This window comes from Taudactylus pleione, unplaced genomic scaffold, assembly GCF_031769625.1.
Source record: "Taudactylus pleione unplaced genomic scaffold, aTauple2 ptg000066l, whole genome shotgun sequence".
Taxonomy (NCBI): Eukaryota; Metazoa; Chordata; class Amphibia; order Anura; family Myobatrachidae; genus Taudactylus; species Taudactylus pleione.
In genome coordinates, this window is record NW_028284468.1 from 30497203 (window position 1) to 30641381 (window position 144179).

Sequence of the window (144179 nt, forward strand, 5' to 3'; positions counted from 1 at the left end):
GGGCATCGCCGCATCATATGGGGGCACTACGGCAGCCATCCTACTGGGGGCATCATATGGGGGCACTACAGGGGCCTTACTACTGGGGGCACTATTGGGAGCACTACAACTGTGGGCACTTCAAGGGGCATTACTACTGGGGGCACTTAAAAAAGCATTACTACTAGGAACATCATATGGGGGCACTTCAACGGCCTTACTACTGGGGGCATCATATGGGGGCACGAAAGTGGCCTTACTACTGGGGGCATCATATGGGGGCACTACAGTGGCCTTACTACTGGGGGCAATATTGGGAGCACTACAACTTAGGGCACTACAGGAGCCCTTACTACTGGGGGCACTACTACATGGGGCATTACTTTTAGTGACATTATTACCAGGGGGTATTGTTACCAGGGGCATTACTACAGTGGACATTATTACTACAGTGGGCATTGCAGAAGTGGCACCAACACAGTGGGCATTTAGTGTTTTAGGGGAACTACTACTGTGGGCATTGTGTAATACATAAGTTAGGGGGGGCCCTTAAAAATGTTGCTTTGGGTCCAATAAGTTCTAGTTACACCCCTGATACTGTAGGAAAAACCTAATTTTAATTATCACATACAACGAGTCGACGTTTCGGTCCCGCACAGACCTTTGTCAAGACAAACAGACAGCCACAAAGCTACCCACCACAGAAGCCCATAATCCAATAATCCTCCAACCACCTAAATAGCCACTCTAATCAGACAAGCTCCACCCCCAACACAAAACCAGGAAATGGAAGCAATATAACATACATTTCAACTACATTAACGATATTGCTGTTACTCACAGAATAAAGTAAGGTACATGTCCCCCTCATATATGTATCACCAGCGGCTCTCCAGCATGTGGTATCATACAAACCTGTTGCATAAATCCAGAAAAACAGTGCCGCTAACTAGAAGTGCCGTGCGTTTCACCCGCTGGAACGCACCCACAAACGGGAAGTCCAGTTGCTAAGCAGCACTCAATACAATACTTGTGAGACATATCCAACCAATGGGCATAGTGTTATATCATAATAGAACCAACACTAATCGGAGTGCCATATAGTAAATATGGTGACAAAATACTAATACAAGTTCATGTAATAGAGCGCAGCACATAGTGGGAGTAGTATATCTATACGCCATCGGTTACATTCTACTCTTGATTTTGTCATCTATATTTTGATATGTCCGTGCAGCCTCTATTATGTGGGGATGACCACACAACCCTTTAGGGACCTCATGGCTAACCATAGATCGACAATTCGGGCTGCCTTGCAAACAATGAACTCTGATAAGCCTGTGGCTAAACATTTTGTGGCACTTGGACACTCTGCGGCAGCATTAAAATGCATGCCAATTGATCATGTACCGCAGTTAACCAGTGGAGGTGATAGGGAGTTGCTCTTGAAAAAAACTGAGGCCAGATGGATATACAAACTGGACACTGTGGCACCAAGGGGATTGAATGAGTACCAACCCTATAATATCTTTTTGCGGTGAAGTGGTCATATGCATATATATTCACATGTCTGTTGATATTTTTTTGATATGTGGATGACTTTTTAGATCAATTTGCATATACGCTCAACACGCTGACACACATTGTTTATTATTATTTGTGCATAAGCTTTGTTATGTGTATTTTTCATTAATGTCATGTTTTATATGTCTCATATTTTTAATGATAGATTGTATAAGTGGGTGTGTTCATATCCTCCATCACCTATGTGTGGCTGCGCTCTATTACATGAACTTGTATTAGTATTTTGTCACCTTATTTACTATATGGCACTCCGATTAGTGTTGGTTCTATTATGATATAACACTATGCCCGATGGTTGGATATATCTCACAAGACAGTGCGGACAGCCTTTGTATTGAGCGCTGCTTAGCAACTGGACTTGGTTGTATGTGTCACTTCCCGTTTGTGGGTGCGTTCCAGTGGGTGGAACGCACGGCACTTCTGGTTAGCGGCGCTGCTTTTGTTGCTTTATGCAACAGGTTTGTATGATACCACATGCTGGAGAGCCGCTGGTGATACATATATGAGGGGGACATGTACCTTACTTTATTCTGTGAGTAACAGCAACATCGTTAATGTAGTTGAAATGTATGTTATATTGCTTCCATTTCCTGGTTTTGTGTGTGGGGTGGAGCCTGTCTGATTACAGTGGCTATTTAGGTGGTTGGAGGATTATTGGTTTATGGGCTTCTGTGGTGGGTAGCTTTGTGGCAGTCTGTTTGTCTTGACAAAGGTCCGTGCAGGACCGAAACGTCGACTCGTGGTATGTAATCATTAAAGTTGGATTTTTTCTACTATTTGGTGAGTGCCCATTCTATGTCAAACTTACATTTTGGACCTTGTTGTCTCTATTGGAGCACCTGGAAGTATATCACTCTGACATGTGAGTGCAGCGCATTGATCTATAAATATATATATATTTTTTTTTTGTATATGTGTGTGTATATACACATACTTCTGCCTGCACCTCCCTCGTTGTACTCATTTAGTCCCTCAGGCTAAACTGAATTTGCACAAGTGGAGTGGCGGTTAAGTCTTGTGTTTTATATATATATATATATATATATATATATTCATACCCTCCCAGTTTTTGCGGGAGGCTCCCAATTTTTCGGGTAACCCCCTGGAAGGGTAGGCATTTCTCCTGCATTCTTCCCACTTCCTAGTGAAGTGGACAGAATTAGGAGAATTTCCGTAGTGATCGCCTGTGTCAGTGCAGGGAGCGGGGCTTAATGATGCATTTCACGTCATTTGGCTCTGCCAATATTTAAAGTTAAGCCAATTGCAGGCATTTTACCACGAGGGGGAAGGGCTTAATGATGCCATTTGTCAGGCCCCACCCCCATCACCACCCAACTGCCTCTCCTCCCAGGGCTTCTCCGGGAAAGAGACAGCAAAGGTAAGCAACTATGATATATATTTATATATATATATATATATATATATATATAAAAACACAAAACTTATCCGCCACTCCACCTGACCAAAGTAATTTTCACCTGAGGAGCTAAATGAGTACAAGGGGGGTGGTGGAAGTGCATGCAGAAGTTTTGCCTAAGGTGCCTAGAAGTCTAGCACCAGCCCTGTTAATACCCTATTACCATTGGCTCAAACTTGTGTTGTTTACTGTTAGGTTCATGAGTTCTAGCATCACTTTCTTCAATAATCTTTTATTAACAATACATTAATATACATTGTAAGCTTGCGAGCAGGGCCCTCTTACCATTATGTCAGTCTGTTACTACCCAGTTTTGTTCTGTTAATGTTGTTCCAATTGTAAAGTGCAACTGAATATGCTGCACTATATAAGAAACTGTTAATAAATAAAATAAATTGTTTTCCTTCCAGTGCAGGTGACCTATTTCAATTATTAAGAGTAAAAACTGAGCAAAATTAATTATTTAGACTGTGTACAATTTGCTTTGGTTCCCTAAGTATTCTCACGCCTTCTATTTTTAACATTAATATTCTTCTGTCACTGCAAAATAATGTTTTGTTTGGTCTTTTCACAAAACAGTATTACAAAATACAAATACAAAACAGCATTAAAAGTGCAAGCCACAGTGATGAAGTTAGTTACTAGTTTGCCATTATTAATATTAACAAACCATTAACGTGGGCAGTTCCATAAAGCTTTTACTTTAAATTCTCTCCTTTTTATGTCAATGATTCAAAATCTGGAGCAACAGCTGCTTCTGCTTCTAAAGCAGCAAGGGACCTATCTTTGGTTATGACAGGTAACTCTCATATGTCAGAGTCAAAGTCAGCAGGAGGAAAATTAATAGCAGCAGCACTGCAGTTGATGGTTTGAAAAAGCTCAGCATTGGTATGAACAACACAGGAGCTTGTAACATTACTGCTGAGACTTGCTCTCCTACTGATAGCTGATGTTGCAGACTGCTATAATTTTCAACTGTCTGTTGTTTGACCCAGCCATTGATAGCGAGAATTGAATAAATAAAATGTTAAGAAAACTGCAAATTAGTCCATAGAATTTCAAATTATTATTATTATTATTATTATTATTATTATTATTATTATTATTATTATTATTATTTAAGACCAAACAGTTTCAATCATACATCTCTTAAAAAGACTATAAGACTATGCATGTTGTGAAAAGTTTCCGTAAAAGGTATATTTACAGTATATTAAAACTCTCAACATTCACAACATTTTTTTCCCTAAAGGATTCCTTTTTGCTTTGCTAAGAATAGACATGACACAATCTTGTACAATATGACATTTACTAGACCTTATCAGATTCTTAATCTCGGGAGTACATTTACTGTAGCTCAATAGCTCTGGCCTACCTAATGATTCAAGACAATGATGATTCAGTTTCAAATTAGTTCTACTTTTTGACCTTTTCATTTGTGTTTTAGTGGCTGTTAAAATGTATCTATGGTTGACACCGAAGTTTAGAAATTGCTAATTAAAATAATCAGTAAATAACATTGCCTGCTACAATTGATTATATAATCTTTTAGAAATGAAAATGTATATTATAAACTTTGGAAGTTTATGCTTTTATGCACAATATATGGTTTTATGTTGTGGGGCAAAATATTGACCTTTTTTTCAGTTTATACTTAGTTTTGTATGGTATGAGCAGAATTAAAAAAAATTGAATTATACATGACTCTGTCCTATTACATTTACTTTTCTCATTAATCATAATAAAGAAGATGCAAAAAAGGTCAATACAGTTTTTTTTGCCTAGAACTAATATATTGGAAGAAGGACATATTTGGATGTACTGTAGCACAAAACAATATTTGAAAAAAAAACTCCTCCATTGTCTGTCAACAAGATAAACTTTAGTTATTAAAGGTCAGATATTTTTAGTAAAACAAAACAAATCACATTAGGGTAATAGAGTAGGTTATGGAGCATGGCAGGACATTAGCAAAAATGGGATGTGGTCACTATCACAGCGTATGGGATGCCAGTGCTTAGAATACTGGTGCCAGAAAGGTAAGTAGCGGGGTTAGCGTGAGGGTTAGGGGTTAGGGTTAGGCACTAGGGGGAGGGTTAGGGCTAGGCACTAAGGGGGGAGGGGTAGGTTTAGGGTTCGGGGTCATTAGATTTAGGCACTACGGGGGAGGTAAGGTTTAGGCACCAGAAAAGGATGGTTAGGACTAGGGTTAGGATACTGACCAACAGGAGTCTGTATTCTAACCCTGTCGAGATGCCAGCATCGGGATTTTGACTACTGGGATCTTGACAGCCGGCATCCCATACCCAACCCAGCAAAAGTGATTGATAATTAAAAATTAACTGTAATTCCAAGTGTATTGTGTGTCTTCATTCCAGCATACACAGGACTAGCAATCACAGTAAGACATTAAATGTGGCAGTGGGGCCATCCTGCCTGCGCTGAATGTTTTATATAAGATGTGGGCTTCATTCCAAAGCATTTGAGCAAGTCCGGGAGTCTGGGGGAGTAGCAGAAGAATCCAGAACTGCCCTGGACATATATGAACATATTGGTGTCAATATGCATTGGATAGTGTATTATTATATGGTATTAATAAATAGAGATGAGCAAGTCTGGTTCTCCGGAACCGGACCCACTCAAATTTCAGGAATCCAAGGGGAACCGAGACACAGCTCGGATCTCCTTGTCTGCCACAGCTCAGATCTCTAATAGAGGCAAAACCTTGTGATCCCACTGTCGGGTCTTGAGTGTCACAGCTGCTGACACTTGAGACTCCTGGAGGGAGGCAGGCCTATTTAGGCACAATAAACTGGGTGGTCTTAGGAATGACCTTTCCATGAAACTCAGTAGCACAGGATAAAAGTAAAATAGAATTTATTCACATAAGAATTATAAACAGCAAAGTCTCAAATAAAGTCTCAAACAGCACAGAGGTTCACATATGCAATAATATGTATAGGAGCGAATCCCCAAATATATAAACAGTCTTTAGCATATAGGAACTAAAGTGGTAGGGAACCTCGAGTCCAGAATGAGGCTAACACCTCAGGATGACATTAAGGACCTTTGCAAGGGTAGAACCCTGTAGTAATGGAAATCCAGAGCAGAACAGGCCCTGCAGAATAATATAGTTCTGGGACAGGACCAAGCCCTGAGGTGTAGTGAGAGATGAAGCAAACTTGAGCCTTGTGGAGTAGTGAAGTCGGAGCAGGGTTAAGCCCTGTAAAATGATCAGATTCCAGGACAGGGTTGAGCCCCGTGATGCAGAGAGGATTGTAGCAGGGTTGAGCCCTGAGATGCAGAGAAGATTGTAGTGGGGTTGAGCCCCATGATGCGGAGAAGATTATAGCAGGGTTGAGCCCCATGATGCAGAGAAGATTGTAGTGGGGTTGAGCCCCGTGACGCGGAGAAGATTGTAGTGAAGTTGAGTCCCTTGATGCAGAGAAGATTGTGGCGTGGTTGAGCCCTGGGATGCGGAGAAGATTGTGGTGGGGTTGAGCCTCATGATGCGGAGAAAGATTGTAGCGGGGTTGAGCCCCATGATGTGGAGAAGATTGTAGCATGGTTGTGCCCCGTGATGCAGAGAAGATTGTAGCAGGGCTGGGCCCTGTAGTGTGGCTAGGGTTTGGAGTGGGGTTGAGCCCCGTGATGTAGAGATGACACTGTAATAGTGCAGTTGACAACTGTAACAAGGATTAGTTCAATATCCACAGGAACGGAAAGACAACAGGCAAAGTAAATAGTGCAGCAAAATGGTGAAACTGCAGTGGTGGAGCAATCATCAATACTTAGGCAATAGGAATGCTGGGCCCTGTAGTGCAGTGGGTGACTGACATCAGAAGTTCATCTGGTATACAACAAATTCCACAACAATCCACAGGCACAGCAGGGATCTGGCAGGAGTCCAAGAAAAGACCTGAAAGCAACGTTGCACAGACACTGAGACACAGTTAGTAACAGGCTTTATACTAGAGGTCTGTGATCCATAGGAAGTTTCAGAACATGTGACGCAAATGGAATCAGGTTTGAAATAATGGGCAAAATATATATTAATATACACAGTGTATTGCCATTAAAATCAAAGGTATATGTTAAAAATTAAGTATAAAATATTTGGCTTCTGGTATTAAATATTTAAAGACTATGTCTATTAGCATAAATGTGTAAAAGAAAATACACAGGGTATAAGAAATATGATTAAAAAACACATGAATTAAAAAAACAAATGTAGAAAAGTAGATTATTTTAGTGATTTTAACCCCTTTGCCACCAATGGTTTTCTCATCTCTTTGCAGTACCTATTTTTTTTGACTGGTCATAATCCAACATCATTATTTCCCATTTTCGTATGCAGAACCCACACATTTTATATCATTTTTTTGCCAGAAGACTGAATTTTCAAAAATAATGTACCCAAAATGGAGAAAAAAGTAGAAATGTGCGTTTTATGGTTTTGGTTTTGGAAAAACCAACCTCAAAGCTTTTGTTTTTGGCAAAACCAAATGCAAGTGTTTTGGTTATGTGTTTCTTTTGGATTTCTTAAACATTTATAAAAACAGTTAAAAATCATGTAATTTGGGCCAGTTTTTGTTCCTCAAGTAGTACTAAAATCGATAACTTTAATTTCCAGTCATTTACAGTCAATTTTGACCTCCTCACAGCTCACAATATTGTTTTCACCCATATTGGCCAAAGACTGCAGTGAGCTGGCTGGCTAAAGTAAATGACAGAGCATTAGCACAAACACATGGCAGTTTAAAAAAGAATATAGCATATCTATGAAACATAGTGGCACTGCAGTGGCAGACAGGATGTCAGTTTAATATAAACTATACAATACTATAGAATGTTTTAATAAATCAAGACATAGATCAGAGGCCCTCATTCAGAGCCGTACGCTCTGAGCAGAGTGCACGCTCTGAATGAGGGCCGCCCTCCATAAAAATGGAGCGTCCTCCTGGATGCTCGTATAGCTGTGGGTCACCACCCACAGCCTATACGAGTGTGCAGTTTGATGGCCTCGATGGTCGTGACCTTTGCGACCATCGAAACTGCGAGCCGGAGCCTGCGGTTGAGGTTTTCAACCGCAAGGCCCGGAGTGATTTTGGCTCTATTAGAGCCAAAATCACTCCCACTGACATCACTAGTGATGTCAGTGGGCCGGCTTCTGACGGTAGGCGTTCCCTTGGGAACGCCCCTGTCAGGGAGGCACGCCCCCGAAACGCCCACCAAAGGGGGCGTGCTGTCAATCAACATTGACAGCACGCCCCCTTTGATCAGACACAACGAGCGAAGAACTTTCCTTCACTCGTCGCGTCTGGCGCATGCGCACGACGGAGCTCCCTCCGTCATGCGCATGCTCAGTGCAGACCATCGACCCACTTGCGAGCAGACAGCCGCTTGCGAGTGGGTCTGAATCAGGGACAGAGACCCAAGGCCAGCACAGGTAAATGAAGGTAGAGTATTTAATGGAAGCCAGGTAAAGGATTGCTTGCTTGTTTGATTGATTGATTAATTACAGCACTAATATAACTATAAAGAAAAATAAATATTATACTGTACATGGAACAAACTATTAAAAAATAAACATCCAAAATCCCAAATGAGAATTTTAAAGTGCAAACGGAAACCAAATCACAGGCCTCAGGATTCAAGGCAGAGTAATAGCCTAGTTGAAATTGATAATTAACTAATAATTATGATCAAATTATTTCATAGTCCCTGGATTATAAGATTCTAGAAGAATGGTCCTCCTCCCTATTGTTCTCACAGCCCCCTTCTCTAGCACTTCTATGACAGCCTTCATCTTCCCAGCTGTATTGTGTACTGAGAATTTTGGTGGTAATTGTTACTTGTGCTCTGTTTATTTTTCAGACACTGTATTGTAATGTAATTCTCTGTGTACCATGTACTGTCCTACTGCTGCCATATGTACGGCACTGCGGACCACTTGTGGCGCATTGTAAATGAAATGTAATAATAATAATCTGTATTTGTGGAGAGGCTGCAGGAAATGGGACCTATACATCTGGATGATAAGCTAATGATAGATGGCCTTGCAAGATAAAAAGAACATGAATGACCCAGTAAAGTACAGTAATATACACTGCCTGTCAAACACACACAGTCTTGGCAAAGCCCATAAAAATAAGTGGTGCATGATGGAATTATCCTTGGGCCCTCACACCCACACTTATGTTGTATATTAAAAAGGGCATGCACAGTTTAACAAATCCAGCACTTCAGCCTAAGACTGCCACGTCTGAGGCTGAAGTGTTTGGTTTGTTTGGGCTCCTCAAACCAAGCTACCAATCATCATCACAGTTGAAAGATGTAATTATCATTCTCATCCTCCTCACCCTCATCAGTGTTAACATCATCATCACCACATAACGATTATTGCAATATTAGCTCATCCCCACTGGCATCCACTGTTACAGAAGTCTTCGTACTATGTTGTAACTAGCGGCAAAGATATTTCTAATAGAATTTGTACTCCTGGCTGTGCAAAACACTCTTCCGAGTACACAACAGTGTCTCTCTTGGAAAAGTCAGTTTTTCTCCTGGCAGCAGTATTTACAGGTGAAACTCAAGTAGGAGACATCATCATGTGCTACTTGAACTTACAGTTTGCTCACTAAGAGCTCTTTCTATCTCTAATGATCTATGTCAGTTGGAAAGAAAGACAGTAAATATAACTTAAACCTATGATCAAACATGGTTGCCAAAATGTAATGATCCAATTTCAAAATGTTGCAAACACTGAAGTGAATAAAGAACCTGATCTACAAGTCCAACATACTTAGTAGAATAATTTCACTATATCTAATCCTTCATCTTCTCTAACTGCTTTTCCAGTAATTTAATGAAGGGTAAGACCTGACTTAGGCTGGCAGTGTCTAAACTCACTTCATTGATTAAAATTTCAAATGGTTTCAGTAGCTTGCATAAAGCAGAGAGTACTATCCACTGTGCTGGATTTAGGTACACTCCACCCCTGTCCCAGCTCCCATGTTGTGGCTTGTTGTGTATATTTTGATGGCTTGTTGTTATTCCTCCAATCACTAAAGCACTGGAATATCACCTGGTTACTACCTATTGCTTCAGTTGGTGGCATGGGCCACAGTCAGCATGTCCTGCATGCAACTGTAATTTTTTAAGAAAATCTGAACCACCAAAATTGTGTTAGTAAAAATATGCCAAGCATTCAAATTCACCCAGTTGTAATGCTCATACATTGTTAATTGTATTATCAGAAATTAAAAATCCTGATAAGAATCCTAGTGGGTAAGCCATTTTGGTATCAAATTTTTTCAACTGATTGACACCAGCATGCCTCTTAGTGAAGCTGTGATAAAGAGAGTAGCCTGTCTGCGAATGCACTGGCATTGTGTGTTGGATGTTGCTGCTGAAGGTGATACACCCATCCAGTGGATTGTCAATCATGTAATCTTTAGTTTGACCAGTACCACTTGTTCAGATATCTGAATTTAAGTGAATAATTGGTACAATGGTATTTTCTAGGCCAATAATAACCTTTTTAATGTCCCAGTACAGGTGAGGAACTGTTATTCTGGTTAAATTAAATCAAGATGGAATTTGTTAGTGGTGACACATTGGTTGCTATGGGCAACATCTCCACTTCTAAAAACTCTCACTGTGATTTACACTTATCATTACATGCAAACTGTTATATTTCCTTACTGTTTGGTATATCAAAAGCTTATCTACATGTCCAGAATATATATACAAATTTATTTATATAAAAAATATTCCTATATTAAAACAATTCATTCAATTTACAAAAGCCATAATATAAATCATATAATTCATAGGGCTGGAGCTAACATGAATTGTGCTTATTTGGAGAATATCTAGTGTAACCAGTACAAAAATTTTTCAATAGTGCCATATTTTATTCTGAGTGCTTTACTCTTATTTCACTATTTCTCTGCCATATTTTTCCCCAGATTAGCAATTTATACACCATATATTTCTTTTAACAAGCTAGGATTATTATTCCTCATATCAGTACTATGGGCCTGATTTAGAGTTGGGAATAGAGAGAGAGATAGCACTTAACTGTGTACCTGGACAAACCATGTTGCAAATCAAATGGGTGTAAATGCATATTTTTTTTTGCATGTAGGTAAATACTGGCTGTTTTTACATGTAGCCAACAAATACTGCACAGCTTTGTTATTACTCTACAATTTAGATGTCAGTTTGGACACCTCCCTCCCAAATCTAAATCTCTCTGCACATTTTAAATCTTCCCCACCTACAGTGCAACATGGTTTCACCAAGATGATCAGTTGAGAGAGATCTCTCTCTCTATTCCCAACTCTGAATCAGGCCCTATATCCTTAGTTTTTTTGAAATGTGTTGGTTTATGTCTGGCATGTTATTGTTTGTAATACAGACTAATAAAAATTATTTTTTATATACATTTCTGTATATATTGAGTGCACCTCTATAGAGTAATTTGCCCCCTATTGGCCTCTTTTCTGAGCCAGGTCAATTAGTGCCTGAAGAAAAAACAACAACACCTATAGAAATAGAATTCACAAAATCAAGCCATTCACAGTACAGCAACCACCACAATATGACCATAGTCTTATAAAAAACTAACATATACCCCATTTCATGTTCATTATTCCTGATTGTATGAAAATAAAAATGTTATTGTCTCTTAAATAAATTCACTATTGCGCAACTGTGCATAATATAAACTGCCATTGATAAACTTACACACATTGATGTCTATACTACGCAGTCTGTATACTTCATATATTTGGTAGTTTTTATTTTACAAAGTCTGCACACAATTTAGAAAATATGTCCTTGAAATATCACATAGGTATACTTAAGAGGTGACAGTACACTGTTAATTCGTTATGTAAACACCAAAAAAAGGCTAAAATTTTCAAGGACGTTGATGAAATTACTAGAAAAGAAAGACAAAACAACAATTGAGAAAATCAATAAGGAAATAGAGAGCCAAAAAAACACAATGTAAACAAAGGGCAGGGATCACATACAAGATTAATAGATAATACAGACAGATCAATCTGCTAAAAAGCATTCAGTATACCATAAATAGAAAAACTATCAACATTAGGTTACAATTATTACAACAGATACCATACTAAAGAAAAACAAACAAAGAACACACCAATCAATGGAACCAGAAAAAACAGCACTCTGAGAATGATATTCACCCATGGCGGAATACTGTAGGTATTGTCGAAGCCGAATAATTGGCTGAGACAGAATCTGTTTAAAAACCAAGATATGCAAGACGCCATTTTGCGACTGGTTGCAAATTGCCATTTTAAGCTACAACTAAAATAATCCTTACAATAAATATTCAGTGATGACAAGACAGGTTTGGTAGATATGTCTGTAACAAATAATTAAGAATACACAAAGGTATGGTGATCGTTTGCTCTGCACACAGAACAGTATGCCTATGAAAATTGAAGAATACACAAAAACACTGATATACTCAGACAGAGTGAATTTGAAAACAATTGTTAGGCATTTAAGCTATCGTTAGCCATTTTAGGCATGGTATCTGATGGGGTTAAGCTAAATAAACCATTGTATTTAAGTCTGAGGCTTAAACAAATTAGCCTTACCTGTGTGATCTCATCAAGCCTCTTTTTGATCACATGTGTAAACACATTGCCTGTCATTGTTGTAGCCCAGTAATATCAAGACCAAGTAATGCATAGAGAGATGTGTGTATATATATATATATATATATATTATATATATATTAATTCATGATAAATACATGCATGCATATAGACAATCGCATGTGTACTCACAATGCGTGCATATATATATTTCAGATATAAACAGACACACAACACATACTTACATATAATCATAAATATACACACAATTACATTAAAAGGTTCTGCAGTATTGTAGGTTAATATTCAAGGTTTATTCAGTGTTATTAATGTTATGAAATAAATGTTATATGATATCTATGGTTTAGTACATGATAAGCAGACCATGTTTGGCGCCATTCTGATCCGCTGTTTATTTGCCGATATCCAGTTATATTGGCAAGAGAATCGGATCATGCGTTCGGGAGTTATGGACCATAGTGAATTATTGGTTGAAATATAAAACTCTGTATGCTGAGCCTGTGGTTAATTTAAATCAATTAAAGAAAGACAATGCAATCTTGAGAAGATTGGACATACCCCTAGAACTGCCCAATAAGAAGATCACCCATGAGCAAGAACCAATGGAATTATGTTTGTCTATCTACATTGTTGTTATCATGAACTGTAAGGTATATAGCCTTGTCCCGACCCCAGTTAGGAGCCATTCTTCTTCTTGGATGACCGCAGGCTTCTGGATTGATGACTGTAACTGGGACCGGTGCGCTGGTGTATGTAACGACTGTGCCTTGGGTCTGTATGATTTATTTGCGCTAATTGTATTTAGATCACAGCACATAACTATCTGTTTTTATATTTTTGTGCTTTGAAACCACAATCAAAGTCTGAAAGTGTTTATTTCTGTGTGCGACTATTGATAATGCTATTTAGCGTTATCAAGGGTTTAGAGGTTATAGGCAGGATTGCATAGAGGTTTTAATTAGGAACCAATAGTATTTAGAGCTGAGGCCCTCCCAACACATTCACACCATACTCTCCCCCATATCTCCGGTCCTCAGAATTTTTTTAAAATTAGCATATGTAAAACATGTTATATAAATGTATGTATATATAATATGTGTTCCATAGACAAAAACCCTTACGGTTTCACATGTCCCATTAAGGCTTCTTAGACATAAATTGAAATTTCACAAAACCTACTGAATTTGTACCACTCAAACTAAAAAAAACAATGACATTCTGATTATTAATACAGATGCCTTAATGGACGTGTTCCTTGCACAATACAGATATGGTATGCCATCATACTCTGTGGTTGACTGCAGATTCAGAACTCTCACAGAGTGAGATTGCTGTCACTCACAAATTGGTGGAGCTGCCAATTGACAGAATTGTGTGCTCATTGAAATACACACATGCAGTCTATGCAACTGAGGTCGGAGCAGGAGATAGAGCTGCACAAATGGGACAAGAGTGGAGTGGATGGGGAAGAGACATAGTGGGGTTAATGAGGACATACAGGCATGGAGAATGGGGAAATATTAAGCAGCACTGATGGGAAGAAGCCATAGCTCTGCAGATGGGTGGAAAACAGAAGTGCGGATGGGGGGTGGCAAAGTGATGCAGATGGGTGGAAAACAATGGTACAGAAGCATTTGAGAAAGAGTGGCATGGTTTGGGAGAACAGAGCAATGTGGATAGGGTACAGAGTAGCATGGATGTGAAAAGACAGAGGAGCGCAGATAGGTAAAGACAGATTGGTATAGATGAGTGCATACAGACTAGCACAATGAGAAAACGCAACAGTAGAGATTGGGAAAATCAGATTGCCATGGTTGAGGGGTAGAGTCATGCAGATGGAGGAAGAAAGAGTGGCACAGATGAGGGGAAGACAGAGTGGTGTGACTGGGGGTAAGGTGGAGGTACAGATGGAAGGAAACAGAGTGGCACGGATGCAGAAAGACAGGGTGGAGCGGATGGGGAAAGACAGATTCGTGCAGATGAGGGAATAAAGAACTAGCACAGTTAGGACACCACACAGCTGTAGGGATTGGGGAAGATATAATAGCATAAAGGCTAAGATAATGTACATTAATAGACAGAGTATGATAGTTTTAGAAATTAGGGAGCTGAATGTGTATTCTGAATGAGAAGGATGTATGGAGTGAGAGGGATGTTGGAAGTCAGTAAAATTGTTTGTGGTAAATTAATGGGAAGATTGTGGGCACTGAGTGGCAACTGTGTGCCACATAGTTGCTCAGACCTCAGTTGCTTAGACTGCAGGTGTGTATTCAAATGAGCACACAATTCTGTGAATTAGCAGCTCCACCATTTTGTGAGTAACAGCAATCTCACTCTGTGCAAGGAAAATGTCCATTCAGGTGTCAGCCTTAATGATCGGAATTTCATTGCTTTTTTTAATTTGAGTGGCACAAATTCAGTAGGTTTTGTGAAATTTCAGATCATGTCTAAGAAGCCTTAATGGGACATGTGGAACCGTAAGGTTTTTTGTTTATAGAAAATATATATGGCCCATGTTTTTAGTAGGGGTGTGCACCGGCCACTTTTTGTGTTTTGTGTTTTGGTTTTGGATCTGGATATTTCTTCATGTTTTGGATCTGGATTGGTTTTGCCAAAGCCACCCTTCCGTGTTTTGGGTTCTGGGTTTTGTGTTTTGGATCTGTATTTTTTTTTAAAAAAAGCATAAAAACAGATAAAATCACAGAATTTGTGGGTTTTTCTGGTCCTATGCTTTTATTAACCTCAATAACCTTAATTTCCACTAATTTCCAGTCTATTCTGAACACCTCACAATAGTGTTTTTATGTCCAAAAGGTTGCACCGAGGTAGCTGGATGACTATGCTAAGAGATACGAGTGGGCGGCACAAGCACGTGTCCCATCTAGGAGTGACACTGCAGTGGCAGACAGGATGGCAGTTTGAAAAACTAGGCCCCAAACAGTACATAATGCAAAGAAAAAAAAGAGGTGCAAGATGGAATTGTCTTTGGGCTCTCCCACCCACCCACCATTATGTTGTATAAACTGGACATGCACACTTTAGCAAACCTATCATTTCAGCGCCAGGGTCTGCCACATGACTGTTGCTGAAATGATTGGTTCGTTTGGGCCCCCACAAAACAAGCTGGCAATTAATCTGTCCCTGCACAAACTGACTCTACGGAGGCAATCTGTCGTCCTCATCCTCCTCATCCACCGATTCCTCACCCTCTTCAGTGTTGTGTACATCCTCATCCTCACAGAGTATTAACTCGTCCCCGCTGGAATCCACCACCACAGGTCCCTCTGTATGTTCTGGAGGCTGGTCTCCCTGGAAGAGTTGATAATTCATTTTTATGAACATCATCTTCTCCACATTTTGTGGAAGCAACCTCCTACACCTTTCGCTGACAAGGTTCCCAGCTGTACTAAACACTCTTTCGGAGTACACACTGGAGGGGGGGCAACTCAGGTAAAATAGAGCCAGTTTGTACAGGGGCCTCCAAATTGCCTCTTTTTCCTGCCAGTACAGGAACAGACTGTCTGACATGCCTACTTGGATGCTGTCACCGATGTAATCCTCCACCATTCTGTCAATGGTGACAGTATCATTTGCAGTGACAGTAGTCAGAAATTGTTGCCAGGTCCTTCAGTCTGGACCAGATGTCCAAACTTGGTCCTGCCTGCCCTGCATCACCGCCAGCGGGTTGCTTAGGATACCTAAGTTTTATCCTGGCAGCCCCAGTTGCGGGAGAAAATGAAAAAGGAGCTGTTGACATGTCACGTTTCACTTCAGCTGACAGTGTTTTCACCAGCAGGTCTTTGCACCTCTGCAGGCTTGTGTTGGCCAGAAAGAGAGACACCACATAGGCTTTAAACCTAGGATTGAGCACGGTGGCCAAAATGTAGTGGTCTGATTTCAACAGATAGACCACCCTGGAATCCTGGCAAAGCGAATGACGGGCTTCATCTACAAGTCCCTCATCCACAAGTCCCTCATCGCTCTGTCTTAGCTCCTCCTTCACTTTCTCCAGCTGCTTCTGCAAAAGCCTGATGAGGGGAATGACCTGACTCAAGCTGGCAGTGTCTGAACTGACTTCACGTGTGGCAAGATCGAAGGGCTGGAGAACCTTGCACAACACGGAAATCATTCTCCACTGCACTTGAGTCAGGTGCATACACCCTCCTTTGCCTATGTCATAGGTGGATGTATAGGCTTGAATGGCCTTTTGCTGCTCCTCCATCCTCTGAAGCATATAGAGGGTTGAGTTCCACCGCCTCACAACCTCTTGCTTCAGGTGATGGTGGGGCAGGTTTAAGAGTTTTTGCTGACGCTCCAGTCTTCAGCACACAGTCGCTGAATGGCGAAAGTGGCCAGAAATTTTTCGGACCACCCAAAGCGTCTCCTGCATGCCCCTGTCGCTTTTCAGAAAATTCTGCACCACCAAGTTTATTGTGTGAGCAAAACATGGGATGTGCTGGAATTTGCCCAGATGTAATGCCCGAACAATATTGGTGGCGTTGTCAGATATCACAAATCCCCAGGAGAGTCTAAGTGGGGTATGCCACTGGGCGATGATTTCCCTCAGTTTCTCAAAGAGGTTGTCGGTGGTGTGCCTCTTACTGAAACCTGTGATACACAGCGTAGCCTGCCTTGGAATGAGCTGGCATTTCTGAGATGCGGCTACCGGTGACGCTGTTGTTGTTGCTGCGTAAGGTGATACATCTACCCAGTGGGGTGTCACAGTCATATAGTCCTTAGTCTGCCCTGTTCCACTTGTCCACATGTCCATGGTTAAGTGGACATTGGGTACAACCGCATTTTTCAGGACACTGAGGACACTTTTTCTGACGTTTCTGTACAGTCTCGGTATCGCCTGCCTAGTGAAGTGGAATCTAGATGGGATTTGGAACCGGGGACACACTACCTCCATCAATTGTCTAAATCCCACTGCACTAATGGTGGATACCGGACGCACGTCTAACACCAACATAGCAGTCAAGGCCTCAGTTATACGTTTTCCTTCAGGATGACTGCTGTAGTACTTCATCCTCCTCGCTAAGGACTGTTGGAGGGTCAATTGTTTAGTAAAAGTAGTGGTGTTCCTACTTCCTCTCTGGGATGATGAATGACTCCCCACAGCAGCAACAGCAGCAACGGCACCAGTAGGCGTAGCAATGCAGGATCCTCTTGAGGAATCCCGGATAGGAGAGTCAGTCATGCCATTGACATGGCCTGCAGGACTACTTCCGATCCTGACTAAGGAGGATATTGACGAGGAGGGAGTTGATGGTGTGGTTTGCAGGCGCTTGGATACAACAGGACAACGGGATTTAGGTGTCCCTGGACTGCTTACGGTCTTAGCCAAAGTTTCTGAACTTGACAGTAACTTTTTATGAATGCGCTGCAGGTGACGTATAAGGGAGGATGTTCCTAGGTGGTTAACGTCCCTACCCCTACTTATTTCACCTTTACATATGGTACATATGGCAAGAAAGTTGTTGTCCGGATTTGGATAGAAATATTGCCAGACCAAAGAGGTGGAATGTTTGGTCTTCTGCCCATGCATGACCGTGATGGGCTTTTTCATCCCACAGACAACAACTGTCTCCCCCGGAGCCTGATTTAAACAAACCACATCACCATCAGAATCCTCCTCGCCAACTTCGTCCTCAGCGCCAGCTACACCAGTATCCTCATCCTGTTGTACTTCAACAGTGACATCTTCAATTTGCATATCAGCAAGTGGACTGTGGGCACTCCTTTCAGCACTTGCAGGGGGCGTGCAAATGGTGGAAAGAGCCACCTCTTCCCGTCCAGTGCTGGGAAGGTCAGGCATCGCAACCGCCAACACACTTGGACTCTCCTTGGGGATTTGTGATATCTTCTTAGAATGCACAGTTCTTCGCTGTGCTTTTGCCAGCTTAACTCATTTGATTTTTTTAGCGGGAGGAGGGCTTAAATTGTCATGTGAACCACTAGTCATGAACATAGGGAAAGACCTTAGCCGTTCCTTGCCACTCCGTGTCGTAAATGGCATATTGGCAAATTTACGTTTCTCTTCAGATTGTTTAAATGATTTTTTTCAAGGTCATTTTCCTGAACTTTGTTATTTGGGATTGTATGTGCCCTCTACTATGACATTGGGCATCGGCCTTGTCAGACGATGTTGATGGCATGTTATCGTCTATGTCATGACTAGTGGCAGCAGCTTCAGCACTAGGAGGAAGTGGTTCTTGATCTTTCCCTATTTTATTTTTATCGGAGAAAGTTTGGTCCTCCATTTATGTTATATTGATATATACGTGCGGCTAAGGCGCACACAAACACAGAAAATAATTTTTTATTTTTGTTGGAGACTAGTGCACTTTGTGGGTTACACCACCCTTTAAGAAATGAGCCAGCCGGCTCTTTACTTATGGGACACAGGCGCACGCTTGGCGCTGCTCCTTTGTTGATGCACGTGCAGCCACAGCGCACACAATTCACAAACACAGAAAAAATTTTTTTGTTTTGTTTGAAGTGCACTTTGGGGGTTACAGCACCCTTTATTGGTCAAGCCAGCTGGCCCTTTACCTATGACACAGGCACAAGCTTGGCGCTACTTTGTTGATGCACGTGCGGCTACTGCGCACACAATTCACAAACACAAAAAAATTTATATTTTTTGGAGTGCACTTTGGGGGTTACTGCACCCTTTAACGGTCAAGCCAGCCGGCCCTTTACTTATGGGACACAGGCACACGCTTGGAACTGCTCCTTTGTTGATACATGTGCAGCCACAGTGCACACAATTCACAAACTCCAAAAAATATATTTTTTTATTTTTTTTGGAGTGCACTTTGGGGGTTACAGTACCCTTTAATGGTCAAGCCAGCTGGCCTTTTATCTATGGGACACAGGCGCACGCTTGGCGCTGCTCCTTTGTTGATGCACGTGCAGCCACAGTGCACACAATTCACAAACACAGAAAATATTTTTTTATTTTGTTTGGAGTGCACTTTTTGGGTTACAGCACCCTTTAACGGTCAAGCCATTCGGCCCTTTACTAATGACACAGGCGCACACTTGTCATTACTCTGTTGATGCACGTGCGGCTACTGCACACACAATTCACAAACACAAAAAAACATATTTTTTTATTTTTTTTGGAGTGTACTTTGGGGGTTACTGCACCCTTTAATGGTCAAGCCAGCCGGCCCTTTACCTATGGGACACAGGTGCACGCTTGGAGCTGCTCCTTTGTTGATGCACGTGCTGCCACAGTGCACACAATTCACAAACACAGAAAATATTTTTTTATTTTGTTTGGAGTGCCCTTTGGGGGTTACAGCACCCTTTAATGGACAATCCAGCTGGCCCTTTACTTATGGGACACAGGCGCACGCTTGGCGCTGCTCCTTTGTTGATGCACGTGCAGCCACAGTGCACACAATTCACAAACACAGAAAATATTTTTTTACTTTGTTTGGAGTGCCCTTTGGGGGTTACAGCACCCTTTAACAGACAAGCCAGCTGGCCTGGCCCTTTACTTATGACACAGGAGCACGCTTGGCACTACTTTGTTGATGCTCGTTCGTCTACTGCGCACACAATTCACAAACACAAAAAAATATATATATTTTTTGGTTTTTTAGTGCACTTTGGGGGTTACAGCACCCTTTAACGGTCAAGCCAGCCGGCCCTTTACTTATGACACAGGCGCACGCTTGGCGCTGCTCCTTTGTTGATGCACGTGCAGCCACAGTGCACACAATTCACAAACACAGAAAATATTTTTTTATTTTGTTTGGAGTGCCCTTTTGGGGGTTACAGCACCCTTTAACAGACAAGCCTGCCGGTCCTTTACTTATGACACAGGCGCACGCTTGGCACCACTTTGTTGATGCACATGCGGCTACTGCGCACACAATTCACAAACACAGAAAAAATATTTGATGGACAGAGCACCCCCTGGACAACACTACAGCACCCTTTTAGGACTGGGACACTGCACAGGACTTTGGAGTGGACACAGCCCCTATGGACAACTGACTGCACAACACAGTCCAGCCAGCACATATGGACTTTGTAGGAGTGGACACAGCCCCTATGGACAACAGCAGCACAGCACAACACAGCCAGCCCCTATGGACTATGGAGGAGTGGACACAGCCCCTATAGACAATAGCAGCACAGCACAACACAGCCAGCCCCAATGGACTTTGGAGGAGTAGACACAGCCCCTATGCACAACAGCAGCACAGCAAAGGACAGCACAACACTACACTACACAGCCCAGCCAGGCTTAACTCCCACCCTCCCTCTTCACAGTCCACAGCCGAGTGAGAAAGTGGCACCGACGCGGGTACCTTATATAGAATCCAAAACCCGCGAGACCCGGAAGGCGGGATGATGACGTTTTGCCTCGATTTCAGATCCGAGTCAGGCGGGAAAAGTCGAGCCTGACTCGGATCGGCCTCGGATCGGGGGGGCTCGGGGGGGTTTGGATTTCAGAAATCCGAACCCGCTCACCACTAGTTTTTAGCATTCTGTCTTGTAAACAGAGGCCCTGATTCAGAGCCGGACGCTCTGACACAGAGCTCTCTCTGAATCAGGGCCGTCCTTCTTAATTTTTAGAGCGGGACCACCCACAGCTATAGCGAGTGGCCAGGAAGATGGTCACGATGGTCAAGACCTTTGCGACCATCGGGCTTGCGACGAGACCCTTGTGGTAGGGTCTCGTTGCCGCAAGCCCAAGAGTGCTTTCGGCTCTAACAGAGCCAAAAGCACTCCCACTGACGACCCAATCCGGTTCCATCCGGCTCCATCGTGCGACCCAATCCGGGGCCGACCCAATCCGGCTCCATCGTGCGCATGCGCACTGGGCCAACATCGACCCGCTTGCGAGCGCTTAGCACTCGCGAGCGGGTCTGAATCAGGCCCAGAGTTCATTAGAAGCCATGATTGCCAGACCACAAGTTAGAGACTGATAAAAGGTGTCAGTCTCTGTAGTCAGTCTCACACTACCTTGGGAACAAGGCAAAGGCTTGTTGAGAGACTTGGTAATTACTAAATGTAAGTGCTAAAGACTTCTATTTGGAGAGAGGGACGTAAGGTCCTTCCACACTGAGAGAGGGAATCATTTTGTTTATTTTTGTGCTGCTAATTAAACTAGCTGCTTATACTTTTACCAAGGTCCTGGACTGGTGTACTTCTACAAAGCTACTACATGACAAGAGCAACCATTTACACCAGGAAATGGCACAGTTACAGCATCCTGATTTTGCATGTGTGTGTATGTGTTTGTGTGTTTATCGGACATCCCATAAAGTACATAGACTACTATGGTGTAATACACATTCTTTGCATCACATTTAATTAATTAAGTTAAGTTAATTAAGTTAAGGGGTAAATGGAAAACTGTATTTTTAGGTTAAAAATCTGCCTAACTGACTCTTTAGAATTTTTTTTAGTGTAAAGCCTTAAATATAATATGTATTAACATTATTTTAATGAAAGTCCGTAAAATAGAAATGCTGCAAAAATCATTGTAATTATGCAAAACTATTTTTTTACACTTTGCTTTCCGGTCCCTACAGCACATTTGTAGTATACAATTACAGGGCCTGAATAGAGTAAGAAATAATAACTGTGTGCCTGGACAAAGGGATGTAGTCTGGAAGCCGATGGTCTAACTGCTCACTTCCAGCTTCCAGACTCTCTGATCCCGGCTTGGTACTAATGACAGGCATCGAAAACTCGAAGGCATACCAAACAAAGGAAAGCTTGGCGACAGGTGCGGACAGCCACAGGGGTGGAGGGTTAGGTTTAGGGCTCCCTGGGAACTTAGGGTTAGGCACCCCCTTGGGAAGGCTAGGTTTAGGCTAGGGGAAGGGGGGGTTAGGGTTAGGCACCCCCGGGGGGGAGGATAGAGTTAGGCACCACCCCGGGGGACTTAGGTTTAGGCAGCAGGGAAGGGGGGGTTAGGTTAGCTACATAGAGGGAGGATTAGGGTTAGGCACTTGGCGGGTGGTTATGGTTAGGCACCCCTATGGGAGGGTTAGGGGGAACAATTAGGTTAGCTATACTTACCTTGGAGATGATCGGGATCTTCACCCTTGCCAGGCTGCCGCTATCGGGATTTGAACCACCGGCCATGCGGCCAGCAGTTATACCTACTACACCCTGGACAAATCATATTGCAATACAAGGGGTGCAAATACTTACATTCTTTTTCAATGGAGGGTAAATACTGGCTTCCTATAAATGCTGGACTGTATTATGTTTATACTGCAATTTAATTTCAGTTTGGACACACCCAGGGGCAGATTGGGCTGCTGGGAAACCGGGCTGGTTCCTGCTGGACTGGTCCCCATAGTGGCCGGTGGCCACCCAGCACATGCCTCCCCCCACCCCCCGCGGCTGCAATCGGAGCTCAGCTCCAATCAGGCAGCTCTGCAACTTCAGCAGCGCATGCGCAAATGCTGCTGTTGATAAAGAAAAAGGCTCACAGGGGAGCTGCTGCATAGCCACAGTAGCTCCTCCCACAAGCCTTTGTGGAGCCTGTCAGTCATCACTGACCAATCTGCCTCTGTGCAGCCCCTCTGTGGCCCAGCTCCACACCTCCAGGACACAGTGATGTGGTGCCATGCGACCAAGACAAGCAGTGGGTAGAGGAGCTACAACCTGCAAACAAGTAAGTGCCGGAGCTGGTGGCTGCATTGGGGAGGTTTGCAAGTTGGGGCTGGTGGAATGAGGCTGACATGCACACACATTGGGGCTGGGACACATGGGCTGCTGAGACCACAGGGGCTTGGGGGACTGAGGCTGAGACACACTGGGGCTACGGCACACTGGAACTGATACACATACTGGGGCTAGGGCACACTGGGTTTGAGACACACACTGGGTCTGGGGGATTGGGGCTGAGTTACACACTGGGGCTAGGAGGAAAGAGGCCAACACACTGGGGCTGAGACACACACTGGTGCTGGGGGGAATGAGGGTGACACACTGGGGCTTAGACCCACACTGGGGCTGGGGGGAATGAGGCTAACACACTGGGGATGAGTCACACTGGGGCTGAGGAATGGGGTTGAGACACACTGGGGTTGGTGGTAATGAGGCAGTCACATACTGGGGCTGAGACACACACTGGTCTGAGGGAATGGGGTTGAGACATACTGGGGTTGAGGCACAGGCTGGGGGAATGGGGCCGAGAGACAGACACTGGGTCTGGGGGAATGGGTTTGAGAGACACACACTGGATCTGAGGGAATGGGGCTGAGACAAACTGGGTCTGAGGAATGAGGCTGAGACATGCTGGGGGAATTAGGATGAGAGACACACTGGGTCTGAAGTAATGGGTTTGAGAGACACACTGGGTCTGGGGGAATGGGGCTGAGACACACTGGGTCTGAGGAATGAGGCTGAGACATATGAGGCTGAGAGCTACAGGTCAGCCTGGGTATGGAGAGATGCAGGGGGTCCTGGAGAGATACATGGAGGCCTGAAGGTGGAGAGCCAAAGGGAGCCTGGTGAATCACAGGGGGCCTGAGGATAGAGAGACGTAAGGGGGTCTGGAGTAACACAGGGGCCTGGAAAGACACAGAAATTGTTTGATCAGGGAAACTCACATTTTGCCCTGCACAAAAACTTCTGTTACTATACATTATCTTATTATGATGATGACATTGGTTATATTTCTATGTCAACAGGCATCTTCCAGACAGTGTGATCTACATGAATAGTGAATACCGGCTGAAGATGCTGTCCAGTGAGGCTCAAATTCTTCAGAGGTTCCCCAATTGCAGATAAACCACAATATAGGTAAGAAAAAAGACTTCCAAACTGACTGGCCTGTACCTAGTTCAAAGGGATGGGGGGCCCCAAAAAGAGTTTATCATTCACAAGCTTTCTGTTGCCGATCCTGCTCCCCTCAGTGGCTTGCAAAAGCCCCATCAGGCCCTAAGAGGAGGGAGTATCCTGCCCTCCTCAACAGACCCCGCCCCCTCAACAGACCCCACCCCCTCAACAGACCCGCCACCATACGGGCTGCTTCCAGAAATTTCCCGGGCTGGCTTTCCATCCCAATCTGCCCCTGGACACACCCCTCTAAAATCTACATTTCTCTGAACATTTTAAATATTCCCCATGAGCAGTGCAGCATGGTTTTACCAAGATGCACAGCTATACCCTTTTCAGACAGAAAACCAAATTACCAGGTCAAGCATTTCTACCCAGTAATCTGCCGATCAACACAGGTAATTTTTCTGTCTGAAAGGGTCAACTATGATCGAATTCACGGGACTTCGACCCAGGAATTTACCAATGTCAGAGACCAGGGAATTTCGACCCGGGTTGACCCTTTCACACAGAAGAAATACCCATGTTAATCAGCAAATTACCGGGTAGAAATGTTTGACCTGTTAATTTGCTCTTCTGTCTGAATGGGGGTTCAGGCTGGGATCGGCAAAATGCAAATGCCAGGTAAATGCCGGGTTTTCCACATTTTTCTGTCTGAAGTTGCAAAGATGCAAGCAAGCAGATTTGCAATTCCATCCTTGTAAATATGCAAATGTAGCAGGAGGTGTATGACACTCCCTGATGCATTTGTGATCCCAGCACTGCAACTGAGGTTGCAGGCTAGGATAACCATCGCAACCATCGGTCATGATGGTGGACAGCACCAGGCTGCCAGCCAGATGAGTAAACCTAAGCTTGCCCAGGCTGGCTTGCCTTGACACTCCCGGAAAATGGGGCGGACATGTCCCGGTTTCTGTGAATGCCAGCCGCCCCTGCCCCCACACTGCCACTTAAATGCCTCTGCCTTTCAATCAGGCAGAGACATAGAAGGGACTGCGTGCATTCACGCAGGACCCATTCTGCACATTCTCAGAATGGGTCCTGTGCATGCGCAGATTTCTGATAATCGGGAATCTGTGTTCAGCATTGCATTTGCCTGCAATGCTGAATTAGCCCCTTTGAATCAGGCCCAGAGATCACAAAGATCCCATAATCCAAACATAGAGCCTGATTCAGCAATGATCACAATTGCAAAGATGCACGCAGGCAGTTTTGCAATTGCGATCCTTGCAATAATGCAAATGCAGCAGGAGGTTTATGACACGCTCTCCTATATTTGTGATCCCAGCACTGCGAACGAGGTTGCAGGCTGGGATTACCATCACGACCATCGGTGGTCAATGTTGGCAATGGTGGACGAAGCCGGGCTTACTCAGCTTACTCAGGCTGGCCGGCTTGCAAGCCCAGGACATTACATTGATCAACGCAGATCCTGGACTAGCCACTTCCAGCAAATGGGGACCACTGCTGAATCAGGTCTTTAAGATAGCTAAAAAAACCCCCCACAAATTTGTGAGCATTATAAACCTTTAATTTGCTAGAAATCTTACCCTGTGCAATATATTGGAAAACCAAACACTGTTTTCATCCAAATTAAGTATTTGAGAGCTATATGTGAATATGTCATTGCATATCACATACTGTACTGCAGGAATTCCCTAAACAACATAGCAACCGAAACAAATTTTAAATGTAATAAATCACTATGTGCATTGTGTCATTTTATTTTTAAAAAGGTCAATTATTTCTAGACATCTGTAAATAGTATCAGCATGACATAATTTTGGCAAGAACATTGATTGTGTTATTTGTATGCATGTTTACACGCATGACTTTAAAATTGAAACCCACTTTTCATTAACCAATGTGCCATTTTAATCAATATCTTTCAACAGCACATTATAGGGGAATTATAATGTTGTATGATTCCTGACATTTAATTAGAATTAATGCAATTGGCACAATCATGTATAAGAAAGTTAACAAGAGCACCCACTCTTGAAACACATGGGAATATAGTATATGTAACCTTTGTAATTTGTACCCTCTTACTAAACTGTGGTAGAATATTTCCAGCAATGACATACATTGGGATTAGAGGGACCTAATTTGAAACATTTGAAATATACTTGAATGGTTTATAAGACAACAACTCAGGAGAAGGTCTCATGTAGTGTCAGGCACTGGCACTCATCACTGGGAAGCATTATTGAGTGATTGGTACAGTATTTAATCTTTTTACTATTCATTTTAGCTTTTTAAACATTTATGTGCAGGTTCCATTAGCTGCTAGTTGTGTCATGCAGTCTGTTCTTTTTGGTAAAGTGCCTGAAGCTATTCAGTTAGAGAACCATGATTAACCAGTGAGCAGCCCCAATGCAGGCGTTCAATTATTTTTGCTCACACCTCTGGAGGGTGCAAACAGAAATGAGTGTTATCTGCAGCCTGGGTTGATCATGGGTTGATGTCGCATCACCTGTCTGTTCTACTCGAGTAAAATGTTCATGGCTATACAATCAGTGATCACCCCACAATCAACCAGCTTTAATAAGCTTTAATTTAATGCTCATTTCTGCTTGCAGCCTCGCACCCACTTCTGCATTGGGGCTAACCATGGGTTGATCACAATTCTCAAATAAAATAGGTGTATGGGAGAGAAGAGGACTCTTTTTGTGGGGGGACTCTTGATTATATATTAAAATGTAACTTTTTTAAAATGTATTAGTAACTTCAATATACAAAGACACTACAATCATAAAATATGTATTAATTTATGGATAAGTATCCTGTAAATGAATAGATAAATCATGCAAATAAGATCACAGTCTAACTTATTCTTATGTCTCCATCAACTGACAATTATTATAACTCCCTGTTGTCAAGAAGACCTTTCTTCATGTGTGTCAAATTCACTTGCACATCAAACCCATTTTCACATCTGAATATCTAAACATCGCATCTCCTCCTATTATTTAATAAAAAAAAACATTGCAAATATTTTATGCGGACACACCTGTGCACAGAACATCCGCAACAATACTCATATTGATAGCTCAGGACAGTTTACCTTGGAAAAGAGAAAACTCAACACAACCCAGAGCTGAATGTACCTGTCCCTAAATGTTATAAAGCTAAAATTAACAGAAAAAAGTAGCTAACAATCATTTAATAATGATTCCCAGGATAGACATCTTGCTAGACACTGGGTTGATTTTCACTATAAATTAAAGACAATGAGTGTGAGGTCTTCCTGTTATGCTGCTATGTTGAAAAACAGTCCCAGTGCAGATGTGATCAGAGCAGATCTAGGGGTAAATTTACTAAAGTGAGAGTTTTTAGAAGTGGAGATGTTGCCAATAGCAACCAATCAGATTATACCTATTATCTTCTAGAAGGTGCTAGTTAAATGTTAAGTAGAATCTGATTGGTTGCTATGGGCAACATCTCCACTTCTAAAAACTCTAAAAACTCTCACTTTAGTAAATATACCCCCTAGTGTCTCTAAGGGGTAGAGAGGCAACATAAATACCTCCAAAGGTTAATGTCCCATCATGTGGGATGTGGGGGTAGTAATGTGTCATGATACAAAGTGCATTTGAACCCTGCTGTGTAACATCAGAGTGTCCATGCGAGCCGCTGTCCAAAATGAAAAGTGCCTAAAATGAGCATCAGAGTGTTGGAAAACTCTTTTCATTTGTAACCTTAAAGAACTAAGGGCCTGATTCAGACCTGCTCGCAAGCGCTATGCGCAAGCAAGCAGGTCGATGGCTGGCATTGCGCAAGCCCCAGAGCGAGCGAGAAATCACTCGCTCCGGGGCTCGCAGCAAACGGGGCAGCTGTCGATGTTGATCGACAGCTCGCCCCGTTTTGTAGGTGGGGTGGGGGGGTGGCTGGACAAACAGGGCGTTCCTGAAGGAATGCCTGCCATTTGTGGGTGGCCCTACTGACATCACCAGTGCTGGAACTTTACACCTCTATAAAATGGATTTCACGCATTTCATTTTATAATATTACTGATTGCAGAAAGGAGTAAAAATAATTTAGGAAATACGAATGCTACTTCTAAACCTGTGTTCTCTTTCTATTAGTAATGAATTATACTGCCTCTAGTTGTTTTGTTTGGATGTGTTGAAGATAAGTCATATTGTTAATTATACAGTATGAATCCACAAATGTGTCCATTTGTTCTCATTTACAAATATTCTAAAAATACAGATAAGTATTTTAACACTATTATGTGTGGGGTGAACTGAATACAGCCACAAAGGATTCCACTGTAAATCAAGACATTTCTCACAATAAAATCAATTGCCAAAATATTTAGGGATTAGAGAAATTGGGATTCCAATGATCAATTAAGGGATTGTTAGCCTGATTCACAGACATATGTAAATCTGATGTTTACGTGTAATTCCGAAGATTGTATATCTACGCATGCTCAGAAGCCACAATGCACATGTGCAGATTAGGGCCTGCGATGCCGCTCGCAGTGCCCCAAATGCAACAGCGTGCTTGACATCGATGGGGAAGCAACAGGCAGCGTTACAGAAAATGTGGGTGTGTCCACCCTGTTTTTTGGTGGTGCTGAAGCCAGTGGCTGCGTCTTTGGCAGCTTGAATTTACCACCATTCTGAGTAACCTGAGGGTTACTCAGATGACCAATGTCCATGCAGATGATCTGATGCTGCATCCCCGGACACAGCAGCGGATCAGAGAATCCAGCAGTATGTGTCTATTTACACAAGATGCCTCCTGCAACATTAGCTTATTACTGCATAGCCACTGCATACACAGACCCAGCTGCTGTGTGTACTGCATCCATCTGAAACAGGTCCTGTGTGAGCAAAGTACAAACTTTTCCTTTGCATCTAAAATAGAAAGTATGACACCTTGAACTTTAGACAAGTGCTTATATTGTTTTAAGTTCTGACAAAATTGCAGTTCCATAAAAATTAGACTGACTTGAACATCTGTGAAGCCTTCTACGGTGTTGTGTTTTCTATGTAACAAAACTTTCTTGTTTGCATCTTGAATTTTAATAGCCAGAATCAGCAAAAACATTCTTTGAAATGTCTGTTTGGCCTCAGGAAGATAAGTATCTACAGCAATTAAATAAAGTAGAAATATACTATTAGTGCTGCAAACAGCTGTTGTGTAACATAAGTATATCTGTCCAGATGCTTCAGATTTATGTACTGTCTACTTTTTCAATATTTGTAGCAAAATATAATATTTCTAAATTACTTTGTATACTAAAAGTCTACTTGCAAATACTAAATGTAGGAAAGGAAGTAGTTATAAAGTCACTTTTTATAGCTTCATTAACATAAAGCACTATTGTGTTTAAACTTGTGCTGGTAATATATCTGGGAGTATGCCAGAGAGTCCAGTGCCAATATTTGCATTATGTCCAAGGGGGAAAACAGATATGGAAATTTCCACTAGATAGCACTCCTCCAATCATCAGCCAGCTCATTTACATATGCTGTGTTAGATCCTGTCTCCGGAGGGAAGTGATCAATAGTAGTCCTGATTGTAAGTAAGTCCAGGAAAGTATTGCAATGGTAAGGTCTCATGAGAGGCACCTCAGTGTTTTCATAAATATTCTTGAAAAAAACAACAGTTCAAAGAAGATTTCCAAGAACAGAACCTTGGGGAAAACCTGCAGGTAGTGGAAATGTGAGATAGGTGGAAACATGAGAGGAGACAGAGAAAGAACATTCAGAGAGGTAGGAGGACAGCTAGGAGAGGGCTGTATCATGCACACTGATAGAGTGAAGGATTTCCATGAGGAGACGGTGGTCCATGGTGTGAAAAGCCACAGAAAGGTCAAGAAGAATTATCAGAGAGTAGTGTCCCTTGGATTTGGCAGCAAGAAGGTCATTGCTGACTTTAGTGAGGGCAGTTTCTGTGCAGTGGAGAAAACAAAAGCAGACTGAAATGGGTGGGAACAAATGAAGATTGTGGACAATCTGGTCAAGAAGTTTGGGGAGGAGAGGGATTGGGCAGTAGTTAAAGTGTCAGGATTGTGGGTGGGTATTTTAAAAATGGGGAGACAAGAGCATGCTTGAATGCAGGCAGGACGGTGCCTGATGAGAGGGAAATATTGAAGAGATGGGCAAGATGGGAACCGGCAACAGGAGATGGGGAGTGGAGGAAGCAGGGAGGGATAAGATCAGGGGCATCTTTAGAAAGGAGGGGGCACGTGTGCCTTCCCCATCCAGGGCCCCCTCCTCTCTTCCTGGCGGCTGGCAGTCGACTGATGTGGCTGCCCGGCCACCGGAGCATTAGTAGACTCTGGGCACTAGAGTGTGCCTGGAGTCTACTGCGCATGCACAAAACGCTGAAAAAATGGCCGCGGTGGCCATTTTTCCAGCTTTTTGTACAGTGCTGATACCCGGTGCTGGACCTCAGAGAAGTAAGTTTTAAATAATATGGGTGCAGGGTGTACACTGCAGGCCCACCCTGGACCCAGGGGCCTGTGTACACCGCGCACCCTGCACCCATTATAGATATGCTCCTGGATCAGGGGGAAGGTGGCAAAGAATGAATTAGGGATATGACTTAAACTAAAGATACTGGAAAGAAGGAAGTCAGAGTTGGTAAATTGAATGGAGAAAAGGGGACAGGTAACCTGAGAAAGTATTGGATGGGATGATGAGGGACTGGTGGGATGTGATGTCCTGACAGATGGATTCAATTTTAGATGTGAAATGGGTGGTGAAGTCAAGGGCAGAGAGTGAAGATGAGAAGCAAGGAGGGGGACAGAGCAGGAAGTTGAAAGAGGCAGAGACAAAGGGGGTTGGAGGAATGGGATGATATATTGGTTTTGAAGACTGTATAGAGACTGATTTGGCAGCACTTGGTCAAGAGCAAACAATTTAAATGGAGGAAGTCTGCATTGGAGAGTGATATACTCCAGTGTCACTCAGCAGTTCATAAACACTTTTGCAGGTGTCTGGTGTATTTGGAATGTAAAGGTTGAAGTATGGATCTGTGAGGGTCAGTAGTGGTCACTGTAGCATTAGAATCAAGAGCAGAAGTAAGGGAGATATTGTATAGAGAAACAGCTTGGTCAGGGCAGGAGAGAAAGAAAGACAATGGGGGAGAGAAGTGAGTTGATAGCACTGATATTGTCCAGGAACAGGATGGCCCACCTTATAGAAGCACCGCTGGACAGGCTATGAGCAGCTAAGTCCCTGGTTTGTGACACTATGCAAAAATATAATAAGAAGATAAACAATATTAAAATTGTATGAATGTGAGGCAATGGTAAAAAGCAATGGCAATGCAGATGCAAATTACAGTGATATAAATATAAAATGGCACAGAAGTATTATCAACAGAAATGTGTTGAAAGGGTAGAAATAAAATAAGTCCAGCAAGCAAAGTGGAAACTTTTTGGAATGTTCAAGCAGTGAGTTCAGTAAGGAATGTCCAGGATATAGAGAAAGCTGGTGTTTGAGGTGAAGGAAGTCCAAATTCACAGCAGTTTGTTGAAAGTTTTCCCACATTTGCAGACATTTCAGGCTGAATGTTTCCTCCTGTTTATCTCAAGTATAATTCAGAATTATGCTTTAAACTTAGTTAGACAAAAATATTTTCAGTAAAGCACTTCAGATCCACTAGCAGCTTAAAATGTACAGGCAGTATTAGAGCATTTACTTGTGTTACTAGTTGCATATGTCTAGTTACTACTAGCAGTTATGTTTTATTATTATTGGTGGGCATTAGAGCCTCTGATTCAGTAATATTATTCTTGAGCATTATTACTATTACTGTACTTATTATTTGATACCTCTGTTATTGCTGGTGCACACATGCCAGTTAATAACTTTCTGGTGGTTCATATGCCATAGTGCTATACATGTAATGTTTGTTCCTTGACCTGTTTCTTGACTATGAATTTTATGTTTTCTTTGTATCATTTAGTCTAGCTATGTAACGTATGTGTCCTTTTATTAATATGCATTCTGTAAAAAAATGCAGAGAAAATGGCAATTTTCTCCAGATGGCTATTTAAGTTATTCCTCCAATTTATTAAATGGTTTACACTAGACTTAACCTATTTACCAGTGCATGCCAACCTCCCTATAAGCCAATTGATTGGCAAAAAAAACAAAGCTTTTTGCACAATGTAACTCCATCATCATATATTACTTACCTTTAACATACATAGGAGCAAGCGGACAGGCATTGCTGGATCATTTGCCAGGGCATACACCAATATTAGCAATGCATAAGAAAAATTAAAAAGGAAGTAATTCCTGGTAAAAGGAAATAATCATCACAGAGGTGGGAGCTTTTCACCAGGGCTTTCAGAACAGCACCAGAATGGTAAATAGGTACTTCATTATGTAATAACAGACCCTGATTAATTTCATAACTTTCTTTGAAAGTAACCATATGGGTCATGATTGGAAGATTTCTCTATGTACTTCCATTTGTACTATTTACAAGCGGTTACCAACCACAAATCAATATGATCATTTAAGATGAAAATGTTTGCACAGAAATCCACTCATTTGTTCTGTTAGTGTGAGATTACTTGAATTGTACAAATTAAAGGAAAAACCTGAAACCAGAACAGAACAGAATAAACTGTGCTAGAGAACATTATGTTTGTTGTGATGGATGAGAATTTTTGTTTTTAAATACAGTCCATTCAGTTGAGAGCCTTACTCCAGAGATCTTGCAATCCGGTGATGTAAATAGGATACGATTTTTATCTTGAAACTGACAGCTGAAAAAAAAGGCAAGAATTTAATCTTTAAAGGCAATCATCCTTATTCATATTCTAGAGAGCACATTACTGAATAATTGGGGCTAAATTAATTTTAAGTTGCTTTTTTTTATAAATAAATAAGACATCTGTAGAATCAGCACAAAATGTTGTTTTGTTCTTGGTAACATAGTAGGAAAACAAGTTACAAGTTTACAAGACTGGAACTTTCAGTGGGATTAATTAACAAAGAGGAACAAACAAGTCAGCAATAGGGAATATATTTCTCACAAATTATTGCTGCAGGTATAATTGCTATCTGCTAGGCTAGTATCTAAAATATAATGGGGTTTTATCACAGAGTTCAGTAAAGAAAAATAACTGAAGAACGAGAATGCTTTACCACATCATAAATATTCATATATCCATACAGAACTTCCTCTGCAGAAAGAGATGCTGGGCAATATTTGGATAATCCATGGGCCTCACTGGCAGTTTTTCTGGTAGTTTGGTGGTTAATGAGGCCACTCATGTGGGTTTTTAAATCTCTTTTTCTTATATAAATTATTTGCTTTTTAATCTAATATTTTAGAAAGAGCTTTAAAAAACAACTTGTAAACCTCCTGTGTCACTATGCACTTGTTTAAAGTTGTCTATGTAGGTAGCACAACTCTTCAATGTAATTTTCCTTTGCCTGGTCAAGCTTAAAGGTGTTTATGCTAAGAATACATGGAGCCCTGCACATGCATGAATAAAAGCAATGTCATAAGAGATACTGTGTTGATGCAGGTATTTAAAGAATGTAGCACAATAAATTATTGGAATAATTTGGATGCCACATCACAAATTAAATGAATTCTACTGTTATCTTTCTATTAAATACATAGTTAAAGTATTCTACAAAAGGGAATCTGATATAACAACCATTACCTTTTTATACCATTATAAATAAAGAGAATTTGTTAAGACTCAATGTCATAGCAACATACAATACTAAACTCGAGTACATCAGCTTGCTTCCCATTAAGTTGGGGTCATGGTTCCAAGATAGCGTCTCTTTCATTATTCCTTAGTACTACATACTAAGGCATTCTGGAATGTCATATATGTATGAACTTGTCTCATTTAATACCAGGGATGCATTTACTAGGCATTGGCTTTCCCATAATTCATCAGGGCTACCTTTATCTACCGTTAGTACCTAAATAAACATATTGCTTCCATAGTGCTACATTAATAGATATGAATAGTCCTTTTTTAACTCCTTATAGGTGAGTTTCATCATTATAATCATCTAAGCTTTTTCTTCCAAATATGTTACTATATATTCTGTGTAAACACACACTTATGTCAGCATTTTTTGCTCACTACTGTTGTTTCCTTTATTAACTGTTTTAAAGTTTGATTTTCATCAGTACTGAGATAAAAAAAATGTAATAAAATGTCAGTGTGATTACCTCTTGACTCTACTGGATAATATTTAGATGGTAATGAAACTATTGGTTTACATAATCAACAGTCAATAGTCTTATTTTGGCCAGGGGTTTTTGAGAAAATTTATTTGAAGTTGAGATTATGTATAAACTTATTTAAATTAATAAACAAATCAAACTTATTTACATGTTGATAAGGGGTGAAATTTTTCTTTATCTAATGTTTTTGGTTGTGCTTTATAAAGCAGGGAGGAGATTCCTCCTCCAAATCTTCTGTAATGGGAGCTTCTTTTTGGATAAATTTCCTCTAGATTGGGTCTGAACCATTATTTAAACATATTGGTGAATTTGATTTCTAGCATAGGGAAAAAAGATAGATAGTGGTTGCTAAAGAAATGACTTTGTCTAAACAATGACTACTAGTACTGGGCTTTCAAGACCTAGAAGGAGACCTAAAACATTCAAATATATTCCTAGTTTTTGGTATATTCCTATTTGTATCTTGTTTTAAGAAATCAGTTGTATCAAACCTAGATCGCCTAGATGGCTACTCTCATTCTGCATTCTACCAAACCTCACATTTTTGTGTTATGTATTTCTTTCTGGTAAGGTAAAAAGATTAAACCAATATCTCATTTTATAGGATTCTGTTAGAATTCTACCTTGATATAAGTCACTGAATTTCTATGTGTGTGTTTTCAATGACAATGAGCTGCAATGCAGGTGCACTGTCTGCAATTGTGAGAATGTCAGTTTCTGCTATGGTATTGCCATGCATGTGAGAGCTTGCTTTTAAATAAATTAAGCTACTATTCAGGTATGATTACCTGGTAGTTCTGATTGGCTATATCTTGTATTTAAGCTCTTTTCTAACACTCCACCTGCTAGTTATAGTGTTTGCTCCCAGCATAGCATTCTGGTGCTTGTGCTGTATGTTCTTGGCTTTGTTTCCTGATACAGCTACTGCTATTCCAGGTTCAAGTGTTTTAAGATCATGTTTTAAGTTCCTGATACAGTTTCTACTATTCCTAAGTCAGTGCTTGGCTTCAGACTACTACAATTCCTGGTTCTGACACCTAACAGGGCCTAGCCTGGTTTCCAGTCTGGCTCCCAACTAGCTATCCACGTTTCTGCATCCGGTTTGGCTTCTTAGTGGTAAGCATAAATTCTTGACTCAATTGGAGGCATCCAGTATTGCTGTAACTACAGAGTTATTGCCTTTCCTTGTTACTCACTCTATTCTCTGACTTCTGGTGGAATATCCTGCAGTACCCTAATTCGTTATACATCCAAATCCTCATCCACTCCGGCTCCATAATGATCAACATCTGCATGCATCCCATCTCCACACAATCCATATATTGTGGAAGAACTCAATCTAATATTACCTGATGTTAATGTATTTCGATGGTTATTATGCTAAGGAATTCTGGGCCCGTCTCAGTTACTGGTGTATCCTGCACTCTGTTCATGTGTTCAGTGTACATAAACCTCTACCATTTCCACATTTGTCTAATCAGGGGTGTATTTACACTTTGTGTCTTAGGAAATTGCTACATTGCAGGAGGTCCGAGCCCATCTCAGATCTTGGATTATACTGATACCCCTTTCAGACATACAACCCGGGAAATTTCCTGCTCAGACCCGGGAATTTCTCCTGTGCAAATTCCAGGGTATTTGGTCAAGACCCCCCTTTCACACTACAGTGTCTACCCGGGAAATTCCCAGGTAGACCCCTTTCAGAAAAGAGCAGGGTTTTTCTGCTTACCTGCCTCTTATCTGCCATCTGCTCCTCCTAGCCTATCCCCTCTCTGGCTGATGATGATGATGATGATGTCATCATTCAGCAGCCAAAAGACGGCCAATCGTAATGCAGTTTTTTTTTTTACTATTATAATTTTTTTAACATTTATTTTAATTCCCTGGTGGTCCAGCGGGAGTGCGGGCGGCCCACTGTGGCACAGCCGGCCGGAGCTGGGGATGGTGAACAGCAGCGCTGAGTGTCCTGTAGGATGCTGTGCGCTGTCAGCTCAAACACAGCAGCAGTGCTGGGCATCCTAGAGGACGCTCTGCGTTGTCAGCTACATGCAAAAGCTGCTTGGTGCTGCCCGGGAGTAGTAAATTCATGGGTAGCACCATTCAGACAGGAGCATGTTAATTTCCTAGGACTTAGGTCGATTGCAGGGGCGGCTACCCGGGAATGTGTTCCCGGGTAGGTACCTTTCACACAGACATGAGACCTGGGAATTTTGGCCGAGGCAGGCCAAAATCCCGGGAATCTCAGTATGTCTGAATGACTCTGTTCATTGCTGTCATTTATTGTGACTTGTTTAACCACTCTAAATATTGTCATTCCAGATTCAACTGTTTGTGGAATATTTTTATCAATAAATCTTCATTTTTTATGGTAAACACCTGGTAATTTCATCCCCCTAAAAGTTATTTTGTTTGATTAATAACTCTGATGTCTTTATTAAAATCCCTATGTCTTTATTATTATTAATTTAATTAAATTGTGCCAGCACATTTTATTTTGCATTAAAATTGTGAATAAAACCATTTAAAATCAAAACTGGGTAATAACAGACAGACAAAATGGGAAGGGGCCCTTCTCCTAAGCTTACAATCTATAAGGAAATAGGAATTGATACACAAAATAAGTGCTACATATTGCTTATTGGTCCAGGCAGATTCAGGGTTCTTGGTGGGCTGTATGATCTAGTCAAACAGGAATGTTGGCCTAGGGTTAGGAGGATGTGTGAGTGAAGAAATAGAGAATATATAAATTGGTGTGTGGACTGCACAGAGGGGATGTAATTGGGTAGAATAGCTTATGGAGGATATTTGTGTGGTCCTGGAATTTGATAAGCTTCCTTGAAGAGGTGAGTTTTTAGTGGAACACTTAAAGGTTTGTAGACTAGAGATAAGTCTTTATTGTGCAAGGGATGGCAATCCACAGTGTGGGTGCAGCATGACAAAAGTCCTTCAAGTTTGAATAGGAGCAGGTAATGAGTCTGTACAAGTGACAATGATCTTGCACAGAGCAGATGGGTCAAACAGGGAGATATTTTGAAATACAAAAAGAGATTTTTGATAGTGTAGTGTGGTTAATAGCCTTGTGTGCAAATAGAAGTATTTTATATTGAATGCTGTAACATACAGGTAACTCACAGAGTGGAGCAGCAGAAGATGATGAACATTTTCTTAGGGAGATCAGCCTCATAGCTGCATTTAAGATAGATTGTAGAGGTGAAACTCTGCTTCATGGAAGATCAGTAAGGAGACTATTAAAATAATCAATGCAGGAGGTAATGAGTGCATAAATTAGAGTTTTTGTTGAGTCTTGTGTAAGAAATGGGCATATGTGGATATGTGTTTTAGATAAATGTAGCTGGATTCAGAAACAGATTGAATGTGGGGTGCAAAAGACAGTTCAGAATCAAGGATGAGAACTAGACAGTGAGCTTGGGGGTAGGGTTGATTGTTGAGTTACAGTGTCAACAGTTATATAAATAATAGGTTAGTAATTATTGGCTTGTGGAAATAGTATTATTTCTAAGATTAAGTTTGAGGTGGTAAAATGACATTCAGAAAGAAATAGCAGAAAGAGATTCAGTGCCGTGGTCCAACACAGATGTTGACAAATATCGGGAGAATAGGTAGATTTAAGTATCATCTGCATACAGATGATACTGGAATCTGAAATAGCTGATACTGTAAGTTTACCAAGATACATGGTATGCGGTACTCCAACTGATAGATGAAGCAAAGAGAAGGTAGATCCAGAATAACAAACACTGAAAGAGTGTTTTGATAAGTAGGATGAGATCAGAATAAGACTGTGTCCTGCAGACTAAGATATTGTAGTGATTGTATGAGAAGAGAGTTGTCCACCTTGTCAAAAGCAGCAGAGATATCAAGAATAGAAGTGAGTGTTGGCCTTTAGAATTAACAGTGTTCAACTCATTCACTATTGTACTTTAGACAGTGTTGGGAATTAAAGTCTGACTGAAGTGGGTCCAATAAATTGTGCAAATCAAGAAAGTATGTGAGGTAAGTGTAGGCAAATCTTACCAGTAGCTATGAGCAGCATGGGAGCTGAGAGATGAGATTTTAATTTGAGAGAGTTAAGGTCAGAATTCTGTTTTCTCCAGAATAGGAGTAATCACTGCATGCTTGAATAATAAATATGAAGAAACAGAATTTGTAAAACATTTTTTAACTGATTTCCTGTCTATTTACATTATTTTTTCTTTCTGATCTTATTAAATTGATTAGATTAGCTGAATATTCATGCATAATTGAATTACATTCAAGAACTCCTCATTCTGTGCGCTAAACTTTGGGAATTTAAACCAAGAGAAATTGCATGTCAAAAGAGAGTGGAAGCTGGGGCCAAAAGGATCAGTGGAAATTCCAATAAAGGTCTCAAACCACAATGCACCCTTAAAACAGCTATGAAACTGTAGATTGTAAGGGGTATATTTTAAAAAGTGAGAGTTTTTAGAAGTGGAGATGTTGCCCATAGCAACCAATCAGATTCTAGCTAATATCTTCTAGAAGGTAGTAGTTAAATGTTAAGTAGAAACTGATTGGTTGCCATGGGCAACATCTCCACTTCTAAAAACTCTCACTTTAGTAAATATACCCCTATATAAAAGTCAGATGATCTATGAAAATTTCCCAGACTGCAAAAACATTTCAGTGTGAGGTTTTCGTACAGTTGAGACCTCCACCCATTCAACAAGAAACACAAAATAGAAAATAGAAAAGAGGTGTCTGCGCTAGTTCCAATACAAAATAACCCAAGACTGTATAATTATAAAAATGTATTAAACATATATTGGTTAAACATGTATAAGAGAACTGCAGTTCAAACTAAAAATATATACATACATTAAGCATTAATACACAGTATAAATGTGCCTCCAATCAATATGACCTGTTGCAAAAATAACTAATACAATATTGCTATTATTGAACTACACAATGTGTCTATGCGACGCTTCAATAGAAACCAGTGTAAAATTCAATCCCCTCTATATACCTTATATGGAATAGATCACATATACATTAGGAAAAGTGGCTTTAGATGTGAAACGATATATTGATGTAATGTCACATACGAGATTATTTGTGGAATGAGCCACCTGTCCAATGCAAAAGCTCATGCATATATTGTATGACCACAATGCGTTAACTCCATATCATAAGAAAATCAGGAATCAACCTGACTATTGCACAATCCTGCATCACGTTCTGGAACACAGAGCTCCAGCTTATGTGTTAAGTTGCTCACAAAAGATCCACGTTCTGGCGTCTCCTTATGGTGGCACCGCTCCAGCGTCACCCAACCAGGCCAGGGAAATAAAATGTGGCCATGTCCTTGGATTACTATCACTCCAGCAACTCACAGCCAGGTAATAAAGGTGAATATAGCAATGTCCAATCTACCATGTTTAGTGGCTGAAAGCAATATGATTGGTTATAAGTGGAGAAAATGGATACTTGTATGCTGCGACTCCATGTGGTGTGTTGCTTCTCCACTGATATAAAGACGGCTCTGCCCCTGATGGTGATAGGCAGTTCTCCAAATTCTGGGATGCCACTAATAGCCACAGAAGTAATGTCCCGTTATTAGGAGGTATGCAGGTATGCAAAAAGTATGAGAGTGGTCCACTGTAAAGCCTTGTCTAGTTTCTCCCCTCTCTCGGGGGTTTTTCAAAAGGAAATGAATTATATTGCACCATCTTTCCTTTTCTTTTTGAAACACAAAATAGAACTTGCAAAGAAAAAAGCCCACAGTAGGTGGATATTCTTGAATTCAAGACTGTAGAATGCATTTTCAGACCACCATGAGGACTACTAAACGCAAACATTTTCTATCTCTAGAAATAGAGATAGATGGGTCCACTACACTGAGGCTCACCCATTCTGGTGACAGAGGGTTAATGAGTGAAGGCATAAAGCTGTACCCTTCTCCAAAATATATGATGGATGGGCAATCTCACATGCTTTGAATACAGGATGAGTCAAGTTGGCCACACTTTCAACAGGAGTTTGTATCTGCAATGCCAATAAAAAACATACCTCTGTGACAAACAATTGGTAGTATGTATGTTACAGCATACCAGAGCTCAGCCTCCTCTTAGATACAGTGTTGCTCAGTCTCTCCTGGTAACTATGATACTGTGGTGGGTGGGCGCTTGTCTCCTACTACCTGGTATCCATCTCAGTGTTGTTCCCCCTGTTTCCAGTGCTTCCTCTCCAGATGCTGTGGGGCTGTTGGCATGTTTCTCTGCACCCAGCAGCTGTTATGGTGTGGCTGCAGCTTGTAAAGGGACGTGTGCATAGCTCTATTTAGAATTTTAAGTGTCAGGCTTGCCAAACATGATATCATGATTGGCACCAAATTTAAATCTACTCCCCATAAAGAGTGTCTCTGAGCACTGTTCAGGTGCTAGAGTATTAATCTCCATATCTTACACCAGTTTGACTATTCTTCTCATCTCCTCTCCTGGTACCGCACAACTTGTATGTACTGCTCAACAGTCTGTTTGTTCACCTACATATAAAAGCGCTGTTTCCCTACATGCAGTATGAGCTGAGCTGTGAATTAAAGTAGAAAATTCTATATTCTTCTATTGTTTGTACTACTGTACATCTGTGTGCTGTCACCCAGTGTGTTTGTTCGTGTACATAATAGCGATTTGACTGCACCAGTGTGACCTGAGCTGTGAATTAAAAAAAAGTAGAAAAAAAAATGATTCTATTGTTTGTACTACGTCTATGCGGTGTCCTTCAGTGTGTTTGTTTGCATACATATAATAGCACTGTCTCAACACAGTGCGAGCTCAGCAATGAATTTAAAAAAAAAATGTAGAAAAAAAGATTTTCTTTTAATGTTTGTACTACATTGTTGCAATGTCCCCAGTGCATTTTTTTGTTCACATACATATAAGCGCTGTGTCTCCACACAGTGTGAGCTGAGTTATGAATTAAAAAAAGTAGAAAAAAATATTTTCTTCTATTGTTGTACTACGTTGGTTCTCTGTCCATCAGTGCATTTTTTGTTCACAGAGATATAAGCGCTGCTTTTCACCATGCAGTGTGAGTTGAGCAGTGAATTAAAGTAGTAAAAAAATATTTTCTTTTATTGTATGTACTACATCGGTGTGCTATCCCTCAGTGCATGTTTTGTTCATGTAAATATAAGCACTATGTCTTGATGCAGTGTGGCAATCAAAGTGGCTAATTTATGCACGCCCATGCAATGAAGTTCAAACGGACAGGCATGCCTGCATTTCTGCAACCACTCCCATATCACCACCCCCAAACTCACTCACTCTGAAGGACTCCTGTCTGTGTGTGTAATCAGAGTGCGATCGCCGCATATGTGCAGTGCAGTGCATATGCATGCTCAATACGCAACACAGCCTATCTGCGTACATGGTTACAATTGTGATCTGTGCTTACAGGGACAAATACAGATACTCATTTCTCAGGGACTAGCATCTATCTGGGAATATTTGTGATTGTCTGTTTATATAGTTCCATATTCTCCATTATTTTACAAGCTTATGGGAAAGTGTGATATCCATTCACTATACAGTATGATGCATATTTGTACAAAGAACAGACATAAATGATACTAACAATGTAATGATTTTAAAAACATTATAGAGGCTGTCAATTAGGAGGTATGCCCACCAAACATTGAAGATTTTGATCTATATACATTTGTAATATTTATCTAAATATGTTGGCTCACTAGCTGACCCATATCAACCTTATCTAACCAGATAGAAATATAATCTAGATAATTTATGAATTCTGGGCAGTTGTTTTGTCTTGCATGTTATGTGGACTCAGTCTTACAAATATGGTATTATGAACCTGAACTAACAGAGGTTCTGGATGTGGAATGACACCATGAACTCATATATCTAGCCCATGTTGGCACTTTGATTAAACACAGGTCAATACACTGCTATATGAGGCATTATTTTTTAAAATAGTTTTTATTCAATCACATACAAGTATTTAGAGTCAAGTGAGGGCATTACACACAGTATATTTTGTTGATTCACTTCTTCCTTTAACTTTCTAATTTTACCCTTTACTTTTGCTTTTTAATGTACATGTTGATGTTAAAATGTCTTCAATAAAAGATATATTTTAAAGTTAGTGCATCACAAATGATACTTCTGATTTTTTTCTCTCCTTCTCTCTTGTTTATGTTCATATGTGTTAGTGGTAGCACTCCCGCCACACACACTAACTTGATTCTACATTATGAATTAGGAGGCCTAAGCTAATATTAATACTCATTAAGTAATCCTGTGTGACTGAATTCTATACATTTTTGTCTATCAATATGTGGGTGAGACTTTTCACCCCTTTTTGTTTTCCAGTCTGCACATAAAATTAATCTCATTGAATAATGACTTTAACTTGAATAGACTATTTACTGTACCATACAAATAACTATCCAAGCTGAATATCCTCTTGTAACCAATCTAATACCCTTTCAAAATGTCAACCTCAAATTCATCTGAAAATAACATAACTAATTAGTTTGAACCGTGATCTTAGTGATAGACAGCCAAATTAAAAAACAGCCTAGATATGTTAATGAATCATGAAGGATCTGACTCAGATGTTTTGTCAGGAGATTGGAGCAATGACTTATACCAATTTAAACAATTCTTAACCAAGCAAACCAAGACATTCTGGAATAAAACCACATTTGAGAACTACGTTAAATTATCTATCACACTGAGGTGCCTAAGGCCTCATGTATTCCTGTCTTTTGAACTAGCCACAGAAACTCTTAAGTCAAAATGGGAAAAACTCTTACAAATTGCTCACTGAGCTTAAGGAACATCTGAATCAAACATGATGAGATTCTAATAAACAACTACTCGCACAAAATCTCCCCTTTGGGAAATAAACTTAAGAACTTTGAGGGTTTAGAAAAATTCTGGTAGACCTATGAAAAATATAAACAAGAAGTAGAAGTGATCGAAAAGGAGGTTATTAACAGAAAAAGAGGGAAACTACAAAGAGACAAAAATTATTTTTATCTAACACTGTATACAAATGGACTAACAATAGAAAGAGAACCTTCAACTTTTGTCTAAACTATACTACATCTGATATAGACTAATCCAAGAATGAATCTGTACAAGAACAAACCCCCTTCCATAAGCTTCAGAGAAATTTTTTAGGGGCAGTCACCAAAGAATTGAGAGACCTTATAGGACAAATTTTAAGAAAACAAGAAGGGCAAAGAATAGAAAAGAGATAATTCAGAGAATGGAGAGAGGAACTCATGAATTTCTGTCGAAACAGGAGATGAATACAACTGATGCCATTAGAGTTATCAATTTGACAGACAAGATACTCACCCCACCTCAAATTGAAGTCCTGATAAAGGGACTGCCCTTCTCAGCCAAACAATTTATGGATAGGTTTGAACTCGAAATAGATACCAACCTTTTTGGTAGGAAGCTTATTTAAAAAAAAATTGCTGCAAAAACAGAACTCACTTAAAAACTTATATCCCTTGATGATTTCACCGAGTAGGATTATAGAGCTATATCGACATAGAAGAACTATGCAACACACCTTTGGAATTATATACTGAATCCCCCCAGATGCCCACCTATGATACCACACAGGAACCATTGAAGAAAAAATCTACCTTTTCACCTGACTTCTCAAATTGACCTCAAGTTAAAGTGTTCTTACATTTAGTTAGTAAAGATCTTGACATGCTGAATAGAAGAAAATATGAAGACAATATAAATAGAGAGGAAAGGAAGGCACTCACAGAAATAAAACAATGGAATGATACCATAATAAAGCCCTTTGATAAAGGAGGCAATGTCATTTTGTGGGCCAAGATAAATACATAGAAAACTCAATAAACAGCTAAATGATAAATCATGTTATAAAAGATTATATTTCAACCCAACTAAAGACTTCTTGAAACACTATAAAAACATAATTTAGAGAGCCAAAGAACATGGTATCATTACCAAAAAGCATTTTGATTTCCTTAAAGTAGATCATCGAAGAATGCTGACCCTACACCTATTACCTAAAATTCACAAAAATGAGGACAACCCTCCTGGGAGACCGATTGTCCCCGGGATGGGGAGTCTTATGGAAATTGCTAACAAATTTCTGGATTACATGTGATGTAGAGAGCTGGTACACAAGCATCCATTATGAATATGGCATCAATGCAACACAATACTTCTTAAATATGAATTTGAATGATGACTACAATGAGTTCTTAGTCACACTGCTAAAATTTGTACTAACAAAAAAATACTTTACATGAACAACGAGATATGGTGATGGGGACCACCTTTGCCACCACTTACGCCAAACTCTACTTGGTGTGGTGGGAGACGGAGTGGGTATTCAATGAGGAGTACGACCACTATACCAACCATGTTATTTTGTGGCAAAGATACACTGACAACCTTCTAATCTTCTGGGAAGGGGCAATTCATCTTTTTAAAGAATCATTGGACAAATTGATTTATAACAACTTTAATTTGAAACTAACATATGAAGCTAGCAAAACTAGGATTAACTTCCAAGATATATTCCTGACCACAGAGGAGGATCGACCAATTTCATCTAACTTATTTCGTAAAAAAAATCTACAAATAGTATCTTGCATTGTGGGAGCTTGCACTGCCCACCTATTTTAAAGGGTCTACCAAAGGGTGAATTCCTTTGCCTAAAACAAAACTGTTAAGAGGAACAGACCTTTCAAACAAGGGCAATTGAACTCAGTAAAAAATCGAGATCCCAGGAATACAGTCATAGAACTATAAAATTGGCATACAGAGAAACCAAGACTTACACTAGAGACCAATTACTAACTCCTAAAATAAAAATTTAGAACAAAGAATAGCAGAGCATTAGGTTTGTAGGTACTTTTTGCAACGAGTGGAGAAATATTCAAGATATACTCAATAGACACCTCAATATATTACACACTGACCCTGATTTGGCCAGAATCCTGGGAAATAGAAATCAAATAGGTTGGAGGAGTTCCAAAAACCTACAAGATGTCCTGGTCCAGAGCCACCTCAGTGATGCTAGAAGACATTTTCCTCTCCGAAAAGGTTCTATGAAATGTGGTACATGCAAGGCCTGTTCCACAATGTAGACTACCTATTCATATTGTGACAAATGTAACAAAACATGGACAATCAATGAACATATTGACTGTAATACACCAGCTGTCATTTACAATTTACAATGCCCATGCCACAAGAACTATATTGGAATGACGATCAGACCCCTTAAGAAAAGGATCTTGGAGCATTTAGGAAGTATATAAAATGCCAAGAGGAACTAACAAATGTTCAAACCATTAACCCCTATAGCTTGACATTTCTTAAAATACCACCAAAATAACCCCAAAAATCTAACAGCTTTTGGAATGAAAAATATAAATTTTAATATAAGAGGAGGAGATGTAGACTATGAACTTCTAAAACAAGAAACTAGATTAAGTTTTCTCATGGACAAGCTCATACCTAAGGGACTTAATGAGGAGAATCACTGTACTGCATTCCTCAATAAACTGATCATACCCTAGGATCATACGCATATACTGTAACTTCAGCTACCTTTCATAATTACTTAGCCTTGAACTATATATTTTTCTTTATTAATAACCAATATTATAATAACATTAGTTTTATTTGACACGATTATGCACACATATTTTAATGTCTCCCATTTCTCAAGTCACTGCTTTTCTCACTGTGTGTTTTAATTTGCTGTTTATCAATTTTTACACTTTTCTACATTTTCTCACACTTACCTTACACTACTTATTTTAGTCACTTCACCAGTAGTATTCTCTACTAATTTGATGAGTTTTTTTGTGCAATATTTATATACCTTCCCAGTATAATATTTTATTACAATTTTTTTATATCACTTGAGCTGTTACTCTATAAATATGTTTTTTTATACTCATGTTACCATGTCACTTAAATTATCAGGTCTGCCTCATGACATCAACAATCACTATTTATTTTGACTCACTATTCAATCCTTCTGGGCATGCAATATGAACTATATTTGAATTATGAACATCTAGTTTAATAATTTTTACCTTCATTATAACATCTTGATTTATTGCATGCCCACATCATTTTGATTACATATTAATTATGTATATCACAATTGTATTATAAGAATTCATTTTCACTCTATATCATATAATTATTGAAGATATACTCTTTAGATTCAAAAGTAATCCATCTGCTGTTTAATTCTCTTAAGATATTTTACTGATTATGTTAAAACATCTTCTTGAATATATTTTTACTGACAATATTCACAATATAATGTAATCTTGCAACTAATCTGGTCTCTTTGGTGTGTGATTGGATTAATACATCCATTTTTGATTGTTCATGCCTTGCAGGTTTTGTATAACTTGCATTGTAGCCCTGGTCATGTGATCGGGTAGTTTATATATTTACATATGGTTTTGTATGGTGTGAAGTACTCTCCTTCTTTGCCCCTTTCACATTTGACTTGTTTTTACTTTCTGACCTCAATTTTGATTTGTATGAACTTCCTTTTTGATCAAATATATTGTAATTTAAATTAGGGAATCAGCACTCTATTAGTTCGGGCTGTATATAATCAACATAATAAGCGATCGATTATTCACTTGAAACTGATCATGAGAATAAGCAAACCCACATGTGATTGAGGTGGAGATATACTAAATAGCTGCTTCTGATAGGCTGTCCATCACTGTCAAACCTCCTGATTGGCTAAGTGCATCATATCAGAGGTATATAGGATGGCTCTGGTGGACAATTTGGCTTACCTTGACAAACTTGATAAGCCATTGGTGGTCTTGCTGTATGTATCATTTGCTCTGTATCATTAATGAATATTTGTTATATAATAAATATGAACCAGTGAACTGCCTGAACCAGCAAAAAGATGACTATACCATATATTTCAGAGGAGTGAGCTTACTCCTAATGACAGCCCTTTTCTGTTCTCTAGTGCACATTATGTTTTGTGATCATATGCTGCAGTTCCTTCTTCCATTCAGCAAAGGACACATACTGTCATTTGCATATTCCATTTGCCCAGTAGTCCAACTGAGAAATTCCACCATGAATAAATATTTGGTTTTGGATTAAAACAATGTGGTTGGTTTGCAGGGAGAATACATATACTAATTTCTCGGGGACTAGCGTCTATCTGGGAATATTTGTGATTGTTTATATATTTCCATATTCTCCATTATTTTACAAGTTAATTGGAAAATGTGATAACCGTTCACTATACAGTATGATGCATGGTTATACAAAGAACAGACATAAATGATACTAACAATGTAATGATATTAAAAACTTTATAGAGGCAGTCAATTAGGAGGTACGCCCATTAAGCTTTGAAGATTTTGATCTGTATATGTTTTGTAATATTTATCTAAATGTGTTGGTCCACTAGCTAACCCATATGAACCTGATCTAACCAGATAGAAATATTATCTAGATAATTTATGAATTCTGGGCAGTTGTTTTGTCTTACATGTTATGTGGACTCAGTCTTACAATTATGGTATTATGAACCTGAACTAACAGAGGTTCTGGATGTGGAATGCCACCATGAACTCATATATGTAGCCCATGTTGGCACTTTGAATAAACACAGGTCAATATACTGCCGAGGCATTATTTTAGAAAATATTATTATTCAGTCACATATTTAGATGTCGAGTGAGGGCATTACACACAGCATATTTTATTTATTCACTTCTTCCTTTCACTTTCTAATTTTACCCTTTACTTTCACTTTTTAATGTACACGCTGATATTAAAATGTCTTCAATAAAACTTATATTTTAAAGTTAGTGCATCACAAATGACACTTCTAATTTTTTTCTCTCCTGTATTTTTCATGTTCATATGTGTTAGTGGTAGCACCCCCCCCCCCCCCTCACACACTAACTTGATTCGACATTATGAATTAGGGGGCCTAAACTAGTATTAATACTCACTACGTAATCCTCTGTGACTGAACTCTATATATTTATTCCTGCTTTTCCGCAACCACTCCCCCCATCACCCCCCCCCCAACTCACTCACTCTGAAGGACTCCTGTCTGTGTGTGTAATCACAGTGCTGTTGCCGCACATGTGCAGTGCAGTGCATACACAAGCGCAGTACGCAACAATCTGCGTACGTGATTGCAATTGTGATCTGTGCTGCATCAGGACAGCTTCATTTTAGCCATGCAAAAGCAGACTTTTCAGGCTTTATCGTGAATCTGTTTCATTCCACTCCCTTCATAAGGACTTTATGTTTCTGCTTACTCAGAGACTAATGCAATGCCATATTTTTTAAAAGAAAACATTGTATTGAGATATTTCAAAAAGATACAGAACCATCACAATAAAATATGTGAAACAGGGAAAAGAAAAAAGTTACATACATTTTCCGATTAAAGAAAGAGATAACAATATTAAAGACAAGGCAATATAATGCATATTATCATACATCTATACAGTTTCATTTTTAAATTTAAGTAATTGTGAATGATCAGAAAGTGAAGAAAAAAAATGGGGGGATTAATCATGCCGGAAATAAATTTAAAGAAAAAGCAAAACATTGAATAGTGTCAGACACTATTGCAAAATCTTCTCATTATTATGTTATGATATTTGTCAATGGTGACACATTTCTTTAAAGAAATTTGTCAAGGATGTACAGTAGGGAAATCTCATTTAAACAAGAAAAAATCAGAAGTGAAATTGATGAAAATTAAAAGACTGAAATCCACAAATTAGTAAATTTTGCACAACAAATACCATTTGGTCAATTGAAAGGTTTTTAAAGATTTGAAATTGAGGAGATGAGAAGGGAGTGTACTAATATATAGTTCGAATTTCTTGTAGAAATGTTGGATACCTCACTCTGTATCTGAATAAGTGTCTCTGTGATCTAAATTAATAAGATCTAAAAGAGCAGATTGTAATTAACTAATTAATGGTATGGTTTTCTTTATCCATTTACGGAGATTTTTTTTCGTCACCTTACCAATGATTGTAAAAATGGGGATGAGATGATATATAGTAATATCAAACTCTATTTTCCATATATCAAAATTATCAAACAGTAGCGGTATGGGATGGAAGGATAGGTGAAAATGGAACAAATGGTTAATAAAATTAAGAATATTTTTCCAGTAACGTCAGACCTTTGAATACAACTACATGCTATGGATGTTATCTGCATTTAAGACATTACACTTTGGCAATGTCCAAATTATTCAGGGATCATGTATTAGCATTGGAATGGTAAGACATAGTATCTATGTATGTATTTTAAATGGGTTTCTTGAAGTGCAGAGGAACCTAACATTTTCAATGTTTTGTCTGCGGGATAGATAATAACTGGAAAGTCTGCTACTTCAGGCAGATCTTTAGAGCATGCTGAAGGAAGAGAGTTCCAGAGACAGATAGCATCTTTTGTTATCAAATCGGGGTAGAGGTTCCTAAAACAAAAAAAGGTAAAGAAATGTAATTGTCAATGAAGTGTTTCAGGGTGAGGGGGGCTCTGAACATTGAGTTGAGGGGATATACTGGATATAGAGTTTCATTTTTGGAGATACATGAAGAAATAAGAGTTGGGGATATGAAATTTGTTAAGCAGTTGCTGAAATTAAAACATATGGCCTTAATTCCTTTACATATCTATTGTAAAAACCAGCCATTGTGTAGCGATGGAAAGAAATCAGGATAAACCCAAATGGGAATATATCTGGAGCTAGTATGGTCTCTGCCAAAATTCTTATTGACCACCATGCAAGCAGAGTAAGTGTCTTTGAAAAATAGGTGGTTTTGGATATGAGGGTGGATGGATACCCTGCAGAGATTAACTAATGCTGATGGGGCAAATGGGGCAAAAAGGGCCTCATCTATCAAGAAAATAGTAAAGTGTTCACAAGATAATAGCCAATCAGCCACATAGCGGGGAAAAAAGCCACCTATGAAAAGGCAAAGATGTCAGGGAGACCCAAGCCACCTTTTTTGCTTGTATTAAATGAAGCCAGGAAATCTCTGTTTTTGTAATTTCACAGAAAAATTTAGCGAAGGCTTTAAAACATACTGTAATGTCTACCTTAGGTACTGTATAGCTAGTGGCAGCATTTGAATGCAATAAGAAAGTTTGGGAAATATTACACTCTTAATTAGTGCAGTTCTCCCAAGCAATGAAAAAGGCAGATGTAACCAGTTATCCAATAGGCTTAGTATCTTCCTGACAACAAGTGAGAAGTTTAGGTTGCAAAAACTGTGTAGAGTGGCCGGGATATGAATACTTAGGTATTTGATGGATTGATGGGCAATGAAATTGTGATAAAACATATAGCGACAAGAATGGTTGACAAGAGGGAGATAGTGAAGGGATCTCAGTTTTTTGTATGTTAATGTGATATCCAGTAAAAGAGCTAAATATAGCAATGGAATACATTATAGCAGGGATATCCATAGCTGGGTTGGATGCAAATAAAATCTTATAATCAGCAAATAGCTAGACTATTAGCTCCAATTGCCTGATTCATATCACTGACTGTAAAGGAAGGTCGAGTAAGGTAACTGCAAGGGGTTCCAGCACCAAAGCAAAAAATAAAGAAGAGAGGGGATGTCCTTGCCTTGTCCCCCTCTATATAAGGAAAGGGGAAGATAAGGATCAATTAGCCAAGAAATAAGAAGAGAGAATGTATATAAGGTCTGTATTAAGTGAATAAACTAGGAAGGAAAGCCAAATCTTCAGAGAGTCTCATAGAGGTGATTCCAGGTCACCAGGTCAAATGTTTCTATCTGTATCAAGTGATAAAAGGACCTGGTATCACCTCTATGTGACATTTCTGCAGAACTTTGTGAATGAGTGCCTTCACCATATAAACCTGGTTTGATTACTGTGTACAATACTAGGGAGGAGGTGCTTTAATTGCTTAGCTAGGATATTTGTAAATAATTTTTAATCCGTGTTAAGCAAGGCTATCGGTCTGTATGAGGAAGGCAGCAGAGGGTCACAACCTGGCTTATAAAGAATTTTTATAGTACCCATATTAAAGTGTAGGGGGAAAGAATTAGTGCCAGTGAAAGATTTAAAAAATTATGTGAGGGGAGGTGAAGATTTGGGCAGTAATATTTTATAGGGGTAGGGTATGAAATACCGGCAGTCGCGATGCCTGCTGTCAAAATGCTGACAGCAGCATCCCAGTGCTCAGTATCCTGACAGGGGTTGGGTAAGTATACTAAGCCTCCCCCTTCTCCCCCTAACTCTAACCATGCCCACCCCACATCCTAACCCTAACCCTCCTTGTTAGTGCCTAAACCTAACCCTCCCTCCTTGGTGCCTTACCCTAACCCTCCCCCAGTGGTGCCTAACTTTAACCTCCCCAAAAGCCTATCCCTAACCCCTCATTGTGCCTAAACCTAACCCTCCCCCCATGGCTAACAGCTAAGATGCCCCAGTGTACCTTCAAACGTGATGGCAGCTGTTGAGATTCCGGTGTTGGGATCTTGACTAGCATTGGGATTTTGACACCTATCTTTAGTCCCGGGCCTGGCTCCCGATGCCGGCATTTCAATAGCCGGCATCCTGTCCACTGATATACTAACTACATCCCAATTTATAGAACTTATTAGTAAATCCAACCTTTTTAGTAGTCATAGGAGCAAGCAAGGAAGTGATCTGTTAAGGCATTATTTGAGGTAGAAAGAGGTTTTCCCAAAGTGTTGTCATGTTGGCTATATTGATAGTGACCTGTGAGTATATGGCCGCTAAGAAACAATTTTAAAATGTCATAAATATCCTCACCCATTGAATTATTTAGACATGTATCATTGCTAGGTGGTCTGGAACCATGGCTTAGGTTACAGAGTAAATGGCCTGACTTGTTGCCATATTTAGGGAACATATATCAGCCATGGTTTACACCTTGATCACTTATTTTAGGATGTACAGTAACCTAAACAGATTTTGCGGATTTATAGGCTTGAACATTACAGGGGGGATGGACAAGTCTTCATAGTCTTTGTGGGCCAATATATATTATTATTATTATTATTATTATTATCATTATTATTATTATTATTATTATTATTATTATTAAGAGTTTCTTATATAGTGAAGCAAATTCCATTGCACTTTACAATTTGAATCAACATTAACATTATACTGGGTTGTAAAAGACATACATACATAAAATACATACATAAGGATAAGAGGGCCCTGCTCACAAGCTTACAATCTATAGGGAAACAGGTGCTGATACACAAGGATAGGTGCTACATATTGCAAATTGGTCCAGCCCGATTGCAGATGTTCTTGGTGGGCTATATAATCCAATTACACTGGAAAGTTGGCCTAGGGTTAGGAGGATGTTAAATTGAAGAAATAGAAGACGTGATAGAGGTTCACTATAAGAAGATAGATAGGGAGCTATAAAAGGTTAGGTGGGTGGTTCTGGAATCTGATAAGCTTATCTGAAGAGGTGAGTTTTCAGAGAACGCTTGAATGTTTGGAAACTAGTGGAAAGTCTTATTGTGTGTGGGAGAGCATTCCACAGGGTGGGTGTAGTCCGAAAAAAGTCCTGTAACCGTACATGGGAACAAGTAATGAGCGGGGATGAGAGACCCAAATCTTGTGCAGAGCGGAGATGTCGGGTTGGAAGATATTTTGAGATAAGTGAAGAGATGTATGTTGGTGTGGTTTGGTTAATAACTTTATGTGTGAGTGTTGGTATTTTAAATTGAATACGGTAGAAGACTTGCAGCCAATGGAGGGACTAACAGAGTGGATCAGCAGACAATGAACATTTGGTGAGAAAGATCAACCTCACAGCTGCATTCAAAATGGATTGTAATGGGGAGAGCCTGTTTTTGGGAAGACCAATAAGGAGACTATTGCAATAGTCAATGCAGGAAATTATGAGTGTGTGTATTAGAGTTTTTGCAGTGTCTTGCGTAAGATATGGTCAAATTTTGGCTATGTTTTTTAGACGTATGTAACAGGATTTAGAGACAGATTGAATGTGGGGAACAAAGGACAGTTCAGAGTCAAGGATTACACCTAGGCAGCGAGCTTGTGGGGTGGGGTTGATTGTTGAGTTGTCAACAGTAATAGAGATATCAGGTTGGTGACTACTATTGGCTGGTGGAAATATAATTAATTCTGTTTTGGATATGTTAAGTTTGAGGTGGTGAGATGACATCCAAGATGAAATGGCAGAGAGACATTCAGTGACACGGATCAGCACAGGTGGTGACAAATCTGGGGAGGATAGGTACATTTGAGTATCGTCCATATACAGATGATACTGAAAACCAAAATAGCTGATTAGTTTGCCAAGAGATGTGGTATATATTGAGAAAAGCAGAGGACCTAATACTGAACCTTGTGGTACTCCAACTGATAGAGATAGCGAAGTGGAGGTAGAATCAGAAATGTGAACAGTGAAAGAGCGATTAGATAGGTAGGATGAGAACAAAGAAAGGGCTGTGCCTTAAAGACCTAGGGATTGTAGTATTTGTATGAGAAGAGAGTTGTCAACAGTGTGAAAGGCAGCAGAGAGATCTAGAAGAATTAGAAGTGAATACTGGCCTTTAGCCTTGGCAGTGAACAGATCATTTACTACCTTAGTCAGTGCTGTCTCAGTGGAGTGTTGGGAACTAAATCCTGACTGAAGTGGATCCAATAAGTTGTGGGTGTTAAGAAAGTGTGTGAGGTGAGTGTAGGCAAGTTTCTCCAGTAGCTTGGAGGGGCAAGGTAGCTGGGAGATAGCACAGTAATTTGAGAGAGTGTTAGGGTCAGAATTTTGTTTTTTTTCACAATGGGAGTGAACAGTGATGGAAAGATACCAGTAGAGAAAGAGAGATTACAGATTTCAGTTAAATGTGGAATGAGCACAGGAGACAGAGCTTTACTGATTGTTAGGGTATATGCTCAAGAGGAGGTAGTAAAGTAGGAGGATGAGAAGAGTATAGCTACTTCATCTTCATTAGTGGGGTCAAATGATGAGAATGTGCCACTGGGTTCAGGTAGGGAATTGAGCAAGACCCTGCCTGAGGAAGTGCATACCATTTCATTTCGGATATTATCAATCTTGTTCTTGTAATAGGAAGCAAGACCTTGTGCACTGATAGTAGCAGGTGGGTTGGGTGACGGAGGGGTAAGAAGTGATTTAAATGTATTAAAAAGTCGCTTGGGGTTAGAGGCTTGGGCTGAGATAACAGATTGGAAATATGTCTGTTTGGCATTATCCAGTGCATTACGATAAGAGTGGTAGATCGTCTTATATGTGAGGAAGTCACTTGGAGTTTGAGACTATAGTCCTCGATTCAGATAAATATGACTCTGGTGCTAAAACTTTGTGCCTAAGCATCCTGAGTTTGGCATGTTCAGCTTTGTTAAGGTGGGACTCTTGCAGGAGACAGACATCAGTATGAGCCTTGTTAAGAAATTATAATTTGCATCTCATCCTTATGGGAGAATATAAACTTTTGATGTTTCAAGAATCTGCCTTTAGGATTGTTATAAGGCTATAGGATAAAAAGGAACGGCAGTGAGATCCATATAATGGGAATAGATTGGGGTAGCATGTTGAGAGTTAACATCAGCGACAAAGTAAAGAAAATTAAATGTAAACATTTCAAAGCAGCAAACTTCATTGGTGATCCCTTAGACTTCTGGAAGATAATTTCGCAAGGTGAGCAGAGCTGGCCCTTTAAAGGATTCTGGGAGGTCAATCAGGAAAAGATTATTTAGACGCAAACTATTTTCCAGATCATGCATTTTATTTCTCATTTGGTGATTGGACTTCTGCAGTTGGGAGACATGATATTTGAACACCCAAAATATTCAGCAAATTTTTCCTAATGCAATCTTCATTGACCGTCACCTGTTTAGCAATATGATGTAATTGGACCTTAGGATCCTACATAGATGTTGTGAATTTATCCGCCTTGGCTTGCATAAAGGGTTCCATAGTTTTCCAGATGGCCTGCACAAAATCAAAGAAAGTAATCAGTGGTGGTGAAGGGTCCATTGCCCATTGTCATAAGATGGGCAGGTGCAACAGGCGATGGTCTGATTGTTTGACAGAGGGGGAGGTATACACTGGAGTATTGGTTGCAGGAGAAGGAGACAAATCTTACATTTGTTTGTGTGGTGGCACTAAGACTTCGCTCTAGATAAGGAATTAGAATGGATAGATTTGCGCATCACAAAGTGTGTTTGAGATAAACCAGGCAGTATGGATAAAAAGTCACCAACTTCAGGAAAATATACAGTGAATAGAAATTTTCATGGAGTGGTATCATATGTAGGAATGACCACTAGGTGGGGTCTATAACAGCAAAAGTCACATAATGAGGATTAGAACTGTTGGTTGCAGAATAGGTAATATCGATGAGAGGCTATTCCAAGATTGCATCTGCAGCATGTGTGCAGAGGATCCAGGTGTTCTACTGAGAATCAAGCAGGGGTGATTGGGTGCAGGGCAAAGTGTTTGGCAGGCAGAGTTGAATGCTGCTGCCAGCCAAAGATTCCAGTGACTGCAACTTCCCAGTCCAAGAACCCAGTGACTGAGACTGGTGACTGCCTCTTCCCAGTTCAAGAATACAGTAACAGCCACTGCCCAGCTCAGGAGTCCAGTGACTGGTGTTGCCCTTCACAAGAGTTAAGTGACAGCTGCTGCTGAGCCCTCTAGTCCAGTGACTGTTGTTGCCCAGTAGTTCAATAACTGACACTGGCCAGCTCAGGAGTCCAGTGACTGCTGCTACCCAGCCCAAGAGCCCAGTGACAGCTTCTGCCAAGCCCAGTGTCCAGTGACTGCCACTACCCATTCCAAGAGCCCAGTGACTGCCCAGTTCAGGTGCCCAGTGACTGCGGATGCCAGGCACAAGACACCATTGTCTTCCACTGCCTAGTCCAAGAGTCTAGTGACTGCCTCTGACCATCCCAAGAGTCCAGTGAATTCCATTGCCCAGCTCAAGGGTCCAGTGACTGTTAATACCCAGATCAAGAGTCCAGTGACTGTCCCTGCCCATCCCAAGAGTTCAGTGACTGCTGCTGCTGAGCCCAGAAGTCCACTGACATCTGCTGTTCAGCCCAAGAGTCCAGTGACTGCTGCTCATCATCAAAGTTCATAGTCCAGCAACTGCTGCCCACCTTCAAAGTCCAGCCACTTTCACCTTGCCAGAGGTCAGAGAGGTGCCCACCACTTTGCCAGAGAGCCAAGATTTGCCTGTCACCTCACAAGAGTCTTGGAGGGGATAGTCTCCTGTTCTAAGGTTCTGTCTGCCCATGCCTCTGATCTGAGTGCTTTCATGCTAAACTATGATCCTGAAGCTGAATTTGTGGATGACACAAGATATTATCTAGATGTTCCTATATTGCCTACACATGCATTTTTGTGACTGTTAGGCAATATAGGGAGCATTTTAGTGACCATCATATAATGCAAAGAATGTCACAGTGACCTCCACATAATGCAGAGAGCATCGTAGCGTCCATCATATAATACAGAAACCATGAGTGCCCACCATACAATGCAGAGAGCATTGCAGTACCCACCATATAATGTAGAAAGCATTGTCGTGCCAGCCATATCATGCAGTGTCACAGTGCCCATCATATAGTGCAGAGTTTTGCAGTGCCCGCAAATAATTGCAGAGTCACAGTGCCTACTGTGTAATGCAGAGAGTGTTGCAATGTCACCATATAATGTATAGTGTCGTAGTGTCCATCATATAATGCATGGTGTTGCAGTGCCCACCATAGTGCTGTGTTGCAGTGCCCACCATGTAATGCAGAGAGAGTCGCAGTGCCCACCATATAATGCAGTGTACCAGTGCATGCCATATAATGCAGAGTGTCGCAGTGTCTGTAATGTTATGCAGAACTAATATGAAAAAATATAGGTGTCCAAGCGCAAATCCTATGTGTGAAAATAACGTAATAGTTATATGTTTAAAATAATTTTATTCTGTAGTCAATAAAATGTGAATCAAGGATAAAAACAATATAACACTTAAATATGTTTAAAAACTTTGCATAAAACAGTTCATAGAACTCCAAAGTGGCACATATTCTTTGTATCACATACTGTATGTTGCAGTAGTTATATAAAATTAGGTTGATACAATAAAAGAGAAAAAACACAAAAGTTCAATGGATCTTCATATGGATGGGCTGTAGTTTAACAGCCAGAGTTCTCTTTAGAAAATCACAGTCTTACGGTGCTTACACACGGTACAATATCTATGAGTGATATGAACAATAACAATATTTCTCAAAGATAAATCATTCATATCATTAATTTTTTTGCAGCGAATGACCAACGAACGACAAACGATGCACGTTCCTGCATGGACGATTCTGATATCTATGGTCGTCTGTATATGCAGGCCAACTTGGATGATATCATCACGATTTGCATGTTAAGAGATATGGCAGGATGACTTCACTGAAAAAAATCTGTTATATATATATATCTTTCAGTTTGTATACCCAATATCATTTGTCCTGCACTATAGAAAAGTTCAAGGGAAATCATTCAGCAATATCATTGGTTGTTCAGATCGTACCATGTGTATGCAGCTTTAGGTAACTTGTAAAAGAAATCCTGCATTACTGTAGTCAGAATAGCATTACTATTACTTAGTTGTAAGTCACTGGTAGACGTGTGCTGAGGAAAGTCCTGGTGCGTGCACCTCATACCTATTAAGATGTTGTTGCTTGTGACTTTTTCTCCTTTTGTAATGGCTGCAATGCTTTTCAGTGTGCTGAGTCCCGTGCTTCAGTTCCTCTTGTTCCCAGGGCCAGTGCTTTTTTCTTAAGCCTGCTATGTCCCTCTCGCCATCAGTAGAGCTCTTGCTGTAGTGGCGGGGGCGACAGCAGCTGTCCGCTGTCTTTCAGGGCTCAGGAATATAAGCAGCTGTTTCTGGATCTGGGAGGTGGAGGGGACATGGCCTACGTGTTTTGCCCAGCAAATAGCACTGGGCTTTGTCAGGGTTGTGGGAGTTCTGCTGATGGCAAGAGGGGGATAGCAGACTGAAGGAACAAGCATCAGCCCTGGGAACAAGAGGAATCTTAGTGTGGTACTCAGCACACTGACAAGCATTGCAGCCATTACAGAAGGAGAAAAAGTCACCAGCAACAACATCTTAACAGGTATGAGGTGCACGCACCAGGACTTTTTTCACAGCACACATCTACCAATGACTTACATCTAAGTAATAGTAATGCTTTTCTAACCACAGTAACGCAAGATTTCCTAACACTGTGTTTTTCTAAAGAGAACTCTGGCTGTCAGACCACAGTCCATCCATAGGAAGATCCATTGAACTCTTGTGTATTTTCTCTTTTAACATATGTGATACAAATAATAAGTGCCACTGTGGAGTTCTAAAGTATGAATTGTTTTATGCAACGTTTTTAAACTTATCTAAACATATAACTATTTAATTATCTACACACTTAAGCCACATAGTATTTGCACTTGGACACTGTCATAAGTGGACCGGTGGCAATGAAGGAGCCATACAAGTCCAGAGCAGCACTCCACCCACATTTAGCTAAGAAACACACCAGATAACAAGAAAAGAACTCCAGAGGAGTGCAAATAACCATAATAAATTACCAACCACAATGTTATGTAGAATGTTGCAGTGCTCACAATATATTGTAGAGAGTATTGCAGGGCCCGACACATAATGCAGTGTCACAGTGCCCACCATGCAATGCAGAGAGTGTCACAATGCTCACAATATAATGCAGAGAGTGTCACAGTGTGTGTCATATAATGCAGAGTGTTGCAGTGCCTGCCATGTAATGAAGAGAGCATCGCTGTGACCACCAAATAATACAGACCATCAGCAGTGACCCACATTTAACACAAATAATATGAATACACCCCTCTCACACAAACTATTAATACACCATCCACATGACAGACAGTATTAAAACACACCACCCTCCAGCAAAAAATACACACCCCACTGCATAAATATACCGCACTATATGATTATTATATAGAGGAAATAAGTAGCACCAATATATGAATGTTCTTTCCACACACTATAAAATAAGTTCTCAATGCTTGTTGACACTCCCTTCAAAAGCAATGGGCATTCGCATATCCCTAAGTAAGATGATGGTGAAAATAGCTTTGTTAATAATTGGTAAGAATAAATGGTGGGGTAAAGTGACCTATGGTGTCCCCGTAGTGGAATATATAACTAATTAAAGTATTCAAAATTAATAAGCATCTATTTATTACTTTAAAAAAAAAAACTCATAAAATAAGCAATAAAATGACAGGCACTTTAAAATGGATTAATATGTCCAATAAAACAGCTTGCTACCAAGCCAGCATTAAAATGGCATGTGATAAATAATACTAGTAAAAATCACATAAGGATAAAACAAAGGTAAGAGATAAGTTCTTTAAGGAGAGTCACTCACAGGGAGGGCCCAATGCATTTCATCCAGTTGACTTCATCAAGGAGGTATCAGCAGAGTCGGACTGGGGCATCAAGAGCCCACAGGGGTGTCACAGTTCATTGGACAATGGCATGCACTTACCAGGTCTAGTGGCATTGGTCAGTGGAAAGGCAGTGGGTGGGATGTCCCCAGCACCTGTTGCTGTGTGATCCTCCTACCCCCGGCAGCATGGTGCAAGCAGCCGCAGCTCCCCTGCAGGCATGTGCGCTGACCTAAAATAGATTTAAAGGGCCAGACACGTTTCATCGTGACATCACAGAAGGTGCCTATAATCAAGCCCTACCTATATAATGAAGTCCCTGGTAGCTCTCCTGTAGTAGAGTATAGGTTCTCAAACCTTACTCCCACATTCCTTTTTGAGACTTACTGCTCATTCCAGATCTTGGCTTTTTTCATGACCTGACTTTGTCTGCTCCCTTGTACTGCACTTGGTATTCTGGTTTGATCCATGGATATCCTCCATGACCTGCATATGTCTGCTCCCTGGTACCATCTTGTTTGTTTACTTTTGATCTGGCTTGTCACATCTTTATTGTACTTCACTCCATCAAGAGCACACCAGCACCTCTATTAGGGAACCTACTCTGAGGGCTATGAACTGCATGTCAGATGCAGCTAAGTCCATAAAGAGCTGAATAGGTGTAACCAGAAACCAGTCACCTCATCTGAGTGACTCTTCTTTCCTTCTGGCACAGTAAAAGTGGCCTGGTTATAATTTTTATCAGTATGATGCTGCTCTCTGCATGCACTGGTTGGTGGTAACTATTAAAGAGAGAGATGTGGATGAGAGAGAGAGATGGGGAAGACAGAGAGAAAGAGATGGGGAAGATGGGGAAGTGAGAAAAAGATAGAGAAATGAGAAAGAGAGTGAAAGATATGGGGAAGAGAGCAAAAGAGAGATGGGGAAGAAAGAGAAGTACATCCGGAGTGATAGACATATGTTACAGAGACAAATAGAGAGAGGTGTATGGAGAGGAAGTGTGAGAGAGAGGTGTACAGGGAGGGAGAAAGAGATATGGGAGAGAGAGATAGGGAAGAGAGAAATAAATAGATGGGAAAGAGATAGAGATGTTTAGGATATGTATATGGGGATAGAGATAGAGAAATTTGTAGAAGAAAGAGATGTATTTGGGAGGGGAGAGTGGAAAATGAGGGACGGATAAAGAGAGATGTAGAAGAGAGATAAATACATGGGGAAGAGAGAGAGAGAGAGAGATGGGAAAGTAAGAGAGAAATTGGGAAGATAGAAAGAAAGATAGATAGGGGAATAGAGAGATATAGATAGAGAGAAGGGGAAGAAAGAGGTATATAGGGAGAGAAAGATATATGGAAGAGAGAGATAAGTTTATGGGGAGAAAGAGAGAAAGTGATAGGGAAGATAAAAAATAGACAAGAAACAGAGAGAGAGATAAAGAAGAGAGAAAGAAAGAGATGCAGAAGAAATAGAGAGGGATGAGAGAGAAGTATATAAAGAGGGATTAAGAGAGAGATATGGGAGAGACAGAGGCATATAGGGAGGGAGTGAGAGAAAGATAAATGGGAGAGAGAGATGGGGAATATGAAGATAAAAATAGATTGAGAAGAGACATAGAGATGGGGAAGAGAAGTTTATGTGGGAGAGAGATAGAGATAGGTAAAAAAAAGAGTAGTATATGGGGAAAGAGAGATATGGGAGAGTGAGAGAGGTTTATATGCAGAGAGAGAGAGAAAAAGAGATGGAGGAGAGAGAAAAAAAATTATATGGAGAATAGAAACAGATGGATGGGAAAAAGAAAGGGATGGGAAGAGAGGAAAGTCTATAAGGAGAGAGAAAAAGTGAAAGGGAAGATAAAGAAATAGATGGGGACGAGAGAGAGATGAGAAGAAAGAGTAAGAAAGTTTCAGAAGAGAGTGAGAACGAAATAGAGAGGGAAGAGAGAGACAGAAATGGGAAAGAGAGAGGTATATATAGGTAGGGAGTAAGAGACAGATATGGGAGAAACAGAGGTATGTAGGAAGGGAGAGAGATATAGGAGAGAGATGGGGAAGATAAAGAGAAAAATAGATGGGGAAGAGATAGAGAGAAGGGGAAGAAATGATTATGGGGGAGAGAGAGATAGAGATAGATGGGGAAGAAAGATGTATATGAGGAAATATATATTGGAGGGAGAGAGGTATATATGCAAAGAGAGGGAGAGAGAAAGATATTGGGAGAGAGGGAAAAAAATATATAGATGAGTAAGAGAGAGAGATAGGGGGGTGATGTATATGGGTGATAGCGACTTAGAGAAGAGCTAGATGGTGAAGAAAGAGAGGTACATGGGGAGAGAGAGAATGAGATGGAAAGAGAAATAAATAAATAGATGTGTAAGAGAAAGAGAGACAGAGAGATTGGGAATAGATGTATGCAGGGATGACAGAGAAATATATATAGAGAGAGAAGGGGAAGAAAGAGAGGTATATAGGAAGATAAATATATGGGAGAGAGCAGTATATACATATATATAGATAGAGATAAAGTGACAGGGAAGATAAAGAAATAGATAGAGAAAAGAGAGAGATAGAGAGATAAAGAAGAGAGAGAGAAAGATGGGGAAGAAGTTTTAAAGATAGAGATATGGGAGTGAGAGAGTTAAATGGGGATGGGGAGGGAGAGAGAGAGAGAATGAGAGACAGAGAGATGGGGCAGAGAGATAATGGTGAGGAAGAAAGAGAGGGATGGGGAAGAGAGAGCACAAGAAAAAACAGCCAACAAACCCAGAGAGCCAGCAAATATTACTAGAAGAGAATAATGTCAATAATAAAGTTTACCCCCACTATGAAGGGGTGCAGCTCTGGTTGTCCAATCCTAGCTCTGATGCAAGCAGAAACTGGGTTCAACTTCAACTAATCTCCTGCGCTGACTTCATTCACCCAACTTCCCTGTGACATCATGTCTGGACAGCCAACTGGAACAGTCACAGAGGAAAGCAGTTCACATTGGTCCATTCCTGTGACACACAATGCTTTGCCTGCCTCTTTTCTGAGGATCTGACCCCCCTCCTGAGGCCCCACCCCCTCCATCTGAGTGCTGAGATTAGATTAATTGATACTCCCAGTGGTTAGAAAGAAAATAAAAACATGTTTCCCGCTGAGGTGGCCACAAACAGTGCTTGCTTATGCTAAAGACTCCCCCTGTGGATAGCAGCAGCATCATAGGCTCCACCCCCAAACAGCAGTGGGAGGGGCAAAGAGTCAGTGGGGCCAAATGTGGAATCTGCCACTGGGTATCAATGCATGTGAGACCAGGCTCATATTTTTTCCCAGTTCAATTAAGGTAGTGATGATGACATCACTTCCTGTTTGAGGGCTATCAAGAGAGTTGACAATAATAAAGTTTACCCCCACTATGAAGGGGTGCAGCTCTGGTTGTCCAATCCTAGCTCTGATGCAAGCAGAAACTGGGTTCAACTTCAACTAATCTCCTGCGCTGACTTCATTCACCCAACTTCCCTGTGACATCATGTCTGGACAGCCAACTGGAACAGTCACAGAGGAAAGCAGTTCACATTGGTCCATTCCTGTGACACACAATGCTTTGCCTGCCTTTTTTCTGTGGATCTGACCCCTCTCCTGAGGCCCCACCCCCTCCATCTGAGTGCTGAGATTAGATTAATTGATACTCCCAGTGGTTAGAAAGAAAATAAAAACATGTTTCCCGCTGAGGTGGCCACAAACAGTGCTTGCTTATGCTAAAGACTCCCCCTGTGGATAGCAGCAGCATCATAGGCTCCACCCCCAAACAGCAGTGGGAGGGGCAAAGAGTCAGTGGGGCCAAATGTGGAATCTGCCACTGGGTATCAATGCATGTGAGACCAGGCTCATATTTTTTCCCAGTTCAATTAAGGTAGTGATGATGACATCACTTCCTGTTTGAGGGCTATCAAGAGAGTTTAATTAGTAAACAGTGAGAGAAGCCAGAAAAACTCTATAATTAGTTATAATGTGATTAAAACATTCTAGTCAAGTAAGTATTAATACAGAAATAGAGGACTTCCTCTTTGCAGGAAATCCCGCATCTGCCCCATTTCTGGTGTACACGATGTGTTACAGTGCATATGCCAGCTTGTTCTGATGTTTCCTGGTTCCAGTGTCATCTGGAACACATGTGACATGTATCTAGTACTTCCTGTAGTTTCTGGTATGGAAGTGTGGTTGCAGGAGCGGTGGCCATCTTTATGGAGCCCAGAGCAGAGGACATGATTTCTTTAAGAACTTTAGGGAACCAGCAGCCATTTTCCATTATGGGGGTGAATCTCATTCCCATTTTTATATATATATATATATATATATATATATATATATATATATATATATATAAAATAGTGAAAGAAAACAAGTATTAGAATATGCAATATACAACCAATGGTGCAATATATCATATATTGAGGGAATCAGGGGTATAGTTAAGTAATAAAAGGAAGGGGACTTTATCATAAATTCAAGAACAATATGGTGATCATATATAGAAAATTATCACACATTTAAGAGAAAAATAGTACTGTTGAACATATATATATATATTGACTATGTGTAAGCCTACACAAGTGCATAGTGTTCATATAAAATATATACCCACAGCACTTAAAATTCTTATGTGGTCTCCCATCCCAGTACTAACCAAGTCCAGCACTGCTTAGCTTCCAAAATCAGAGGAGATTGGGCATAATCAGTGTGGTGTGGCTTTAGTATGTGGAATAGTGATAAAATAGAGTCAATTGAGTCAATGTGTACAGTACCTCAAAGTTATAGAAAATTAGCTATTTCATAGCTTTCATTAAATCCATTGAGGTGCAAGGTCTTTAGTTCAAAAATGCAGTACATCTCTCTCCTGGAAATTATATTAGAAAGGTCGCCCCCTTGTTCACCAAGAGATACAAGTTCAATAGCCTTAAATGATTGTTTCCCCCAGGTCCAACTTATGGCATATCGTAAAATGTTTAGATGCTGCATGAGTCTGTACTTTGTTCATAATATTTCTGATATGTTCTTGGATTCTCAGTTTAAGTGGTCTCTTCGTCTTTCCTATATATTTAAATTTACATGGGCATTCCAGTAAGTAGATCACCAAAGATGTATTACTATTCATAAAGTGTTTAATTTTGTACTCCTTTGTTGAGTCTGTGCTGTGGAACTATTTTCTGTCGGTGTGCAGATATTTACATATATTGCATTGTCTGCATTTGTAATAGCCTGTACATTTAGGTAGAAGGGACATTTGTTCCTGAATTGGTCTGATCATGCTTGGTCTTTCAGGTTATTGGATTTCGTGAATAAGAGTTGTGGTTGGAAGTACATCTTTTAGGATGGGGTCCATGGTTAGAATATCACAATGATCTTTAAGGGATTTCCTTATAATATGTTCAATTAACACACTCTCCCTTCTCCTTTGTCCTGTAGTTAAGCAATTTAGTTCTATCAAGTCTCTTGGTTTTGTCTAAAGCTTAATTTTATATATCGGGGTAGAGTAACCCTTTTCTGTCCATATATACTGTACCTTTTATTGCTGTTTGCAGTCATCAGGTTTCTTACAGTTCCTTTTTATCTGGTGAAACTGTGAGTATGGGAAATATTTTTTTAATTTCTTAAGCTGGTTTCTTTTATAGTGTAGCTGTTCACATCCACTTTATTGATACAATTCTTTGTAACCTTCTCTTCCCCATAATTCAGAAGTACCAGATCCAAAAATTCTATGTATTCCGAGATTATGTTTGAAGCAAACATTAGATTCATATTGTTATTTGCTATGTATTTTAAAAACTGATTAAAAACATCAGGAGTGCCTTCCTAAATGGTTAAAATATCACCAATGTAACATTTGCAAAGGATTATATTTTCTTTAAAAGAATGGTTGTTTTAAAAAAACAGCAGCCCATAAATAAGTTTGCGAAACTTGGTACAAAAATTGTCCCCATTGCTGTCCTGCATTTTTGCTGATAAAATTCCAAGAACTTAAAACAGTTATGTTTAAGAATAAAAGTCATAAGATCACATATACAGTTGTTATGGGTACCTGATAGGGACAAATCTTTTTCTAAATACTCCTTACAAGCTTCTAACTCTTCAGAGTGTTCTATACATTTGTATGGATTTTCTTGCTGATTAATAATTAAACCATTATGATAGCCCTCAAAAGAAGGTGATGCCAATTGAACTGGTATACATATGAGCCTGGTCCCACATGCACTGATACCCCCTTGATGAAGTCAACAGGATGAAACACATTGGGCTCTCCCTGAATGTGCCTCTCCTGAAAGTTAAAAACTTATCTCTTACCTTTGTTTTATCCTTATCTGTTACTTTTACTAGCATATTTTTTCACATGCCATTTAATGCTGACTTGCTACCAAGCTGTTTTAGTGTACATATTGTTCCATGTTAAAGTGACAGTTTTTTTGTAATTTTATTACTTATTTGATGATTGTTGTTTTAAAAGGTAATAAATGGATGCTTATTAAATTTTTTATACTTTTCTTAGTCAAATATACCAATACTGGGACACTGTAGGTAGCTTTACCCCACCATATATATATATATATATATATATATATACACACAATTATTATTAGTATCCTTTATTTATATGGTGCCACAATGTTTCCACGGCACTTCACAAAGTACATAAACAAATGAGCAAACAAGAAAACAGCAACTTACAGTACAAAACAATGCATGACAAAGGCATAGTATATAAAACATTGCTGCAATAGCGATTACAACACTCCAAAAAAAAGCAGGGTGTCAGCAACCAAGTTTTAGGTGCCCTCATGGGGAGCTTGGAGTAGACAATCATATGAGTGAAGGAAATAGAAGCACATGAGGAAAGAAGGTCCTTCTCATAAAAGCTTACATTCTAAAGGGAATATATACATATATATATATATATATATATTCACAATGCAAGTGAGCAGCACTCCCTTCAAAAGATGTAAATAGCTGGTGCCCTCCTAGGTAACCACAGCAAGGATCCAACATGTAGAAAAGGGTCAGCACTCAGGAACAATAAATGCCAGTAAACAGCTGGTTTACAAAATGTCAACATTTCAAGACTTTAATGGTCTCGTCATCACCTGATGACGAGACCATTAAAGTCTTGAAACATTGACATTTTGTAAACCAGCTGTGTACTGGCATTTATTGTTCCTGAGTGCCGCCTATGACCCTTCTCTCTCTCTCTCTCTCTCTCTCTGTACATATATATATATATATATATATATATATATGCACACATGAACTGCACTTAGGTGCACTAATATTCATCTGTAGGGTGAATCTCCACTAAAGGGGAGTTTTTATAACAAGTTTTTAAATTGTCAGCTGATAACTAACTCACACACCCTTTTTTGTGTTGAAAACATCACCCACAAGTAAAAGACTTATGGTAACAAGGAATCTTATACCTGAATATTTTATTCTTGGTACAATATATCAACAGAAGTAAAATTGTTTACTTGAAATACAATATAGATAAATACATGAGTAGCATAAAAGGACTTTATAACCTGCCCCAATACTGAAGAGATGGTGAAATTCACCACCTGCACCCTTATGGGTGTGAGCTCTTATGTTGACCTCTCATATGATGGGTGCGGGCTATCAAATTGATGACCCTATGCATTTTGCCTGCTTAAGGGACTTCTTCAGGGGCACAAAACTTCAAATATAATTGGTCTGAATACACACTCAGTGATGTGGGCTTATTTTCCATCCATTAATCTGATGGGATTCTTAGATCAACTATTAAAGTCCAGGCAACTCTTTCAACCCTTCACCATGTGACAGTATATCAAATATTCCCAACCAGTTGGTTAGACTGGGTTCTTTTCATACTAATTTTAAGTACAAGGATGTCTCCTATATTCCCATCTGGTAGAAGAAACAGGTGAAGCTTAATCCAGTCTAAAACTATGTATGTCTCCCTCTGTTAGCAATAACCAGTAGAAACAAATGAAGCACATGAGAGAAGTTGGCCCTGCTCATTAAATGAAAGCTTACATTCTAAAGGGGAATATTATGTATTATAAAGGCACAGTCATGCCATTATATTAAGGCTGAATTGAAAAAAACAGAAATATCCATAGAGAGTTCCAGAGGGGGGGGGGGGCATGGTTTTTAAGGGGCTACACCTCAAAAGCTATATCAGGTACCCAGCTAAAATTTGGTATGGTCTGGTAGAACTGTGACTTGGTGCTGCATAACTCAGGGTACGGGGCAAATTAAGACTTGGGGTTTGTTTTATTAGCTAGCTATTGTTCGAGGGTAGGGCCTTTTGGGGTTCAGGTAATTGTGAAAGTTACAATGTTTAAACTTTTGCCTCACAATTGTGCTATTATATATAGAGAGGAAGATTTAATTACTTGCGCAGCCTCAGTAGGAGCATCCAGCAGGTGTACTCACTGTGGCTTCACTTGGGTGCACCAAGATGGCTGTCCTCTGTGGTGGTAGCAGGAGCCAGGACTGGGGGGAAGGGAACTGGTGTTTGCTGTGGCCAGGACCTGGGGGATCTAGTGTGCATTAGCAGTGGCTGAGAGCAGGGGGAGAAAGCAGGTGGCAGTGTGGCCATTAGCAGCCTAGGTAGGGTGAACCATGGGCAGTAAGACCTGGGGAAGTAGCTGGCATCACCAGCAGATTAAAGGCTCGTGAAGCCTCTATCTGTGTGTAAAATAATTTTTACATGTGTAAAAAAACCCGGCGTTCCTCTCCCCCAAAAGTGCAACCAGAACAGGGATTTTAGTGACCAAGTGCTGATTGTGCAAAATACAGAGGACAAATGACATAGGGGTCCCCCATAATAAGCATAACCAGCACCAGGGTAATCACAAAAAGTCCTGCATGCCAAAATATGTGGGACAAATGATGTAGGGGTCCACAATATTAAGTGCAATCAGCACTGGGCTCTGAGCTGGTTCATGCTCTGGAAATACAGGGGAAAAAATGTGTAGGATTCCCCTGTATTTTCCAGAACCAGCACTGGACTGTTTCTAGTGGGGGTCATGCCACAGCCAGGGGACATTATCACCCGGCCCCCCAGCCAAAGCATCAATCCTGACAGCAAGTTAGCAAAGGTCGGGGATCCCTGGGGAGCTGGGGACCCCCCATTAAAGGGGTCCCCCTCTCCAGGGCACCCCAGGCCTAGGCTGATATCCCTGGCACCCCTGTGGAGATGGGTGCCGGGTTGATAGTGTAATGTGGTGTAAAAAAAATAAGTTAAATATTGTCTTTTGCTGTGGATCTACAGTTCCCAGCAAGCCTCCCCTGCCATGCATGCTGGTACTTGTAGAACCACAAGTACCAACTTGTTGGGCATTATGGGCACGCTTCTATCTATAGTTCTACATCAAACAAAATATTAAAATAAACACAGGACACATATCACCGTACAAAGTAAAAGTTTATTAAATATATATGCACACACACATGTACACACAGATGCACACATACTCGCCTATGTATCCCAGAAGCCGATTGGTCCCCTTCTCAAGTACAATCCATAGGGTAACTGAAAAGAAAAACATACTCACCTTCTCCTATGCATGGATCGGTCCTCTTCAGTCCAAAGCAAGCAATTCCCAGGCTAGGCAAAACAAAAAAATTAAAGATGCAACCCACGGACATTAGTACTGTCCTACAAGGACAGTACAACCTGAATGAGAGCTTAGCAGTAGGATTTCACTATGGAAACCCCACCGCTGAGCGCTCATTGGTCTCAGAGAGGTGAGCCTTTCACCTCTCAGCCAATGAGTGGTTCTCACCCTTGACTTCAACGGTGAGAACCATGATGCCCATTTAAACAATGTTGCCTCAGCGCCATTTTTGAAATTTAAAGATGGCTGCCACAAACAGATCACTGCGGCTGGCTTATATAAGCCAGTGCAAGGACACAGCAATGCAGTCCATTGGCCGGTGGAAACAGAGAAGACCTGCCGAAAACAGAAGCTGCCGGGGAAGTCCTGGATGAGTGGCGGCCATGCAAAAGTGCTTAAAGTCCACAGCACTCCAGGTGAAGATGCCTTGGAAGTCCTGGGGGAAGAGGCAGCTATGAAAAAGAGCTTAAAAGCTGCCATCCCCAAGGTGAAGGTGCATAAAAACAAAAAAAATGTAACAAATGGTGTCTTTGTTTTATTTTAATATTACTTTTACAGGGGTACTATAGGTACCAGTGGGACCCTAATCACCCACTTGCTGGTACTTGTAGTTCTCTTAGTACCAGTATGCAGAGATGGCCTGCTTGTACCTGTAGTCCTACTGCAAAAGACAATATTTATACTTCCATATGCATCACACTACACTATCAACCCGGCACCCACTGGCCTGGGGTGCTGGATATAGTCCAGGGCTATCAATCTGGGCCTAGGTTGCCCTGGATAGGGAATATCCTTTAATAGGGGGATCCACAGCTCCTCAAGGATCCCCATCCTGTGCTGACTAGCAGCCAGGGTTGATGCTTTGGCCGGGGGCCCAGTGATAGGGCTCCCCTGGCTGTGGCATTAGCCCATTGCTAGAAAAAGTCTGGTGCTGGTTCCGGCAAATACAGGAGAACCGTAAGCATTTTTCCCCTGTATATCCAGAACCAGAACCAGCTCAGAGCCCAGTGCTGGTTGCACTGAATACAGGGGGACCTCTTCATCGTTTGACCCCTATATTTTGGCAACCAGGACTGGTTGTAAATAGCCTGGTGCTGTTTATGCTTTATAGGGGGACCCCTTTGTTGTACCCCTTTGTATTTACCCCTTTGTATTTAGCACAACCAGTACTGGGTCTCCAAAGCCCGGTGCTGGTTGTTGTTTTTTTGGGAGAGGGCCAAACCATTTGTTTTACACAGGTTTTCATTTTTTTACAAAACAGAACTACAGATGGGTCTCACTGATCCCATCCCTGCTTCTGTGTTTGTTTATTTATACATAGATGGAGGCATCAAGGATATTTCAGATCCAAGCCTGCATCTGTCTGCTGCTACCTCCCCTGGGCCCTGCAGCCCAGTCAACCACTGCCCACACTGCTACCCACACCACCACTTCAAATGCCTGCTACCATCCTTGGGTCCCAGCCACAGCTAATGCCTGCTACCCCCCCAGTCAGTTTTGTGCACCCAGTGAAGCCACAGTGAGTTAACCTGCTGGAGGCTCCTACTGAGGCTGCGCAACAAGTTGAAACCCCAAAAGCACCTACCCTGGAACAATATCTACCTAATAAAACAAAGCCCCAAGTCTAAATTTGCCCCCTAACCTAAGTTATGCCTTCCCAAAAGTCCCCCATAAGGAAAAACAGAAAAGTGGTACTAAATGAGAGTGTCAGAAAAAACTGACAGTTGGAAATTTAGATTACTCCCAAATACAATTTTTTTATGTTTTTGCCCTGAAATTTGGCAGGGAGCACCAAGTGACAGTTCTACTAGTCCATGCCAAATTTCAGCCAGGTATCTCTAATAGCTTTTGGGGTGTAGCCCATTAAACACCATGCCCCCTCAGGAGTTCTCTATGGGAGAATTCAATTTTATTCGAGGGTACCCCTACATCATTTGTACCCTGTATTTAGGCAACTGGGACTGGCTCTGATTAGCCTGGTGCTGGTTGTACTCAATACAGGGACCCCTATGTAATTTGTCCCCTGTATTTAGCACAACGAGTACTGGGTCTACTGGTTGTTGTTGGTTTTTTAGGGGGGCACGCCATTTTTTTATGTAGGTGTTTTTTTTTTTTTAAACACAGAAGCACATATGGGTCTTACTGATCCCGTTTCTACTTCTGTGTTTGTTTATTTATACACAGATGCAGGTATCACAGATCTTTTTAGATTTGATCCTGCATCTGTATGATGCTACTTCCCCAGGGCCCTTAAGTCCACACAACCACTGCCCACACTGCCGCCCACACCACTGCCGCTGCTAACACCCGCTACCGTCCCCGTGTCCTAGTCGCAGCTAACACCGGCTAACCCGTCTCCCCCGGGTCCTGGCCACAGCTAACTGCTTCCTTCCTTCAAGCCCGCCACCACTTTTGCTCACACTGGCCAGCCATCTTTGTATACCCAAGTGAAGCCACAGTGAGTAAACCTGCTGGTGTATTTGTGAGGTAATAGTTTAAAAATTATAACTTTCTCAATTACCTAAACCCAAAAAGCACCTAGCCTGTTCACAATAACTACCTAATAAAACAAACCCAAAGTCTAAATTCACCCCTATCCTTTGTTATGCCTTCCCAAATGTCCCCCACATGAAACAACAGAAAAGTGGTCATAATTAAGAGTGTCAGAAAAAACTGACAGTTGGAACTTTAGATTTCTCCCAAATCATAATTTTTTATGTTTTTGTGGTGAAGCCCCTTAAACACCATGTCCCCTCAAGATTTCTTTTTGGGAGAATTCTGTTTTTTTCCAAGGGGACCCCTTTGTCGTTTGTCCCCTGTATTTAGCAACCAGGACTGGCTCTTATTAGCATGGTGCTGGTTGTGCTTAATACAGGGGACACCTACATCATTTGTCTCATGTATTTAGTACAACCAGTACTGGAGCTGCAAAGCCCGATGCTGGTTGTGCTGTGGAGGCACATCATGTGTTTTTTATATTACACATTTTTTAACAGATACATGGATGGATCTCACTGATACGTCCATGCATCTGTGTCTTATTGATTTGATTTTCTCAGGTGCATGCACAGCACCAGTGAGTCCCTCTGTTGCCTGCTGATGCTTCTGTGCATGGCTCTGTTGCTGCAACTGCTCCTCATCCTCGCTGCTGCCACTGCCCCACACACCTGAAGCATTCCCCTGCAGCCGTCTTTCCCTCTGCACCCCCAAAACACCTCCTGTGTGCTGTCCGCTCATCCACCCATGCTAGTGTACCTATTTGTTGTCCTTCTGCCCTGAAGGTGGCCCTGTTTGCTCGTCAAAACCCTGATGGTTAATAAATTATAAAAAAGCAATGAATATCCATAGACCAAAAACCTTTCTGTGAATTAGCTATGATAGAGGGGATAAAGTTAAGGTATGTACATGTGTTTATTAGTTATTGTGTTAGGTGCAGCAGCTTGAAGGCGGTGTCCAGAGCGATCCTAAAACATTGCATGTACAGCTGTGCATAAACAGAAAGTACTAAATTTGTTTAGAATACAACCTTTAAAACATTAGTGCCATGCATGGACTTGATTTCTTCATGACCATTTGGACATTTTTGTAATCTAGCATAGGCACACAAAGTTATGTGTTTTAAAAAGGAGTGCCGGATTATAGAGTGACTTTAGATAGATGGATAGATAGATAGATAGATAGATAGATAGATAGATAATGAAATGTCCAGACTCACTGACTTATCAACATCCAGCCCAAGCACCAGGACCTAGAAACATGAAAGTCAGGGAGTATATTCCTTCCATTATGTATGTACCCAATAAGCAGGGATTTTTCTTAATTTGACTCCAAAGGGGTTGAAAAGGACTAAAATGTTTCCTCATCCTATGCAATGTCCTGACTGACTGTCTCATTGTGGCTGCAGCATAGTTCAATATTCAAACACCAACTGTCACACCAAGTGCTGCCAAACATCACTGGCAGTTGGTGTAGTTCACCTATTTGAATAGTGAGGGAAGAGAGGGGGTCATTCAGACCCACTCGCGAGCGCAGGATGCTCACAAGTGGGTTGATGGTGCCCTACTGTGCATGCACACAGCGGAGGGAGCTCCGTTGTGCACAGGCGCGAGACCCAGCTAGCGAAGGGATAGCCATCGCTCTGGGTCTTGCACCAAAGGGGGCGTGCAGTCGATTGACAGCACGCCCCCTTTGGTGGGCGTGCCTGCCAGAAGGAGGCGTTCCCATGGGAACGCCTACTGTCTGAAGCCTGCCCCACAGACATCAGTAGTGATGTCAGTGGGAGTGATTTTGGCTCTGATAGAGCCAAAATCACTCCAGGGCTTGCGGCAGCGAGACCCTACCGCAGGGTCTCTGTCGCAAGCCCAATGGTTGCGATGGTCTTGACCATCCCAACCATCATCATGGACGCTCGCTATAGCTGTGGGTGGTCACCCACAGCTATGCGAGCGTCCAAGAGGCCGCTCCATATTCATGTAGGAGGGCCCTGATTCAGAGCGAGCGCTCTGGTCAGAGCGTCCGGCTCTGAATCAGGCCCAGAATGTATTACTACAGATGTATGGGAGGGAAATGTGTTACTACACAGGAGAGAGAGGGGAATGTTAAATGTGTTAATACAGGGTGAGGGAAGGGAATGTGTTACAAAATGGGTGAGGGAGTGAAATGTGTTACTTCAGAGGTGAGGGAAGGAAATAAGTTACTACAGGTGTGAGTGAGGGTAATATGTTACTATGTTACTAGGGAATGTTGAATGTGTTACAACATAGGTGAGGGAGGGAAATGTGTTACTACATAGGTGAGTGAGGATAATGTCTTACTACAGAGGTGAGGGATTGGAATGTTTTTGTACACAGATGAGGGAAGGTAATATCTTACTTTAACAGTGATGCATTACTATAGAGGTGAAGAATTAATGTATTTCTGGAGTGGTGAGATAGAAATGGAAACCGTAAATATTGTTTAACTGGGTGAAACTAGGCTACATAAGCTAGTGTATAAAAAAAGACCTTACTCACTGACTCACTGGCTTATCAATGCCCAGCCAAACCCCTGGACCTAAAAACATGTAATTCAGGGAGTATATGCCTTCCATGATGTAGGCACCCACTAAGCAGGGATTTTTCAAAATTTAAACAACAAGACTCAAAAAAGACTGGGTGCTGATCAATGAATCAAATGCTGTAAGAAATAGCAGCAAATTCACCAAATGGGCTTGTGTCTGCCCACTACTAATATAGAAATACCACAACAAAACAGTGGTGATGTGCTAATAAACAGATAAATATTATACTATGTAATTCCCAAAACGGCATTAAGAAATCTCAAGACACCACCTATGTAATATTAATAATATTTACAGAAATAGAATATATCAGTACATATATTCACAGTTACACGTATAAAAAATCACATTCTCCATTATAAAAAACTCAAGTGCACTCCTAAAATTTGAAATATATAAAAAATGTACTACCGCTAATGAAAGTTAATCACTGGATCTTTGGTGCCTGGAGCAATCACTTGTCAAATTAATGAATATGTGAAGCTCTTTCTGTCTATGCGCACACTGTTACACCAGTCTCTCTCCACATCAATACCTAGTTGCAGAGTCCCATGAGCAATCTGCTGCGTTTGGAAGGACACACCTCCTATGAAGCATGCACACGGTGGGCTCTCCTGGTAAGTAGTGGGGATCCGGACGGTGTTTCATGTGAGCAGCTAATAGCCAAGGGAGTTTCCATTGCGCGAACCCAAACAAAGTGAGCCGTTTTGAGTCACAGTCACTTATAATTGTGCTGATAGAGCTTCCACCTCCCGACTTGAGACTCGGTCTATTAGGCTTCCCCACCACCAGATACCGGTTTCAGTAGTGTGGCAGCAAAGCTACTGTGGTATACAGTCACTGGCAGGTAAATCTCTGACTGGTTTTGCTCCAATATGGGGCATTATCAAAGAGGAATCATATGCAGGTCAAGACGGCCTTATATACCAGCTTCTTCATTCAATTTTTTAACTTAAAAATATGGGTATATGAGCGCTGGTATGGATTAGAATTGGTGGACCGTACAAATAAAAATATATGAATGTAATGAATAATCAGTAATCAATAATAAAACAAAACAAACAAACAAAAAAACAAAACAAAACAAAACATTTTTTTTTTAAATAAATAAATAAAAAATAATAATTAATAAAAAAACAAAGATGAAAATAGAAAGAAAAAACAGCAAAGGAGAGAAAAGGCATAAACAGTATTATGGAATTAATGTTTATAGTCTTTGTAGACTAGTTGGGGGTGTGCCAGTTCTGCTTGTACCCCACGAGGGGTCCGCTGTGCTGTTGCCACCTAACTCACCCTAACTAGCTCGGCGTTGACTGCTGACTTCAGCTGCAGATTCCCATCTGAGCCGCGATCACATGTCCCGCCGGGCTGGCGCCGCTTGATGACAGAGGGCGTCGGGGGATGTTCAGTGGGCTTGTAGCGGCAGCGGCAGTTGTTCTTTTCCTGGGCACTCCTTCCAATCACCAACACGTTTCGGACCTTCCACGGGTCCTTTGTCAAGGATGAAGGGGGTGGGCCTTAGTATGGCTTTATTTATAGTGTGACAAATTAGTAAAAAGAGTTAAAACCCGGATATCCGGTCCTGGAATTTGCAGGAGGGTTGGAGGCAAGCACATGTTCTTTTTTCTGTGCCTGACTCCATTTTGGTTTATGCCAGAATGGTGTAGATTGAGAAAAGTTAAAGAAAGATAAGCAATGATATGAAACTAACAAAATAAGAATAAATATAGATAAATAAAGATAATAACATTTAAAATAATAAATAATAAATAAAAATAAAATTAAAATAAAGTGAAATAAAATTAAAAATAATAATAATAATTGCTAGTGAATAATGAATCTAAAAATTATTATTTTGATTTTAAAATACTTATAAAAATGCTTTTAATTCTATATCAATGTTCAGTCCATACGGTTCCAATGTGTGGAGGTTATAGATCCATTCTGTTTCTTTTTTCTTTAATGTTTTGATCAGATCCTCACCTCGCCAGTTTTGTGTTACTCTTTCGATACCCATAAACTTCAATCCTCTTGGGTCCTTATTGTGGTTATTTAAAAAATGGGCTGATACACTGTGAGTAGTGAGGCCTTTCTTGATGTTGTATATATGTTCTGATATTCGTACTTTTATTTTTATTTTTGTTTGGCCGATATATTGAATGCCACATGGGCACTCTAATAGGTATATCGCTCCTTCGGTCTCACATGAGATGGAATCCTTAACTGGATACTTTCGTCCTGTTTGGTTTGAATTGAATTCTGTTTTCTTGTTGGTGTCCTTAATCTGGTTCTTACAGCCAGTGCAACTTTTGCAAAAATGGAAGCCCTTTGAAGCTTTATTTATTTTCTCTTTGTTGTTCTGGGTCTCGTAGAAGCTTTTCATTAGTTGTTGTTTGAGGTTTGACGCCTTCCTGCATATAATATGTGGTTGTGCTGGCAGTATCTTCTTCACTTCCTCATCTAGCCTCAATATATTCCAGTGTTTCATAAGGATGTTTTCGATCTGTTTGTAATTGCTTTTGAACTGTGTAATGAATGAGACTGGTCTTTCTTCTTCTTGTTTTGTGTTCTTGTATTGAATGAGTGTGCCTCTGTCTAATTTGCCAATTTTTTCAATTTCTTCTGATAGTCTTTTTTCTTTATAACCCTTCTTGATGAAATTTGACTTCATTTCTGTTGCCTGTACCCTAAAGGTGTCATCTTTGGTACAGTTCCTTCTTTGGCAGCGAAATTGGCCCCCTGGTATGTTGTTTTTCCATTTTGAATGATGGTTACTTTGAATAGGCAGAATGCTATTGCCACTGACATCTTTAACATGATTTCTGGTCATTATTCCACCGTCTTCTATAAATATTTCCAAATCCAGAAAAATAATCATTTGTTTGCTATAATTAGATGAGAATTCTAAATTTAGGTTGTTCTGATTCAGAGAAATAAGAAATTGCTTCAGGTCATCTTCTGTTCCATCCCAGATAAATAGCAAATCGTCAATATACCTGCCCCACAATTTGATGTTTCCAATATACGGGTTATTCTGCCAGATATGAGTATCCTCCCACCTTGCTACAAACAAGTTTGCGTAGCAAGGGGCAAAGGATGTGCCCATTGCAGTTCCTCTTGTTTGTAGAAAAAAGTCGCCATTGTGCCAAAAATAATTTTTCCTAAGGATGAAATCTATTGAATCCATTATGAAGTTTATCTGTTCATTTGGAATTGTTGATTGAGATGATAGGTAATGTCTAGTTGCGTCACATCCTTTTTCGTGATTGATGACTGTATATAATGACTTTATATCACTTGAACATAAGAGGTAAGTCTCTTTCCAGACAAAGGTATCTAAAATTTGTAATACCTGCATCGTGTCTTTAAGGTAACTTTGTTGTTTAGATACAAGGGGTTGTAAGAAGAAGTCTACATATTTGGAGAGGTTTGCTGTGAGGGAACCAATCCCCGAGACTATCGGTCTTCCAGGTGGATTGGCCAATCGTTTATGTATTTTGGGGAGGTGGTAAAATGTGGGAATGCGTGGATGTTCTCTATGAATAATTCATATTCTTTTTTAGAAATTATACCCTGTTCTATTCCTTCATTTAGTTGTTCTTGCAAAATCTTTTTAAAATCTTGTGTAGGATCTTTATTCAATTTTTGATAAGTAGTGGCGTCGGAAAGGAGATTTTCTGCTTCCATACTGTATTCCTCTACATCCATTATTACAACTCCTCCCCCTTTATCCGCCGGTTTTATTATGATGGTTTTTTCTTCTCTTAGTTCTTTTATACTTGCTTTTTCTTCTCTTGTGAAGTTATATAAATTATTCTTTTTTTGGGGGAGTTGTCTGATTTCTTCTTCTATTAGTCGTTGAAATGTTGTGATATGTGGTCCTTTGACATGTGTTGGGTAAAAAGTTGATGCCGCTCTAAAGTTGGTGTGTATATATTCTTTAGATGGTGGCATGCATACTCTTGTTACTGGATCTTTTGCAAAATATTTCTTCAAGCATACCTTTCTAATGAATTTTAGTGTGTCTATGTATAAGTTTAATTTGTTGACACCTGAATGGGGGGCAAATTTTAGTCCTTTCTTTAGGAGGTTTCTTTGAGCTGTTGTCAGTTCTTACTGAGATTGAAAATAAGTCCTTTATCTTCTTCCTCATCTGTAGTTGGTATTACCCTCACAGCAAACCTCTCCAAATATGTAGACTTCTTCTTACAACCCCTTGTATCTAAACAACAAAGTTGCCTTAAAGACACAATGCAGGTATTACAAATTTTAGATACCTTTGTCTGGACAGAGACTTACCTCTTATGATCAAGTGATATAAAGTCATTATATACAGTCATCAATCACGAAAAAGGATGTGACGCAACTAGACATTACCTATCATCTCAATCAGCAATTCCAAATGAACAGATAAACTTCATAATGGATTCAATAGATTCCATCCTTAGGAAAAATTATTTTTGGCACAATGGCGACTTTTTTCTACAAACAAGAGGAACTGCAATGGGCACATCCTTTGCCCCTTGCTACGCAAACTTGTTTGTAGCATGGTGGGAGGATACTCATATCTGGCAGAATAACCCGTATATTGGAAACATCAAATTGTGGCGCAGGTATATTGACGATTTGCTATTTATCTGGGATGGAACAGAAGATGACCTGAAGCAATTTCTTATTTCTCTGAATCAGAACAACCTAAATTTAGAATTCTCATCTAATTATAGCAAACAAATGATTATTTTTCTGGATTTTCAAATATTTATAGAAGACGGTGGAATAATGACCAGAAATCATGTTAAAAATGTCAGTGGCAATAGCATTCTGCCTATTCAAAGTAACCATCATTCAAAATGGAAAAACAACATACCAGGGGGCCAATTTCGCCACCTAAGAAGGAACTGTACCAAAGATGACACCTTTAGGGTACAGGCAACAGAAATGAAGTCAAATTTCATCAAGAAGGGTTATAAAGAAAAAAGACTATCAGAAGAAATTGAAAAAATTGGCAAATTAGACAGAGGCACACTCATTCAATACAAGAACACAAAACAAGAAGAAGAAAGACCAGTCTCATTCATTACACAGTTCAATAGCAATTACAAACAGATCGAAAACATCCTTATGAAACACTGGAATATATTGAGGCTAGATGAGGAAGTGAAGAAGATACTGCCAGCACAACCACGTATTATATACAGGAAGGCGTCAAACCTCAAACAACAACTAATGAAAAGCTTCTACGAGACCCAGAACAACAAAGAGAAAATAAATAAAGCTTCAAAGGGCTTCCATTTTTGCAAAAGTTGCACTGGCTGTAAGAACCAGATTAAGGACACCAACAAGAAAACAGAATTCAATTCAAACCAAACAGGACGAAAGTATCCAGTTAAGGATTCCATCTCATGTGAGACTGAAGGAGCGATATACCTATTAGAGTGCCCATGTGGCATTCAATATATCGGCCAAACAAAAATAAAAATAAAAGTACGAATATCAGAACATATATACAACATCAAGAAAGGCCTCACTACTCACAGTGTATCAGCCCATTTTTTAAATAACCACAATAAGGACCCAAGAGGATTGAAGTTTATGGGTATCGAAAGAGTAACACAAAACTGGCGAGGTGAGGATCTGATCAAAACATTAAAGAAAAAAGAAACAGAATGGATCTATAACCTCCACACATTGGAAACATATGGACTGAACATTGATATAGAATTAAAAGCATTTTTATAAGTATTTTAAAATCAAAATAATAATTTTTAGATTCATTATTCACTAGCAATTATTATTATTATTTTTAAATTTATTTCACTTTATTTTAATTTTATTTTTATTTATTATTTATTATTTTAAATGTTATTATCTTTATTTATCTATATTTATTCTTATTTTGTTAGTTTCATATCATTGCTTATCTTTCTTTAACTTTTCTCAATCTACACCATTCTGGCATAAACCAAAATGGAGTCAGGCACAGAAAAAAGAACATGTGCTTGCCTCCAACCCTCCTGCAAATTCCGGGACCGGATATCCGGGTTTTAACTCTTTTTACTAATTAGTCACACTATAAATAAAGCCATACTAAGGCCCACCCCCTTCATCCTTGACAAAGGACCCGTGGAAGGTCCGAAACGCGTTGGAGATTGGAAGGAGTGCCCAGAAAAAGAACAACTGCTGCTGCCGCTACAAGCCCACTGAACATCCCCCGATGCCCTCTGTCATCAAGCGGCGCCAGCCCGGCGGGACATGTGATCGCGGCTCAGATGGGAATCTGCAGCTGAAGTCAGCAGTCAACGCCGAGCTAGTTAGGGTGAGTTAGGTGGCAATAGCACAGCAGACCCCTCGTGGGGTACATGCAGAACTGGCACACCCCCAACTAGTCTACAAAGACTATAAACATTAATTCCATAATACTGTTTATGCCTTTTCTGTCCTTTGCTGTTTTTTCTTTCTATTTTCATCTTTGTTTTTTTATTAATTATTATTTTTTATTTATTTATTTAAAAAAAAAAAAAAAAATTTTGTTTTGTTTTGTTTTGTTTTTTTGTTTGTATTGTTTTATTATTGATTACTGATTATTCATTACATTCATATATTTTTATTTGTGCGGTCCACCAATTCTAATCCATACCAGCGCTCATATACCCATATTTTTAATCTGACCACTATTTATTGAGCTGCGGAAATACAAGCGCAACACACCATTTTTATTTTTTACTTCTAACTACTATAACCTAAGTGGAGTTTGCTGCTATGCCTTATATAACACGACACAATCATAGAAGAGATAACATTGCAGAAATCTTCTCAACCACCAGAGCACCTGTAGAACCAACCAATAAAGAGGAAGGTTTTTGTAACCAATTCCTTAGACTGGAAAAATATTATGTACAAGAAATAAGACAATGGTGGGAAATTACAACATTATCCAAATATTTGGAACAAGGGCTTATTCCAAAAGGCCTAAGAATGCAGAAAAATCCAACATTCGTACCCATCACAATAGACTTTTTCAAAAAATGGAACAATATATTGGATACATGTTCCAGGGAATTGATCAAAGTAATCATTAAGGATAGAGAAAGCTCAATGAAAAATATAAATGAGAATTTTGAACAAATTGAGAAGAAATTTGAGCCATTACAGACAATGCAAGATTATCAGAACTTGATGGACCTAGCAAAGAGCAAAATGGAGAAACTAGAGGACGATATTATTTCACAAAAGAAAAAGAAATTAATAAGAGATTATGAAGAGAAAGATTTGTATTCAAAAACTACCAATGAATAAAGGAACCACACATCAAATATAGAAACCATAAAACAAAGACAGGGATACCAGCAATATAGGAAAATTCAAAATCTAACTAGAGAGAAAAAACCTCTCCTGCAAGGATACCCACAGACAACTAGACAAAGAGAGTACAAACCCTATGATCAAAGAAACTTTTCATATCAGACGCAACAACCATGTCAACAACATAATCCATACAAATTGATCTGACAATCATACCAACAAGGAAAAGATTCAGCCAATGAATTAGAGCAAAAAAGTTTCAGAACACTCCTTGAAGATATTGAAGAGCAACAAAATGTGCCTAAAAAGAAGTTGCAGAAGAGAAATTATGAAGAAGAATCAGACAGTGACGACAACTTAGGAGACGATTTTTTAGAGAACCTTTGAGGACCAGGGAGACCCCCAGATCCAATACGGTCAATGAACAAAAAAAGAAAGAACAGTCCATCATCAGGAAAAGGGGAACGAGAGGAGGAAAAAGAAAGAAGAAACAGGTAATACCAACTACAGATGAGGAAGAAGATAAAGGACTTATTTTCAATCTCAGTAAGAAAGAACTGACAACAGCTCAAAGAAACCTCCTAAAGAAAGGACTAAAATTTGCCCCCCATTCAGGTGTCAACAAATTAAACTTATACATAGACACACTAAAATTCATTAGAAAGGTATGCTTGAAGAAATATTTTGCAAAAGATCCAGTAACAAGAGTATGCATGCCACCATCGAAAGAATTTATACACACCAACTTTAGAGCGGCATCAACTTTTTACCCAACACATGTCAAAGGACCACATATCACAACATTTCAACGACTAATAGAAGAAGAAATCAGACAACTCCCCGAAAAAAAGAATAATTTATATAACTTCACAAGAGAAGAAAAAGCAAGTATAAAAGAACTAAGAGAAGATAAAACCATCATAATAAAACCGGCGGATAAAGGGGGAGGAGTTGTAATAATGGATGTAGAGGAATACAGTAAGGAAGCAGAAAATCTCCTTTCCGACGCCACTACTTATCAAAAAATGAATAAAGATCCTACACAAGATTTTAAAAAGATTTTGCAAGAACAACTAAATGAAGGAATAGAACTGGGTATAATTTCTAAAAAAAGAATATGAATTTATTCATAGAGAACATCCACGCATTCCCACATTTTACCACCTCCCCAAAATACATAAACGATTGACCAATCCACCTGGAAGACCGATAGTCTCGGGGATTGGTTCCCTCACAGCAAACCTCTCCAAATATGTAGACTTCTTCTTACAACCCCTTGTATCTAAACAACAAAGTTACCTTAAAGACACGATGCAGGTATTACAAATTTTAGATACCTTTGTCTGGAAAGAGACTTACCTCTTATGTTCAAGTGATATAAAGTCATTATATACAGTCATCAATCACGAAAAAGGATGTGACGCAACTAGACATTACCTATCATCTCAATCAACAATTCCAAATGAACAGATAAACTTCATAATGGATTCAATAGATTTCATCCTTAGGAAAAATTATTTTTGGCACAATGGCGACTTTTTTCTACAAACAAGAGGAACTGCAATGGGCACATCCTTTGCCCCTTGCTACGCAAACTTGTTTGTAGCATGGTGGGAGGATACTCATATCTGGCAGAATAACCCGTATATTGGAAACATCAAATTGTGGCGCAGGTATATTGACGATTTGCTATTTATCTGGGATGGAACAGAAGATGACCTGAAGCAATTTCTTATTTCTCTGAATCAGAACAACCTAAATTTAGAATTCTCATCTAATTATAGCAAACAAATGATTATTTTTCTGGATTTGGAAATATTTATAGAAGACGGTGGAATAATGACCAGAAATCATGTTAAAGATGTCAGTGGCAATAGCATTCTGCCTATTCAAAGTAACCATCATTCAAAATGGAAAAACAACATACCAGGGGGCCAATTTCGCTGCCAAAGAAGGAACTGTACCAAAGATGACACCTTTAGGGTACAGGCAACAGAAATGAAGTCAAATTTCATCAAGAAGGGTTATAAAGAAAAAAGACTATCAGAAGAAATTGAAAAAATTGGCAAATTAGACAGAGGCACACTCATTCAATACAAGAACACAAAACAAGAAGAAGAAAGACCAGTCTCATTCATTACACAGTTCAATAGCAATTACAAACAGATCGAAAACATCCTTATGAAACACTGGAATATATTGAGGCTAGATGAGGAAGTGAAGAAGATACTGCCAGCACAACCACGTATTATATACAGGAAGGCGTCAAACCTCAAACAACAACTAATGAAAAGCTTCTACGAGACCCAGAACAACAAAGAGAAAATAAATAAAGCTTCAAAGGGCTTCCATTTTTGCAAAAGTTGCACTGGCTGTAAGAACCAGATTAAGGACACCAACAAGAAAACAGAATTCAATTCAAACCAAACAGGACGAAAGTATCCAGTTAAGGATTCCATCTCATGTGAGACTGAAGGAGCGATATACCTATTAGAGTGCCCATGTGGCATTCAATATATCGGCCAAACAAAAATAAAAATAAAAGTACGAATATCAGAACATATATACAACATCAAGAAAGGCCTCACTACTCACAGTGTATCAGCCCATTTTTTAAATAACCACAATAAGGACCCAAGAGGATTGAAGTTTATGGGTATCGAAAGAGTAACACAAAACTGGCGAGGTGAGGATCTGATCAAAACATTAAAGAAAAAAGAAACAGAATGGATCTATAACCTCCACACATTGGAACCATATGGACTGAACATTGATATAGAATTAAAAGCATTTTTATAAGTATTTTAAAATCAAAATAATAATTTTTAGATTCATTATTCACTAGCAATTATTATTATTATTTTTAATTTTATTTCACTTTATTTTAATTTTATTTTTATTTATTATTTATTATTTTAAATGTTATTATCTTTATTTATCTATATTTATTCTTATTTTGTTAGTTTCATATCATTGCTTATCTTTCTTTAACTTTTCTCAATCTACACCATTCTGGCATAAACCAAAATGGAGTCAGGCACAGAAAAAAGAACATGTGCTTGCCTCCAACCCTCCTGCAAATTCCGGGACCGGATATCCGGGTTTTAACTATTTTTACTAATTAGTCACACTATAAATAAAGCCATACTAAGGCCCACCCCCTTCATCCTTGACAAAGGACCCGTGGAAGGTCCGAAACGCATTGGTGATTGGAAGGAGTGCCCAGGAAAAGAACAACTGCCGCTGCCGCTACAAGCCCACTGAACATCCCCCGACGCCCTCTGTCATCAAGCGGCGCCAGCCCGGCAGGACATGTGATCGCGGCTCAGATGGGAATCTGCAGCTGAAGTCAGCAGTCAACGCCGAGCTAGTTAGGGTGAGTTAGGTGGCAATAGCACAGCGGACCCCTCGTGGGGTACATGCAGAACTGGCACACCCCCAACTAGTCTACAAAGACTATAAACATTAATTCCATAATACTGTTTATGCCTTTTCTGTCCTTTGCTGTTTTTTCTTTCTCTTTTCATCTTTGTTTTTCTATTAATTATTATTTTTTATTTATTTTATTTTATTTAAAAAAAAAAAAAAAATTTTTGTTTTGTTTTGTTTTGTTTTTTTGTTTGTTTTGTTTTATTATTGATTACTGATTATTCATTACATTCATATATTTTTATTTGTGCGGTCCACCAATTCTAATCCATACCAGCGCTCATATACCCATATTTTTAATCTGACCACTATTTATTGAGCTGCGGAAATACAAGCGCAACACACCATTTTTATTTTTTACTTCCAATTTTTTAACTTGCCAATCAACATATCATCCACACCTGTTGACCTAGTTCTTCTTATATCAGCATTTCTCTTAATTGAGTCTTTTTGTGTCTAAATACTACAGACTAAAAACTCATAAGGTTATAAATATAAACATGCACAATTTGTATCCATAATACATATACTATTCAACAAAATATCATTTTAAGCTTATTTTTTTTACCTAAAAATGATGGTGTCTTGATTTAACATATTCAAACAATTGAATATTTAAACATTCTAATAATACCTAATTAAATTAAAACCCCAGTCTCTCAATATATAAGGCCATGTATTTACCACTGCACCACCAGGGTATAAGAACATGAGACATAGTTTTCCCTATACTCTATTACTTTCAGAGTGACTCAAAATAGATGTACATTTCCTTGATATTGTATTACATCTTACTTTTACTGAGAACAATATTATAAAAATATATATATATATATATATATATCTATATAGAGCATAGAGAAAGGTTCAATAAATACTTGAAAGATATACATATTTGTCTGCATTCCTATATATTAATGTGAGTCAAGCTTCCACTATAGAATGGAAATAATCAGGTGAAACTCATTGCTCATTTGTACTATCAATAGAATTGATAGTACACGATAAATAATAAAAACAATACCCCAATACCATGTGAGTTGGATAAACCCCTCAACTACATAAATGTTTGTTATTCCAACCTGCATCCTTAGACCACTCGGACCACTTGACTGCTAAAGCATCCAGATATATTGTATAATAACTAGAAAGCATATCAAATCCTGACAAAAAGATCCTCACCACTACAATCCCGGATAGAACTCCTAACTTAGACTCACTGGATTTACAGTATATGTTATAAAAATGACTCAAAATCTATATTGTCACTAAGACCAGTGGGAAATAATGTATGTAATCTGAAAATCCAATAGGCTTGCTTGGCACATATGGTCCTTTAGTGATAACCTCCCCTTTTTTGGTTACCCCAACATGTTTGACTCCTATGATTTTTAAACATGATGCGTTATCCTCATGGCACTTTGCAAAATGTTGGGACACACTGTGAAGCTGATATTTCTTAAGTATATTGAGCCGATGTTCCTTCATTCTCATTTTAAGCTTGTGAGTGGTTCTGCCTACGTACTGGAGGCCACATGGGCACTCCAGTACATAGATACAATATGTAGTGCTGCAATTAATGAATTCCTGAATGGGAAATGATTCCTTGCTTACACTTGACATAACTGACTGAGCCTTGTTTATAATAAAGCTACATGTGATGCATCTGGTACTTCCGCACCTATAGAAGCCCTTAGGAAAAGATGGAAGCCAATTGTCTCTGCTGGATTTAGCAGAAAACACCGTTTTAATATTGCTGGGAGCTAACATGCTCTTGAGATTTCTGTTTTACTTGAAAAGTACTTTAAGTTCCAGTTCCACTGCAGCATTAAGAATGGGATTATTTTGTAATATGCTAAAATTTTTAATTAGTGTCTTTAATTGCATTAGATTTGTTGTTAAATTTAGAGATATAAAACATTTGCATCTCTGATTTAAACAAATTCTAATCTTTGTTATCAACAGAAGGCTTGGCTTTTTTAGGAATTAAGACTGTCCCTTTCTAGATTTAAAGATCTATCATAGGCTGATTCCAGAAGATGCCTAGGGTATCCCCTATCCAAAAAATCTCTAAGAATTTGAATTGCCTGAACCCGAAGATTCCACATTAGAATAATTGTGCCAAAGATGATAAAATTGACTTTGGGGTAAATTCCAGAGCTAAGGAGAAAGTTATTTGTGTCAACTTTTTTTTTAATTCACTGTAAATAAAGAGGAGCCCTCCAAGGAGATGGTCAAATCCAAAAAATTAACTGTGGAGTGATCAAAACAATACATGTATTTAAGATTAAATTAATTATCATTTAAATATGTGACAAAACTACAAGTTAAGTGTTCATCCCCAACCCAAATAATAAGTAAATCATCTATATAATAGTCATAGTACACTATGTGCGCAGCAAATGCCCCCCCAAATGTATATCAGTTCAAATACTCCCATATATAAATTTGTAAAACTGGGTCGAACCTTGTGCCCATGGCCATTTCCACCACCTCTAAAAAGTACTGACCCTCAAAAGTGAAATGATGGTGTTTTACGAAAAATGTGATGGAATCCAGCATGACATTCCTTAACTCAAAGGAGATGTCTGTATAAATTTCTAGAAAACTAGTGACAGCTTTAACTCCTTGGTCATGTGGTATACTGTATGTGTGTATAATGCTTGCACATCTAATGAAAAAAAAGCATACCCATATATCCATACTATATAATTGATTGTGTTAAGAAGGTGCATGGTGTCCCTTAAATGTGATTTCAAATTAACCATAAATTTCTGGTGCAGTTAGTGACTTGTGAAGTTTAGGGCTGTGATAAATATACAGTATACATGGCAATCCTGCACTCAATTGCATACTAAATGGTATTTGGGAACTGCTTTGATATTAGAGATGTCCTTTCTCTTAAAGTCATAAAGTTGCAGTTATATTTGTTTTATCAGAGCGCTACACCTCTGATGGTATGTATCATATAGTATTATTGATAAGTATAATATGGGCTTTTGGATAACCACCACTATGTTTGCTCAATTTGTATATGTGTTTATAATGCAATGCTTAGTATATGCAGGTGTATAGATGAAAATAATTATAAGCTGTTAATAGCATTAATCCTTTACTTGAAATTATAGAGCAAAAATCCCATGTACAATTGGAACACAGAAAAATGTGATCCCAAAACATAAAATATATTCACAAATTATAATGGATGGTGTTCCCACACTGTGGGTATATTATACTGACCACAGCGGGCCACTCATATAAACTGAATCAATTGAGGTGATCAAAAAGAATGAATTTACATACAAGAGACGCAATTAAAACAAAGCCAAGAATGTAAATAGTCAGTGTGAGGTTCTGGTTTTGTTGTTGGGCCCGGGGTGGTGATAGGAGCAGATACTGAAGCAGGTTTAAATGAAAAGGTGAAAATTTTAATAAGTGGTTTGATAGACATGAATATGACAAAAACTAAAGTCCAGATAATGACAAAAACTAAAGTCCAGATATAGCACTAAGTGCACTTGGGAGCTGTGGAGAAGTAATGGGAAAAAGTCCAGTTAGTGACAGGCAATGAACAGTATCCAGGAAGTGATTGGTTAATAGGGAAATGTCCAGTTGATAACAGGCTGGAGAAATCAGGTGTAGTGGCTGAAATGAAGAATGCAGGCTGAGGAAGGATTATCCAGCAGAATGTCAGTGGAGGCAAGGTGCAGGGTGAACAGCAGACTCAAGTACTCAGGCAAGGGGAAGGTAATGGAGGATGCAGGGTAGTCCAGCGGTGTTGGAACAGACAAGCAGGCAGGTAGCGTATCACAGGAAACAGGTGGTGAGCACAGGGAACTCTCTCTCAGCTCTGCTGATAAACATGTTGCACTGGCAATGAAGTGAGGCTCTGAACGTCCCTAAATACCAAGTGCTGTGCCATGACTGGCCAGAGAGAGCATGTGACAAACCAGGATTGGACGATTAGGTCACGTGACCAGAGGCAAGATGGCAGCACCCATGCCAGAGCGGAACGGAAGCACCACCAGGCCTCACCAGCCCAAAGTGACAACATGCCTCACAGACCCATGTACAGCCAACGCCCCTCGCCAAACACCAGCACCACTGCCAGATGCTCCCCGCCATAGTGACCTCACAGGTACTACCCGTCAACCACATCTAATATAGTCTGGATGTGGAATAAGAATAAAAGAGAGTGGATTTTTATATGTATTGGTTTAATGGTATAAAAATTAGTGCATTTTAATAAGTACACAATGTTAAAAATAAAAATGTGACAGATAATGCCCAAGCCTGAGGTGGGCTTGCATATAAGAAGTCATATTGTTTCACCTATTTATATGTTTATACACATCACTTAACCATCTCTCCTATCATCAGATAACAGGTGGGGACATTTGGATATTATGTGTTTGTAAAATAATTCATAGCATCACATATAGACAATTGTATATGTCTCAAACTCTACATTATTTCCCTTGTGCTACAATTGCACTTGGTCGGTGTGTCTTTCTTATTATGAATGACACTATCCATAAGCCATTACTTCTTCCCTCATGAGAGGAAGTGTACATATAGTGTACAAAATGCAAATATACATATGGGTTCTATAATCTATCAAATCCCATATTGCAGTAGACAGTTGATATAATCACACTCTATTCTGCAGAATGGTCACATTATTAAACCTCATATGAGTTATATTTCTCATGAAGATATAATGTGAGCATGAAGAGCACAGATAAATGTTAACCGATTGTCATATAATGGAGTTTAGTGTGTCTATAAGTCTGTACAGGACTATGTATATTGTGCATGGCTACAAATGTCACATATTTAACTAATGATCCACCTGTGTGTCCTAATTTCCTAATGTAGCCTAATTACACCATATGGTTGATGGCAAGCTACTGTTGTCAATGGATTAATAATTTCTAGCTCATTGGCATTTGTGTTTCATTTTTTTAGCAGGTTGGCAATATTGAAGTCAATATTTAGGCCTACTGGTTCCAAAGTCTGTATGGTGTGTTTCCATTTGGCTTCTTTCTTGTTCAATATGTGTAAAAAATCACCTCCTCTCCAATTCTGCATAGGTTTCTCTATCGCTATGAAATCAAAACCTGATGTGCTGGAGTGGTGGTGTTCTTTAAAATGTCTGGAGACACTGTGATTGTCATACCCTATCTTGATATTCTGCACGTGTTCGTAGATCCTCTGTCTAAATGATCTGGTAATTCTGCCTATGTATTCCAGGCTGCAAGGACACCTGAGTAGATAAACTACCCTTTTGGAGTCACAGGTCATGTGTTCTCTAATGGCATGGGTCTTCCCTATGGTTGATGATGTAAAGGAATAGATGGCTTTTGTGCTACATTTTACATGCCTGGCATCTTCCACAGTAGTGAAATCCTATTGTTCTGTTGTTAGATAATGTGGTTTGTGTGGTCATCTTGGGGGGTATATGGTTTCTGACGAGTCTCTGTTTGATCTCAGGAGCTTTGGTATAAACAATGTCAGGATATTCTTTTAGGACAGTCCTGAGGTCATTATCCTGCAGGAGGATATTCCAATGGCATTTGAGATTTTTCCCAATCTCAATGGCTGATTCATTATACTGTGTTATGAAATATATGGAGTCTTGTTTCTCCACTGTGGATGACTCTGGGTTGTAGCAATGTGTCTCTGTTTATTGTCTTGACTTCCTTATATGCTCCCTGTATTAGGTATTTATCATACTGTTTTTCTAGAAACAGTTCAGTGAGTTCTGTACCTTGGGATTCATAATCCGCTATTCTACTACAATTCCTCCTTATTCTCCTGTATTGTCCTTTAGGTGTATTTGCCAGCCAGTTGATGTGGTATCCACTGGTGGCTAAAATATAGCGGTAGCTGATAACATCCACTTGTTATTTTAATTTCTTGTGTGTATTTGCCAGTCCTCAATAAATATCTCCTGATTTACAAATTCCACTCTAGTTTGACTTGAACTAATTGTAAAGGTTAGATTATTGTGATTATTGCCCATGTGTTCAATAAATTCTTGGATGCTATTTTGGGTGCCTTTCCAAATGAAGATATCATCATCAATGTACCTCCACCAGAGAATGAGGTGCACTCTAAAGCTATGCCCCTGCCATACTTGATCCTCCTCCCACTTTCTCCTGAACAGGTTGGCATAGCTCAGAGCAAACCTCATTCTCATGGTGGTCCCTGTAGTCTGCAGGTAAAAGGTATCATTGAACCAGGTGTAATTGTGGATCAAAATAAATTCTATTGTCTGGATGATGAATTCAATTTGTTGTGTAGTTAAACTGTTGTATTTTTCCAAAATGTTTTGGCACTTGCTCATCCCTAATGGTGGTTCATTATAGTGTAGAGTGATGTGACATCACTAGTGATGAGCCAAAAATCATCTTCCCATGTGATCTTAGTCAGCGTACGTAGTATGTCTGTGGTGTCTTTAATATATGAGGGTTGTAATTTCACTATCTCCTGCAGGAATGATTCTATATATTGAGAAAGATTGGATTTGAGTGAGTTTATACCAGAAATGATCAGGTGTCCGGGTGGGTGTTCACAGTTTTTTGCACCTTCAGGAGATGGTAGAATACAGTGTTAACAGAATGTGGCGTGTTAAGATAGCAATACTCTTGTCTGGTTAATATCCCTTTCTCAATCCCTATCTTCAGTAATATGCCTAATTCTTTTTGAAATTATATTGTTGGGTCCGTCTTCAGAGTCCTATATGTGTTGGAATCGCTTAGAATTCTGAGTGATTCGTCTACTGTATGTACTGTAATTCTTCTTATCCAGAATCATGATTCTACCCCCCTTGGCTGCTGGTTTTACCACTCTTTTAGTGTTTTTCTCTAACTGCTTCAATGCTGTTCTTTCTTTGTTCGTGATGTTGTTATTTCCATATCTTTTCTAGTTATTGTTGAGTTTGTCTTTATCTTGTTGTACTAGTTTCTCAAAGGTAGTGATGAAATTACCCTTTATGTGGGTTGGGATGAATTGAGATGGGGGTCTGAATTTGGTATGTTGGTAAGTAGATTCTTCTCTTATTCCTTTGTATGCTTTACTATTCTGTATAAATTACTTCTTTAGGGTAAATTTCCTAGTAAATACTTTGACATCTAAATATGTCTCAAATTTATTATGTTTATTACTGGCTGCAAATTTCAGCCCTAATTATAATACTGATATTTGTGCTTTCTATAGGGGTATAGAACTCAAGTTGCACATTCCTATTTTGGTTGCTGTGTCATCATTGTTTCTAGTATCTCCCTTGTCACCTCTTCCTATATCAGAATTATGTTGCTTCATTGTCTCATTTGTTCTATTGTCTGGACACTTTATTGCTACATTAGTTTTGTGTTTTGTTTTTTGTTCATGTTTGGTCCTACCTAATCTGCATCCATGTCTTCTTCTATAGTTTTTCTCTTTTGGCACTGTGTGTTGTTTTGGGTTGGAGTGCAGGCTCTCATGCCTGTCACCAGGTCTAAAAAATCTTGTTTCCATGTTGTATCTTGTTCTTGATTGGTAGTTTTGCCTATATCTATGTTATCTGTTATGTCAATATTATTAGTCCTGTCATGTTCTTCCTTATTTTGATTGTCAATGCCTGGTAATTGACCCCTAGTTGTGTTGATCCAACCTTCATCAAATGAGAGTCTAGTTAGCTGTTTGTATTCTAGACCATCCTCCCAATCGTACACTGAGAAGTAAGTGTCATTGTTGGTATATGATGAGAAGGTGGTATCACAGTCTATATTTCTGTTGTCGATATTGATAAGTGATGAAGTTTTGGATGTCTCATTTCAGACCTTCTTTGTCATGTATCTCTTGTCCTTATGATGTATTTTCGTCATAAACTGTTGATATGTGAGGCCTACTCTCTTATACAAAGGTGTTCTTTGTGTGTTTCTGTTATTATCTCTGTTCCTTTGTTTTGATTTTTTGTTACAGTCAGTATTATTATGAGCTCTAGTAAGTTTCCTCCCTGATTTTCATGTTGTTTAAATTTTTGTATATCTCTTTTTAATTCCGTTCTGCTGGTCTCGTTTAATTTTATTTATCTTTGATTTGATAATTTTTTGATCTTTATTGTAGATCCTGAGGAAGGTTATCGGTTCTATATCTTTGAAACCTTCCTCCTTATTGTGGGGTTCAAGTGTAGTATATAAATTGTTAATTTGTACTTCTAAAGTTTTGAGTTTCTCTTCATGTTTCTCTATGATAAATTGAATTAAAACTTTTGAGCAATTGTGTAGGATATCATGCCAATTCTTCATGAAGACATTATAGTTCTGATTGTGTGGAAGTATATTCTTTTAGCATAACCCCTTTGGGACAATATCATGCTGTAAATACCACTGTAATGTGTACTTGTCCCACCATGGTTTTGTTTCTTTGTTAATTGTTTTCTCAGGTTTTAGTAGTGTGTCACAAAAAGCTTCTGTAGATGGTATGGCTATTTCTGTTCTATATTAGTGAATGCTTTATTGACCCTATCTAGTCTAGTTGATCTGAAAGAGTGTGTTGTCAAATGTGTGTGTGAACTCGCACTGCATGCTGCAGGGTCTATTGAACAGAAGTAATATTTATACAGTATACATGGTGATCCTGCGCTCAATTGAGTACTAAATGTGCTTTGGGAGCTGCTTCAATATTAGAGATGTCCTTTCTCTTAAAGTCATAAAGTAGTGGTTATTTTTGTTTTATCGGAGTGCTACACCTCTGATGGTATGAATCATATAGTATGATGGATAAGTCTAATATAGGCTTTTGGACAACCACCACTATGTTTCCTCAATTGTTATGTGTGTATAATGCAATGCCTAGTATATGCAGACATATAAATGAAAATAATTATAAGCTGTGATCAAATAGCATTAATCTTTTACTTGAAATTATAGAGCAAAAAGCCCATGTACAAGTATAACACAGAAAAATGTGATACCAAAACATAAAAAATATTCACAAATTATAATGGGTGGTGTTCCCACACTGCGGGTATATTACACTGATCACAGCGGGCTACTCATATAAACTGGATTAAGTGAGGTGATCAAAAAGAATGAATTTACATACAAGAAACACAATTAAAACAAAGCCAAGAATGTAAATAGTCAGTCTCTTATAGCCATAAAGCAGTTTAACTCACACTTGCACTTAACCCCTATGGAGATACTTAGTGCAAAACTGAGACCCGTTTTATAATAATAATAATAATAATAATAATAATAATACTTCATTGTCATTAACAGCACGAATGATGTCCACTAAAAACCAAACAGCACTATACCACATAATAAAACAGGCAGCAATTACACTATTATTTAAAAAAAAAAAAAAAGCATCATAAAAGCATTAATCGATCAAAAATTAAATCAAGCATTCAATATACGCACTGCACTTTGAGCTGGTGGTGTGTACCTTCAGTGCTGTATTGGAGATGCAGATCCTTATGTGGGTAATTGTTTTAAGGTCACAGGAGGGTGAGGATTATTATCTTCAAAAACATAATTTTTGATCACCTCAATTGATTCAGTTTATACACACATATACAATTTGAGGAAACATAGTCGTGGTTATCCAAAAGCCCATATTAGACTTATCGATCATACTAGGGATGTGATAAAACAAAGATGAGATAGGAAATTAAATATTAAAATTACATCTCCTTGAAGAGCCCCATTTAATAGTTGAAGATAATCCTCCTCAAATTTGTTAGTCGGATCACCAGAGATCCTCTGGTAGAAGAAAACATCATTGAGTTGCTGAACAGCCTCTTTCAAATAATATTCTCTGTATAGTACCCCCCCCCCTTATTGGCGCTCCTAATGACAATAAAAATATAATTTTCAAGTTCTCTAAGGGCTTTCTGTCCTTGTTTATTTAGATTAAACCAATTAGATTTACTGGAACAGATTTTAAGAAAATTATCAACAGTTTATTTTCTAAAAATACAATATACAGTAGAGTTAGATTTATGTCCAACAGGATAAAAGGATGACATGTTTTGGAATTTATTTTTCACATTCAGGGTACCTGAAGTTTCTATGTCAAAAATATTCTCTGTCATTGCCCCTTCACTAGTATTATTTTCCACCCACAGACATTGTAACATGGACATGGTATCAGCATCTGACTGATCTAATAATATAGGGGAGCATTCACCCTCGTTAGGTTTTTTTGATGCAAAATATCTCTTTCTGCATAGATTACATACGAACTGATTATGTTTGACAAAAAGGTCAAACATATTTGGGTCCTGAATGGGAGAAAAGTTCAATCCTTTTTTCAAAAGTTTTATTTGGGGTTCAGTGAATACTTTATCCATTAAATTAAAAATACCTTTTGCATTTATTGGAGTCTAGGCCCTCTAGCGTACCCTTCTGCCCCCTCTAGTTTTTCTGAATTGCTGTGTCTTTTTGTGGTACCTATAGACAGTAGAGCAAATGGGTTGGTGTATACAAATTTCCCCTTCAGTTGATTGTCTAAAAAAACCTTATCAGATTCAAAAGTCTATCTTCTATTGGCAGTTAATGGTCCCACAACAGAATGTCTGTTGTAATTATCATACTGTCTGTCCTTCAAATGTGAATGTATTCCTCTGGAGAGTTATTTTATCTTTTCCTTCCCTGATTAACAGTACTCTGGGAGCCATTTCTCCCATAAGGTCTATTGGGTTTGTATTCATTTCTCAAATGACCACCTGATGTGTTAGAAATGTGTTCTACATTGTTATACTATATGCTGAGCCGTAACTAGACTTTTTGGTGCCCTGTGCCAGAAAAAGCATTGGTGCCCCCCTCATTTTTCAAAGGGACATAATGCACCCAAAAAAGGGTCATGGCTTCATGGGGAAGGGCCAGGGAAGAGATAGGAGAGGCCAGGAGATGCTGGAGATGAAATAAGAGGAAGCTACAATCAAGAATGACAATAAACAGAAATTTCACAGGCCCAAACAGTGCCCCTTGACCTGTGGTGCCCTGTGCGGTGGCACCGGCCGCACTACCCTAGCTACGGCCCTGACTATATGCATTGTTTTGCAGATATTTGTTCTTTCTATATGTTCTAACCTGGTTATCCTTATAGTCCTGGTTATCATGGGATATTTTTTTTATTTTTGGAATCCATCAATTCCTTTTCAAATTACTCTACTTTTTTATTTGTAGCCTGAACCCTCTCTGCAAAGGCCAGAAGATCTTTGTATTTAACCACGGTAGTCTTAACCTCCTCTATTTTTTCCAATGTATCTTTCACTTTATTTTCTCTATATTTAATTAGTAATTCAATTAATTGAAACGAACAGTTATCGAAGACATCATTCCAACAAGCTGTTAAATTGGGATCATCCCGGCTGGATAAAGATTTGACCATCCTCAACCCTCTAGGTATTTGCCTATTAGTAAGATAATTCTTGAGAGAGACACTGTCCCACCAGTGTCTCATCTAATCTTTAAGAAGTTGTTCTAATTTAAAAAATCCCTTAATTAAATCAGAGTTGTGCTTTTCAATAGTGCTCTAAAATTTTAAAGCATCCATAGATTGCATATAATCTTCTTTCCTAGCAACTCTTTTGTTAAAACACAAACATTCTGCGATGTGGGGACTCAGTGAATTGAAATAAAGCCAAATGGCCCAATAATCTAATCTACAGCTGCCCCGTCAGACCACACAATTACTGTATATAGCATAAACAAAAAGACACAAAAAAGATTGGGCGCCAATCAATGGATCATATGTTGTAAGAAATAGCAGAAAATTCCCCCAATGGGCTTGTGTCTGCCCCAGTGCCAGATAAAGGTCAATGTGGGCCTGGAGCTGAAGTTTATAAAGGGCCTATTGTGAGCCACTGCAGGGGGGTTTGATTAGCGCCATAGGGATGTGAGTAGTGATGTTGGAAGTGTGACCAGTGTTGTGGGGGTGTGGTCTGCACAGGGGATATATTATTAATATTGTAATGTGATAGTCTATGAACAAAAGGAAACACTCCTTATTAACATGACCATAATCTGACAAAAAAATTGGCACTTAGTGATGATATATTTGTGAAACCCTATTACTAAAGAGCATAGGGGTCACTTTGTGATGTTATGAATGTGATATACAGTATGTCTATATAAAACAAGAGACCTTACCCTATTAATAGCTATACTGAGAAAAAATTAGATCTAGATATCATAATGAGAACTAAATAAAAATAGTAAGTGCCACAAATAATATTTAAATATCTATCTATATTCCAGGCCACCCAGGACACTTTCCTAAGGGGTCTCCCAGAGATGCCTGCAGTTTCCCACTCCCCAGACTGATTCTGGTGATGGCCGGCAGAAGGATGTGTGCTGTGGAAGACACAATTGTTAATAGTAGAATTTACAGAAGCAAATGAGATGGATAAAAACAAATTGGATATTATTCAAGAATTAATTTAAATACAGCTTGGTAGTTGCAGGAATATTATACTATAGTAAGCATGACTGGGGTGTAAATATTATTCTCAGCTGATTCCTCAATAATTGTGTTTAATAGTCCTGATATTCAGTATGTCAGTGGGATGCTGGCCAGGGTTTAAAACAATTTGTGAATACAATGAATAGGAAGCAGTAACATAGGTTGGGGTGAGGGAAAGTGAGCAGACATGAACTGGTAAATGTGTGGAATGGGAGGGGGGGTGGAAGAGGGATGCTGGCAGTAGTGGAAGATCAGGGTTTGATGCTGTGGAGATGAGGGTCGAAGGGGTTGTTGGTAAGAGTCACTGCTGTCAGGGTGCTGTGTGTGGGCTGGTGTCGGCATTGCTGTCTCAATAGCTTTATTAAAGCTTTGACTCAGTCATTGTGAGGTAGTACCTTAAAGTCCTTTAAGTCCACCTCTGGCTGCAGCGTGATCATATGCTTCTCCCCTTATCATGTAGTAACTGTGGCGTGTACCAGATGGGTATGTGCATCTTTTACAGCAGGGATGATGTGGGTCCTACCACTTCTGCATGTTTGGAACGATTGGAGGAGGCACCGGCACATGACACTAGGCAGAACAGAGAGCGCTGGTGAAGCCTTCCAGTTACACTACATGACACTATGCCCAGTGATTCAACTGTTGATGGTCTGGAGGGGGAATGGGGTGGGCCTAAGGCGTATGGCAGCTGGCAGACTGTAACATCTTACTTTTACTGAGAACAATAATATAAAAATACATATTTATAGAGCATAGAGAAAGGTTCAATAAATACTTGAAAGACATACATTTTTGTCTGCATTCATATATTTTAATGCGAGTCATGCTTACACTATAAAATGGATAGAATCAGGTGAAACTCATTGCCCATTTGTACTATCAATAGAACTAATAGTACACAATAAACAATATTAATAAAATCCCAATTTGACCTTGTGAGTTGGATAAACCCCTCAACTAGGTATTGATGGTAAGCCTCTGAAACTACAGTAGGTATTGATGTGGTGAGAGACTGGTGTAACAGTGTGCGCATATATATCATACAGAAAGAGCTTCACATATTCATTATTGGATTTTCCATATGTCATTAATTTGACAAGTGATTGCTCCAGGCACCAAAGATCCAGTGATTTACTTTCATTAGAGAGAAAAAGTAGTCTAATTGCACACTGGACTTTAATGTAGATGGGCGGGGTTGGCTGCACTTAACTAGAAGGGTGTCTGGCCTTCTATAAGTAACCAAAGATTTAAATGAACACTTAAGTGCGCTCTTAACCCTTTACTCTTCATGCGGATTGGTGGTATGTAGAATATTGATTATAATAGTGGTAATATGTGGTCGCTAATAAAAAGTGGCACATGAGTTGCATATAGAACAATACAGGTGCAGTGATTTTGCACAATATTGATAACTGGAAGAGGGTGCAACGATGGTTCAGTAAACCTGTATGAATCTATATAATATTAATGACAATGTACAGGATATAAGCCAGACATGTGTTATAGCCAGGGGCTGGCTGACAACTTTAAGCCTGGGGGGCAAATACTAGCATGTGGCCCTCAATATTCTACCAAATAACTGCGACGGAAAAAATTGCATAATAAGCTTCTCGTCAGATTGGTGTATCAAATGTGGGTGTGGTTTAAATAACCATAGAAATTTCTTGTTATGCCAAAGGGCTATAAACAAGCACATAACCTACCAGCCATATCTAACAAAGCAGAAACTATACTAGTGTCCTCTGTTCAATACAGTGACCTCTATAGAATAATTAGACTTAAAATCAGATCCACAATATGACTGCCTCTCCTTGATCATTAAAAATCGAATGCCATATCTGTCCCCCTTTTTTAAATTAGACCCCAGATTTTACCGACTCCCACCTATACTTAAAAATCGTATTCATTACACTCACACCTAATGCATTTAAAATAATACCCCAGATCTGAAGCACTCTCATTAAATAAAACAGACCCAAATTCTGTCTCTTCTTTCACATTAAAAATCGTACTCCAACATTGACACCCCCCTTTTTATTAAAGATGATACCCCAAATCTGTATTTCCTCCCTTCCTCATAGCACATAATGCTGATATAGGCAGGAACACAAAGAGGAGAATGATATAGAAAAAGGGACAGATAGAGTCCTTGGACATCACAGGCTGGTGGAAGAGTAGATGATAAGAGATCAGGGGCAGGCAGTAAACTATGAGTTACTAACTGAATCCTTCCCCTTCTCCAGACTACGCCATAATTATGGTGAGGTACTTGAGCGGATTATTGCAAAATCACTCCAGTGCCTAATGCCTATATATTTGCTGCCCCTGATTACAGGCCAGCCCCGAGCAATCATCTGATGGAAGATTTTTCCCGCTGGAGAGTTATTTTAGCAGTGCCCACATAGGACACTGGGAGCAGCTGCTGCATGTGAGTGACATGCACCATGCTGAGCAGTGAGAAGGTGGTTCCACATGTTTGGGAAAGGATTGGAGATGTACATGCAGGAAGTGTGCAGCGCTTCTGCCAGTAGTTGAAAAAAAAGTCCAAAAACAACGTGCCTCAGTCACCACCCCATCCCCACCAACCTTGCAACTGTGACCGACAGCCAGGAAATTCAGACACTATGCACGCAGACAAAGACTCTGCCCAGCCACTTACTGTTCTAGTCCTCCTGCAGCCATCTGAATTCTGATTGGTGGATGACTGGAGCTATCCACCAATCAGTGTGGGAAGGCATCCCACCACTGTGATTGGTGGATGGGACTAGAGCCATCCACCAATCAGCATTCTGCCACATACAGCCAGACGCAGTGTGGCTGCATCAATAGGTATGTGACAGGCGACCGGAGACAGAGAGAAGATGCTCCGCTCTGACTGTATGAATAACTGAAATAGAGTGGTCGGGGAGCATATTCTCTCTCCCGGCAGCCCCTTAACTTTAAAATTGTAGCGGCCCGGGGGGCAAATGTCACCCCCCCAGCCCGCCCCTGGTTATAGCCTAAAGCTGGTTATGCCTGGTAGTGGTTAGTATCTTTGGAACATGGATACCAAAGTGTATTAAAAATTAAACCCTGGTTGTATGTTGGGAGAATCAGTAAAAGGACAATGTTTAAAAGTATGTAAACAGTCTTTACTTATCAAAATACATGGAAAATAAAACATACCCAACAATGATAGGCAATATTAATATACTGCAGGGTGAACAATCAAGGTATTAATCATAATAGTATCAAAGGTTAATATAGAGAAATAACTGCAATGTGTTAAGTCTTGTTGAAAATACTTTTGAATTAGTTCCATTAGGTTAGGTCTGGAGACCACAGCAGCAAGTGTCCAAAGTAGATTGTTTGTAAGTGATGGTGCGGCGTCCCGCACTTGCTGGTTAACAGTGTTGCACAGTGTGTTTTTATATTATTAAATGTTTATATGTGATTTTCCAAAATTTGACTCCTAATGGAGTGCAAAGGGCTAAAATGTTTCTCCCCCCTCTGCAATGTCCTGACTAACTGACTCATCAATGCCCTGCCCAAACCTGTTGACCTAGAAACATGAAATTTGCTGACTATATTCTTCCCATGATGAAAGCATCCACTAAGAAGGGATATTTTGAAATTCAAAACCAAAAGGGTGAAAAGGGCTAAAGTGTTTCCTCCCCATGTGCAATGTTCTAACTGATATATATCATATACCACACACACACATATATACTGTATATATATATATATATATGTGTGTATATATATATATATATATATATATTTACAGTATTATGCATACTGTAACACGTACATGATACATACTACATGATACATACAAGTACTTCTTTCTGATGCAGCTCATCAGCAGCTGCAGGTTGCTGAAAGGGGTGGGCACCTTGCATTCTTAGGCACTGACCATTGGGGAATAATCCCATGATTTGCAGGTAAACAGGAAAGGGGATGAAGCAAGACACATTTGCTTTGCCCTGTCACATTCAGGCTATGTTGACCCTCTGCCGAGCTATTGGAAGATGTGGACCCAGGTTGGGTAAGGAACAGGAGGTGAGGTGTCTGGATAAATGACTTCCTCATCCACTAGTACTGGATTTTGGCTAGGCCTGACCAAAGGTGCAGAATCTAACTTACTGGGAGGTGTTCACCAGTGACCACTTCAAGCAGGATTTGGGCTTAAACTGCACCCAGTGAGCCGGTTATGGCCCTTTGGTCAGATATCTGGCACAAGTGGGAAATGGAAGAACACTTATAACAGGGAAAGCAAAGGAAACAGATACTGGAAGTTTGTACTATGGTAATGTAATGAGTACACACTATGTTGATCCAGATGCAACATTGACACAGGATAATGACACTAGGAGATTGTACTTGGATAATGTATTAAGTACATACTCTGTTGCTCCAGATGCAGAACAGACATAGGAAAATGATATTATTAGATGGTACTTGGATGATGTACTAAGTACACACCCTGTAACTTCAGATGCAGAACTGGCACAGGAGAATGGTATGATGAGATGGTACTTGGATAACATAAGTACACGCACTGTGGCTTCAGATGCAGAACTGGCACAGGAGATGACTCTAGGATATTGTACTCAGTAGACATACTGAGTAAACACAACATGGATAAACACTAGTAAAAAGTCTCTAGAAGCAACAGAGCTTGGTACCTGGAATGCTGCAAGAGCAAGTCTCCACTGGAAATAATGATGTTCAGGCAACTTCTTGTTGTCCAGAGCTCGGTTAAATAACCTAAGGTAGTAGTCCATTGGAGGATAGTGTCAGCTGACAGCAACCAATGCTTCCTTTGGGAAAAGGGCTAATCAGAATATAGACTTCTTTGCTGCATCCAAGACGGTAACCACAGAAACCATATCATGGAGCGAGCACATGGATTTCATAGCAGATCCCAGGTATAATTCTCATTGTGTCAAATGCCACCGTACCTGGCATCTGACCATAAGGGAGGTCAGGGGAAGCTGGCACTGAGTTGGGTAACGGCCGACCCTAGGCCGCATCCTGACATTACCCCCTATTCAGGGTGAACATCAGATACCCAGAAGGCTTCTCAGGAAACTTCTTATGAAAATCTCAACAAGATGCAGAGCATGGACATAAGACACCTTGATTCATGCTCGTTCTTCAGGTCCGTACCCCTTCCTGTCAATGAAATACTGAAGATGATTTAATCAGTGTCGAGAGTCAAGGATCTTCTCAATTTCAAATTTGACTCCCAACTGAGTCTGAACTTGAGGCGTCTTGGGTAGAGAAATTTTCATGCTTGGAACCTTCAGTCAAATGTTCTTAGTTGAGAGCCACACCCTATCTAGAATCATCAGAAGAGGAACGGCAAGACATTTTCAATCCGCAAATTTTTTGTAATTACTAGAAGCCTTTTTCAAGGAGGAGTGAATATTTTTCCATGTATCAGACAAAAGATTCCACAAAATTAGTGACAGTGGGTACTTCCATGGGAGGTAAATGTTGTAAATCTGGAACATGCGGATGTATTCCATATACTGCAAAAAAATGTAATAGAATTCAAAGAAGAGTGGCACCTTAAATTGTGGGCAAACTCTGGCCATGGTAATAAATCCACCCAGTCATATAGAGAATAAGAAACAAAAAGTCTAAGAAATGTTTCCAATTCATGATTCACTCTCTCTGTTTGGCCATTTTTCTGTGGGTGATAGGCAGAGAAAAACTTCAGTTTGATTCCACAAAATCCACATAAAGCCCTCCAGAATTTGGTCACATATTGCACACCTCATTCCGACACTATCTCCTTGGGTAGTCCATGAAGATGGAAGATGTCATGAATAAACATTTTGGCCAATTGTAGAGCAGAAAAAGTCCCACCAAGGGGATAGTATTATGTCCCTTAGAGGGTGGTAATTCAGAGATAAAATCTATTGACAGATGAGTACAAGGAACATCAGGAATAGGCAAAGGATGCAAAGGGCAAATAACTTTGTTGCATGTGGATTTATACTGAGAACACTTGGCACAGGAAACAATACAATTCTGAACATCTTCCTTCATAGTGGGCCATCAGTAGGAGCACTGTAAAGACAAATGTTTTGAGGATGCCCGAATGACCAGCAAACAAGGAGGCATGAGCCCCAGTTAATAAGTTCTTATGCAACTGAGGTGCTACAAAGATCTTGCCAGGAGGAAGAGGAGGTGGAGGAGAAGGAAGCAACTGGGTGTGAGCAAAGACAAGAGGATCCAGAACAGGACAAACTTGAGGTTGTTCTTCTTCCTGTGGAGGCAGAAAGGCTCGGAAGAGTGCACCAGAATTTTTATTTTGTATGCCAGAACTAAATTGGACTTTAAAATCAAATTTGGAAAAAATAAAGAGACCAGCAAGCTTGTCTGACATTGACACGATGAGCTGTCTTGAGATAAAGAAGATTCTAATGATCATTGACAATAGTAATAGGAAATTTAGCACCTTCCAAATGGTGTATCCATTCCTCTAGTGCCAATCTTATAGCCAATAATTCTTGATCCACTACGGCATAATTCTTCTCAGCTAGGGAAAATTTATGAGAAAATAAACCACAAGGATGATTCTTTCCATCTTCAGCCACTTCAGACAGAACAGCTCCCACTCCTACTGAAGAGGTATCGACTTCTAATGTGAAGGGTTTTTCAAGTTGTGGTTGACAAAGAATTGGAGCTGTGGAAAAAGCTTGGAAAGCAGCCACCGCTGCCAATGAGATGGGTTAGCACCCTTCTTAGTGAGAGCCGTGATGGGGGCAACAATCATAGAAAAGTTTGCAATGAATCTTCTATAATAATTTAAGAAGCCAAGAAACTGTTGGATGGCTTTCAAGGAGTGTGGTTGGGGCTAGTCTTGCATGGCTCTTAGCTTGTCAGAATCCATTTGAAGGGAATTTCTCGATATGATGTGCCCAAAAAATTGGAACTGTTCAAACAGAAATTTAGAAATGTTCCCATATAGATGATGACTTCAAAGATGGGAAGAAAACCTCTCTGACATGAAGGTGATGGGATTGCATGTTCTCTGAAAAATGTAAATGTCATCCAGATAGACTACAACAAATTAGTAAAGGACATCTCAGAAGATTTCATTGATGTAACTCTGAAAAACAGCTGGCGCATTACACAAGCCAAAAGGCACCAAGTATTCATATTGGCCGTCTCGCATAATAAAAGCAGTTTTCCACTTGTCCCATTTTGATATGGATTAAATTGTAAGCTCCATGGAGATCAAGTTTAGTGAAAATGGATGCTCCACGAACCTTGTCAAAAAGCTCTGAGATGAGTGGCAAAGGATATCTATTTTTCACAGTGATTTGATTCAGCCAATGATAGTCTATGCAGGGTCGTGGACTTCTGTCTTTCTTCTCAACAAAGAAGAATTCGGCTCCAGCAGGAGAAGAAGATGGCGTTATAAAACCCTTGGCTAGGTTTTCTTTTATGTAATCAGGCATAGCAGCTGTTTCCGGAACCAAAAGAGGATAGATACGGCTATGAGGAGACATCTTCCCTGCGATAAGATTGATGCCACAGTCCCAAGGGTGATGGGGAGGCAAATTGTCCGCAGCTCATTCACAAGAAACGCCAGCAAAATCTTGATAAGGTTTTGGCAAACCGGAATCTAGTTTAGAAATTAATTGATCAGACATAGGAAGCCTCGAGGAAGAGTCAGTAGAGACTTGTTGGGTTCGTACTGGAAAAACACAAGGAAGGCACTGGTGAAAACAATTGGGTCCCCAAGCCTGGACATGCATTGTGGTGGACCAGTTTCAGCCAAGGCAGACCTAAAACTAGAGCATGGAGATTTTTAGGTAGAACCAGGAATTCTAACTCCTCATGAAGTAGGCATCCTATCCGAAGTGAAACAGATAGAATAACTGAAGATATAATTTCTCCAAGGAGGATATTGCCATCTACCACAGAAAGAGCCAACTTGCTAGGAGGAGGGAGAACTGTAATTTTTAGTTAATAGACACCGGTAGAAGGCTATCCAACAAATGGAAAGGCTTAGTTAATACCCCTAACCAGACACTCCCAGAGCCAGTTAGTGTCTCTCATTTCTCGAGAGGAGAGGACAAACTTTAAGTTTATGATCAGAGGCCGCACAGTAGAGGCAAAGTTTGTTCTGGAATCGGCGGGTCCGCTCAGCCGGAGTCAAACTAGACCTGTTGATCTGCATAGGTTCCTCTTTAGTTGGTGCAAGAGAGGAAGAACATGCAGCTGGCATCTGTCAATCCTTGAAATGATCTTCACACCCTTTACTAACCATGACATTCTCTGTGGCGCAAGTCTATCTAAATACATAATGATTTTACTCCAGATAGGGACTTAGGAACTTATCAAAAGGCTAATTCATCCTTCATTTTCTCTGAAAAACCATGAAGAAATGCTGCCCTATGCATCTCATCCTTCCACTTTAACTCGTAAGTGATCGTCTAGAATTGAACCACCTACTGGCCCATTGTATGTATCCCTTGTCAAACTCAAAGGAGATCAGAGGTGGCCGAGGCAGTCCGGCCTGGCTCATCGAAAAGTCTCATGAATGAACAAGTAAAACTTTCAGAATTAAAGATGAGAGGATCAGCTCGCTCCCATAATGGGGAAACCCAGTACAAGGCAGTCCGAGATAGTTTGGAGATGATGTACAGTATGCCACCTTTGACCTTGGAGTGTGAGAATTCTGGGGTAGGCACTCAAACTGTATCTCACACTGGTGATTTAAGATGTAAAGCTAGTAAACTAGCAAAAGCAGAAATGAGTTCTATTTATAAATATAAAACCCTTGCCCCTCACAGTTTAAATGGGGACTTTGAACTCAAATGGTTCTTATAGACAGTAGTCTGTGTATGTACATATATTACCATATTCCATGTGTATCCATTCCTTATGTAAATGATATTGTTTAGTTATAATTATTTGTTTACTAATCACTGTTTTGTATCTGTATGTTTATTTATTAGTGCCACTTTGGATCTGTATATGGTTGCTATAGCAATGCTATGGGAGTGTACGTTTAAACAATAGAAGCTTTGCATCACATTGACTTCATATCCCAGCAATCCATGTTCTTCCACTTCCAGTTTTGGGGCACCGCTGTTTCACTTCCGGTTCAGACAAAGAATGCAGACAAAAGGAGGAATCCATCAAATATTTGCGCATTAATGTTTGGCTGCAATAAAGGTACCCCAAACACTTGGATTCCCCGATGTCGCAACCTTCAATCCCAGCATACTGATGTAGTTAAACTCCATGTATAGCTATGGACTACATTTCCCATGATGCATGTACCGGAAGTTCCACTTTCTTAAAAAGCGAGAATTTTATATTTGTTTTTAAGATTGTATTCTATGCTCTAAAAACTGCTGTACTGTTCGATCTAACAGATCTGTAATGATATCAAGGCAAAGGCACTTTTATAACATGTTATGTTTACCATGAGAGAAGCACTGTTTTAGACTAAATTGTCTATATACATAAAATTTGTTGCAATGACAATTTCCTGTGATGAGCTGATAGGTTCACTCCCCCTTAAATACTAAGCTCCAGCAGTATGTCTTGAAAAAGGTCCTGGAGACCGAACTGCTTTGACTCTGACTCAGGGTGTGAGTAGCTCAATAATTGATCTTTTTTTATCTACTTTTACTGCATGTTTTTTATCTGGTTTCCCTCATATTATTTAGTTTTTTTTACAATAAAATATTTTTTATTCTATGTTTTGAACCTCTTACCATTCATATATATTTGCTTTTATTATTTTTTTTATATTTTACCGAGTTGGCGGTAATATCATGTTATGGAAGTGACACTATCTCATGTGTTTTAAATAATGTCATTTTAAATAGTGTCAAATATTTTTTTGGGGATTGAAACATGTGGGTTTGTCCATCAAACTGGAGCAACACTAATGGGGACTAACAAAATAAACATATTACTGTCAACGTAAACATACCTTTATGAGAGCAACATCATCCCATTTCGTGTGAGTTGGGGTATTCACCCACATTTACCGCATAAAAACATTTTTATGTGAATATTTGTTCATATTGAATTGTGAGATTTAGAGTGAGAAAGAAAGAAATCTTTATGAGAGGAACATTGTCCCATTCTTTGTAAGTTTGGGTTTGCACCCATATTTACTGCATAAAAACATATTTATGTGAATATTTGTCCATTTTGAAGTGTGATATTTAGAGTAAGAATGAAAGAAACCTTTATATATCTTTATATACATCTTGAGATGTGAGTTGGGTATGCATATTTGCTCAAACAACATTCCCGTATATATATTTTATTGGAACACAAAGATACCTTTTACTGCATCCATCCCTGATTATTTACTGTATGTAAGCAGGGTATGCTACATTCTGCAAGATTAACCATCTGTGTTACCTGTTATAAAACAAACTGTTATAAACAAACTGAAGAGTATACAGTACATAAATTACTACACATTGGTCCTTTTATTCCTTTTTTGATATTATATATGATTGAGTGGGTACTTTGATTGTGGATCTTATCCAGAAGGGGATTTACTTCTGACTCCACTTGAACACAGGATGACACTCTTACTCATTCAAATATAAATGGGATGTATTATTATCATTATTACTGATATATGTAATTTTATAAGCGCCACAGGTTTTGTCTTCTTTCCTATCCTTTCTCTGATATCTTGTATCTCATACTGATTGATGAAGCCCCGGCATGGTCTGGGTTCCATCAAAACGCTCAGGAGAGGCCAACTGCAAACGAGATCTTTGAGTTAATGCTACTGGAGGATTTACAGGAGGAGATCCAGAAGGAGTAGGAAGTATAGTGGCCATAGTTGACTGAATGGAGAGTAATTGATTAGAGAGTTCCTGGAGATATTAAGCCACCTGCTGTTGTGCTGCCTCCTGTCTCTCAAGCTATGCTGACCCTCTGCCAAGGTATGGAAGATGTGAACCCAGTTTGGGGAAGGAACAGGAGGTGAGGTGCCTGTATAAATGACTTCCTCATCCACTAGTGCCGGATGTTGGCTAGACCTAACCAAAGATGCAGAGTCTAACTTATGGTGCATACACACGGTCCAACTTTGTAGGATGATATGAACAATAATTATATTGTTTATCGTTATATCATTCATAATGTTGACTTTTTTAAAGTTAATGACCGATGATGCACATAGCCACATGTACGATAACGATATTTGAGGTAGACCGTATGTGCAGGCCAACTTGCTCGAAATCGATGCCCAAATAATTCACATAGTTCATATCGTTCATATTGAACCATATGAACGATCAATGATCATTGATATCGACTAAGTTAGCCACTCCCTGGACACTCCCCGGGCTCTATTTTTAGCAGCACACACAGCTGGAAGAAGCAAGCAGCACAGCTTGGAATCTGTTTCCATGCAAAAAAAGGTAAGTAATTTTTTTTCATTACAGCCACTGCTGGCCACCATTGACTTCCACCCAATGGGGAGCAATGCATAGGTCTCTGCATAATGGGGCACAGCATATTGGGGGCTCTTCATAACGGGTCACAGCACGGGGGGCACAGCAAATTGGGGGTTCTTCATAATGTGGCACAGCAGGGTGGCACAGCTGAAGGGGGCACAGCAGGGGAACACATCATAAGGGGACTCTGCATAAGGGGGCACAGCATAAGGGGGCACTGCAGGTGGCCTCTGCATAAAAGGGGACTCTGCATAAGGGGGGACAGCACAAGGGGGCACAGCAGAGGCACCCAGCTTAAGGGGGTTCTTCATAATGGGGCACAGCATAAGGGGGCACTGCAGGTGGTCTCTGCATGTAAGGGGACTCTGCATAAGCGGCACAGCATAAGTGGGCTCTGTATAAAGGGGCACTGCATAAGTTAGCACTGCAGGTGGGCTCTGTATATACAGTAAGGTGACTCTGCATAAGGGGGCACAGAAGGGGCCAGCATAAAGGAGATCTTCATAATGGGGCACAGCATAAAGGGGCTCTTCATAATGGGGCACAGCATAAGGCGGCTCTTCATAATGGGGCACAGCATAAGGGGGCTCTTCATAATGGGGCACAGCATAAGTGGATACTGCAGGTGGGATCTGCATATATATATGGACTCTGCAAAAGGGGGCACAGCATAAGTGGGCACTGCAAGTGGGCTCTGCTTATAAGGGGACTCTGCATAAGGGGGCACAGCATAAGGGGGCTCTGCATAAGGGAACACTGCAGGTGGGCTCTGTATGTAAGGGGGCTCCGCCGGCCACGGTACCGGCCCGTCCGCACTAGTTAGCCAGTGTAGCGCCGACCGCAGTGAGTGCGGTCAGCACTACACATTTACACAGGACCGGCACTAGGCTTCCAGTGCCGGTCCTGTGCTGCACGCCTGAGCCCGTTCCCTCCCCCAGGAGGTGGGCTCAGGCTGTGCATAACACACGCATCGCCGCCAGCGCTGGCGGTGATGCGTGTGTTAAACAGCAGCCAATGAGAGTCTGATAGACTCTCATTGACTGCTGCAGCACCCACTGCAAGAGCCGGACTTCCATCCGGCTCCTGCAGTGGGTAATGGGACTGACGTCATGACGTCATGACGTCAGTCCCATAATGCTGAGCGCGCCCACCCGGGTGGAGCAGCGTCGCGATCATGACCAGGAGCAGGAGCAGAAGCAGAGATTCAGGTAAGTATATTTTTATAGATATATATATATATATATTTTTGTAACCTATCTGCACAACAGGGGAGGGGGGTGGCTACTACCGGGGGGACCTCTACTGGGGGAGGGGTGACTACTACTGGGGGGACCTCTACTGGGGGAGGGGTGGCTACTACTGGGGGGACCTCTACTGGGGGAGGGGTGGCTACTACTGGGGGGACCTCTACTGGGGAAGGGGTGGCTACTACTGGGGGCACCATTGGGAGCACCTACTCTACTGGGGACTACTACTTGGGGGGGAACTACCACTGGGGGCATTATGAAAGGGGCCTACTAGAGGCACTGCACTCGGGGGACCACTACTGGGGGCAATAATAGGAAGGGCCACTACAGGGGGCACTGGATAGGGGGGATCACTACAGGGTGCCTGCATAAGGGGACCACTACTGGGAAAACTGCATGGGGGGGACTACTGCTGGGGGCACTATATAAAGGGCACTGCATAGGGGGGGGACTACTACTGGGGGCACCATATAAAGGGCACTGCATAAGGGGATACTGCTACTGGGCGCACTGCATTGTGGGGACTGCTACTGGGGGCACTGCATAAGCGGAACACTATGTGGGGCACTGCATTTTGGGGGCCACTACTGGGGGTACTGTATAAGGGGCACTACTATGGCCTGCATAAGAGGGACCACAACTGCATACTGGGGTTACTGTATAAGGGGTACTACTGGGGTTAAGATGCATATGGATAGGAATGTTCAGCGTGAAAATAAAGGGGCGTGTCATGTTGACACGCCCCATTTTTAAGTGACCACACCCATTTTTTGCCACGCGCGCGCCGAAGGCACGCGCACATATCGCTGTGTTAGGGGGTGGCTCCGTTTTCAAATTTGCCCTGGGCTCCAAATACCCTAGTTACGCCACTGTGCCCGTGTCATTTACTGCCCATACCCCCATTAATACATGGGGGAGAAGCAATATCAGCACACATAATGTGCACTGATACTGCTTCGGTGGTTCATACATCTACTCCAAGGTTACATACAGTGACTCCTTCCATATATTATAGTGCAGAATGTGCAAAAGTATCTTACCTTTAAATACTCAGACTTGAGGGCCTTGTATATAGCCTTACATGTCTCTGGGATGATGATGCCCAAAGCCTGTGGTAAAATCAATGTCCCAAATTTTAGATCAGCAAAGGATCTTCTGGTAGCTAAAAAGCACAGGGTAGCCACCAGCCTCTCCTCAGCCGATATTGCTCTCCTCATGTTTGTATCCTGTTTCTGGTTGAAAGGGGTCACAAGAAATTCCGGTAGTTGTCCGGATTATTCTCGCAAATCTCTATCAACAGAGACATGTGATACATGGTATCCCTCTGCAGCAGCCACTCCTTTGTCCAAAAGGAACGAGACCTTCTCCTTTTCTTGGCCCTCTCCCTCTCAGACAAGATCATGACTCCTGCGTACGCCACCATTATTAGCTGACGAATGGGATCCATGACACAATAGCACAATAGATGCACTTTGCTGAAGGCAACTCAAAAACAAAGCTGAGCAAATTAGCAATGCAACAACATTCAGCAGGTATGAACTAAACCAAACTAGTCACAGAGCAAGGAATGCAGAGTTATAAAATGTCCCCAACCTTTTTATTCCCTCATGGTAGCCCATCCCAACATTCTTTAAACATTTGGCCAGTATACACCCCTCAAGAACACTTGGACCAATCATTGGCATTTGAATTCATAATTGAAATACTGTTAGATATCATTCATCATTCATGAAATCGTTCATGATCGTTGATGAAATATTTAACCTCGTTCAACGATATTGTTCATTTTTAAAATAGAAGAAATCATTCAACGATATGGATGATCGATTAAGTTGGACCACATGTTCACATCATTGCTGGTAGGTGTTCACCAGTGACCCCTCCAAGCAGGATTTGGGCTTAAACTGCACCCAACAAGCAGGTCACAGCCCTTAGGTCAGGTATCCAGCATAAGTGGGAAATGGGAGAACACTTATCACAGGGAAAGCAAAGGATACAGATACTGGAAGTTTATACTGTGGTAATGTAATTAGTACACACTCTGTTGATCCAGATGCAAAGCCAACACAGGAGAATGGCACTAGGAGATTGTACTTGGATGATGTACTAAGTACATACGCTGTGGCTTTAGACACAGAACTGACACAGGAGAATGATATTATGAGATGGTATTTGCATGGTGTACTAAGTACACACACTGTGACTTCAGATGCAAAACTGGTACACGAGAATAGTAAAATTTGATCGTACTTGGATAACGTACTAAGGACCTCATTCAGACTCGCTCGCTAGATGCATTCGCTTGCACCATGCGTATGCAAATCCAGTGCATGCCCAGCGAGGCAGGTGATTGCACAGCAAGGCATTATCACACCCACTATGTCTTGGCATGCGATCACTATGTGTATGCAGACACCCACCAGCCATTCATAAGATGCCCACTTGCGCACGTCGTCCCCTGGAAGTGCATGAAACCATTGGTACAACGAGCACCATCGGATGCGATTGCAGCGCTTGAGGTTGACTATACCCTGTCGCAAGCACTGCGATCACTTTGGTGTGAAATAAAACCAGTTCTCTTATGCTGCCTCTTAATTATGCATGCCTCTGAAACAGTGTTGAGACACTCAGGCATGCCTGCATTTGCACCTACGCTCCCCTGTTTCTAGTGCCTGCCCCGTTACCACCCAAAAACAGCCTCTCCTGTCACTCATTCAGCTGGGCTGTCTATGCCGGACGAGTGAACGCTTCCCGATCTTTTGCTATGGTTCTTGAACGCGCATTGTGATGCATACGCATGTGCAGATTGCAAATATCGGCCAGCTATGAGTGTTTGTATCCTAGCGAGCCATTATGAGATGGTACTTGGATGGTGTACTAAGTACACACACTGTGGTTTCAGATGCAGAATTGGCACAGGATAATTGGTATGAGATGGTACTTGGATAATGTACTAAGGAGCTCATTCAGAACGAAAGAAAATATGCAAATGATGTGATCGCACACTAAGGTATGAACTGAAGACGCCTCCTATGTCTTAACGTGCGATCGCCGGGTGAAGTTAGATGCCCAGCAGCCTGGAGTAAAGATGTCCACTTTCAGACGTCATCTCCAGGAAGTATATGAAAACATTGGCACCACCGGGCAACATCGAACCACCACACAGTGCTTAAAGTAGACTCTAGGCTACTGCAAGCACTGCGATCACCGCAGCCTTTATTACTCTCGTATGATGCGTTAGCTGATGCTACGTCTTAATTATTCACACCCTTAAGTTGGTGTAAAAACGCCCAGCCACGTCTGTGCTAGTGCAAGCACATCCCGTTTACACAGACCTACCACAGTCACCACCCACAAATGCTCCATTCTGTCACTCAAACTAGTGGCAATATGCATTGAGCGTTTGTCTCCCAATCGCAGTGACTGGTTCGAGCATGCACGCTGTGGCTTATACGCATGCACAGTTTTCAACAATCGTCTGGCTGCAAGCGAACCAAATCGAGCCCTAAGTACATGCACTGTGGCTTCAGACACAGAACTGGCACAGAAGATGGCCCAAAGAGATTGTACTGAGTAGACACACAGTGCATAATCACTAGGAACAAGTCACTAGAAGCAACGAAGCTTGGGACCTGGAACGCTGCAACAGCAATTCTTCACTGGAAGTAACAACGTTGTACAGGCAACTTCCTTTTGTCCAGAGCCCAGTTAAATACTCTAAGGTAGTAGTCCATTGGAAGATAGTGTCAGCTGACAGCAACCAATGCTACCACTGGGTAAAGGGCTAATCAGGATATAGACTATCATGGCTGCATCCATGATGGTAACTGCAGAAAACATATAATTGAGTGAGCACATGGATGTCCTGACAGACCCCAGGTATAATCCTCAGTGCGTCACCCACTGTCGTGCCTGGCATTTGACTTTAGGGAGGTCAGGGGAAGCCAGCGCTGAGGTGAGTAACGGCCGATCCTAGGCCGCAACCTGACATGCTCCCCACATGTGGGTATTGTAGAGGGGGGACCATTTATCAGGAGGGTTTCTGGGAACTCACAAATCCCACCCTGCATGCACCAGTAGGCTTCTCTGTGCCTTTGTTAGCTTGGCTTCTTTCCCCATGATGTCACAGCTGATTCTGGAAAATGGAATCATTGATGCTTCTGATGCACACACACAGATGGAGCCCTCTGTCTGCAGTTGCTACCACTGGACCAGTCAATAGTTGACTACCTGGCAACAAGCTGCACTGTGCCCAGTCCGACCCTTTCTACAGGGGCAAAATGCAGGGGTAGCGGAAGCTGCAGGCACTGAATGTTAGGGAATGGAGAAAGTTGGCTGGGACAATGGAAGAGAGGTGCCCCCTTCAGAGCTAGCACCTCCATTGTCTGCCACATGTCTGCTCATGAGGTAGACTAAAGGAATGAGCATGCAACTACAGTTTAATGCCAAAAAATGCAAAATGATGCACTTGCGACTCAAAAACCCAAAAGCTAAATATAGTTTTAACGGCACTATAATGGAAACTACTGAGGAGGGAAGGGATCTAGGAGTCACTATTTCAGATTCTTGGTTGCATAAGGAGAGGAATCAGCAGCAGAAAGTAAGAAGCAATAATGCCACTTTATACTGTAGGTCATGGGTACAGCCTCATCTAGAATACTGTGTTTAGTTCTGAAGGCCATATCTCCAGAAGGATATAAATACATTAGAGACTGTATAAAGAATAGCAACTACAGTAATATGATGCATGGTCTACATCACAGTTTGGAAAGATGAAAAATAAGATCTTAATATGTATAGTTTGGAGCAGAGAAGGGAAATGAGGGCATGATAGAAACTTTCAAATATATAAAAAGTTTTAACAAGGTATAGGAGGGAATAATTTTTCAGAAGAAGAGAAGTATTAGAACATGAGGACATGCACTGAAACTGAGGTACAGAGGAAATTTTAGGAAAATGACTTCACAGAAATGGTAGTGGATAAGTGGGATAGCCTCCCATCAGATATGGTGGAGGCTAATACAGTAAAGCAATTTAAACATGATTAGGATAGACATAAGGATATCCTTACAAAGAACTAAGGATCAAATAGGATTTTAGGTTAAGGCTAAAAAAGGGGCAAACTAGATGGGCCAAATGTTTTTTATATGCCATCAAATTCTATGTTTCCATTTATATAGGAGAAAAGAAGAATGGCGGTCTCCATGGGTCATATTTTAGTAAAAACAAGGGTGACTAATTAGGTGGATTCCTACCAGAAGTTAGGTAAAAAATATTTATCTGTGCGAATGTAATGTTAGTCAGCTTTTCATGTACATCCAGTGGCTTTCTCAGTATGACAAGTCATAGAAAAGGGATCATTAGTAGTAAAATATGGACAACCAATTTATTTCAAACCAGAAATAAATATGCATAATTAGAATTAAATTAAAACATCTTATCTGGTTAAAAATCCCAGTACAGAGACAACCAGATTTTAAGAAGGTGTCCAATACTGTAACATGCTTTGTCCTGTCAAGTCTTAATAAATATATAGTTTGAGTAAAGATTTCTCTACATATAGAAACACATATAGAACCCCCATACCTGTTTTATTTTGCCATAAATAAAGCAGTGAAGCTGAACAATATTATTGTTTTATTAGAAATAACAACATTTTTATTAAGGATGAGGTGTGATAAATTAAAAAAAACATTGTTGCAGAAGACAATTTCCAGAAGTAAATTGTAGGTTAAAGATATTAAAGATATTAAAGTTGAGTTTTTTTCAAATAGTATGTAAATTCGTTTTTTTTTACCAATGTTGCTGAATCTCAAAGTCAGAGCCATAACAGGGCTTAAATGTACCCTATGCCGGCGTTCCCCATTAGTGGCTGACATCATGACATCATTACGTTATGCAGTGGGGTAGGCCGGTAGCATTGGTAAGTGCAGTGCTAACTTGGAGTGTCCTCCTCCGAACAGGTGCACAGACTGAAGGGTGCCTATCTGGAGTGTCTAAAGATGCTCCAGCAAATTCACAGCAGTAATCCTTGCTGCAGAGTGCCGTTCCAGACACCCCGCTATGGTGCCACCCACAGAGCCCTGTGCTCTGTGCTTTAGCGGACCGCAACACTTTCAAACCCCTAATTATGGTTCTGCTCAAGGTTATAGTTCGTAATTTAAATGTAAATAGTGTAGATTTGCACTAGAATAGAATGTCTGCAGACATAACTCAGCTTGCCGTACACTAGACCGACTTTCATCTAACTAACCAAATGTCTAACTTGTTTGTCCAACCAAAATAGTGCTCCATACACCTATCCAACATTTTCATCAGAGCAGCCAACCGGCCAACATCTTAGCTGACCTGCCAACTTCTCTACAATTTCTGATAATACAGAAGTATGCAGAGACTGTCTGTCTATTTCTGTATGCATGAAACATAATTAATTTTAAATACATTTGAATGTGTATTTATTTATTTAAAAAAAAATTAGATGGCTGGTATGAATAATAATCATTTAGTGTATGGCCATCTTAAGCATAATACAGTTGTGGTTGTAGATATTCTAACCGTCACTTTATCAAAACCAACCATTATCGGTTTTAACTGATGAAATAAAAATTGCAGCAGGACTTAAAGCTAAACAAACCTCGTTTAGCATTAGTTCTTATTGCTGATGATTGGTGGCTTTGAACAACTGTGGTTTTAGTATATCTATCCCATAGAGCAGTGGTTCCCAAATTCAGTCCTCAAGGCACCCTAACAGTTTATGTGTTAAGGATATCCATGCTTAAGCACAGGTTACTACCTAAGCCAGTTCGATAAAACCATCATAGATATCCTTAAACACTGCACTGTTAGTGTATCTTGAGGACTGAGGAGCTCATTCAGTCCCGCACGCTAAGATACATACTATCACTGCTGCCGATGGTATACAGTGTGTATGCATTGAGCGCATGCATATGCATCGCAGTACGCATGCGCATACCTTAGCAAAAGTTCACAATGCACTCTCTCGCTGTGCATAGACAGCCCAGCAGAGTGAGTGACAGGGGAAGCCGTTTGTAGATGGTAACAGGGGCTGGACATTAAAAACGGGGGAGTGGAGGTGCAAATGTGGCATGCCTGCGCATCTCAATGGCATTTTAGAGGTGTGCTTAATTAAAAGTCAGCATCATAGTACATGTCACCTGCTTGTTTTTACACTGAAGTGCTCGCAGTGCTTGCGGCAGGGTATGGTCAACATCAAGCGCTGCAATAGCATCCAATGTTGCCCGATGGTTGCATACACTTCCTGGACATGACGTGCACAAGTGGGCATCTTAAAACAGGCTGGTGGGTGTCTGCATACACTATGTGTTTGCTCTCTAAGAAATACTGGGTGTGCTAATGCATTGCTGTTTGACAGCATTGCCTACGCAATTTGCATTAACATTGTGCATGCGATCGCATCTAGCGAGCGGCTCTGAATCAGGCCCTGAGTTTGGGAAGCCGTGCCTTTGAGTTATAGTCAGCATTAGGTATTTTAAAAGCATAACTCAGGAATTAAAGAATACTGTTGCATTGCAATGGCATGAACAGAGGCGTCACTAGGGTTGGTGTCACCCGGTGCTGTAATGCATGGTGACACCCCTCCTCTCCACCGAAAAAATTAAAAAATCAGGACAAAGGTGCGCAGCTCCGTGAACTCTTCCCCCTTACCATTCCAGCGGTCACACTGTGCTCCTACCAGAATGCCAGGCTCACCTAGCGGGTGTGATGATGCCATGCCCGATATTCTGGGTAGCAGTGCTTAAAGTGGTCCTAGAGACATGGGGGAACAACCCCCACCTCCCCCGGGGATTTATCAATAAAAGCATGAGCCTAAGGCGTGTGGCTCAAAAAAGGGGCATAATCTTGAAAGAAAGGGGCATGGTCATACAATACTATCCCCAATTCAAATTGCGCCACACAGTAGCACAATCTTATCCACATTAAACTGCACATAGGGCCTGATTCCGAGGCGCTAGCAAAAAGCAAGCGCTCGCTCTGAATCAGGGCAGGCACTGTTTTTTTTAGTTGCTGCCTCTTGGCCGCTTGCATAGCTGTGGGTTACCACACACAGCTATTGCGAGCGGCCAGGATGATGGTCGCGATGGTCAAGACCATCGCGACCATCGAGCTTGCAACAAGACCCTTGTGGTAGGGTCTCATAGCCGCAAGCATCAGAGAGCTTCTGGCTCTAATAGAGCCGGAAGCTCTCCCACTGATATCACTGGTAATGTCAGTGGGGCCGTCCACAAATGGCAGGCGTTCGCATGGGAATGCCTCCGATTGTGAAGCAACCCCCCCACCACGCCTACAAAACAGGGTAAGCTATCGATCAACATTGACAGCCGCCCCTTTTGTAGTGAGCCACAGAGCGAGTGCTTTTTGCGCTCGATCCAGGGCTCACGCACGTCGCGCGTGCACACTGGGCCACCATCGACCCACTTGCGAGCACTATGCGCTTGCGAGTGGGTCTGAATCAGGCCCCTGATTCACATTACACCATAAAGTAGTGTCCCTTATTTATGTTCTCACACAGTAGTGCCCATTTTACACAATGACCACATGATTGACCCTTATACTCAATGCCCACAGTAGTAGTGGCCCTTATTTAATGCCCCCAGTAGTTGTGCCCATTATGCAGTTCCCCCATTAGTAGTACCCCTTTATGCAATTCCCCCTGTAGTTGTGTCCAATATGCAATGCCTCCTGTATTAGAGCCCATTTTGCAATGCCCCCTGTATTATAGCCAGGGCTGGATTAAGGCCCACATGGGCCTGGAGCTGAAAATGTTCAAGGGCCTATACTGAGAACGGGAAGAGCTGTGATCAGTGCTATGTGGGTGCAGTCAGTCACCTTGGTGTATACACCCCCTAAACTATAACCACAATGTCTCCCTTAACTTCATAGAAATGGAAAGATTGCAAAATGTTGTTTGTTTGTTTTTTTTGGGGGGGGACTAGAAAAACTATTTAAATACTTAAAATTTATGGCCAGTTAGCAGCTGGTAATCATTCTGTCATGTTGATGGGCCTATTTTTATGTGGAGGCCTGGAGCTGTAGCTCCATCCGCTCCATTGTTAATCTGGCCCTGATTATAGCCCTTTATGCTGTTCCCCCAGTAATACCCCCAGGAGCTCCTCTTATGTAGTGCCCCCAGGAGTGCCTCCAGACAGTAGTGCCCTTATACAGTTCCCCCAGTAGTGCTCTTATGCAGTGCCCCTTATACAGTACGCCCAGTAGCACCCCTTATGCAGTGCCCCCTATAGTGCCCTTATACAGTACCCCAGTAATGCCCCTTATACAGTACCCCCAGTACTGCCCCTTATGCAGTGCCCCCTCTCCTGTGGAGTCAGTCAGTACTTACCTCTCCTCACGGCCTGCTGGCCTGCACTGGGTCTGTCCAGGTGGGGTGCGCACTTGACTTGAGACATCCCTCTTGCACTGATGTCATCGCGGCTGGCTTCCAGAACCACACACAGATGCAGAGATTATCTGTGCCTGTGTGTGCTCTGGACGCCGGGCACGGTGAGACTGAGAATGTGCAGCACTGCAACAGCAGCTAATACTTGGCGGCGGCGGGCAGAGCAGAGGACGGACCAATGGTAGGACGGACCAGCGGGAATCGAGAATAGGACAGTCTCTGGCTCCAGCAGCTCATGGTCGGTGTCGGTGGTGGTTCAGTGGGTGTGCGGCCCGCGGGTGTGATGTGCTGCTCTTCTTGGTGTCACCCCCTTGAAGGGTGACACCCAGTGTGAGCCACACCCCACGCACCCCCCTAGTGACGCCACTGGGCATGAATGATGTCAAACCAATTAATAACAAGAATTTTGTTAAAAACAGTAATTTTGTGGTGGGCTTCAAATTACCGAATGTAAGAGACTAAAGTGCTGAAAAATCAGCACAATAATGATGTTATGAAACACAAATCATAGCAAGTTGCTATCCCAATTTTTTAGTATCTTGAATACAAATCACAGATTTAATGAGTGCTGAGTTCACAAGTGCCTCTTGGCAAACTTGAGCAAGGTTGAAAATAGTAAATATCTCTCTAGTACAGTGGTTCTCAAACTTGGTCCTCAGGACTCCACACAGGCCACGTTTTCCAGGTCACCCAGCAGGTGCACAGGTGTATTCATTACTCACTGACACATTTTAAAAGATCCACAGCTGGAGCTCATTATCTCACTTGTGATTCTGTGACCAGACCTGGAAAACATGCACTGTGTGGGGTCCTGAAGACCGAGTTTGAGAACCTGTGCTCTAGTACAGTGTTGGCTAACCTTGACACTCCAGCTGTTGTGGAACTATACATCCCAGCATGCCCTGCCACAGTTTTAGCATGCCCTAATAGCAAAACTGTAGCAGTGCATGCTGGGTTATGTAGTTCCATAACAGCTGGAGTGTCAAGGTTAGCCAACACTGCTCTAGTATATACTTTAGTATTATCAGGCATGGACTCAAAGTGCTTTACAGTTTAGAAGCTACTGTGTAAAATATTAATGATATGTTATAAAACAATATAAAACAATAATAAAAATCTGCAAAATTAAAGTGCTACAACTTTATTTTGTACATCTCTCAAGTTAATAACACATAAACAAAATCTATTTTCTGTCATAGAGATAGATGAATGAAGGACTTAATTTTGACATAACATCAGGTCATCTTAAACACACCCGTTCCGCAGCACATATCCTAAACCACTGCTCCATGCTCCTTCTTCACTATCTACCCCATCTGTGTCGACCCTGTCTGTCTGCCCCTCCCCTTTAGAATGTTAGCTCTCACAAGCAGAGCCCTCGTCCCTCACGTGCTTCTCCTATCCCTACTTAGAGTATCATTTACTCCGGTTGCTGAGGCCCTGCTGCTTGTGTTATGCAGCTAAGCTATGTAAAAACCTATATATAAACCTTGTCCTTGTCCTGCATTGTTTTGTATTACTATTAACTGTTTTTCTTGAGTGCACATTTATGTACTGTGTAAGGCACTGTGGAACCTTTGTGGCACCATATAAATAAATAATAATAATAATAATAATAATAATAATAATAATAATAATAATAAATAAATGCCCTAACAGTTGAAGACTCATCATGACCCATTTCTATTAAACCTTATTTTAAAAAAATTTCAAGATTCTGAAAACATTAATATAGACAAACAATGGGAAGTCTGACTTACAGTAAATCAGTTTTTAAAACCCCACCCCTCTAAAATCACCAATAGTAATCATTGGCTCTACAACCACTGCCACTCACCAAACCCCTAATTAAGCCTTAACCTTACAGCAACATAACACTGATACAAAATGGGCACCATTCACTACAACCCCAAGGTTTAATCACATCAGGCTTAAATACTGCGATCTGCAGTCCAGAAATGTGCTTTTGAGTCTACTTTAGAATAAGTTAGGAAAAATCTAGTGTGTAGATTACCAATAAACTACATTATCACAGTATAGGATTCAATAATCATTGGATTAAGATATTACAGGTTTAATTTTCACAAGTTAGGGCCATATAAAATTACAAGCGAAAAGCCGAGATCCGCAAAAAGTATCGCCGATTGTCGACTTTTTGCCAGACGAAGACTTATCTCTGTATTCAATTCCTTCTGCTTTTCGTGTACGTGGAAAGTCAATGCAATGTAATAAATGTAATGTCAAAAAACCTAAACAATTAAGGAACACCCCAAAAAAGTTCTTTGAATTTGCAGATAAAAAAGCACAAAGTGGGGGGACAAGTTCGCAAACTAGTGAAATAAGGGTCAATTGTTTTGGGATTGCAGGTGCATATATGAGGGAGGAATTTTACTTTTTTTAAACTTCACTTTAGAGACATTAAAAGATGCTTGCACCCATTTTTCAGGTACCCCAATTTTGAAAGGACTACTTATTTTCTCCTAAAAATACTGCTTTATGCTAGTCTTCACCACTTGTGCAAAGACGCTAATTAGAGGCAAATGTGCAAACCCCAGAGTTTTAATAGTGCTAATCAGGCACAATTATATTGATCCCCATTGTTTCTGCATCTTTTTGGGGGGTCAGGCTGATTTCCCTGATTCTTGCAATACTTTTCGCCTGTTCTGACTTTGCGTGTCTCTGTTTTTGTGTCTTTGGAATTGAATAGGGTGAATTGTGGGTACACGCACGATAAGTTTCGGCGGCTAAAATACATGATGTAGGTGAAAAGTCTGACAGGCGAAACTTTATTGCTTATGCTAAGCTAATTGAATACGGCCCTTAGATGGAATAGTGTGGGATACTCACTTAACAAAGGCTCTGCATCATTATATCTACACACTACCTTGGAGATGAAAGATAAAATACAGTTTCTCAATTACAATAAATGTAAAAAAAATATGCATCTCTGCCATTGCGTGTATTTGTGATGTAAGTGGCAGGTCCTCTTAAAAATGCAACATTGCATACCATAAATTGTCAACTGCTGCAAAAGTTGTCACTGTTAATATTCAACTCATTGATCTTCAAATAATATGAAAACACTGAAGCACCTATCAAAGGAGTATCAAATTGTATCAAAGGAGTTCTGTGCAGTTAAAATTACATAGCACCTGGAGTTTTACAAACACACAGGATGCCTCAACTGAAAATATAATTCTAGCTTAATAGAATTTGACAGTTGTATTCCAGCTATATTAAAGGTTTTTGCACTGTTAAATTTATGTATCTCAGAGCTTTATAGCTTTATAGATCCATATAAATTAACTGAACATTTCATGACTGTTTAAATTCTTTATTAAATTGACTCTAAAATATGTATTTGTCACATAAGGAGAATTCAGAAAATTATGATTACTGAAAGTACTGTATAAATGTACTTTAGTTAGAGCTCTAGTTAGAACCATAAAGTTGCACTGTAGCTATAAAACTAATTGTTGCATTTTGTACAAACCTGAATTGGGACAGTTCTTTTGTATGATATATAAACCAATATTTAGTATTCATCTGGAAAATAATGCAATTCATGATTGATGGAAACATGTAATACATATATTTTAGGAATGTAAATCATAGGGATTACACTCTTCAGAAACGAATACAAGATACAGTGTGATACTATATTAGAGACTCAGATTGCAAATATTTACAATAATAATCTATTTGACATAAAAAAGATGTTAAATAGCCCAATCTTTAATTGGGATTAAGTACTGTATTTTGTGATAGAAGAGTGTGTTTTTAAAATACAGTATGGAAAGGTGTTAGTTGTTGTCGTGATAAAAGTGTATTTGGTTTGTACTAAGGGCCTGATTCAGAGCCGCTCGTTAGCGGCAGTATGCTCGTTCCCCGAACGAGCGAGAAAATGTTAATTCCTGTGCTCGCTCGAAAGTTCGCTCGTATCTATTCTTCCTCCCCAAAGTCTCCCAACCCCTCCTCTAGCTAACGAGCGAGCAAAATTGCGACCGGCCATCTCCCAATTTGGTTGCAGGGAACGCTCGCACAAGTACAAACCGGAAGTGGGCCTGTCAGATTTCGATTACCTGCTCATTCATTGTGCATACATACTTTAATCATATCATGCCAATCAATATATTAATTAGCTTAATTGCTCTTCACATGTTTGCAATCCGTTTTTTTTTTTCATTTTTCAATAAACTTTATTCTTGTCCGTGTGTGGCATTTTACCCGCAAAATACGTACGGTTTCCCCAATGGTTTACTTTTTCATAAAAACATGTTGTAACCAATTATCCTTTTGTTTTCGTGTGTTTAGGATATTCCTATTTTCAGATATAAATTTATTTAAATTAGCTTACGCATGTCACTGCATGAAGCCTATCATAATTCACATTAGATTTTGGAGCCTGAAGGACACATGACTCATACAAGAACCAATACAATGGTTCCTGTTAATTTCCAAAGTACATTAGCCAATCAAAAGTTTTCTCTGCCCTTTATTAAAACTGTTTGTTGTACAAAAAATCATTGCCATCATGAGAGCCTCCGCATTTACAAGACGGGAGCTGTTGGTCCTCACAGAGGTCATGGACCGGAGGATCACCAGCCAGCCTCCCCCCATCACCAACCAGGCCAAGCGATCGGCCTATGCGGAGGTTCGCCACCACCTGCGCTCCTTCGGCTCACACCGTAATATAGGCCAATTAGAGCACAGGTGGTCTGATCTGTGGTGCCGCACCCCCCGTTTGCTGGCATGTTTTTGGCAGCGGATCGCTGCAAATAAGTTTTCTTTTTGGTTTGGTGGATTTGTTTTATGCCCTATCTGCGAGTGCTTGTTTACAGTATAGCCCTGTTTGTTTGTTGCGGCCCTATCTGCGTGTGCATGTTTGTTTTCAGTATAGCCCTGTTTTTTGTTTTTTGACATGTCTGTGTGTGCATGTTTGTTTTCAGTATAGCCCTGTTTTTGGTTTTTTGACATGTCTGTGTGTGCATGTTTTCCTGTTTTAGAATGTTTGTTATTTTTGGGGTGTTGGAAACTTGGCTTCCACACCCCCCCTTCCCTAACAAAAAATAAAAAATTTTCATTAATCATTTAGGGGCTGAACGCAGAATCCTGGCTCGCCGCAGAGTTTGGCGACGGGTTCGGCCCCTGCCACCGACGACCAGCCCGAGCACATCTCCCCAACCTTCCACCAATTCCCCCTCCACCCCTGCCCGGCCAATAGGTGAGGCCCCTCCCTCTCCAAATTTGCCCCACCCCCAAAATTCACCCTCCCCTCCAACCCCCCCTCTCTTTTCATGACCCTCCCCTCCACCACCCCTCGATTTTCCAGACCTTCCACAATTTCAGCCCTATCCCCTTCCTCAACCCACCAGCACTGGCCCACCTCCGAGGAGGAGGAGGATGGAGTTCAACACAGACCATCCAGCCCAATGACCGGTATGTTTACCTTTTTTTTGTTGTAATAAATCATTTTGAATTGGATATACAATGTCTGGGATCTTTTACACTGATACATCTCACACATGTGAAAACACTCATTCTTTGTGTTTTGTGCTTTACCCTAACAAGACTACTGTGTACTTTTTGGTTCGCCTTTTTGTGTGTTCATTTCTAATTTATTATTGATACCATCTTAGCATTTGCCTGGATTTTTTTTTATTTCACCAAACTGGATCTTGTTTGCAACTAGATTTATTTGTTTATTTTGTTTTTTACACTTATAATGTAAGGTGGCATTGCATTAAGGATCCCTTTTTTTATACCAACAGCGGACCAGAGGTGGATGCATGCTATGCAGGAGGGCTTGGCCGCCTAATGAGGCCACGTTATTTCGATGCTCGTGGTCCTCGACCACATGTCGGCGCTCCTTCGGAGCTGATTTTTTATTTTTTTATTTTTGGATTGTGTTTGTTTCTCAAAATAAAATAGCGTTGGATGTTAATGAGTCTCATTTCTTGTCTGAAAATATTTAATTGTTTAACCTTCCATAAGTCCACTATTTGGTCATGTTCTTTAAAGTAAGGTAAATTAGATTGTAGAAAGCGCTAGAAAGTATGTAAGCTGCCACATTAAACACCTCACCATACCAATAGGTTTGTGGCTAAACCAACAGTTTGTGGTTTTTCGTGTGGTGGGTAATGTAAATAGAAACTGAAACCTGCTTAGGCCTCTTTTTTATCAAACTACTGATTCACCCTAAGACCTTTGTTGTTTTTTCTAAGCCACAAAGCATGTTCAAAGACTTTACAATTTCACACATTACAGGATTCATTATTCTGAAAGGTGTCATTTTGGGAGACAGGTTACACATGCTTGTAATGTGTAAATCAACAGTCTTTTGAACGGCAAACAAAACTTTAATACACAGCAAACACAAACAGAAAGTGAATTGTGACAAGCAATTCACACAGTGAAAACACACTACAAAAATCAACCTACACCAAACTCAAAAAAAACAAACAACACTCAAGAACTGTTGAAATAAGTAGCAGGCCAACATGAATCCACAAATGAGTCGATGAAAATTTTTTGCAACAAGTTAGTTCCAATGTGGCCACATGTAGGCAATTTAGTGGATCAGGTAGTAGACATTGTTTTTACATGGTTTGAAAAGGAAGACAAGAACAAAAAATGAAAACCAAGATTAAAAAGGCACATTACAATCATACATGTAGACATTGGGACAATTAAGTAAAGGTTTGACAATAATTACCTGAAAAAGTGGGCCACCACATCATAGCGTATGGCCCCCCCACGTACTGACCTCCGACCAACCTCAGGGGGGCCATCCTCAGGTAAGGCATCCTCTGGCTGCATTGGGACACCACTCCTTATGGCGATGTTGTGAAAGATCCCACACAGGACCACAATTTTCCAAACCATAGCCGGCAAATACATGAGTTCGCCACCAGAGCGGTGGAGGCATCTGAATCAGCCTTTTAAAAGGCCGATACAGTGCTCCACCACCTGCCTGGTGGCTGTAAGTGTGGAATTATACTCACTTTGTGGCCCTGGTGTGGGAGCCAAATAAGGAGTGAGCAGCCAGGGCGTGCAAGGGAAGCCACTGTCTCCTGTGAAAAAACAAAACAAACAGTCAGGATCACTGTGTATCAAGCTTGGCAATGGTTACTAATAAAGGTCTCCACTTACCCAGAAGCCACGCATCACCAGCTTGTAGGTTGTTTAATTTATGCCGAATCCCTGATTGCCGGATGACGAATGAGTCATGTGCACTCCCGGGTAATTTTGCATTCAGGGACAGGATCTGGAGGGAGGCATCACATACCACCATTACATTAAGGGAGTGATAGTGCTTTCTGTTCTGAAAAATGGCCTCCAGCCGTGCTGGAGGCTGCAGTGGTATGTGAGTACCATCCACAACCCCTATGATGTGTGGGAAGTCAGCTATTTGGTAAAAATTGGCCTTCGCCACACTAAGGGAACCCATATCCAATGGCATGTTAATAAAATGATGGAGGTGCTTGAAAAGGGCCTCCATCACTGCCCTCAGGATCCTTGAAAATGAGGATTGCGAGATTCCAGCCACTATTCCCACCATGGTTTGAAAGGATCCTGAGGCACAGAAATGTAACACCGCCATTAATTGTGTAAGTGATGGTATTGCTGTAGGACTGTCAATTTGACACTCAAGATCACTCTCTATTAATGAAAGAGTGTCTATGATGATTTTTGGAGGAAGACGGTATCATCGTAAAACCTCATCATTGGGCATTCCAAAAAGGGTGACACGTGTTCTAAATATCTTGGGCATTGCACGCCTACGATGCCTACGCCTGGGACGAGATTGAGGTTGGTCGGGTTCTGGAAGCATGGCCAAAACAATACGACCAACATCAACCTGAAATGGGAAGCCAGGTAGTTATTTTTAGATAAAAAGGTAAAAACAAAAATATACTTATCTTAGGTTAAAAATCCAAAGATGCTTACATGCCGGGGTATGGTCATGAGTGCAACAACCTACATTTCCAAATTTGAAATTCCGGTTAGTATTTTTGGTGGACATATTTGATTATTTAGCCAAAAACAAAATGCGTTAAAAGATAGGGGGGAGAACACATTATTTTGAACATCAAACCTACATTGAGAGGCCAAAAAAGAATGTGCAAATTTCTACCCAATAAAACATTAGTACGCCAAAAAGTTCGCATTTGGCGAAGGAGAATAAGGAAACATTAGTGCGCTAAATAGTTCGCATTTGGCAAAGGAGAATAAGGAAACATTAGTGCGCTAAATAGTTCGCATTTGGTGAAGGAGAATAAGGAAACATTAGTGCGCTAAATAGTTCGCATTTGGCGAAGGAGAATAAGGAAACATTAGTGCGCTAAATAGTTTGCATTTGGCGAAGGAGAATAAGGAAACATTAGTGAGCTAAATAGTTCACATATGTCCCTTGAAAAATCACGAAAAAAAATTAGCAAATAAGTCACGCTATATTTAGTGTTAATACATGATAGGAAAAAAAAACAGAAGACATGAATGTTCCAAATATATGCGAAGACCCACACATCAAATTTGTCAAATAATGATAAAAACAAACTTACCAAAAGTAGAACAATAAGTCACAGTCCAAAAACTTCTCTGGGGCCAAGCCAAAATAACTGGCAAAAAAAAAAAAAAATATTAAAATGAAGAAATTCGGATTGTAGAAACCTTATTTTTTAAAGGACATGAAAAAAATACTTACTCACAAAAAAACCAACAAAGAAAATATCCGCACTAAAAAAAAAGAACGCAAAATATCCAAAAAAAATAAAGCACCAACTACACCTCCAAAAAAATGCCTCACAACCACTAATCCCGCCAACAATCCACGACTACACCCGATACCTCCAACAATCAACACCCGCCACCTCGACTCAAGTCGCCCATATCCATAAATAGTTTTTTTTTTCCCACTCAAATTAAGGACGGATCATAGGAGCGCACAATCAATAATGCGAACCAAAAATAAGGATGCATGTATAAATACATCACGGAAAAGCCAAAACGGTCTGGTGTAGTTCAAGTGGTTTTGATCAAAATGTCTACAGACCAGCAAAACGATTGCCAAGAGGTGCCCGGTAAGTTCTTCTCTCTTTCTGTTTAAAGGATTTAGACCCCAAATTTATAGACAGTTGGACATGTAAATGATTTTTTTTTTTTAATTGAAAGGTGTGGAGGATGCCATGGAAGAGGTTGCTGGGCCGAGTATGCCAACCAAAGAAAGCAAAAAAAAAAGGCAACCACAATTCACAAGAAAGGAGATGGAGGTTTTGGTTCAAATGTGTGTTGACACCCTGCCCCAGGCAGATCGGAATATGGGTTCAAGCCAGAAGTGGAAAATGTGGGAGGAGATAGCCAGTGCTGTCAATAGGGTTGGTGAGTTTGAACGTCTAGCCCTGGATGTCAAACGCCGGTACGTAAAAACTACATTTTTCATATGAGTGGTTACAGGGCCAAATACTGCAGGAATAATGCTTTTGTTTTGTCCCACAGATGGACCGATTACAAATATCATCTAAAACAAAAACTGTCAGAGAGGGCTAGGCATGCAAGGGGGACAGGTGGGGGTCCCACCCCTGTGTCATTGGAGCTGAATGACTTGGAAGAGCTGGCACAGGGGTGTGTGCAGTATGAGGAGGTGTTTGGCGTGTCCAACATGGATACGGACATGCCAGACTTTGCAGCTCCACATGTTGTCCCAGGTAAATGTTGTTATGTTACCAAGTCAAAAATGTGTTTGTGACAATATGTAGATTGTAATGTTCCTCTTTTCTCATTTTTCTCACAGAGACACAGGCGGATGAGTCTGCTCCAGAGGGGAGCCTTGGCCGCAGAATTTCTGCTGGCTCTGCAGGGGAGGAAGCAGTAGATCCGGCTGGGGACTCTGCAGAAGCCAGTCCAGGGCAATCCCCCTCGCAGGCAGTGGCCCTCCTCACGGATCTCAATTTTAAATCAGATCACCACACTCATTCTGCTGAGGATGGTGCCAGTCTGCTACGGGTGGCGGAGGCCATGGAGCAAAATGCTGCGGCCAACGTGACCATTGGTTAGGCCCTGGCGGAAAATACCAGGGCCAACATCCGAATTGCCAATACCCTGGAGCAGCTCATTCGCCAGCACATGGTGGAGCCGGCCTCCCTTCCTGCCGGAACATCAGGATCCTCCACCTCTGGCACAACAACAGCCATCCCTCCAAATGTGCCTAGCCCTCTGCCTAGTCCAGAGGTAACAACATCTGCCTCTGGAGAGTCCAGCCAAAGGACATCCCGGACCCGGTCAGGCTACCACTCTACCCAAGCCAAACGGGACAAAAAGCGATGACAGCACTGGCTAATTTTCCCACAATCCTTCTGTGCTTGACCCATATTCCTTAAGGGCCAAAACTTCCCTCTCCTTTCTTGTGAATTGTTTTTAATGTGTGTTCTTTTATTTTGGCCAAATGCCATTCTTGTTTTTTATTTCATTATGTCATTTTTTGTGACGTTATCCAGACCTGCAAAGTGGCCAATGGGCTGGAAAAACAAAAAATGTGTTTTTCAAAAATAAAACAATCAAATTCATCACCATTGTATTGTGACATTATTCCAAAAATGTATTTTAGGTAAGCACGGCACCCAAAAATGTAAGTTTAAAAAAAAAAAAGGGTTAAAAACCATTTGGGAGTTTAAAGACACACTTTTCCATTTAAAAATGTTGGTGAAATTTCCGTAAACATTAAAAATGTAGCAAAAACACAAACATGATGACAATATTGTTGCAATAACAGAAACCCCAAAACAAAACTAATGAAAAATTTTTTACACCAAAAATGGTACGCTAATTGATTGTCTAATCCTGAAATTAGCAGCTGAGTATTTCACCTGCGTACGGTTTTGGGCTTCCGCCTAAAAAATAGTTGCTAAACACATTACAAGCAAGTTTTGTAATCAAAGTTGATTGCTTGTCTGTTTAAATTAAAAACATCGATAAAACATCGAGGAGGCTCGGGGAGGGGAATGAGACCATCGCCATTGTGGTAGAGTATACCAGACCCCTAGCTGTGCGAGCAGTTTGACTGGAAATAGGATCAGACAATGACGTATGACTCGTTCCGATCACATTTGACGTTCGCATGAGATAATTGAAGGAAGCCCACAAAATGCCTCGACACGCCTGCGTTTTCCCATCTCCACCCTCGTCACTGCACATAAACGGCCTGTTCTGTCAATCACATTTGACAGGTCACTTCCTGTTCGCTATTTGACGAACGACTAAAAAAAAGATCGCAATCAACCGTACGCACATGCGCTGTGTAACACCGGCGCATGCGTGGTTTCACAACATCGGGACGCTACGAGCATACTGCTGCTTACGAGCGGCTCTGAATGAGGGCCTAAGTGAATAATAAGTCTAACAATCTAAAACATATCATGTTATACAATATTTAATTCTTATTACTACTACTCTTACTACCACAAGACAGTGATACAGTAGCTTATAATAGGTGCAGGTGGGATGAATGTCTAGGGCAATATGGGACCCAAGTTCTGAACCCATTTGCCCTTGAGATACTGTATGTTATTTTTAGTGTTTTTCCATTTCTCCCTGAATTTTTTAAAATATCTTGTTAACTGACATCATGTTATGGGAGCTGAGGCCCTGGTCTTGTCAGCCTGTGCTTACTGTAACTTTCCTAGCATTATGGATTTTCATTGTATCTAGTCCCTAAATATGGGATAGCCACTAATTGTCTTTCTGCTGTCAGAAGTGATCATACCCCGGTCATTATTGACTTAGCACACCGGCTATCGGTCTAGGACAGGATATGTAGGTGACACCTAGAGTGCAATGTCAGACAAGGTAGGAAACTGATCTTCTCACCTTCCATCTGTTTGTCCTATACTTCCCTCCTGCTCTTCCATCTTCCCTCCCCTCCTCTTTCTCACCTCCCCCTCTCCTGAAAACTCATGAAGTAATGAAGCATGCCTCTCTTCCCATCTCCCTTGACTACCATACTCCAGCTCCTATATCACACTTCCCTCCATGTGGGACAGCCCCATCCACCCCTCAGTGTATACAGGGTGGGTACAGGGCCAGAGTAATGCAGTCAGCAGGATAAGCATTGCAGGGGGGTGCCAGGTGTAAGAGGCGTGCTCCCCCACTTCTAGCTTCCTGAGTGCCTTTAAGGTTGTGCTGCTGTGCCTGTGACAGGCAGGCTGAGGCAGCAAGTGCAGCAGTATCAAGGGTGGATCCGGCAGGAGGAAACTAAGGAGATGTCCTGGGGAGGACTGAGTGGCCGTTGACATAAATTATATTTAAATTCAGGCTGATCAGCAATCTGACATGATCTGGATACATTAGCCAGATCACTGATTGGCCTGAAATTAAAACAAATTTATGCCTGAGGCCCCAGGTACTGATTTCATTGCTCAGCATTGTGCGCCACTTAGAAAAAGAAGCTAGTTCATTCTCCTGCCTTATTCAGTAGTTATAATCAGCGCCACTGCCAGCAATAGCATGTAGAGTGGCAGTTGACACATGCGACATATGTGATGATGTCACACCGCTCGCACATACGCACTCTCTCTGTGTGTGATGTGAATAGCTGCCTCAGCTGCACACCGTGACACCAGAAGAAGGACTGGCTGAACAGTGAGCTGCCCAACATGACACCAGAAGAAGGACTGCCAAACAGTGAGTGAGAGAGAGACAGCTGGCATCTGTATGTCCCTGATGGAGGTGAGGAGGGTGCAAATTTAAAGATTTCAGGCGGGGCCAAACCTCTTAGCACCAGCTCTGGGTGGGTGTTGTCTCCCATGTGTATAAATACTGTGCAGGAGGAGAGAAGTCTGCTGCCCTCAGCATGTACGATCTGCAGATTCAGTAAGTGTGGTGGTTGGTTATTAATGCAATGTTGGGAATATTAATGTAGTGCAGTGGGATATACATCTAATATGCAGCCCAGTGGGAGATGATAATGTAATGAGGTAGAGTGTTATTATAGTGCAGGGTATATTAGTGTAATGTAGTATTGAGGGGACTAAAAATGTAATATTTGGTCTCCTAATAAAATGTTGGGCTAAAAATTTAATAATGTGGCTAGATGGACAGAAAGAGACCTATTTAGTAATTGTTAGTATAACAGTTTTACTATGAGGGGTGGTTGTTGTATATGAAGGAAGCCAGAGTGCTCACTGGCTGTCTGTATTTTCAGAAGTTGAATTATCTCTCTCTCTCTCTCTCTCTCTCTCTCACACACTTGGCCGCAACATCATAAGCAGCAACAGAGCTTAAGACACCAGGGGAAGCCGCTTGTAGATGGTAACAGGGGCTGGCCATTAAAAACGGGGGAGTGGAGGTGCAAACACAGGCATGCCTGAGTATCTCAATGGCGTTTTAGAGGTGTGCATAATTAAAGACAGCATCATAGCACACGCCACCTGGCTTGCTTTTACACTGATGTGCTCGCAGTGCTTGCGGCAGGGTATGGTCAACATCAATTACTGCGATAGCATCCGATGTTGCCCGATGTACCGATGGTTGCATACACTTCCTGGACATGATGTGGGCATCTTAAAACAGGCTGATGGGTGTCTGCATACACTATGTGATGCTCTCTAAGAAATACTGGGCCTGCTAATGCATTGCTGTGCAACACTACTGCCTACACAATTTGCATTAACATAGTGCGAGCGATCGAATCTAGCAAATGGCTCTGAATCAGGCCCTGAGTTTGGGAAGCCGTGCCTTTGAGTTATAGTCAGCTTTAGGTACTTTAAAAGCATAACTCAGGAATTAAAAACTACTGTTGCATTGCAATGGCATGAATGATGTCAAAGCAATTAATAACATGAATTTTGTTAAAAACAGTAATTTTGTGGTGGGTTTCAAATTACCATATGTAATAGAGACTAAAGTGTTGAAAAATCAGCACAATAATGATATTATGAATCACAAATCATAGCAAGTTGTTATCCCAATTTTTTAGTAACTTGAGTACAAATCACAGATTTAATGAGTATTGATTTCACAAGTGCCTCTTGGCAAACTTGAGCAAGGTTGAAAATATTAAATATCTCTCTAGTCTGGTATATACTTTAGTAGCATCAGGCATAGACTCAACGGACCTCATTCAGAGTCGGTCGAAGCGGCCGCACGGTCGTACGCCACCGATGTTCGCTATACTGCACATGCGTAAAGTTCGCAATGCGTGTGCGCAAACTAGCCGCTACGATCAGAAATTTCTCTCTCCTTGAACACAGCCAGGTCGGTAGTTTGAGTGACAGATTGAGGCGTTTGTGGGTGGTAACAGGGGAAGTTGCTTGAAAACAGGGGAGTGGAGATCCGAATGCAGGCGTGCCTAATTATGGGAACGGCATTTTATGGGAGTGCATACGGTTTATGGGAGTGCATAATTAACAAAGTAGCATCATGGCACATGTGACATGGGAGGTATTTACACTGACATGATCGTAGAGCTTAAGAGAGGATATGGTCAACTTTAAGCTCTACGACCAGTTTCGATGGTTCCCGATGGTCTCGATTAATCCTTATATGCCCAGAGATGACATGAAGTGCGTACGAGAGTGGGGCATATTTTTTTGAATTCCGGCCGCTTCCTCCCCTTGGTCGGCCAGCTACCGATCCGAACTTAGGGATGCAACTTGCGAGGGAATCATTTGAATATCCGGCCCCTTTTCCCATACGACCGTGGAGCCGCTTCGACCGATTCTGAATGAGGTCCAAAGTGCTTTAAAGTTTAGAAGCTACTGTGTAAAATATTATTGATATGTTATAAAATAATAAAAAACAAAAAAAATCTGCAAAATGAACGTGCTACAACTTTATTTTGTACATCTCTCAAGTAAATAACACATAAACAAAATCTATTTTCTGTCATAGAGATAGATGAATGAAGGACTTAATTTTGACATAACATCAGGTCATCTTAAACACACACATTCCTCAGCACATATCCTAACCCACTGCTCCATGCTCCTTCCTCACGTGCTTCTCCTATCCCTACTTATAGTATCATTTACTTCTAACTCCCCAATTGGCACCCAACTTTTGGTTGCTGAGGCCCTGCTGCTTGTCTTATGCAGCTAAGCTATGTTAATAAACCTTGTCCTTGTCCTGCATTGTTTTGTATTACTATTAACTGTTTTTCTTGTGTGTTCATTTATGTACTGTGTAAGGCACTGTGGAACCATTGTGGCACCATATAAATAAAGGATAATAATAATAATAATAATAATAATAATAATAATAATAATAATAATAATAATAATAATAATAATTAATAAATGCCCTAACAGTTGAAAACTCATCATGACCCATTTTTATTAAGCCTTATTTTAAAACGTTTTAAGATTTTAAAAACATTAATATAGACAAACAATGGGAAGTCTGACTTAAATCAGTTTTTAAAACCCCACCCCTTTAAAATCACCAATAGTAATCATTGGCTCTACAACCACTGCCACTCACCAAACCCCCAATTAAGCCTTAACCTTACAGCAACATAACACTGACACAAAATGGGCACCATTCACTACAACCCCAAGGTTTAATCACATCAGGCTTAAAATACAGCGCTCTGTAGTCCAGAAATGTGCTGTTGAGTCTACTTTAGAATAAGTTAGGAAAAATCCAGTGTGTAGATTAGCAATAAACTACATTATCACAATATAGGATTCAATAATCATTTGGATTAAGATATTACAGGTTTAATTTTCACAAGTTAGGGCCGTGCACAATTACAAGCGAAAAGCCGAGATCCGCGAAAAAGTATCGCCGATTGTCGAATTCTTGCCAGGTGGAAACTTATCTCTGTATTCAATTCTATCCGCTTTTCATGTACGCGGAAAGTCAATGCAATGTAATAAGTGAAAAAGATTTGCCTTTGAGTAGCAGGACAAAAGTAGTGTAAAATTTAATTTTTGGTGTGCAAAGGTGGGGAAACCCATTGGGACAGCCCCCAATGATATAACTGTGTCAAAAAACCCCTAAACAAATAAGGAACACCCCGAAAAAGTACTTTGAATTTGCAGATGAAAAAGCACAAAGTGGGGGGACAAGTTCGCAAACTAGTGAAATAAGGGTCTGGGGGTGATCTAAGAAGGGGCCAAGTGTTTTGGGATTGCAGGTGCATTTATGAGAGAGGAATTTTACTTTTATTTAAATTTCACTTTAGAGACATTAAAAGATGCTTGCACCCATTTTTCAGGTACCCCAATTTTGAAAGGACTACTTATTTTCACCTAGAAATACTGCTTTATGCTATTCTTCACCACTTGTGCAAAGACGCTAATTAGAGGCAATTGTGCAAACCCCAGATTTTTAATAGTGCTTATCAGGCACTATTGCATTGATCCCCATTGTTTCTGCATCATTTTGGGGGGTCAGGCTGATTTCCCCCGATTCTGGCAATACTTTTCGCCTGTTCTGAGTTTGCGTGTCTCCGTTTTTGCGTCTTTTGGAATTGAATATGGTGAATTGTGGGTACACGCACGATAAGTTTCGGCGGCTAAAATACATGATGTAGGCGAAAAGTCTGACAGGTGAAACTTTATTGTTTACGCAAAGCTAATTTAATACGGCCCTTAGATGGAATAGTGTGGGATACTCACTTAACAAAGGCTCTGCATCATTATATCTGCACACTACCTTGGAGATGAAAGATAAAATACAGTTTCTCAAATACAATAAATGTAAAATACTATGCATCTCTGCCATTGCGTGTATTTGTGCTGTAAGTGCTTACATGGGAACATGTAAGCATAACCAAAAAGAAACCAAAAATTAGATTTTCAGCTGTTGGAAAATATGAAGAAGGATATTAACTCCCTATAGAGAGTGCCAATCTGCATGGTTAAACTCTTGGTCCAATGATTCTTATTATTATTATTAATTATTTATATGGTGCCACAAGTGTTGCGCAGCACCTTACAAAGTACATAAACAAATAGGATGACTTACAGTACAATACAATACAGGACATGGATAATATACATTGCTACATTTGTGACCATAACACCCAGATAAGCAACAGAGCAAAGCAACCAAGTGTTAGGTGCCCTAGTGGGGAGTAAGAAGTAGATGAGGGCCTTGCTCAAAGAAAAACTTACATTCTAAAGGTGAGGCACAGACAAACAGGTGTGACAAAGATGGGGTAGGCAGGGAGCAAGGAGTTTGTGGCAGCAAATTGAACAGTAGCAGTACAGTATAAATTTTATTTCCATCTGCTCCCATTAAACAGAAAGGATGTGGTCATAATACTGACCGCGGGAATTCTGGCACTCAGAATGCCGGCACCGGAATCTCGACACCTGTCACTCCTGGCATCAATTGATTTGACATTATAATCAGTAAGCCTCTGCTAGCATTGCCACATACTCCTTTGATCACTATTTAAGTTGACATTCTATTCCATTTTTGCTGCATAGGCCACTTTAGCTCGTCTAATTCCCCTATGAAGATCTTCCCTAACAGCACGATACCTGTCCGTATCGGCAGACCTGAAGGTCCTATCTTGTAACCTAAGTAAGGAATGGACTTCCCCATTAAGCCAAGGTTTCTCATTTGGGAACACATTATAGCTTCTCCTAGTCATTGTACTCTCCACACAGCAATTTATATACCCTATAACCATACAGGTCAAAAGATCCAAATCAACTGAGCCGTTAACCACAGATTCCTCTAAAAAGAAATCCAATTTGTAAATTCCAAGCTGTCCAACAAGTGCTCAACAGCCATATGAGGCCAAACCTCAATGCTTTTCCTTGTCGTTTAGTACACCTAACAATAGGTACATTCGTAGAAAGAATATAAGGGACACATGGTCAGATTTTCCTATGGGGGCACACACAACAGTCTCATATACAAGCTTAAAGTTCATATTGTCACGGCCAGGGTTTCTCTGTATGGTGATCACCGGGTATTAACTGTGAGGTTAATGTGGTGAGGGGTCTCTGGCAGCGGTGCTGGTGTTTGGCGAGGGGTATTGGCTGTGCGTGGTTCAGTGTGGGCACATTGTCACTGAGGCCTGGTGAGGCCTGGTGGTGTTTCCATTCCGTTTGGCATGGGTGCCGTCATCTTGCCTCAGGTCATGTGATTCAAGCTGTCCAATCCTGGTGGGTCATGTGCTCTTTCCAGCCAGTCACAGCGTGTCACCTGGTATTTAGGAAGGTCCTGAGGCTTCATTGATTGCCAGTGCAATGTGTTTCTCACCTGCGGCTGAGAGAGTACCTGTGCCTTACCTGTCTGCCTGGAAGCGCTACTAGCCTGTTACCTTGCCTGCTGCAAACCTGCTGGACTCACCCTGCACCCTCCATTTACCTTTCCCCTGCCTGAGTACCTGAACCTGCTGTTTCCCTGCACCTTGCCTCACACTCTAACTCCCAGCTGGACTTCATTACCTCTGCCTGCACTTCGTTATAGCTCACCAAACCTGCATACTGGACATTTCCTGCCTGTCACTATCTGGACATTCTCCCATTTGCTTCACCACAGTTATCAAGTGCACTTTAGTGCTAAACCTGGACTTTTTCTTTTGCCATTCCCATGTCTGCTAAATCACTTATTAAAAACTCCACCTTTGTATTTAAATCTGCTTCTGTGTGCTCCTGTCACCACCCCGGGTCTACAACAAACCCAGACCTTCACTCGTATAAACTTGATCCAGGACATTCCCTCCACGAGTCGGCACCACAATATTCTTATAACATTTAGGCAGTACAGAGTTTAATTCCACTCCATTAAAGTCCCCAGCCACAACAAACGCCCCTTACACATACATTGATAGCAATTTGGTCATGGCATTGTATACTAAGTACAAAGCACCGCCCCCATTTGCCTGTGGGGGGATATAAACAGCCATTATTATAACTGCCATGAATTCTTTAGCCAGATTGAATGGCCTACATTTCAACAAGATATACTCCACCACCTCCAAGCAAAAAGACTCAATTACCATGGCATCAGAGCACCACTGATTGTTAATATAGATGCAAAGACCACCACCTTTTCGGTTGCCAGAATCCAAGGACCTATCTGCCTTGAATAAAGTCATGTTATCCAGTCCAACTGCCATGTCTGATATTCCGCTATGCAGCCATGAGTCAGTAAAAATAAAAATGGCACCGGAGAGGGAGGGCTAGTGTTAGGCAGAGGGGGAGGGTTAGGATACTGACCAACATGTTTTGGTATCCTTACCCTTTTGGAATGCTGGCATCGGGATTCTGACTGCTGGGATCCTGAACGCCCAGAGGAGACTGCAAATGTGAGGTAGGAATTCCGAGCTCTTAAACTTTCTTGACTGTGATGAAGTTCCCATTTGTACCAGAATGCAAGGAGGCCATAAGTGACTCTGAAGACTTATTCAAGAGTAAGGAAACTTCAAATAAAAATTGTGATGATACATCCACTTTTGGGGTGTATTTGTTTGAACCTAAACTAACCACCCGTTATCAGTAAGGCTTTTCTCATTTCCCGGCACCAAGACACAGGTATGTATATAAATAAGGGAACAATTTTATTTCATCTAAAAATATATTATATAAATCTAATGCATATATAAAAAAGATTTGTCATGAATTTTTCTACTAATCAAATTCTATATTCGAAAAAGACAGTACAACACACATTTTAGTATTCCACCGGGGATTTAATGAAAAAAAAAGTTACATAAAAAATAATTATCCAGAAAAAGATGTATAATAGGGATAATCCTTTATGTATCAATGTTCCATAAGCTGTGATAAATGGATTTCAACATATAAATTCTCTCTTCAGTGTGGTAAAAAAGGTGCTCCTGGGACAAACAATATGATATCCACAGTCCATGATCTATGGAGTCACAATGGTGTGAACATAAATAGGAACTGTGCCAGCATATAGAGTGCTCAGCCGTTAGTAAGTAAATGGCATTCACTAACAGGCTGGTCACAAATCGGTCCACACTGTTACCTGGCTCTCTGGAGCTAATGGCAGTGTTCAGCAGAGATCTCCAGCTGTCAGTTGTTTATGGGCTTTATAAGACTTATGTCAGTGCTGCTGTAGCATGCAGGTATTGAGTAGTAAAATCTTTAGCGTGTCCATAGAAATATAGCTGGGTACTTTAGATCAGCTCACACAATAGAAGCAATGAAGTCCTATTCCTCTGACATGTTTCACTCCTATTATGGGAGCTTTATCAAAGACTATAAAGGACACTGGCTATATTTCTACGGACACGCTAAAGATTTTATTACTCAATACCTGCATACTACGGCAGTGCTGACATCATTTTATATAAGAACCCAAATGGGTTAAAATGTATGGGTATACAAAAATAAGGAGGAGATCTAGTTACAGCTTTGAAGAAAAATGAAACAAAATGGATATACTATTTAAGAACTCTAAAGCTAGTACACACTAAACAATGTTGCTGATGATCCCAGCTCTGATGGGCTGACATATCGAGTGGTCTGTACTCACTGGGCGATCGGTGCCCGATTACCCGATATGCTGCCCCCTTACATAACGCTGCATGGGATCATCAGCCACATCGCCTGATCTTACATGCAATAAATAAGATCAGGTAATGAGGTTGATGACCCCACAGGAGCAAGCACTACATTATGTAGTATATACACACTACACATGTTTCGCGATTTGTCGTTCCGACATGTCGGAATTGGCCAAATTGTTAAATATATCATGTAGAGTTTAGGGGCCATAAGATCACATGCTGTACATATCAATATGGAATGCATTTTAAATCTCACAATCTGTATTTACATACACTCACTTACTCATATTGTTTTAAAAAAAATTATTTTAAAAAAAATTCTTTTTTTTTTTAAATTACCTTTCAGATTAAATAACCTGTTAATATGTAAAATGAGCTTGTTGCTTTTTTTCTAAAGCATTCCAAAACTTGGACTTTCATTTTTTAATACAAAACAAAGTTTTACTAATACAAAAGAACTGCTCTACTAGCTGGAAATAATACTTGACCAAGTACCAGTGGAGATATTAAATGCGTTGGATATCAGAGACTTGTGAGGGGAACCGGAAACATCATGTGTACAGTGAACTGATGCCATCATCAGCCGTCACCAGCCAGGTGCAACTTCTCTGGCTGTGAGGAAAGTGAACCTGAGTAAAACACCCTTATTGACAAGACTTCCAGGTCTAGGTAGGGATAACCACAGTCAGCTAGGCATTATCCCACATCCTTTACATCAAGCACTGGAATTTTGCACCCAGACATCGGGCATTGCATGCATTAACTAAGTTTCCACAAAAAGTCCTAAAAGACTAATTATTGCAGATATTAATTATAAATAAGCATTGTGTTTCATATAATTTTTTCCATCACTACATATGTTTTATAAAGACGTATAGTCTAGCTTACATTATGTGCTTACATCAAATATCAAATAAATCACATGAGCGCTTGTTTTATTTTCTACAAATTAACCTTTTTAACTGAGCTGCAGTTACACTAGTGCAGATCATATTAATCATATACTGTTATCCATGAGATGTTATTAAAATTGCATACATTACTGTATGTTGTTCCTGTGAATGTTTGTGAATACTCCAGACAGTGGGGGTTCCAATATTTCAGATGTATTAGTGGTTCTCATTTCATGATTATGGAGTATTTTCATGGTACTGAGTAGCTGAGCTCATACTATTTCTTTAATATAGTTGGAGATAGCTCTTGGTGTTTTCAACTGAAGAGCCTTGTGGGCCCCATCCAACAAAATCTTTATGAAAAAGCTTCTTAAATATGAACTCAATATAATAATAATAATAATAATAATAATAATAATAATAATAATAATAATTTAATTTATATAGCGCTTTACTCCCATAGGACTCAAAGTTTGCTTTACAGACATCAGAAAACATGGTACATTGTAGAAGGAATTGGTATTCCAAAAAACAGAAAACCACACAGAGATAAATTAAAATCAACCGAAAGCTAGAGAGCACAATAAGCATATTGCAGGGTTGGTGCAGACATTTTGGGACATAACTTCCATGGGTTATATATTCCACCCATGGCAGCCATCTTGGGTTCACTATATAGGATTACCCTGGTGGAATGCATTACATCTAGAAGAAATGACACAACATGGGTGGTTGCAGCATGCTAATGCTAGGAGTACGGTCCCACCATAATAGTCAGGTCCATGTATTTTTATCCAAGATTATACCAGATGAGGGAGCCATGTTGGGTGCACTACGAAGGTTGCACTGTGGAGGATGCACTTCAGTGAAGGTATAGCACATCAGTATAGCATACAGTGGGGTGGAAGTACATGGTACAAAACAGGGAATAGCAAATACAGCAAACAGTGTTGCAGTTAAGATGATAGTATGCCAATATCAATTGATTCCTTTATATGTATCCATTTACAAACATTTACTTATATAGCACCAGCATATCCAATTACACTTGGGAATAAAAATAGTTATAACACAAGACTGGGTAATAACAGACAGACAAAGAGGTAAGAGGGCCCTGCTTGCAAACTTACAAAACTTACAATTTATAGATTTCTTTGGATGTTATTCAAATCATTCTCCTTGATGGTTCTTAAGAACTCCATATGGTCCTCGAATGCTTCAAATTTATACCAGAGCTTAAAACTTTAGAAATTGGAGGCCTTTTGGAATTGACAGATTTCATAATTTTTCCAATATTGTCTGTACATACTTTATACAAAGTTGTACTGTCATTTTGTGGATTTAACTAAAGTGCAGTCTATGGCCTTAAAAGGTACCAGTTCATTGTAAATTGATAATCCTTAGTTCAGCCAATGAAATGGATGCCATTATGTGTGAATGTAGGTGGCAATGCTACTCTTTGGAGCCCACGCATGCAATGATTCTATGGATTTGATTTGAAAGAGCTTATTTTAAAATAGCTTTTGTAAATGTTTTTTGCATTGGATGATTTTATCACACAATGAAAACCACACACTTCTGCTAAAATCAATATAGTGAACAATTGTAGTAAAAATATTACTTGATTATGATCATTCAATCTGTCCTTAGCAATAAAATGTAATTTTAATTACTGGGCAATTATTGTACAATAAATAATAAATTAGGATGTTTATTAATCTTCTGAATAAGATCATACATTTATTTATTATTTATTTATAGTTTTATTAATAAAGTACACACGTATTATTATTTTACAGAGAATTTTTCAGTCATTCACATCAGTCCCTGCCTCAGTGGAGCTTACAAAATATGGGACTGATTCATTACAGGAACGCTATAGCGATCTCAACTGCGATTATGCAAACAGTCTCACTGTGAAAATATGCTAATGATTGCAATCGCTATGCCATCACAGCCAAACATAAGAACACCCACTTTACCTTACACACATCTGTAATACTTTGCCAGTCTGCAAAACCATCGGTAACATCGAGAACCATCAGAGCCTCATGCACACTTGCACAAGGTCAGACCTTACTCAGAAATTGCTAACCTCATCGCACGCAGTGAAAGCCCATGTGGCATATGGCATTGCAGTGGCTAATTTATGCATGCTCCTGTAACAGCGAGCAAACGCACTGGCACGCCTGCATTTCTCCGGCCAGCCCCCCCATTCCCTCCCACAAACGGTCACTTCCTGTCAATCACTCTGCGATGGGTCCGCGTAGTAACTGCAATTGCAGTCCAATCGCAGTGAAGTTTTCGCGCATGCGCACTGTGATACATACACATGCACAGAATGCAACAATCACACACACGGCCTATTAAACTATCAGTATGTTTTTGGAGTGTGAGGAAATCATAGCAGTCATTGGAAACACATGTAAACATGGGGAGAACATACAAGCTCTGCAACGATTGTGCCTTGGTCAGGAATTAAACTCATGACCTGAGGAAGCATGTAGTGATAATTGTATTTGTAAGGTTTAATTTAAAATAAATAAAATTATACAAGTGTAGTAGTAGCAGGTGGACTAAAATGACCACA